The sequence below is a fragment of the Lithobates pipiens genome, unplaced genomic scaffold, assembly GCF_037356315.1.
Source record: "Lithobates pipiens isolate NorthernLeopardFrog02 unplaced genomic scaffold, aLitPip1_a1.2 Scaffold_18, whole genome shotgun sequence".
Lineage (NCBI taxonomy): Eukaryota > Metazoa > Chordata > Amphibia > Anura > Ranidae > Lithobates > Lithobates pipiens.
In genome coordinates, this window is record NW_027507758.1 from 617177886 (window position 1) to 617302561 (window position 124676).

Genomic DNA, 124676 nt, shown 5'->3' on the forward strand with positions numbered 1-124676 from the left:
AGATGATATTTTACTGCTTCTATCCTCCCCAGTCACCTCCTTGCCCAACCTACACGGGGTACTGCGACATTTCACGACACTTACAGGATTGAAAGTAAATCACTCAAAATCTCAAGCACTCAATGTGTCCCTACAACCACATATAGTCTGAGCATTACGGAGCTCTTTTCCCTTCAAATGGCAAGACGAGACCTTACCATATTTGGGTATTACACTGACCCCTACTCTCACCACGTTGTATAAACACAATTATCCTCCACTATTTAGAAAATTATCAGCAGATCTTAAATGATGGTCGAATAGTCCCTCGTCATGGTTTGGCAGGTTGTACTCAATCAAGATGACAGTTCTACCAAAAGTGCTATACTTATTCAGGACCCTCCCAATAACTATAGATAGAAGAGACCTCCAGAAGTTCCAGGCAAAGTTGTTGGACTACATATGGGAACATGGAAGACCCAGGGTGAACAGAAAAAACAATGTACACGCCAAAAGCAAGAGGTGGCCTGGGTATGCCAGACTTGCTTAAATACTACCAGGCGGCACAAATTTCACAACTGATTCGATTCCACACGCACCAATCCAGACCGCTCTGGATGTTGTTAGAGTCCTCCCAATTCCCAGGAAGAGAGATTAGCCACTTAATGTGGATGAAAGCCAAAGACAGACCAATAGTAATGTGCCAGACTTTGTGCTTCTCTTTAAACGTATGGGACCGGCTAGCCACTACCCACACCTTCGGATCCCGGCATGCCCCATTGCTCAATAACCCCATGTTCACCTCCTCAGGATTTCTCATGGTGGACCAACAAGGGTTTGCTGCGAATAGCTAACCTCTGTGACCACAGAGGGGCTCTGTCGCGAGCGACCCTACAAGATAGGCATCAGCTCCCGAGGTCAGAATTCTTTCGTTATACTCAGATAGCGCACTTTTTGGCAACACTGAGTCGCACATCTGACCTCACCACATGTACCTCAATGGAAAATACAGTAAGACATACGACAAACTCACTGGCCATATATCTCGGATCTACAGCATTTTATTCTCAGCCTCTCAGAAGTTGCCTTATATGGATAAACGGGAAAGAGATATGCACGACAACTTGGAAATAGAGGAGTGGCACAAAATAGTACAATGTGCATCTAAATCTTTTATTAATACTTCTTTGATTAAAGCAAATTATAAGGTGTTGATGAGGTGGTATATGGCTCCAGCTTGGGTAGCAACCTTCGTTCCGGAGGCGTCCCCGCGGTGCTTTAGAGGCTGTAATGCAGACGGGCACCATGTATCACATATGGTGGTCTTGCCCGAAAGCGAGACGGTTCTGGATACTCACGTACAATTTTATATATTCTCTGACCCGAGTGAACCTTCTTAAATCGCCTGTCATGGTTATGCAGTGATATTCCTGTTTGCTTACCTCCCCTCATGTGTTCAGACTAAGAGGCCTGCCACTTCCACCTGGTGGTTTTATAACCTCTCCTCTAAGCATGGCTCCACCCCAGGCCCTATCAGGGAACCTTATATTAACCTGTGCACTGCAAGCCAAGAGTGCTGATCAACCATTGTGTATTCCTTTGTGTGTTTAGCTTCCTGTTACCTGCCGTGTGCTCTTCTGTTGTTCCGTTACTTTGACGTGTCTTTGACTATCCCTGTTTGCCTGTGATCCAGACCTTTTGGCGTGTCCCTGACTATTCCAGTCTGCTTGTGGCCCCCGACCTTGGCTTTGTCCCTCACCATCCCTATCCTCCTGTTGCCTACTGTGGGTGTGAGCTGGGGGACCCTGGGGGTCGCGACCTGGAGCCAGTTGCAGCCAAGTCCATCCTCACCACTCAAGGCTCTGGTGAACACCTGCTGGCTCTTAGACTCCGCGCCCCAGGGAATCTTGCGCTCTAACCCCAGTGGGACCTGTCTCCCGTCCGCAGCAGTCAGCCGTAGGGTCCACAACCTTGCGGTGCACTCCTGATTCCTACGGTGTGCATCAGTCACCTCGCCTCAAGGTGACCTGACAGTGCCTCTGCATGCGCTGCTGGGGCGCCCCGTGGAGAAGGCGTCAAAGCCAACGAGAAAACTTATAGCTTTCATATTTGTGGAAGAGAGGATATCCATAGCCACATCGCGGAGGTCACCCACAATACCTTTTTTATCTACTTAAAACAAAATTGTCCTGGATAATGGTGAATGAAGCCCTATCGGCAATATTAAGTGATAGAATGGCTTGGTTCAACAGAGTGTGGGACCCATGGATTAGGGACCTAGTAACTGTGTGATAGGTTAATCTGGTGCTGGGGGGTGTTCCCCCGGAGCTGGAGTGCATCCCTTTCTCTCTCTTTACTTTCTATTTCCTATTTCTCCATCTCATTCTACTATAGTTACTTTTCTCCTTTCCCTTTTCTTTCTGGGTGCTCTTAAAAATACATGTGCCCGTGTTCATTTCATCATCATTACTTCTGTACTAACTAAAGCCCTGAAGCCAGAGTCGAGGGATAGTCATCAGGGGTCTAGTTGCTTGTAATTTTGACCCCCATATGGAGTAAGACAAACGACAGTCACTTGTATGTTGTGATCCAATTACTCTTCAAATGACCTTCAAAGTTACACACATGTACATCCAGTTTTTCTTCCCAATAATAATAATTATTATTGTCTTCTCTTCTCTGTGCATCAACGATGTCAGATACCGAAATTGTATTTCTCTTTGTGAAAAATTTGAATAAAAATATTGGAAACTAGATAAATTACCTCCAGAGATTTCTATGAAGGGAGAACCTACAGATCATCAAAAAGACTTCTATGGAGGAAGGACCTACTACTGATCATCAGATAATTCCCCCCAGAGACTTCTATAGAAGAACCTACAGAGCAGCACCTGAAATCCTCATTGAATTCCCAGTTAGCGGTGATGGGAGATGAAGGTCGGTGAGGTGACAGATAGACCAACACACACACAAAGCAATTAAATACAACAAACTTCAAGTTTATTTACAGGAGAAAAAAAAAATGAAAACGAAAAGTTATTAGTTACAAATAAAAATGACATCACGTAAGGAAATTCGGTTACTTCATAGTGTGCAAAGCTAAGAGCATCGTATAGGTTGGGTTCTCCCTCCTCACAGCATGGCGAAACTATGATCCAGCGTGCGCATCATATGACCCACGCCACAAGCCGTCAATGTTTTTAAGTGCAGACAAACCTCTAGCGAGAAATGGAGCCACGCCCACTGAGCCGCCACCATAAACACCCAATACCATCATTGCCTACTTCACATACGTGACAAAGTCTCCTATGGCGGGCCATCACGCCAAACACACACGCAACGTCTGTAACCGTCTTCTGCTTGTAACATTCAAAAAACAACCATCTAAAACGCAACATGGCTTCCCGACTCCGCCGGGACACTGGCAGAGAAGGGATGAGGCCGCTGGATCCAAAACGTTCGATCCCCACTCAGCTGTAAACATTACACAGATAAGCTAAGGCTTGAGCACAAGGAGGCGCTACTACAGTGGCAGAGCTATACCGTTACTAGATGAAATGTATGGTGCGATGCACGCCTCCACCGGGGGGCCGTAGAGAAACCAATGTCCCATCACCCAATGACACAACAGAGAAGATATGTGGGAGGGGCTGCAGCACGAAAACACGCCTCCATCTGGTTCATTCCCATGTGTCACCCCTCCCCTCCACCAGGTGGCGCTGCCGTTTGTGTCAGACATTATCCTAACGTTTTCTTTGTGTAAACAGAAGGCAGAGCGACTGCCACCATTCCCAGCAGAGTCTGGCGCTCCTAGCGGTGGATGTACAGGGTGAGGTATCTGCCAGCAGCCGGGAACACCTCCATAAAGTGCGGAGTGGAGGCTCGGCAGCAACACAGTGACAGCAGAACTCTGTGATTGCTAGGAGGACACCGTCACCGCCGCTATGTTTCCATTCCGAGCGAAGAAGAATTTACTGAACGCTTCTTCAAGTAAACAGGTGAGCCGGCTCTGGTCGGTCTGAAAGGGGCAAATAAGGCGGGCGTTACTCAGATAAAATGCCCACATGTCATAGGTACCACCCACATCCATATTTACTGACCCTGCCTTCTCCCCACATTCTCACTTCTCTAAGGTTACCAATTCTATTTTCATATTAAATTATCTACTCTTCCTTCCCACATTTACGAACCCCACCTACTCCATTCTCTATGGATACCAATTCTATACTAAATGACCTCACCTAATCTTTCCTTTCTTTATTCACTGACCCCTCCTACTCCCTTCCCACAGTCACTTACCCCTCCTACTCCCTTCCCACACTCACTGACTGCTCCTACTCCCTTCCCACAGTCACTGATCCCTCCTATTCCCTTCCCACAGTCGCTGACACCTCCTACTCCCTTTCCTACAATCACTGCCCCATCCTACAATCACTGACCCCTTCTACACCCTTCCCAGTGTCACTGACCCCTTCTACTCCCTTCCCAGTGTCACTGACTCCTACTACTCCTTTCCTACAATCACTGACCCCTCCTACTCCCTTCCCAGGGTCACTGACCCCTCCTACTCCCCCTCCTACTCCCTTTCCGCATTCGCCGACCCCCTCCTACTCCCTTCCCGCATTCGCCGACCCCCTCCTACTCCCTTCTTGCATTCGCCGACCCCCTCCTACTCCCTTCTTGCATTCGCCGACCCCCTCCTACTCCCTTCCCGCATTCGCCAACCCCCCTCCTACTCCCTTCCCGCATTAACTGACCCTTACCTGCTCCCTTCTAATATTCACTCACCGCTCCTATTCCCTTCCCACATTCACTCACCGCTCCTACTCCCTTCCCATATTCACTGACCCCTTCTAATCCCTTCTAATATTCACTCACCGCTCTTACACCCTTCCCACATTCACTCACCCCCTCCTACTCCCTTCCCACATTCATGAACACCGCCAACACCATTCTGTAAGGATACCAATTCTATTTCTATACTAAATTACCTCACCTAATCTTCCTTCCTTTATTCACTGACACCTCCTACTCCTTTCCTACATTCAATGATCCCGCCTACTCCTCCCTTCCCACATTAAATAATCCCGCCTACTCCTCCCTTCCCACATTCAATGATCCCGCCTACTCCTCCCTTCCCACATTCAATGATCCCGCCTACTCCTCCCTTCCCACATTCAATGATCCCGCCTACTCCTCCCTTCCCACATTCAATGATCCCGCCTACTCCTCCCTTCCCACATTCAATGATCCCGCCTACTCCTCCCTTCCCACATTCAATGATCCCGCCTACTCCTCCCTTCCCACATTCAATGATCCCGCCTACTCCTCCCTTCCCACATTCAATGATCCCGCCTACTCCTCCCTTCCCACATTCAATGATCCCGCCTACTCCTCCCTTCCCACATTCAATGATCCCGCCTACTCCTCCCTTCCCACATTCAATGATCCCGCCTACTCCTCCCTTCCCACATTCAATGATCCCGCCTACTCCTCCCTTCCCACATTCAATGATCCCGCCTACTCCTCCCTTCCCACATTCAATGATCCCGCCTACTCCTCCCTTCCCACATTCAATGATCCCGCCTACTCCTCCCTTCCCACATTCAATGATCCCGCCTACTCCTCCCTTCCCACATTCAATGATCCCGTCTACTCCTCACTTCCCACATTCAATGATCCCGTCTACTTCTCACTTCCCACATTCAATGATCCCGCCTACTATCTTCCCGAATGATTTGCTCTCCCGAAAATCCCCAGGAAGGTGCCCCCAATCGTAGGCTTCCCTCAACTTCCCACAAGAGTGGTATTCCCTAAACCCCAGTTCTTCCTAGAACAGAGTCTCACCTCACTGACAAACCCCAATTGCACCAACTCTGCTGCCAACTCCGGAATATTCTCATCTGTGGAAGGAAAGAAAGAAAGAAGAGAGTCATACCACAAACACCTGGTATTGAGAGTCATACAAAACCCTGCTTTAATCTCCCTCCCTTTCAAACCATCATACTACAATCGCCACTTGCCCTGCACTACAAAAACTTCTCTCGCCCAAACATCATAATACAATCACATTTCCCCTGCACTCCAGAAACTCAAACTCCAATCATCTTACAACAATTATCCCTTTCCCTGCACACTCCAGAACCCTGCCCCCCTCCCACACACACACTTTTATACTACAGTCACTGCACTGTTCCCAAACCATCACGCTACAACTTTCTCCCTATTATATGCTACAGAACCCTATATTGTAATCACATTAAAATCCCCCTCTGTACTCACTGAGTAACAAGTCACAGCTTAGATGTCGGTTCAGTTTGTCTTCCAGCTTCAGGAACAAAGTCAGCTGTGGAGAGACAGAAAACCAGCAAATTCAAAAACAGAGGAGGGGACAGACCAATAGAAGAGAGGGGGGGGAGAGAGAGCGAGAATGACACACACCAATAGAGAGAGAGGACACAGACCAATAGAAGAGGGGGAGCAGGACACAAACCAACAGAAGAGAGGGGGAGCAGGACACAAACCAACAGAAGAGAGGGGGAGCAGGACACAAACCAACAGAAGAGAGGGGGAGCAGGACACAAACCAACAGAAGAGAGGGGGAGCAGGACACAAACCAACAGAAGAGATGGGGAGCAGGACACAAACCAACAGAAGAGAGGGGGAGCAGGACACAAACCAACAGAAGAGAGGGGGAGCAGGACACAAACCAACAGAAGAGAGGGGGAGCAGGACACAAACCAACAGAAGAGATGGGGAGCAGGACACAAACCAACAGAAGAGAGGGGGAGCAGGACACAAACCAACAGAAGAGAGGGGGAGCAGGACACAAACCAACAGAAGAGATGGGGGAGCAGGACACAAACCAACAGAAGAGATGGGGGAGCAGGACACAAACCAACAGAAGAGATGGGGGAGCAGGACACAAACCAACAGAAGAGAAGGGGGAGCAGGACACAAACCAACAGAAGAGAAGGGGGAGCAGGACACAAACCAACAGAAGAGAAGGGGGAGCAGGACACAAACCAACAGAAGAGAAGGGCACAGAAGGATAGGCAATAACCCCTAAGTGTGGGGTGACCGAAGGGAAGAGCCCACAGGGGTAAATTGAGAGGTTTTAGCAATAGAAGGGGAGGGGGCACAGAGGAGAATACTAGACCCTAGGTACATACAGAACATCCCGGTTCCCTTACATGATGCTTGGCCCCCTCTTCCACTGTCTCGATGTTGCATTGCATCTGAACCACCTATAGGACAGAGAAATAGATTGTCAGCTCTGCAAACAGAGAAGATTATAGACACATGAATAAGGCTTCTCCAGAACGCACCTTCCGGGTTTCCAACTCGGCGGGCTCTGGTGTTGGAGTCTTCACTGATGGTGGAACCACCGGAGATTTCACCACCTCCTGCTGGGGCTGATGAGGACGTGGCACCCCAAAGGCAGTCAGGGGGTAAATACCGTTCCTGGAGGTCAGGGAGAATCAGTGACCACATGACAGAGGACCAAACACACCATATATACCACATACGCCTAGCGAGAACATACATTACACATATGCCGCAGACATGTAGGCACGTGTATAGCACCCACACAGCTGAATGTATTCCCTCCCCCACTCCACCTTGTGGTATGTACATGGAGCACATCCAGGGTCGGTGCTATCACTAGGCAAACTGGGCAGCAGCCTAGGGTGCCCGGCCACTGGTGTTCCTACTCTCTTCTCTCTGCAGCAAGCAACTAAGTCTCAGCATCAGCAGGCAGCCACTGGTGTCTGTGTCCCGACTCCCGAAATGAATGGAAGCAAGCAAACATTCACTGATGGGCACTGGTAAAGGCTGCAATTAATGGGCACTGGTAAAGGCTGCAATTGATGGGCACTGGTAAAGGCTGCAATTGATGGGCACTGGTAAAGGCTGCAATTGATGGGCACTGGTAAAGGCTGCATTTGATGGGTGCTTCATTAAAAAGGTGGGGTTTACATGGGTAGGGAAAATGGGGTGGAGTCAGGAGTCGAAGAGCAAAATGAGGTTTCGCCTAGGGTGTCATAAATCCTTGCACCAGCCCTGAGCGCATCCATCGCACATTCACACACACGGATGGCGTATCCCCTCCCCACTCCTTACCGGACATCTTCCAGAAACTTGTCTAATTCCAGCGCCGGGGACTGCGAGTATCTGAGGAAGAGATGACGTGGTCAGGATGGCGCACGCGCATTATACAGAAATGTACAGATTGTGACGTTTGTGTAATCATATCAGAGGATATTTATCAAGAAAATTAGCAAAACCTTGAACCACAAATAAGGCAAAAAATAAACCATAAAAAAGACACCCACTCCTGCCCTTCTACCAAGCACTTGACAGTTTATAATTTATCATATCCTTCCTAGGGGCGCTCTCCCCCATACCCATCACCATCCCTTTCCAGGGGAGCACTGAATCCTTCTCCATACATATTACCATACAAACTCCAACCACTCACATCAACCGGGAACCTTCAGGGTCGGTGGTCGGTATCTCGGCCATGACTGCGGTCATATCGCGGTTCTTGGTCATCTCTTCGAGAGCGTTTTCTGGGATCATATCTGCCGTTGGAAAGGGAAGACATAGGTAAGCAGCAATAAAGGAGTGCTCCACATACACTACCAGGGAGGGAGATCATTCCGTATTCTATAAGATGTCATAAAAAGTATTACTTACGCTGATGTCCCACAATGCAGTGCGCTGCCAGTAATTTTAGAGACGGAACCTCGAACAGAGCCTGGTGGAAGAGGAGCTCACGGGCAGTCGGGCGTTTGTTGGGGTCCATTTCCAAACATTTCTGGATGAATTCCTATTACGGAAATTAGGGAATTAATTAAACAGGGAATTAGTTGTGGCCCATCAGCTGTACAACTGGTCCCACCATCCCTGCACTGTACACCTGCTCCCAGCATCCCTGTGCTGAGTTCCTGGGTCTGTACACCTGCTGTGCCCATTATTAGAGGCTCCCATCCTCATATTGATTTTAGATTATGGAGAATGTAACAGGAAGAGCTGGAACACACCAAAGGTGAGCATGAACACCCACAAAATGGCAGGGACATAGTCAAAGGTATGGTGGGAGAGAACCTAAGAGATGCAGGAAACCAGACAGTTGATAAAACAGGACTTGGTGGGCAATCTTAGCATGGTTCCATCTGACAGGGGGTCCTCTAGATTGCCCAATTATCCATCCTGCAGCCTTGAAGGCTCCAATATATGACCTCCATGGACCTTGCTGAATGGCACCAACTCTCTCTCCCCTCCAAATGTAACTCACCCTCTGCAGCGGATCCTCCAGAAACTGGATGGCGTTATTTATGGCTTCCTGAGGAACATATGATGATTCTCCATTTCCTTGGATCTCCAGCACAGCCATCTGTAGAAACACACACACAGTCAAGATTAGAGCACCCAACTGATGTCAAGACCTCCCCCCCAAAGCACAAGATGGGGCACTCGCAATGTTGACAGGCATAGGTCATGCCATGGCGGAGTTCCCCTGCAGCCTACTTCTTACTGCATTGCATCTACCTAAAGGGAAACAATGCAGATGTGTGAGCTGCCACTGGTCATTCACTACTGGTCGGGACACTGTGCTGGAATGATTGTTTAGTTAAGTCTGAAATCTCTCCCATGCCTGGTCACTAGGTATTGATAGATCAGGGAGGACATCCCGCACCTGTGTGGTCAATTTAGGTTCCTAATTTGGCAGCACCATCAATGCCAGGCAGAAGATGGCCAGGCAGAGAATCGCACACTGCTACAGACCCAGGGGAGGGAAGGCTGCTCCCAGGAAGATATTCTCACGATGATCTGCTGTTCCGTTTCATTTGGGCTATCATTGGCCAAGATACATTTTATAGAATGACGTCAGCGATTATTATTAGGATTTTAAGTGTTTACTTCACTGCCTGAATATGGACGCAACATGTTAGGGGTGGGAGGCCAGACACACCCTTCTATTGCTTTGACTTTATATTTGTACAAAGTGTAGGCCCGTGTGAGGACCAAGCTGTGTCTGTTCCGCGTTCTACGCCTCACCTCCAATGCACACATCCCAAAGGAGTAGATGTCCACCGCCGTGGTCACATTGGTCACCTCTAGAAAAGAGATATTAGACATAGTGAGCGCTGCACCCAGATCACACAGCAACAGGCAGTGTGCGCACGACTCAGGGACGTCACCCACTGCGTGCCTGAAAAGAAAACTGAAGGGGAGAAAGAAAGATTGGATGGTAAGAGACAGCACAGACAGTTCTCATTTCACACACTCTCCTAAAACTGGACACGGTGAGAATTAAACATTGAGGATTATGTGCAGTCATATAGGATTAGAAGCTGTGTCATCAGATATTACATTAAATGCGGCAGACCACGTGTGGCCACACAGTATTACACATGGCAAACCATGTCTGTTCACACAGCATTACACACGGTAGACCACGTATAGTCACAGCATTGCCCGGGTAGACCCTCGTACCTCCATACTCTGGGGCGAAGAAATGTAGATTCTTCTGTTCCTCACGGCAGGTCTTGACGTGGTTGTTGATGGTGTCCGGAGCCACTGGAAAGAGAAGCTGGGTCATTAAACGTCCATGCCCCAATCTCACATCACTGGCCTTAATAAAAAATGTATAATAATGTATACAAAATTCAACATACAGCCAGGGCCTGATAGAGCCCCCACCCCACCAGGAACATGTCTGGATAAAAAGAAGTTCTGCTGTCCGCATACAGGAAACCTCATGAGACGGGTGATAATGGCGCCCTCCCTACACAGAAGACCCTAAAGGTAGTGCAATAATTGTCAATGTTTTATAGAACAGGCTGCTGCGATGCCAGGACTGGCCAAAGGGGGGCGCAGTGCAGAATCTCTTCCCTAGAGGAAAACCAGCCAGGATGCACACCACATGTGTACACAAACGGGTAACAGTATTAGACCGCACAAGGCTCTATGCTGATCAGTGTCCTATCCATAGCACAGATCTAATGCTCAAGGGCCTATGCTCCATTCTGGCCAGCATCTTCTACATCACATGGATCCAATTCTGAGGGGCCAAGGACATGGTCTTCTCCAATAACAAATTTATTTTGTTCTATGCACCATTCTGACCCAGCATCCTCATATTACCCAGATTTAATAATGAGGGTACCAGAGGAAGGAATCCAAGAGCATGGTCTTCTCCAATACCAAATTATCCTGTTCTATGCACCATCCTGCCCAGCATCCTCGTATTACACCGATTTAATAATGAGGGAAGTAGAAGAAGGAATCCAAGAACATGGCCTTCTCCAATACCAAATGATCCTGTTCTATGCACCATCCTTCCCAGCATCCTCATATTACACCAATTTAATAATGAGGGAAGCAGAGGAAGGAATCCAAGAACATGGCCTTCTCCAATTGAAGAAAAAGTAAAATTGGTCGCGCACCATGGAAAGAAGAACTTCTTGTAGAATTGTTACTTTATGGTCAATGTGTCAAAGGACGTAAACAGGGCGTTACAGGAACATTGCTTAAGCACGAGTTACCCGTGTGAAACCGGTCTACCAATGTTCCTGTAATGTCCTTTGGCACTTTGACAATAAAGTAACTATTCTACAGAAGTCCTTCCTTCCATGGCGTGCAACCAATTTTCCCTTTTCTTCAATTACTATTGACGGTGGTGAGCCAGTCTGATGGGAGTCTATGCCCAGTGCAAATACATGTATTATAAAAAGGTATCCGCACTCCCCTCCCCCCTGAAACGTGCCAAATGTGCCCTGTTATTACTGTATACTGGAAAAGGGTAAATATACTAAAATACTTTTGGTACCTGTACCATATGAGCCACGCATCTGTCTATTGGGTATACTTGATGAGGAACACTGGCCAAAGTTTGCTAGAATAAGGCCGAGAGAAACACTATTCTTGGCTTGAAAAGGCTGTTGCGCTTAAATGGAATCAGTCTGCTCCGTTATCTACCCGTCAATGGATTCAGATACTACCGTATGAAAAAATTGAGCATAGAGATTGTCCCAGCAAATATAATAAAATATGGATCATCTGGTGCTCCTCCACTCTTACCATTTCTAGCCCGTGAGCAACTTCTTCTCTATACTTAGCATGCGTGAGAATGGGAAAATAAACTCTTCTACTAGAAACAATGTAATAACAAAACAAAATCACTTCGTACTTGTAGGTAATTGCTTTTTATTAGAACTGGGCATTCAAGAGAACACAACTGTAAACATGTACTTCTTGTGTATTTTTGTACCAAACACTGTACTTCTTTACACTTACGTTGAGCGTTTTTGATGATGTACCAATATTTTGTTTTTGCATCTTAGTCAATAAAAAGACTTTAAATAAGAAAAAGGCAAAGCCAAGCTAAAGGACCATCGGTAAGGAGTTCCAAAACCTCAGCTATGTCCCTAATCACACAATACTGGGCTTAGGAAGCCAAGAGCGAGACATTGGGGAGTCCCAGGGTTTAACAGTCTCTAGGACAGCCTTTCTCAACCTTTTCAACACAGAGGAACCCTTGAAATAGTTCTCTGGTCTCAGGGAACCCCCCTGCTAAAAATGAGAAATCTACAACTCATGATACGTTAGTGTGATGGTCAGTGGAAAGAATGGTCCTCACACTTGTGGTCATTGGGAAGAATTACCTCCTTACCTATAGCTAGAAAGATCAATGGTGTCAGTGGGAACTTATCTGAGAGGCAGAAATTGCCCAATGCTGAAGGAACCCCGAGCAACCTCTGGAGGAACCCTGGTTGAGAATCACTGCTCTAGAGTGTGGATAACAGCAACGCAAAACAGAATCCTGTACACAACTACAGGGCTTCACGTTTATACCAGTTATTGTTACTTATGAGCTGAAGGACAACTTGTGTTATGAATTCAGGTAGTAAGCGAGGTAGACCTCAGGCGGGCCTCTCACCTCTTGTCCTCAGACACCAAGCTAAAGCCTAATTACGGTTTTCTTTTCCCTTTATATATGACTGGAGCTCCAGTAAAGGTTTGACAAAAAAGGAATAATCTTAACTAGGAATCCAAAAGATTTGTGTGTATATGTATTTATCTTGGCATGCATCAAGCCTTCCTTCCATTTTCTCAGCCAGTGTTCAGATCACCTTCGCTGAATCTGAGCGGGGTCTCTCGTAGTTCACAATATGCACTGACTCATGTTGTCCCTTCTTTGGCCCATTCAAGCCAAAATCAAATATAGATTGTTAGCTCTTATGCCAAACTATGCAAGAGTAAGCAGAATTTCTTAACTATCTATCACGCTTTGCCCAGAACTTTACCTCTCCAGAAAAAAGAATGGGAAGGTTAGTTGATGCCATCTCTCTGGCCTGTACTTGGACACCTCAGCCAAACACAAGACAGATATTCCAGTCCTGTGAGGGTGGCGAGTTGCAGTGAGCTGAGAAGGGGTTTTCCATTTTGCTATGACCTTCCATCCTTATCACTAATCTCTATTTTGTGAGCTGTGTTAAACTTTTTGTCAACCCAGCTTCTTTTTTTTTTTCCAAAAACAGTCAACCTGGATGTTCTTTTCTCCATAATTGTCAGTTTGGCTTTTCTCTTCTCAATAATGGTCAGTTTGGCTTTTCTTTTTCCCTATAATGGCCAGTTTTGCCAATAATGTTCAACTTGGGTTCTCTTTTGCCAATAATGTTCAACTTGGGTTCTCTTTTGCCAATAATAGCCAGTTGGTTTCCCTTTTACCCCATAAAATAAAGGTCAGCTTGGGTTCGCCTTTCCCAGTAATGGTCAGCTTGGGTTCGCCTTTCCCAGTAATGGTCAGCTTGGGTTCGCCTTTCCCAGTAATGGTCAGCTTGGGTTCGCCTTTCCCAGTAATGGTCAGCTCGGGTTCCCCTTTCCCAACAATGGTCAGCTCGGGTTCCCCTTTCCCAACAATGGTCAGCTCGGGTTCCCCTTTCCCATTAATGATCAGCCCGGGTTCGCCTTTCCCAACAATGGTCAGCTCGGGTTCGCCTTTCCAACAATGGTCAGCTCGGGTTCGCCTTTCCAACAATGGTCAGCTCGGGTTCGCCTTTCCCAACAATGGTCAGCTCGGGTTCGCCTTTCCCAATAATGATCAGCTCAGGTTCGCCTTTCCCAATAATGATCAGCTCAGGTTCGCCTTTCCCAATAATGGTCAGCTCGGGTTCACCTTTCCCAATAATGGTCAGCTCGGGTTCGCCTTTCCCAAAAATGGTCAGCTCAGGTTCGCCTTTCCCAGAAATGGTCAGCCCAGGTTCGCCTTTCCCAGAAATGGTCAGCTCAGGTTCGCCTTTCCCAGTAATGGTCAGCTCAGGTTCGCCTTTCCCAGTAATGGTCAGCTCGGGTTCGCCTTTCCCAGAAATGGTCAGCTCAGGTTCGCCTTTCCCAGTAATGGTCAGCCCAGGTTCGCCTTTCCCAGTAATGGTCAGCCCAGGTTCGCCTTTCCCAGTAATGGTCAGCTCGGGTTTTCATTTCCCAATAATGGTCTACTTCTGTTCTTTTGCCAGTAATGACCAACCTGGGCACTATTTTGCCAACTACTCTTTTGCCAATAATGTCCAACTTGAGTTCTCTTTTTTTAAATAATGGTCAACCTGGATTTCCCCCCCCCCCCCCCCCCATACACACACACACACACACACACACACACACACACACACACACACACACACACACACACACACACACACACACACACACACACACACACACAATGGTCCAGTTGGGTACTCTTTTCCTAATAATGGTCATTGTCCAGAGTGACAATTGTCAAAAAGCTTTTCATTTTACTTTTCATAACGCTAACAAGTTAGAGAAGTCTGGATGAACAGGAAACCATTGGCTTATGAACCTGGCATTAGATATACACAATGTGATCCAAGATGGAAACCCTCTTACCAAAGTACATGTAAAAGCACTATCCCCATACCAAGGCTATGCTACTTTACCTTTATTGGAACTTACCATATCACTACAATTATATTGTTACCTTTATTATATCACTTTGTTACAACAATTATGCTTAATAGAGCTGAAACAGGAGGGGAATTTCCTGGATCCTAATGGACAAACAATCTTCTACAAGGCAGATTCTATCCATCACTCGATGTTCAGACCAGCCGCAGACATGAGACGGTACATGGAATGTCTTCTGTTGTGTGCTACAAGAATGTTAATGTCCACTTTGTCCATATGTGCAACTACAGGGCCTATAAAATTGGACAGTGAATGGAGAAGCAGCAGACTGATGAGTTCATATATGTCACTCTGCTCTCTCCTTCAATCGTGTCCTTTGTTGGCACTAGATTTTAAGCTTTATTTTTTTTTTTATCCTGAATAGAAAATCTCTGCAAGTGAGGTGTATACTTTTTACAGGCTATATACAGTATGTATAGAAAAGAATCCCCCCTCCCCCTTTAAAATAATCACATGTTGTTGCTCTGCAGTCAGATATGAAGACAGACACAGTTTTTATCGAACTGTATTTACTCCAAGCTAAAGATATAAAGCATGTCAGAAAAGAATTTAAAACAGAATCACGAGTTGGAAAAAGGATTACCCCCTTATGTCAGTATTTTGTTGAAGCACCTTTTGCTTTAATTCTAGCCTTTAGTCTGTTGGGATATATCGCGACTAGGCTTGCACATCTAGACTTTGCAATATTTGCCCACTCTTCTTTGCAGAACTGCTCAGGATGGTAATCGTTTGTGGACTGCAGTCTTCAAGTCATTCCACAGATTTTCAAATGGGGTTTAAGTTTGGGCTCTGACTAAGCCATGGGTCTTCAAACTACGGCCCTCCAGTTGTTCAGGAACTACAATTCCCATCATGCCTAGTCACGTCTGTAAATGTCAGAGTTTTACAATGCCTAATGGGATGTATAGCTGGAGGGCCGTAGTTTGAGGATTCCTGGACTAGGCCATGAAAGGACAATCACCTTTTTTTTCCTCCAACCACTGTGTGGTCATTTTTTGCTGTGTGCTTTGGGTCGTTCTCATGTTGGAAGGTAAACCTTCCCATTGGCAACTTTCTGGCAGCAGATTTTCCTAAAACAATTTGACTGTATTTTGCCCCATGCGTTTTTCTTCTATCCGGACATGGGCTCCAGTCCCTGCTGCAGAGAAACGCCCCATAACAGGAGAATACCACCTCCATGCTTTACTGTAGGAATGGCGTTATTTGGATGGCGAGCTGTATTGGATTTCCAGCAAGCACATGGTTTGGCGTTGAGGCCAAACCATTCAATTTTAGTCTCCTCTGACCATAAAAACTTTTTCCATTTGGCCTCAGAATCTTCAAGGTGCGTTTTGGCAAACCTCAGTGGTGACTACATGTGGCCTTTCTTGACTTTTTTTCCTGCAACCCTTCCATACAAGCCACATTTGTGGAGAATTTGTGATATTGTGACCACTCTTTGTCATAAATTCCTGCAACTGCTTCAGAGTTGCTGTATGCCTCTTGATAGCAGCATTGGCCAATTTCCTCCAGGCTCCTTCATCCTCCTTGATTGTTTGCTTCAGTTGCACTACCAGGGACTTAAATGCTCCAGGAAAGCTCTTTTCATGTTGAGCTAATCAAAATGACCATAGCTGACCACAATAGAAAGTCCAATGGCTTTGTGCGCCATTGAGAAGGTGATTAGCTACAGCTGATTGAGTTTACAAGTCATTTTTAGGAGGGGGGGTGATCCTTTTTCCAACTCAGTGATTCCGTTTTTGAATTTTTGAATTTTTTTTTCCTGACATGGTGTTAGGTCTTTCACTTGGATATTATAAGTTGCACTGAGTAAATACAGCAGGATAAAATAAATACTGCGTCTGTCTTTAGTTCAGGCCACAAAGCAACAAAACGTAATTTTAAAGGGGGGGGGGGGGTTTATTATTTTCTATACCCACTCTATATGCACTAAAACAGTTATTCCCAGTGCTGGTGAAACTTTGGGAAGTGTCTGGGAATGTCCCTTCCGATTTATTACCACCACATGGGTCATCCCGGAAGTCTGCAGAGGTCACAGAGCAGCTGCAGGCAATATGGTGGTCTCTCGATCGTCTCATGTCTATGGACAGTCTTGTACTATGGCAGACGGCAGAGGAGAGGCAGAAGAAGGGTGCACGCATATTCCTGCATCATCATGGAGCCACAAGCCGAGCAGAAATATCCGTACCCCAGGCATGCTGGATGTGCCCTGTGCACAGAGCCCAGACCCATCTCTACTTGCCATAATCTCCCATCGAGCAACCAGTAAGCCTGGGTTTAACACAGTCACATGATCATCACATATCTATCTACCCCCGCCTCAAGCACAGAGCAGTCAAAAAAGCAAGCCGGTCACCCGCCCGCCCGCAGGAGGAAGGGCAGGAATGCAATGAAGATGAGAGGAAAGGAAGCCATCTATAGGGAACATGCACACAGCGGAGGGGGGGCTCCTACATGCTATGGAGCTAAGTACACCCAACATCTAGCGCACACCCCCCCCCCCCCCGGGGACGGGAGCCCCGATCTGCTAAGCCGGGGGAGAACGTGAGGCAAGCACACCCGTCGACCTTTGAGCTGCAGTCACCCATGTAACAAAGGTCGTCCATATCCCATAATCCCCTGGGGAGGAGACGGCGCACCTTACATGGGTGAGTGCCACAGGCCGAACACAGAAACATGGCAACAACAGGAACACAGAGGCTGAAAATTCATCTCACCATTAGCAAAAATCCTATGAAAGACTGGTGTGGTACAGAGCAGCCGAAGCAGGAAATAAAACGAGACAAATCATGAGTGGATGGAAGGGCTGGGGGTGGGGGTACGTCATCGTTAAACAGAGCTGCCACACAGCGCCACGCTGCACACACTCACACATAGATGTCATCACCAACTCTGACACCTTCAATCAATGCTATCATTCCACCAATCATCTCAGGACATGTCTCTGCAAACCATCGGCCCAGAGCGTATTTCTGGACCAACATTATGACATCTCAGCCCCCCGATGTGTTCTCACACAAGCTTCACTGGGGTGTCTCCAACTTACCCCCTCACCCCCTGCACCCTCCAGCAATACATCCAGAATGCATCTGCGCATAACCCCTTCTCCCTCTGTACTACCAACAACCCCTTCACCACAATCCAATTTATGACACCTATACCAAAATCTTCTGGTTCTACCAAAACAGGGGAGACACCCTACCATTCTGCCTTTCCAACCTGCGATACCCCATTATATTTTCCCCACAGTCACATTATCCTCCCATCCCAAGACGTCCTGTCACACTACCATCCCATCCCATGATGTCCCACCATACTACCATCCTATGACATCTCCCCACTACCCTCCTATCCCATGACATCACACCATACTACCCTCCCATGACATCACACCATACTACCCTCTCATCCCTTGAGATCCCACCATACTATCCTCCCATCCCATGACATCCCACCACTACCCTCCCATGTCATCCCACCATACTACACTCTCATCCCATATCTACCCACAATACGACCCTCCCATGACATCCCACCATCCTAGCCTCCAATCTCACCATACTACCTTCCCATCCCACATCATCCCACCACTACCGCCCATACCATGACATCATACTACCCTCCTATCCCATGACATCCCACCACCATACTAACCTCCCATGACATCCCACCATTACCCTCTCATCCCTCGTCATCCCACCATACCTTGAGATCCCACCAGACTACCCTCCCATCCCACCAGACTACCCTCCCATCCCATAACATCCCACCTCACCATACTATCCTCTCGTGACATCCCACCACTACCCTCCCATGTCATCCCACCATACTACACCCCCATGTCATCCCACCATACTACCCTCCCATGATATCCCACCATATTACCCTCCCATGACATCCCACCATACTACCCTCCCATCCCATATCTACCCACCATACTACCCTCCCATGACATCCCACCATACTACCCTCCCATGACATCCCACCATACTACCCTCCATACAACCCTCCTGTGACATCCCACCATACTACCCTCCCATGACATCCCAACATACTACCCACCATACTACCCTCCTGTGACATCCCACCATACTACCCGCTCATCCCACATCTACCCACCATACTACCATTCCATGATATCCCTTCTCTACCCTCCCATCCCATGACATCCCACCACAACCATCCCATCATCCTACCCTCCAATCCCACCATACTACCTTCCCATCCCACATCATCCCACCACTACCGCCCATACCATGACATCATACTACCCTCCTATCCCATGACATCCCACCACCATACTAACCTCCCATGACATCCCACCATTACCCTCTCATCCCTCGTCATCCCACCATACCTTGAGATCCCACCAGACTACCCTCCCATCCCACCAGACTACCCTCCCATCCCATAACATCCCACCTCACCATACTATCCTCTCGTGACATCCCACCATACTACACCCCCATGTCATCCCACCATACTACCCTCCCATGATATCCCACCATATTACCCTCCCATGACATCCCACCATACTACCCTCCCATCCCATATCTACCCACCATACTACCCTCCCATGACATCCCACCATACTACCCTCCCATGACATCCCACCATACTACCCTCCATACAACCCTCCTGTGACATCCCACCATACTACCCTCCCATGACATCCCAACATACTACCCACCATACTACCCTCCTGTGACATCCCACCATACTACCCGCTCATCCCACATCTACCCACCATACTACCATTCCATGATATCCCTTCTCTACCCTCCCATCCCATGACATCCCACCACAACCATCCCATCATCCTACCCTCCAATCCCACCATACTACCTTCCCATCCCACATCATCCCACCACTACCCTGCCATGACATCCCACCACTACCGCCCATACCATGACATCTCCCCACTGCCTTCCTATACCATGTCATCCCACAATACTACCCTCTCGTCCCACCATTAACCACCTATCCCATGATGTGCCAACATACTATTCTCCCACCCCATGTCATCCCACCATACTAACCTCCCATGAAATCACACCACTACCATCTCATCCCTTGTCATCCCTCACATCGCACCATACTACCCACCATACTACCCTCCCATGACATCTCACCATACAACCCTCTCATCCTACATCTACCCACCATACTACTATCCCATGATATCCCTTCTCTACCCTCCCATCCCATGACATCCCACCATCCTACCCTCCAATCTCACCATACTACCTTCCCATCCCACATCATCCCACCACTACTGCCCATACCATGACATCTCCCCACTGCCTTCCTATCCCATGTCATCCCACTGTCCTACCCTCTCGTCCCACCACTACTATCCCATGATGTGCCGACATACTATTCTCCCACCCCATGTCATCCCTCTATACTAACAGCCCATGAAATCACACCACTACCATCTCATCCCTTGTGATCCCTCCATACTACTCGCCCATCCCATGACATCCCACCATACTACCCTCCCATTACATCCCACCACTGCCCTGCCATCCCATGAAATCCCACCATACTACCCTCCCATCCCATGTCATCCCCACCACACTACCCTCTCCTCCCACCACTACCCTCCTATCCCATGACATCCCACCACTACCCTCCTATCCCATAATGTCCCGACATACTACCTTCCCATGACATCCCACCACTATCCTCCCATCCCATGACATCTCACCATACTACCCTCCCATTCCATGACATCCCACCATAGTACCCTCCCATGACTTCCCACCACTACCCTCTCATCCCTCGTCATCCCACCATACTACCCTCTCATCCCATGACATCCCACCATACTACCCTCCTCATCCCAAATCTATCCACCATACTACCATCCCATGACATCCCTTCTCTACCCTCCCATCCCATGACATCCCACCATCCTACCCTCCAATTTCACCATACTACCTTCCCATCCCACATCATGCCACCACTACCCTTCCATGTCATCCAACCATACTACCATCCCTTGAGATCCCACCATACTACTCTCCCATCCCATGACATCCCACCAGACTACCCTCCCACCCCTCCACACTATCCTCCCATCCCAGGACATCCCACCATACTACCCTCCCATGACATAACACCAAACTATCCTCCCATCCCATAACATTCCAAAATACTACCTTCCTATCCCATGTCATCCCCATCATACTACCCTCTCCTCCCACCACTACCCTCCTATCCCATGACATCCCACCACTACCCTCCTATCCCATAATGTCCCAACATAATACCTTACCATGACACCCCACCACTATCCTCCCATCCCATGACATCCCACCATACTACCCTCCCATTCCATGACATCCCACCATACTACCCTCCCATGATATCCCAACACTACCCTCTCATCCCTTGTCATCCTACCATACCTTGAGATCCCACCATACTACCCTCCCATCCCATGATATCCCACCAGACTACCCTCCCATCCTAACAGACTACCCTCCAATCCCATGACATCTCACCCACCATACTACCCTCCCATGACATTCAAACACCACCCTCCCATGTCATCCAACCATACTACACTACCATCCTACCATCCCATGACATCCCACCATACTGCCCTCCCATGACATCCCACCATACTACCCTCCCATCCCTTGTCATCACCCCATACCTTAAGATCCCAACATACTACCCTCCCATCCCATGACATCCCGCCATGTTACCCATCCCATGGCATCCCACCATGCTACCCATCCCATGGCATCCCACCATGCTACCCATCCCACGGCATCCCACCATGCTACCCATCCCACGGCATCCCACCATGCTACCCATCCCACGGCATCCCACCATGCTACCCATCCCACGGCATCCCACCATGCTACCCATCCCACGGCATCCCACCATGCTACCCATCCCACGGCATCCCACCATGCTACCCATCCCACGGCATCCCACCATGCTACCCATCCCACGGCATCCCACCATGCTACCCATCCCACGGCATCCCACCATGCTACCCATCCCACGGCATCCCACCATGCTACCCATCCCACGGCATCCCACCATGCTACCCATCCCACGGCATCCCACCATGCTACCCATCCCAGCCAATGGCATCCCACCATACCACCCTCCCGTGAAATCCCACCACTACCCTCTCACCCCATGTCTTCCCACCATACTACCCTCCCATCCCATTTCATCCCACTATACTACACTACCATCTCATGTCTACCCACCATACTACCTTCCCATGACATCCTGCCACTACCCTCCAATACAATGTCATCCCACCATACAACCCTCCCATCCCATGACATCCTGCCACTACTCTCCCCACCTATGTCTTCCCACCATACTACCCTCCCATCACATGACATTCTACCACTAACCTCCAATTCCACCATACTACCCTCCCATCCCATGACATCCCACTACTACACCTCCCATCCCATGGCATCCCAACATAATCACTCCTATCCCACCAATCTACCCTCTCACCCCATATCATCCTGCCACTACCCTCCCATCCCCTGTCATCCCACCATTCTACCCTCTCACCCCATAATGGCCCAGCACTACCCTCCCATCCCATGTCATGTCATCCCACTGTACTACCCTCCCATCCCATATCATGTCGTCCCGCCACTACCCTCCCATCCCATGTCATGTCATCCCACTGTACTACCCTCCCATCCCATATCATATCATGTCGTCCCGCCACTACCCTCCCATCCCATGTCATCCCGCCACTATCCTCCCCCTTCCCATGTCATCCTGCCTTACTACCCTCCCATCCCATGTTATCCCACCTTACTATGCCCACATCATCCCGCTATAAATACTCCTCCCCATCCTGTGACACCCCACCATACTACTCCTCCCACACTACCCTCTCATTTTGAAAAACCCCATCATGCTATCCTTCCATCCCATGGCAACCCACTGCACTACCTTGCCATCTTCCAACACTGTGCCACACTTCCCTCCCACATGGTGACAACCAGTTACACTACCTTACCATATGGCAACATCCTGTCAGACTACATTCCCATCCTATGTCACCCAACCCTACTACCCCACCCATCTTACACACAACATACTCTCTCCCATAGTATGTTTGAGTCACAAAACAATATTCTTAACAGGCTCTATTCCCCAATAATAACCCCAACCAAAAACTAAACTGTATCCTTAACTCTCACATATCAATGTTGTACCAATTACTATGAGAACATTTACCCCCTGACTAAAGCCTCTCCCCCAGAATCCAACCACAGCCCCTCCTTAAAGGCAACAAGACATAATGGGGAAAATAAATTGTTTGATCCCCTGCAGATGAAAATTAAGGGTCTATCATTTTTATCATAGGTGTATTTTAAATGATAGAGACAGAATATCAACCAAAAATCCAGAAAAAAAACAAAAAAACACATGATACAAAATGTTATAAATTAAGTTGCAGTTCGGTGAGTAAAATAAGTATTTGATCCCCAAGCAAAACATGACTTAGGCCGCGTACACACGGGCGGATTGTCTGCCCAACTAAGTTCGTCAGACAATCCGACAGACAGTCCGTTCAACTTTTGAATGAACGGACTTGACCACACACGATGAACAGACAGTCCGCTGAAAACTTGCGCGATGACGTGTACAGCACGTACGACGGGACTAGAAATACGACGTCCAATACACTGCAATGCAACCTTCGGCCGTGTAAATCCTTTCTGAGCATGCGCCATACTTAGTCCGTCCAACTTGCCTACACACGAGCGGACTGTCCGCTGAAACCAAGTTTGGACGGACAAAACCAAGTTTGGACGGACAAAATTACGGAAAATCCGAAAGACAAAGTCCGTCAGACTGTCCGCTGAAAAAGTCCGCTGAAGCCCACACACGAGCGGATTGTCCGCTGAAACACGGTTCAGCGGACTAAGTTGGGCAGACAATCCGCCCGTGTGTACGCGGCCTTAGTAGTTGGAGAATCCCTTGTCGGTAAGACGTTTCTTGTAGTTGGCTTGCACACATCTCAGGAAGGATTTTGTCCCACTACTCTATACAGATCTTCTCTAAATCCCTAAGGTTTCTTTCTGTCACTCGGCAACCCAAAGTTTCAGCTCCCTCCAGAAATTTTCTATAGGATTAAGCTCTGGAAGGTGGCTAGGCCATTCCATGACCTTAATGTGCTTCTTCTTAAGCCCCTCCTTTGTAGCCTTGGTGGTATGTTTTTAGGTCATTGTCAGACCTATCTTCAGCTTCCTGGCTGAGGGAAGGTGGTTTTCATCTAAGATTTTTCCATACATGACCCCATCCATTGGTCCCTCAATGCGTCAAAGTCGGCCTGTACCTTTAGCAGAGAAACAGCCCCAAAGCATATTTCCACCTCCGTGTTGGACTGTAGGAATGGTGTTCCTAGGGTCATAGTCAACATTTTTCTTCCTCCAAACACGGCAAGTCGAGTTATTGCCAAAGATCGCAATTTTGGCCTCATTTGACCATAGCACTTTCAACCAATCTTTCTCTGAATCATTTAGATGTTCATTGGCAAACTTCAGACTGGCCTGCACATGTGCCTTCTTGAGGAGGGGGACCTTGCGGGCTCTGCAGGATTTCAATCCATGGTAGGATATTGTGTTATCAATGGTTTATTTGGTGACCGTGACTACCTTGAGATCATTCACAAGCTCCTCCCATGTAGTTCTGGTCCTATCCCTCACTTTTCTCATGATTATCCTTACCCCTTGAGGTAAAATCTTGCAAGGCGCTCCAGACGGGATTGATGGTTATTTTGTATTTTTTTTTTCCATTGGCGAATAATCACTCAAACAGTCGTCTCCTCCTCACCAAGCTTCTTGCTGATGGTCTTGTAGCCCATTTCAGCCTTGTGCAGGTCTATAATCTTGTCCTCGACATCCTTTGACAGCTCTTTGGTCTTGCCCATGATGGTGAGCTTTGAATGGAAGAGAGAGATTCTGTGGACAGGCGTCTTTTATACACATATCGAGTTGTCGTTAGGAGCTTCTCCTTACATTGACAGGACTAATCTGTGTACCACATGAGCACCTACTGTAGCCAGAATTATTGTTGGTTGGTAGGGGATCAAATACTTATTTTACTCACTGAATGGTAACTCAATTTATAATAATTGTATCGTGTGTTTTTTCTCTATTTTTGGTTGATATTCTGTCTCGTCATTTAAAATACACCTATGATAACAAATTATAGACCCTTCATTTCTTTGTAAGTGGGCAAACTTACAATATCTGCAGGGGTTCAAATAATACATTTTCCCCACTGTAACAACCTTAGACATTACATACTCATTACCTAAACTCACATTACCCCTTTTTAACCTTACCACCCACATTACACATGCTGTGCTCACAGCTTCCTCGCCCAGCAGCCACACTACATCCCACTGATCACACAGCCTCACCCCACTGCACCTAAATAAAAAAAAAAAAAAAAAACGCACCAGCTGCCCAATCCAGAAGACCAACAAACAGCCATACTATCCTAAACTGGAAGCCTACATGATGACAGCAAATAAACTTAAACCCAATAAATGCTTGGGGGGGGGGGGGGGGGGCATTATACAGTGGCACATCCTGCCAGTGATCACTGGATCTTACTGCCCGGTCCCGGCAATGCTTCCCCCCTACACACTACAGCCCACCTTCTGCATATTACTTAGGAATAGTCAAGACGTTGTCTGTATGAAAAACATCGGGAGGGGTCGCAGGACAAACACAATAAAATGAGGGATGCGGGCACAGTGCGTGAGAAAAGACCAAAAGAGGACGCTGGGAGCCCGGGTCCTTACCAGATCCAATTTTGATGAGTCCGTTGTGCTGGATGAAGATGGTGTCACAGGTGAGGTTCCCATGGATAATGGGGGGGTCACACGAATGTAGATAACTGTGGGGAAACAGATGGGTCACCTAGGATAAGGATCCATCAGCAGCTCAATGACAATCAAAAGGGGGTTCAGTTCTGTTATAATTCAACCATAAAGTAATCCACATCTAGAGCCAGCAACTCCAGAGTCTGAAAGTGGCATAAGCTGCCTTCAAAGGGGCCGAAAAAATGTAAAGCATTGGTTTAGTATGGTGCTGCCTTATCCAGTTTGCTGTCCCCTTTTTTGGTTGACAGGTTCACTGACCAGTGATATTTGGAAGGGGGCAGGTCTGAGCACCAACATATTAGAGCAAGTCGAGATTTGCATAAAAGCTCCTTGGGCTTTAAGGGCGCTTATGAAGAAAACTGATGCCACCAGGCTTCTGTATGTGGATTAGCCTCTGAAAATTAACAAACATATACGTAACACAGGATACCTAGAGCATGGGGTATCTATAGAGAACAAGCTGAAACCTCCTGCTTAAAAAAAACTCAATCTGAGCCACACAAGGGAGGGAGGGGGAGGAATCACTGCTCTGACCCATTCTCAAGGTGTGTCTAAAATCATCTTCAGCTATTGAGCTCTGTAAGCAACAAGCTTTATATAGTAAGAAACAAGTAGAAAATGTGAACAGGAGCAGAGAATGCTACTTGTTGGCAGCAGACTGCATTAGGCTAAAGTACATATCTACTTGATGTAAAAAATAAAAATGATATTTTAGACCCAAAAATATCCTGCTCTGACCCATTCTCATCTGTGTCTAAAATCAACTTCAGCTATTGAGATCTGTAAGCAACAAGCTTTGTACAGCAATAAACAAGTAGAAAATGTGAACAGGAGCAGAGAATGCTACTTGTTGGCAGCAGACTGCATTAGGCTATATTACATATCTACTTGATTTCAAAAAACATATTTTATATTTTAGACCCTAAAATATGTTAAAAAAAATATGTACATTGCCTTTATCTGCCAAAAAGGTCAATGATTGGAAGCCTTCTTCCAGGATATGTTAACTGCAGATTTACACACGATATCAGCTGCCTCCTCTATGATGTTTTTCTAGCATAACAATCCTAGTGATCTGTACAGTATACATGAGCAGTAGGGTAGATGGTGGTAGATTTAGGGATCAGTGTTAAAGAGCAGTGGGGTAAACTGTAGCATATCAAGAAATCAGTGCAGGTACAGTAGGGTAGACTGTGGCAGATGCAGGGATCAGTGTACAGGAGCAGTAAAATAGACCATGGAAGATCTAGGGATCAGTGCAAAGGAGCAGTAAAGTAGACCATGGTAGATCCAGGGATCAGGGTATAGGAGCAGTAGGGTAGACTGTGGCAGATCCAGGAATCAGTATACAGGAGCAGTAAGGTAGGCCATGGTAGATCCAGGGATCAGTGTACAGGAGCAGTAGGGTAGACCATGGTGGATCCAGGGGTCAGTGTATAAGAGCAGTAAAGTAGACCATGGAAGATCTAGGGATCAGTGTACAGGAGCAGTAGGGTAGGCCATGGAAGATCTAGGGATTAGTGCACAGGAGAAGTAAAGTAGACTATGGTAGATCCAGGGATCAGTGTATAGGAGCAGTAAGGTAGGCCATGGTAGATCCAGGGATCAGGGTACAGGAGCAGTAGGGTAGGACATGGTAGATCCAGGGATCAGTGTATAGGAGCAGTAAGGTAGGCCATGGTAGATCCAGGGATCAGTGTACAGGAGCAGTAGGGTAGACCATGGTAGATCCATGGGTCAGTGTACAGGAGTAGTAGGGTAGACCGTGGCAGATGCAGGGATCAGTGTACATGAGCAGTATGGTAGACCATGGTAGATCCAGGGGGTCAGTGTACAGGAGCAGCAGTGTAGACCATGGAAGATCAGGGGATAAGTGTATAGGAGCAGTAGGGTAGACCATGGAAGATCTAGGGATCAGTTTACAGGAGCAGTAGGGTAGACTGTGGCAGATCCAAAACCATGGTAGAGCCAGGGGTTAGTGTACAGGAGCAGTAAAGTAGACCATGAAAGATCAAGGGATCAGTGTACAGGAGCAGTAGGGTAGACCATGGAAGATCTAGGGATCAGTGCACAGGAGCAGTAAAGTAGACCATGGTAGATCCAAGGATCAGTGTATAGGAGCAGTAGGGTAGACTGTGGCAGATCCAGGGGATCAGTGTACAGGAGCAGTAAGGTAGGACATGGTAGATCCAGGGATCAGGGTACAGGAGCAGTAGGGTAGGACATGGTAGATCCAGGAATCAGTGTATAGGAGCAGTAAAGTAGACCATGGTAGATCTAGGGATCAGTGTACAGGAGCAGTAAGGTAGACCATGGTAGATCCAGGGATCAGTGTACAGGACAGGAGCAGTAGGGTAGACTGTGGCAGATCACGGAAGAGAAACAGTCATTTAGATGGCGGTAGATTATGGTTTCAGTGTACAAGGGCAATAGGGTAGACTGTAGAACATCTATCAGGGTACAGGAACAATGGTAGATTTGGAGGTTCAGTGTAGAGGAGAGGTAGGGTAAATGGAAGTAGACATGGAAATCAATGTACAAGAGCAGTAGGGTAGATGATAGTAGACATGGAAGTCAGTATACAGGGACAGTAGCGTAGACAGTGGTAATTCAGGGATCATTGTATAGGATCAGCAAAATAGACCACGTTAGATTCAGTTTACAGGAGCAATATGGTAGATGGTGGTAGATCTGTGGACCAGTGTTGGAGCAGCAGGGTAGACTGTGGAAGATCCAGGGATCAGTGTATAGGAGCAGTAGGGTAGACCGTGCTCGATCATGGTACAGCAGCAGTAATTTAGATGGCGGTACATCCCAAGATCAGTGTACAGGAACAATAGAGAAAACTACAGTACATCTGAAGGTTCAGTGTACAGGAGCAGTAGAGTAGATAAGGGTATGAGTGTACAGTGGCAGCAGGGTAGACAGCGGTAATGCAGGGATCATTGTATAGGAGCAGTAGACCGTTGTAGACTTAGGAATCAGTGTATAGGAGCAGTAGGGTAAATGGTGGTAGATCCGGGGGGATCAGTGCAGAGGAACAGTAGAGTAGACTGTGGTAGATCAGGGCAAAAAAGAGTAATAATGAAGATTATGGTAGATCCTGCGATCAGTGTACAGGAGCAATAGGGTAGACAGTGGTAGATCTGGGATCAGGGTACAGGAGCAGTAGGGTACACACTGGTAGATCTGGCATCATGATACAGGAGCAGTAGGGTAGATGGTGGTAGAGATGGGGATCAGTGTTATTGGAGCAATAGGGTACACATTGGTAGATCAGGGATCAGCGAACAAAAACAGTAGGGTAGACATTAGTAGATCTGGTGATCAGTCTATAGAAGCAGTAGGGTTGATGGCGATAGATTTGGAGACCAGTGGTGAGGAACAGCAGGGTAGACAGTGGCAGATCCAGAGTTCAGTGTACATGAGCAGTAGGGTACACAGTTGCAAGTTAGTGATCATTGTACAGGAGCAGTAAAGTAGATAAGGAAATCAGCGTAGAGCAGGGATATGCAATTAGCGCACCTCTAGATGTTGCAGAACTACAAATCCCATGAGGCATAGCAAGACTGACAGCCACAAGCAGGACAGCCAGAGGCAGAGGCGTGATGAGATTTGTAAGTTTTGCAACAGCTGGAGGTAAGCTAATTGCATATCCCTGGTGTAGAGGAACAGTAGGGTAGGCTGTGATAGATCAGGGCACAGAAGCAGTAATGTAGAAGATGGAAGATCCAGGGATCAATGTACAGGAGCAGCGGGGTACACACTGGAAGATCAGGATCAATGTACAGGAGCAGTAGGGTACATATTGGAAGATCAGGGATCAGTGTACAGGAGCAGTAGGGTACATATTGGAAGATCAGGGATCAGTGTACAGGAGCAGTAGGGTACATATTGGAAGATCAGGGATCAATGTACAGGAGCAGTAGGGTACATATTGGAAGATCAGGGATCAGTGTACAGGAGCAGTAGGGTACATATTGGAAGATCAGGGATCAGTGTACAGGAGCAGTAGGGTAGATGATGGTACGACTGTAAATAGTACATTACACACCTTGTACATCCATACCATTGCCACCAATGGAGCCACTGCAGCCTTCCACTTGTCATTACTAGACATTGGTGAGGTACTTACCTAAGCGCAGATAAGATCTGGGTGCACCATCTCTTCCACGCCTGCAACAACAAACACACCAAATCATGCACAGAAGCAGCAAAATGTATTAGCTCTAGGGATGCAATGTACAGTAGGCTTTGGGTGTATGATATATTAAAATAGGAAAAGACCAGGGTGCCACAAAGAGAGGAAACCAGGGAGGTGGAGTGAGGACAGAGTACTGAGATTAAAGGAGAAAGGCCGTGACAGAGTTTAGAGGTTATAGGAGAGAGAGAGAGCGAGCAGAGGTTAGAGGGGAAATTTGGGAGAGAGTGAGCAGAGGTTACAAGATGAGTGGCAAGGAGAGAGCCCAGAAGTTAAAAAAGAGAGGCAGGGAGTCAACGCAGAGGTTAGAGAAAGGAATGGGGGGGGGGGGGGGCAGAGTGCAGAGGTTAGAGAAAGGAATGGGGGGGCAGAGTGCAGAGGTTAGAGAAAGGAATGGGGGGGACAGAGTGCAGAGGTTAGAGAAAGGAATGGGGGGGGGGGCAGAGTGCAGAGGTTAGAGAAAGGAATGGGGGGGGCAGAGTGCAGAGGTTAGAGAAAGGAATGGGGGGGGCAGAGTGCAGAGGTTAGAGAAAGGAATGGGTGGGGGCAGAGTGCAGAGGTTAGAGAAAGGAATGGGGGGGCAGAGTGCAGAGGTTAGAGAAAGGAATGGGGGGGGGGCAGAGTGCAGAGGTTAGAGAAAGGAATGGGGGGGGGGGCAGAGTGCAGAGGTTAGAGAAAGGAATGGGGGGGGGCAGAGTGCAGAGGTTAGAGAAAGGAATGGGGGGGGGCAGAGTGCAGAGGTTAGAGAAAGGAATGGGGGGGGGCAGAGTGCAGAGGTTAGAGAAAGGAATGGGGGGGGGCAGAGTGCAGAGGTTAGAGAAAGGAATGGGGGGGGGCAGAGTGCAGAGGTTAGAGAAAGGAATGGGTGGGACAGAGTGCAGAGGTTAGAGAAAGGAATGGGGGGGGGCAGAGTGCAGAGGTTAGAGAAAGGAATGGGGGGGGCAGAGTGCAGAGGTTAGAGAAAGGAATGGGTGGGGGCAGAGTGCAGAGGTTAGAGAAAGGAATGGGGGGGGGCAGAGTGCAGAGGTTAGAGAAAGGAATGGGGGGGGGGGCAGAGTGCAGAGGTTAGAGAAAGGAATGGGGGGGGGCAGAGTGCAGAGGTTAGAGAAAGGAATGGGGGGGGGGGCAGAGTGCAGAGGTTAGAGAAAGGAATGGGGGGGGGCAGAGTGCAGAGGTTAGAGAAAGGAATGGGGGGGCAGAGTGCAGAGGTTAGAGAAAGGAATGGGGGGGGGGCAGAGTGCAGAGGTTAGAGAAAGGAATGGGGGGGGGCAGAGTGCAGAGGTTAGAGAAAGGAATGGGGGGGCAGAGTGCAGAGGTTAGAGAAAGGAATGGGGGGGGGGCAGAGTGCAGAGGTTAGAGAAAGGAATGGGGGGGGGCAGAGTGCAGAGGTTAGAGAAAGGAATGGGGGGGGACAGAGTGCAGAGGTTAGAGAAAGGAATGGGGGGGACAGAGTGCAGAGGTTAGAGAAAGGAATGGGGGGGACAGAGTGCAGAGGTTAGAGAAAGGAATGGGGGGGACAGAGAAAGGAATGGGGGGGACAGAGTGCAGAGGTTAGAGAAAGGAATGGGGGGGACAGAGTGCAGAGGTTAGAGAAAGGAATGGGGGGGACAGAGTGCAGAGGTTAGAGAAAGGAAGGGGGGGACAGAGTGCAGTGGTTAGAGAAAGGAAGGGGGGGACAGAGTGCAGTGGTTAGAGAAAGGAAGGGGGGGACAGAGTGCAGAGGTTAGAGAAAGGAATGGGGGGGACAGAGTGCAGAGGTTAGAGAAAGGAAGGGGGGGGGGACAGAGTGCAGAGGTTAGAGAAAGGAAGGAGGGGGGGGCAGAGTGCAGAGGTTAGAGAAAGGAAGGGGGGGACAGAGTGCAGTGGTTAGAGAAAGGAAGGGGGGGACAGAGTGCAGTGGTTAGAGAAAGGAAGGGGGGGGACAGAGTGCAGAGGTTAGAGAAAGGAAGGGGGGACAGAGTGCAGTGGTTAGAGAAAGGAAGGGGGGGACAGAGTGCAGAGGTTAGAGAAGGACAAAAATGGTGTGTACCTTGGAGAGGAGAAACAAGGACAGCAATATGTAAAGTAGACAGGAGGGAACGGAATGTCATCTAGAGCAGTTGTAGTCTGTAGTAGAAGTATTGGACAGGATGGAGCACATAGAGACAACAGACCACGGTACAGGATGGAGAGGAGAAGATTGAGGAGCTACACAAATATTGGACAGAATGAAGTGTGTGGAGACAACAGGCAGGGTATGGAACATGAAAGAAATCAGGGCGTAGTCTGTAGGACAAGTATTGCATGGTATGGAGTATGGGGGGGGGGGGGGGGGGTGAGCAGAGCTGGGACATGACGTAGAGGAGATGGTTGGTAGGACAAGTATTGGATAAAACAGTGTGTGTAGAGGAGACCGGCAGAGATGGGACATAACACAGAAGATTGGGGTGGATTCTGTTAAAGTATTGGACAAGATGGAGTGTGTAGCAGAGACAGGCAGAAACATAAATGTACTGGGGAGGTGGTGACCAGATAGGATGCAGAAGAAATAGTTGAGTGTACTGGAATGACCCTTGCGGGGACAGTGCATCGAGGAGAAGTCTCCCAGTTACCTTTTCATTCATTGTCTTGTGGTTCTTCTTGGTCTTCTTGAGGAACTGCTTGAGGCTTCCAGAAGACATATACTCAGTAATAAATATAACCTGCAGGGACACATCTCATCAGCACCATGGAAGACACGAGATATACACCAAAAAAATTAAGAATCCTCAGTATAATAATAATAATCTTATTGTTTATTCACATAAAGCTATATGCATCAGAAGAGAACATCTCAGGAACTCGCAGAACCCCTTTCTTGCTCTACTTTAATCCCCATTTCCCTATGATTGCATGCTGGCACCAATCGTCAAGTCACTAAAGCACCCTACAAGAACTGTGGGTAGGCCTGTAAGGTGTGTGGCAAATGATGTGTAGATGGAACACAACCCTGGAAATATTCGAATACCCAAATATAGTCCACTTACCCGTGCCCGATTCTCTTTGACGTCTGCCCAATACTTGTGGAACTTGACAATGTTCAGATGTTCCAACTGAATGAGGTTATCAAACACTGCTTTCACCTTGTCCTGCAGCAAAAGAGAGAGGAGAAATTACCCAGAATTCCAAAAGGCAGAATTGTTATAGATCAGGTCCTCTCGATTTTTCCAGCATTCATGGATCTGGCGCTGCTAATGTTGCCAGAATTCCTAGTTACACTAAATAGGAGTCACTTACCTCCTGCAGCTTGAAGTTCTTCCTCTCGGAGAACTGGACCTCGTTCCAGACCACCTCCACCCCTTCTTCCGTGTCCATGGCCAGATAGGCACTGTCGATGCCAGGTACATTGCGCTGGTTCACCTGAATAAAGAGACGGGACACCATTAGATGACACAGATATGTCTACAAGAGGTTTATCAAAGCATTTACAGTAAACGTAGGGTGTGATACGGGAAGACAACTGTCAGAGCCCCCGCAGTTTCTCACACCTTCCGGTTTAACACGTCAAACACTTAATTGCGAGATAACATGAGAGCGCCCCCAGATGTCCATCTCTCCAGTAACATCCCCTTTGTTCTGCAAACAGACACTTTTATAAGACAGCTCTGAACAGTGCTGGACACCTCCCAGAGAACCAGATCCATACACTCCCTTTCCCAGACACAACATCATTTATATAAGCAATCAATATTGTGGATAACAAGATGTAAGAAGTGTAAAAAGCAGCATTCAGAGGTGCCATACACACATCAACCAAAACGTATCACCTACGCTGGAGAACCTCCCATACAGCGAGAACCATGGAAAGAAGAGGGTGCGGCAGGGCAGGCATATGCAGTGGAGGAGTCCCTGCATCGGGAGCAGAATGATGGCACATATAAGAATGCCGCTATGACTCAGGAGGGAGGACGGCACTGTGCCAACCACTTGGTACTTAACTCTGTACAAACCACACTACACCTCCCTCTTCACTGAATGATGGGACATATCAAATCTTTCCTAACAGCAGAAAAAGGGGAGATAGAGAAGACGAGAGAGAGAGAGAGGGGGGGGGGGGGGGAAGAGAAGCGCGGGGGGGAAAGAGAAGCGCGGGGGGGGGAAAGAGAAGCGCGGGGGGGGGGGAAAGAGAAGCGCGCGGGGGGGGGAAAGAGAAGCGCGCGGGGGGGGAAAAGAGAAGCGCGCGGGGGGGGAAAAGAGAAGCGCGCGGGGGGGAAAAGAGAAGCGCGCGGGGGGGAAAAGAGAAGCGCGCGGGGGGGAAAAGAGAAGCGCGCGGGGGGGAAAAGAGAAGCGCGCGGGGGGGAAAGAGAAGCGCGGAGGGGGGAAAGAGAAGCGCGGAGGGGGGAAAGAGAAGCGCGGAGGGGGGAAAGAGAAGCGCGGAGGGGGGAAAGAGAAGCGCGCGGGGGGGAAAGAGAAGCGCGCGGGGGGGAAAGAGAAGCGCGCGGGGGGGGAAAGAGAAGCGCGCGGGGGGGGGAAAGAGAAGCGCGCGGGGGGGGAAAGAGAAGCGCGGAGGGGGGAAAGAGAAGCGCGGAGGGGGGTAAGAGAAGCGCGGGGGGGGAAAGAGAAGCGCGGAGGGGGGAAAGAGAAGCGCGGAGGGGGGAAAGAGAAGCGCGGAGGGGGGAAAGAGAAGCGCGGGGGGGAAAGAGAAGCGCGGGGGGGAAGGGAAGCGCGGGGGGGGAAAGAGAAGCGCGGGGGGGGAAAGAGAAGCGCGGGGGGGGGAAGGGAAGCGCGGAGGGGGGAAAGAGAAGCGCGGGGGGGAAAGAGAAGCGCGGGGGGGAAAGAGAAGCGCGGGGGGGAAAGAGAAGCGCGGGGGGGAAAGAGAAGCGCGGGGGGGGGGGAAGAGAAGCGCGGGGGGGGGAAGAGAAGCGCGGGGGGGGGGAAGAGAAGCGCGGGGGGGGGGAAGAGAAGCGCGGGGGGGGGGGAAGAGAAGCGCGGGGGGGGGGAAGAGAAGCGCGGGGGGGAAAGAGAAGCGCGGGGGGGGGGAAGGGAAGCGCGGGGGGGAAAGAGAAGCGCGGGGAAGCGCGGGGGGGGGGGGAAGAGAAGCGCGGGGGGGGGGAAAGAGAAGCGCGGGGGGGGGAAAGAGAAGCGCGGGGGGGGAAAGAGAAGCGCGGGGGGGGGAAAGAGAAGCGCGGGGGGGGGGAAAGAGAAGCGCGGGGGGGGGAAGGGAAGCGCGGAGGGGGGAAAGAGAAGCGCGGGGGGGAAAGAGAAGCGCGGGGGGGAAAGAGAAGCGCGGGGGGGGAAAGAGAAGCGCGGGGGGGGGAAGAGAAGCGCGGGGGGGGGAAGAGAAGCGCGGGGGGGGGAAGGGAAGCGCGGGGGGGAAAGAGAAGCGCGGGGAAGCGCGGGGGGGGGGGATGGGGAAGAGAAGCGCGGGGGGGAAAGAGAAGCGCGGGGGGGGAAAGAGAAGCGCGGGGGGGGAAAGAGAAGCGCGGGGGGGGGGAAAGAGAAGCGCGGGGGGGGAGAGAAGCAGGGGGGGGGGGAGAGAAGCGGGGGGAGAGAAGCGCGGGGGGGGGAGAGAAGCGCGGGGGGGGGGGAGAGAAGCGCGGGGGGGGGAGAGAAGCGCGGGGGGGGGAAAGAGAAGCGGGGGGGGGGAAGAGAAGCGCGGGGGGGGAAAGAGAAGCGCGGGGGGGGGAAAGAGAAGCGCGGGGGGGGGAAAGAGAAGCGCGGGGGGGGGGGGAAAGAGAAGCGCGGGGGGGGGGGAGAGAAGCAGGGGGGGGGAGAGAAGCGCGGGGGGGGGAGAGAAGCGCGGGGGGGGGGAGAGAAGCGCGGGGGGGGGGGAGAGAAGCGGGGGGGGGAAAGAGAAGCGGGGGGGGAAAGAGAAGCGGGGGGGGGGAAAGAGAAGCGCGGGGGGGGAAAGAGAAGCGCGGGGGGGGGAAAGAGAAGCGCGGGGGGGGGAAAGAGAAGCGCGGGGGGGAAAGAGAAGCGCGGGGGGGGAAAGAGAAGCGCGGGGGGGGGAAAGAGAAGCGCGGGGGGGGGAAAGAGAAGCGCGGGGGGGGGGGAAGAGAAGCGCGGGGGGGGGAAAGAGAAGCGCGGGGGGGGAAAGAGAAGCGCGGGGGGGAAAGAGAAGCGCGGGGGGGAAAGAGAAGCGCGGGGGGGAAAGAGAAGCGCGGGGGGGGAAGAGAAGCGCGGGGGGGGGAAAGAGAAGCGCGGGGGGGGGAAGGGAAGCGCGGGGGGGAAAGAGAAGCGCGGGGAAGCGCGGGGGGGGGGATGGGGAAGAGAAGCGCGGGGGGGGAAAGAGAAGCGCGGGGGGGGAAAGAGAAGCGCGGGGGGGGGAAAGAGAAGCGCGGGGGGGGGGGAAAGAGAAGCGCGGGGGGGGAGAGAAGCAGGGGGGGGGGGGGAGAGAAGCGGGGGGGAGAGAAGCGCGGGGGGGGGAGAGAAGCGCGGGGGGGGGGGGAGAAGCGCGGGGGGGGGGAGAGAAGCGCGGGGGGGGAAAGAGAAGCGGGGGGGGGGAAGAGAAGCGCGGGGGGGGAAAGAGAAGCGCGGGGGGGGGAAAGAGAAGCGCGGGGGGGGGAAAGAGAAGCGCGGGGGGGGGGGAAAGAGAAGCGCGGGGGGGGGGAGAGAAGCAGGGGGGGGGAGAGAAGCGCGGGGGGGGGAGAGAAGCGCGGGGGGGGGGAGAGAAGCGCGGGGGGGGGGAGAGAAGCGGGGGGGGGAAAGAGAAGCGGGGGGGGAAAGAGAAGCGGGGGGGGGAAAGAGAAGCGCGGGGGGGGAAAGAGAAGCGCGGGGGGGGGAAAGAGAAGCGCGGGGGGGGGAAAGAGAAGCGCGGGGGGGAAAGAGAAGCGCGGGGGGGAAAGAGAAGCGCGGGGGGGGGGAAAGAGAAGCGCGGGGGGGGGAAAGAGAAGCGCGGGGGGGGGAAAGAGAAGCGCGGGGGGGGGGAAGAGAAGCGCGGGGGGGGAAAGAGAAGCGCGGGGGGGGAAAGAGAAGCGCGGGGGGGGAAAGAGAAGCGCGGGGGGGGGGAAAGAGAAGCGCGGGGGGGGAAAGAGAAGCGCGGGGGGGGGAAAGAGAAGCGCGGGGGGGGGAAAGAGAAGTGCGGGGGGGGGGGAAAGAGAAGCGCGGGGGGGGAGAGAAGCGCGGGGGGGGAGAGAAGCGCGGGGGGGGGAGAGAAGCGCGGGGGGGGGAGAGAAGCGCGGGGGGGGGGAAGAGAAGCGCGGGGGGGGGAAAGAGAAGCGCGGGGGGGGGGAAAGAGAAGCGCGGGGGGGGGAAAGAGAAGCGCGGGGGGGGGAAAGAGAAGCGCGGGGGGGGGGAAAGAGAAGCGCGGGGGGGAAAGAGAAGCGCGGGGGGGAAAGAGAAGCGCGGGGGGGGGGGAAGAGAAGCGCGGGGGGGGGGAAGAGAAGCGCGGGGGGGAAAGAGAAGCGCGGGGGGGGAAAGAGAAGCGCGGGGGGGGAAAGAGAAGCGCGGGGGGGGGAAAGAGAAGCGCGGGGGGGGGAAAGAGAAGCGCGGGGGGAAAGAGAAGCGCGCGGGGGGGGAAGAGAAGTGCGGGGGGGGGAGAGAGCGCGGGGGGGGAGAGCGCGGGGGGGAGAGCGCGGGGGGGAGAGCGCGGGGGGGGGGGAGAGCGCGGGGGGGGGGAGAGATGATGGGACATATCAACTCTTTACTAACAGCAGAAAAAGGGGAGACAGAGAAGACCAGAGAGAGGCAGGTGTGTGTGTGTGTGTGTGTGTGTGTGTGTGTGTGTGTGTGTGTGTGTGTGTGTGTGTGTGGGGAATCGGGGAGAGAGACAGCAAGGGAGGGGGAGAGTGAGCGCGGGAGCAGGGGGAGAGAGTGACAGAAACAGCACGCGAGCCAGGGAGACAGGGAGCACAGGGGGTGAGAAACAGAGATCAGGGGGAGAGAAAGAGAATGGGAGGCCGGCAGAGAGAGAGTAAGAGTCCGGAAAGATGGGAAGAGGCTGACAAAAAGAAAGCAAGGGAAAAAAAATGTTAGCACCCCCCTGCAGCTCCATCGGAGAACCTCCAATTGCACTTGCCATACAGATTGGGCAGATTCCCTTCCCTGCTGCTTACAGTACAAAAGAGAACGCTATAGCACTGGACACATTTTCAAATAGCACCCCACCTCCCAAATTCTTACCACCATAAGTCATTACTAATCAATTGTGCACCCTGCAACTATGTCAACACCCCCCTTTCCATCCATATAATGTTTGGTGGCTCAAAGTAATTTTTTTAGCAAAAAAAAATATGATTTTTTACAGATAAACAAAGTGTCAGAATAAGTGGTTAAACATTTGATGTGTTTTCTACTGGTAATAAAATAGGGTTTATGAGATTTTCAAATCATTGCATTCAGTTTTTTTAATTGGGGTTGTATAAAACATTGGGCTGCATCGAGTAAACAGACACCAAACATGTCAAATCTTAAATCTGCTCCTGGGATCGCAGAAAAAGACGGTATCCAAAATTCTCCATAGATGACGCTTTAAAAGCCTTTACAGGTTTATAAATTTAGAGTTAACTGAGGACTATGGCTACAACATTCATGAGGATAGCATATGTGTACATGCCCCATGCTTTTTATATGGGGTGTGCACGAGGGTGACTAGGGTGCTTAAACCATTTTATTTTTTACATTTTTAACATTATTACCATCGCAAGGGAGCCAACAACCCCCAATGTCCTCCCATGAGTAAGCATGTTTCGAAGGACAACCCTTCTTTCTCCAATCTCTATGAGGTTGGAGAAAGAAGGGTTGTCCTTCAAAACATGCTTACTGATGGGAGGACATTGGGAGTCTATTCGATTTTGCGCTTTTCAACACAGATTATGCTTAAAAAGCTGCATCAGTTTTGGCTGGAGTTACACTTTATGAACAACTCTTGATAGTCAGCTGACCATAGTTAAAGGGGCCACCCATACAGAGACACCAACACTTATGCATCGTGTGCCAGTCATTCACATTCTTAGATAGGCACTAAATGAACCCACCTCTTCTCGCCTCTTCTGCCAGCGTCCACAGGGAGACTCCTCCAGAATCTCAGATTCGTCTTCACTCTCCTCCTCTTCCTCTTCTGTGGCTGTCACTGCCGGGGCGCTCACTGGAGGGGACATGGACGCCACACTTTCCGATTTGGGGTCAGAGCCTGTGCCAGCCCCTTTATTCTCCCCTTCTGACATTGCTTTAGATTGATTCAGATTCTGCCAGAAAGCTAAGGACCAGCGCCTGGAAAACACAAAAACACAAGATCTGATAGATGACCCAAGGCTGTAGACTAAGGAAGGCACAAGGCCGGAGGCACCTATAAAAAAAAAAAAAAAAAAGCCTGGGGACAACCCTAGAAAACAATACAGTAGAAGACCGGAAAGAATCTGACAAGCAGAGTCTAATGAGGCAGAAGAACCAAGAGAACCCAAGGATCACACCCTAATGAGGCAGAGGAACCAAGAGAACCAGAGGTTCACACCTTAATGAGGACAGAGGAACCAAGAGAACCCAAGGATCACACCCTAATGAGGTAGAGGAACCAAGACAATCCAAGGATCCCACACCACTGAGGCAGAGAAACCAAGACAATTCAAGGATCCCACACTACTGAGGCAGAGGAACCAACAGAACCCAAGGATCCCACACTAATGAGGCAGAGGAACCAACAGAACCCATGGATCATACCCTGATGAGGCTGAGGAACCAAGACAATCCAAGGTTCACAACCCAGAGGCAGAGGAACCAAGACAATCCAAGGATCACACCCTAATGAGGCAGAAGGACCAAAATAACCTGAGGATCCCACCCCAATGAGGCAGAGGAACCAAGAAAACCCAAAGGCCCCACACCCTAATGAGTCAGAGGAAATAAGACAATCCAAAGATCACACCCTAAAGAGGCCCAGAAACCAAGAGAGCTCAAGCTTAGAACCCTATGAGGGAGAGGAACCAAGACATTCCAAAGAATGAACCAAATGAACCAGAGGATTGCACCCTAATGAAGGAGAGGAAGCAAAAGAAAAAAAGGATTACACCTAATGAGGGAAAGTAACCATAGAGAGCCAAAAGGATCCCACCATCATGAAGGAGAAAACCTGAGAAGCCAAGAAAAAAAAAAAAAGAGGATCGCACCCTAACAAGGGATAGGAACCAAAAGAACCCAAGGATCACACCCTGATGAGGGAGAGGATCCAAAAGAACCCAGGGAGCACACCCTAAGGAGGCAAAGGAACCAAGACAATCCAAGGATCGCACCCTAACGAGGGAGAGGAACAAAGGCAATCCAAGGATCACATCTAAATGAGGCAAAGGAACCAAGACAACCCAAGGAGCACACCCTAATGAGGCAAAGGGAACCAAGATAACCCAAGGATCACACCCCAATGAAGCACAGGAACCAAGACAACCCAAGGATCTCACCCTAATGATGCAGATGAACCAAGACAATCCAAAGATCACACCCTAAAGAGACACCGGATGCCAAGAGAAGTCAAGCTTTGAACCCTATGAGGGGGATGAACCAAGACATTCCGAAGAATGAACCCGAAGATTGCACCCTAATGAAGGAGAGGAACCAAAAGAAAAAAGGATTACACCCCAGCGAGGGAAAGGAATCATAGAGAGCCAAAGCATCCTACTCTAATGAAGGAGAGAAACAAAGAGAACCTGAGGAGCCAACCCCAATGAGGGAGAGGAACCAAGAAAACCAAAGGATCACACCCTAACAAGGGAGAGGAACCAAAAGAACCCGAGGATCACATTCTGATGAGGGAGAGGAATCAAAAGAATCCCAGGATCGCACCCCAATGAGGCAGAGGAACCAAGACAACCCAAGGATCACACCCTAATGAGGCAGAGGAACCAAGACAACCCAAGGATCACTCCGTAGTCTACTGAGGAAGAGGAACCAAGAGAACCCGAGGATCACATCCTACTGAGGGAAAGGAACCAAGAGAATCCGAGGATCCCACCCTGATGAGGGAGAGGATCCAAAAGAACCCAGGGAGCACACCCTAAGGAGGCAAAGGAACCAAGACAATCCAAGGATCGCACCCTAACGAGGGAGAGGAACAAAGGCAATCCAAGGATCACATCTAAATGAGGCAAAGGAACCAAGACAACCCAAGGAGCACACCCTAATGAGGCAAAGGGAACCAAGATAACCCAAGGATCACACCCCAATGAAGCACAGGAACCAAGACAACCCAAGGATCTCACCCTAATGATGCAGATGAACCAAGACAATCCAAAGATCACACCCTAAAGAGACACCGGATGCCAAGAGAAGTCAAGCTTTGAACCCTATGAGGGGGATGAACCAAGACATTCCGAAGAATGAACCCGAAGATTGCACCCTAATGAAGGAGAGGAACCAAAAGAAAAAAGGATTACACCCCAGCGAGGGAAAGGAATCATAGAGAGCCAAAGCATCCTACTCTAATGAAGGAGAGAAACAAAGAGAACCTGAGGAGCCAACCCCAATGAGGGAGAGGAACCAAGAAAACCAAAGGATCACACCCTAACAAGGGAGAGGAACCAAAAGAACCCGAGGATCACATTCTGATGAGGGAGAGGAATCAAAAGAATCCCAGGATCGCACCCCAATGAGGCAGAGGAACCAAGACAACCCAAGGATCACACCCTAATGAGGCAGAGGAACCAAGACAACCCAAGGATCACTCCGTAGTCTACTGAGGAAGAGGAACCAAGAGAACCCGAGGATCACATCCTACTGAGGGAAAGGAACCAAGAGAATCCGAGGATCCCACCCTGATGAGGGAGAGGAACCAAGAGAACCCGAGGATCAAACCCTGATGAGGGCGAGGATCCAAAGGTACTCGAGGAATACACCCCAAGGAGGGAAAGGAACAAGACAACCCAAGGATCACACACTAATGAAGGAAAGGAACCAATAGTATCCAAGGATCACACCCTACTGAGGGAGAGGAACCAATAGAACCCTGGGATCAAATGCTGATGAGGGAGAGGATCCAAAAGAACCAGAGGAACATACCCTAATGTGTGTGTGTGTGTATATAGTTATACATTTATTTTTTTTATTTATATACACAGTTGTGCTCATAAGTTTACATACCCTGGCAGAATTTATGATTTCTTGGCCATTTTTAAGAGAATATGAATAACACAAAAACATTTCTTTCACTCATGGTTAGTGTTTGGCTGAAGCCATTTATTATCAATCAACTGTGTTTACTATTTTTATATCACAAGGGCAAAAGAAACTACTCAAATGACCCTGATCAAAGGTTTACATACCCTGGTGATTTTGGCCTGATAACATGCATATACGTTAACACAAAGGGGTTTAAATGGCTATTAACAAGGTAACCATCCTCACCTGTGATCTGTTTGCTTGCAATTAGTGTGTGTGTATAAAAGGTAAATACGTTTCTGGACTCCTGACAGACCCTTGCATCTTTCATCCAGTGCTGCACTGACGTTTCTGAATTCTGAGTCATGGGGAGAGCAAAAGAATTGTCCAAAGATCTGAGGGAAAAGGTAGTTGAACTGTATAAAACAGGAAAGGGATATGAAAAGATAGCAAAGTGGGAAATGAGGGGTTCCGTTGAAATCAAACCACGGTCAGGTAGACCAACTAAAATTTCAGCCACAACTGCCAGGAAAATTGTTTGGGATTCAAAGAAAAACCCACAAATAACTTCAGGTGAAATATAGGACTGAGAACATGTGTTTCAAGATGCACAATAAGGAGGCACTTGAAGAAAGATGGGCTGCATGGTTGAGTCACAAGAAGAAAGCCATTACTACACAAATGTCACAAAGTATCCCGCTTACAATACGCCAAACAGCACAGAGACAAGCCTCAAACCTTCCGGCACAAAGTCATTTGGAGTGATGAGACTAAAATTGAGCTTTTGGGCTACAACCATAAACACTACATCTGGAGAGGAGTCAACAAGGCCTATGATGAAAGGTCCACCATTCCTACTATGAAACACGGATCTGGATCGCTGATGTTTTGGGGATGTGTGACCTACAAAAGGCACAGGAAATTTGGTCAAAATTAATGGCAAGATGAATGCAGTATGTTATCAAAAAATACTGAAGGAACATTTGCATTCATCAGCCAGGAAGCTGCGCATGGGACGTACTTGGACATTCCAACATGGCAATTATCCAAAAAACACAAGGCCAAGTGGACCTGTCATTGGCTACAGCAGAATAAAGTGAAGGTTCTGGAGTTGCCATCTCAGTCTCCTGACCTCAATATCATTGAGCCACCCTGGGGAGATCTCAAAACGTGCCGTTCATGCAAGACAGCCCGAGAATTTACAGGGACTGGAGGCTTTTTTGCCAAGAGATATGGGCAGCTTCACCATCTGAGAAGATAAAAGGCCTCATCCACAAATACCACAAAAGACTTCAAGCTGTCATTGATGTTAAAGGGGGGCATTACACAGTATTAAGAACTGGGGTATGTAAACTTTTGATCAGGGACATTTGGGTAGTTTCTGTTGTCATTATAATTTAGAGAGAGAGTAAACACAGCTGATTGATAATAAATGGCTTCAACCAAACACTAACCTATCACTAATATAGAGGGGGGAAGGGTGTGTGTGTGTAATTATATATATTATACACACACACACACACATATATATATATATATATATATATATATAATATATAGAGAGAGATATACGTATGTATCTATATATAGAGAGATCGATATCTCTATCTCGATATCTATCTATATCTCGGAAGGGGTTGTTATATATACATACATACATACATACATATATAGGGAGGGGTGCATAAAGTGTGCAGGGATCGCCCAATATCATTTTTTAATGGGCGATACAGATTTTTTTTTTATCTGCCTTTCAGGCAGATAGCAGGTGTCGATATTCTGTACATTTTAAATTTTTATATGGTCCTTTTCATTTTTTTATTTTTTTTTTAAATCACTTTATTGCTGTCACAAGGAATGTAAACATCCCTTTTTACAGTAATTAGGCAGTGACAGGTACTCTTTATGGAGAGATATGGGGCCTATAAGACCCCAAACCCCTCCTCTGCCCAATTTTTTTTAAACTGGCGCTTTTAGACCCCTTTCACACTGGAGCCTTTTGCAGGTACTATAGCGTTAAAAATAGCGCCTGCAAAACGCCTTAAGACCCCTTTCACACCAGGACGTTTTACAGGCGCTATAGCATTAGAAATAGCGTCTACAATCTGCCCTAAAAAAGCTGCACCACTGTCTGTAGTGTGAAAGCCCCGAGGGCTTTCACACTACAGCGGTGCGCTGGCAGGACGTCAGAAAAAAGTCCTGCCAGCAGCTTCTTTGGAGCGGTGAAGGAGCGGTGTGTTTACCGCTCCTCCACCGCTGCTCCCCATTGAAATCAATGGGGCAGTGCTATAATACCGCCAGCAAAACGCCGCTATTGCAGCATATTGCCGCCGGTTTTAACCCTTTCTCGGCCGCTAGCGGTGGGTAAAAGAGCCCTGCTAGCGGCCTAAAATTAGCAGCGTTTTACCGCCCACACTATGGGTGGTGTGGTGTGAAAGGGGTTTTAAACAGCTGCTCCATTCACTCCAGTGTGAAAGCCCACTGGAGCGGTGCGCTGGCAGAGCATCAGAAAAAATCCTGCCAGCAGCTTCTTTGGAGTGGTGAAGGAGCGGTGAACTCACCGCTCCTCCACCGCTGCTCCAAATTGAAATCAATGGGGCATTTGCGGGCGGATTTAACCCCTTTTCAACCACTAGCGGGGGGGGGGGTGTTAAAACCGCCTCGCTAGCGGCCGAATAGCACGGCTTAAATGCAGACGCCGGCAGCGACTCAGTGTGAAAGGGCTCTTAAGATGTCAGTAATCCGGAAATGATGTCATGACATCGCTTCCAGGTTACTAGATCATGTGCTTTGTTCGGATCTTCGGCCAGCCGGCGGGTGTGGTGGCTCTGGGCAAGTGGTGGGACGGGAAAGTCCGGGGCGAGCGGGGGGACGGGAACATCCCCTCCCACTGCTTGTAACAACAGTCAAGCGGCTGCTTAGCCACATGGGTTGTTATTACAAGAAAGCCAACCGGCTGCTATAAAAGAACGGTACTGGCGTGATGCCTGCAGCTACAACTCCTTGAAGCAATATCGGTAAGTTTTCGGCAAGTTTTGTGATGGATAACGATGCTTCAAAAAGAAAAAAAAAAAAAGTGAATATCGGCACCAATAATTGGTTGGCCCCTAATACAGAGGATATAAAAAGTCTACACACCCTTTAAAATGTCAGGTTTCTGTAGTGTACAAAAAAAAATGAGACAAAGAAATAGTTTGCCAACTTTTCCCGCCTTCAATGTGACCTATGAGCTGTACAACTCAGCCGGTGGCGGCTCAGTTAGGTGGAGGGAAGTAAAAATAAAATAATATGGCTGCATAAAACCTTCTGATTTTATTACAGAACTCTGTCTTTTTTGGCTATGAGTCTATCAGCATGGCGCATCTCGACTTGGCAAGATTTGCCCGCTCTTCTTTGCAAAAACATGCCAAATCTGTCAGATTGCGAGGGCATCTTCTGTGCACGGCCCTCTTCATGGTCTGGGCCATTCCAAAAACGTTCATTTTCTTCTGGTGAAGCCGTTCCTTTGTTGATTTGGATGTATACAGTGGAACCTTGGATTACGGGCATAATCTGTTCCAGGAGAATGATTGTAATCCAAAGCAATTGCATATCAAAGCCAGTTTCCCCATAGAAGCCAATGGAAACGAAGATAGTTCGTTCCGTACTGACTTCTATTGCATGCAATACCGCATGTGGCCAGAGGTGTGGGGGGGGGGGCAGAGAGCCTCGGAAATATTCAACTGAACTCGGAAAGCCTCAGAAAGGCTCAGAAACACTCAGGAACTGAGTATTTGCGAGGGTTTCCCAGTATTTCTGAGTGATTCCAAAAGTGTCCCCGGCGCCCCCTGCACCTCTGGCCAAATGCGGTACTGCACACCCCATTAGCTTGAATCCTGCACGTTTTGTGAGACAACACTGGCAAACCAAGTCAGAATAAAAAAAAAAGAAAAAAAGTTGCTCGTCTTTCAAAACGCTCGTTAGCCGCGTTACTCGTTAACCACTTGGTTCCCACACTACATCTATTGACGTCATGGGCTTTCAGTGGTTATATCTAAATGATGCCTGAGGCCACAGACCTCATTCAGATATTGCCATTTTCAGCCGGCGATTCCCTGCACCATAAGAACGATCATAGCGGCTGTTCCGCCGCTTGATCGTTCTTACGGGCGGCGGGAGGGGACGCCCCCCCCCTCCCGCCGGTGCTTCTATCGACTCACCGTTTTCATCGGTGAGTCGGTCACAGGATCCGCCGGCCCCAGCAAGCAACCATAGAGATTTCCGGCGGACTAGATTGTCCCCGGAGTCTCTATGATCGTTTGGAGGCCGGGCGCGATGTTATGACGTCACGCCCGGCCTCGGTATTCAAATTAACGGCGCCGATCTGGCTAGGAAGCCAGGATCGTTTTTTTTTTTTTTTTTTTTTTTTAATTCTTCCCAGCCTAGAGGTGAGATATGGGGTCTTATTGACCCCATATCTCACTGTAAATAGGTCCGATCGTGCCATATTCCTATTACTAGGGATGTTTACATTCCTTGTAATAGGAATAAAAGTCATCAATTTTTATTTTTTATTTTTTTAAGTATAAAACTAAAAAAAAAAAAATAAAACAAAAAAAAAAAAAAAAAAAATTTAAAGCGCCCCTGTCCCCGTGAGCTCGCACACAGAAGCGAACGCATGCGTAAGTCCCGCCCACATATGAAAACGGTGTTCAAACCACACATGTGAGGTATTGCCGCGCACGTTAGAGTGAGAGCAATAATTCTAGCCCTAGACCTCCTCTGTAACCCAAAATATGTAACCAGTAAAAAAAATTAAAGCGTCGCCTATGGGGATTTTTAAATACCAAAGTTTGGCGCCATTCCACAAGCGCGTGCAATTTTGAAGCGTGACATGTTGGGTATCTATTTACTCGGCGTATCCTCCTCTTTCACATTATGCAAAAAAATTGGGCTAACTTCACTGTTTGTTTTTTTTTTTTTTTAAGCATGAAACAGTTTTTTTTCTGAAAAAAACGTGTTCGAAAAATTGCTGCGCAAATACCGTGCGAGATAAAAAAAAGTTGCAACGAGCGCCATTGTATTCTCTAGGGTCTTTGCTAAAAAAAAAACATATATAATGTTTGGGGGTTCTATGTAATTTTCTAGCAAAAAAATTAGGAATTTTACATGTAGGAGAGAAATGTCAGAATTGGCCTGGATGCGAAGTGGTTATCCAAGGTCCTACTGCGCTTTGGGTCGTTGTCATACTGAAAGATGAAGTTCCTCTTCACGTTCAGCTTTCTAGCCTGAAGGTTTTGTGCCAATATTGACTGATATTTGGAACTGTTCATAATTCCTTCTAACTTGACTAGGGTCCCTGTTCCAGCTGAAGAAAAACAGCCCCAAAGCACGATGCTGCCACCACCATGCTCCACGGTTGGTATCTTCATCGATAAAGTCGAAACCATCAGGAAAACAATTTGTCAGAAGAAAACAGCCAACCTCAGCCATCAAAAACAAAAAAAAGAGGATATCTACACCAACATTCCACAACCGCCGAAATTTTCACTGACCCCAATTACCGCGGACACCACAAAAAACATCATCAATAAACTTCGTGACAGTACCTCACCAATTGACATCATTCCCACAAAACTACTGAAAGAATTTTCCGACATCGTAGCTCCCACTATAACGCACCTCATAAACCATGGGTCTCCAAACTATGGCCCTCCAGTTGTTCAGAAACTACAATTCCCATCATGCCTAGTCATGTCTGTGAATGTCAGAGTTTTACAATGCCTCATGGGATGTGTAGTTTCTCAACAGCTGGAGGGCCGTAGTTTGAGGATCCCTGTCATAAACCAATCATTCCAAGAAGGGATCGTTCCTAGCACCTTCAAACAAGGCATCGTCAAACCTCTGCTAAAGAAACCTAACCTGGACCCTCAGGACCCAAACAACCGTAGGCCAATTACAAGCCTTAACACCATTTCCAAGATCACGGAGAAAGCTGTAGTACAACAGTTACAACTCCACCTGGATACACACAAACTCCTGGACACGCTGCAATCAGGCTTCCGCCCAGGTCGGTCATGGAACAGAAACAGCACTCCTTAAGATTTGGGATGACGCCCTCAAAGCAGTGGATGACGGAGAGTCATGTCTCTTGGTACTGTTAGACCTAAGTGCAGCGTTTGATACAGTAGATCACAATACTCTACTCGTCCACCTCACAGAAGTAGTCGGAGTCCAAGACGTAGATCTCCAATGGTTTGCGTCCTTCCTAGGAAATCGGTCACAGACAGTGAAACTAGGAAAATTCTTCTCTGAATCCCGGGCAGTCACCTTGCGGAGTCCCTCAAGGATCATTCTTGTCACCAGTTCTCTTCAACATTTACATCCGCCCACTCCTCCAAAATTATCAGATGTTCAGACCTCCGCTTCCACTCGTACGCTGATGACACGCAACTTTATTTCCGTATCACTGGACAAAAAGATCACCACCAACAACTAGAAAATTGCCTCAATTTAATAGAAGACTGGATGACCACCAACTCCCTCAAACTCAACGAATCAAAGACAGAGCTTCTTATCTTACACCCAAATCATAATGCCGTAACCAAAACCTCCTGGACTCCACCCGCCGTCTTTGGGCAGACCATCTCCCCAAGGACCAAGGCTAAGAGTCTCTCCCCAAGGACCAAGGCTAAGAGTCTCTCCCCAAGGACCAAGGCTAAGAGTCTCTCCCCAAGGACCAAGGCTAAGAGTCTCTCCCCAAGGACCAAGGCTAAGAGTCTCTCCCCAAGGACCAAGGCTAAGAGTCTCTCCCCAAGGACCAAGGCTAAGAGTCTCTCCCCAAGGACCAAGGCTAAGAGTCTCTCCCCAAGGACCAAGGCTAAGAGTCTCTCCCCAAGGACCAAGGCTAAGAGTCTCTCCCCAAGGACCAAGGCTAAGAGTCTCTCCCCAAGGACCAAGGCTAAGAGTCTCTCCCCAAGGACCAAGGCTAAGAGTCTCTCCCCAAGGACCAAGGCTAAGAGTCTCTCCCCAAGGACCAAGGCTAAGAGTCTCTCCCCAAGGACCAAGGCTAAGAGTCTCTCCCCAAGGACCAAGACTAAGAGTCTCTCCCCAAGGACCAAGACTAAGAGTCTCGGGGTTAGTTTAGACTCACAAATGTCAATGGATGCGCAATTAGGATCTGTAGTCAGTGGATCTCACCATCTGCTACGCATGCTTACGCAGACTCATCCCTTTTATCCCAAAGAATGACAAAGCAGTGGTAGTTGGAACAATCGTTAATTCACGACTGGACTAAGCAAACTCGCTTTACATAGGATTACCACAACATCAACTTGCGCGATTACAACTGATCCAAAACACGGCGGCAAGGCTGATAACAGGAAAAAAACCCTGGGAATCCATCTCTCCTTCGCTGAGGAGCTTACATTGGCTAACCGTAAAAAATCGGATCACGTTCAAGACCCTTTGCCTCACCCACAAATGCGTGCATAGAGAAGCTCTGCAATACCTAATGGAGAAAATAAATCATTACACACCAAACCGCAGTCTTCCATCAGCCAACAAAAACCTCCTCCTCGTGCCCAAAGCCCGGTATAAATCCAAGGGTGATCGGAGATTCGCTGTCCAAGGGCCTCGGCTATGGAATGCTCTACCAATCAACATCCGCCTGGAAGAAAATCACCTGGCCTTTAGGAAAAAAACTCAAGACCTTCCTCTTCTAGCTGATGATCAAAGCTCGCCACAGCGCCTAGAGGCGATTCAGTTTGCGTTGTGCGCTATACAAGTATTTCATTGATTCATGGTGGTCTCTTGGTGTTGTTCATATCTTTTGGAATTATGGCCAGAAAGCTCAGACCAGAACACCTTTTCCCACAGGCTTTTGGGAGACTTCAGATGCGTTTTTGCAAAATGTAACCGGGCTTGGATGTTTTTCTTCACAAGAAAAGGCTTCCGTCTTTCCACTCTACCTCATAGCCCAGACATATGAAGAATACGGGCGATTGTTGTCACATGTACCACACAGCCAGTACTTGCCAGATATTCCTGCAGCTCCTGCAATGTTGCTGTAGCTCTCTTGGCCGCCTCCCTGACCGGTTTTCTTTTCATCAATTTTGGAGGGACGTCCAGTTCTTGGCGATGTCACTGCTGTGCCATATTTTCTCCACTTGATGATGACTGTCTTCACCGTGTTCCGTGGTATATCTGATGCCTTGGAAATCATTTTGTACTCTTCTCCTGACTGATACCTTTTTAACAATGAGATCCCTCTGATGCTTTGGAAGCTCTCTGTGGACCATGGCTTTTGCTGTAGGACGCGACTAAGAAAATGTCAGGAAAGACCTACGAGAACAGCTGAACTTTATTTGGGGTTAATCAGAGGCACTCTAAATGATGGCAGATGTGTACTGACTCCTATATAACATCAGTTTGAATGTGATTGCTTTATTCTGAACAAAGCTACGCCCCAGCTATTAGAGGGTGTGCACACTTATGCAACCACATTATTTCATTTTTTTTATTTTTACCTTTTTAAACCGAGTTGTACAGTTTATAGGTCATATTAAGGCTGGGTTCACACTGCTGCGGTGACAAGATCAGATGTGATTCGCACTGCAGTGCAAATTACATCTGATCTCTGTGTGATGCGAGTTCAGTCATACAGATAGTATGGCTGAATTCGCATCGCACCCGCCGCAAACTCGCACAGGACCCTTTTTTTGGTCTGCAGCAGAATGGGATGGCATGGGTGTTCACACCATGCGCTCCGATTCCTGTCCGAGTTTGCAGATCGCACTGCGATATGTGAACTGATCTGGGGGTGTCATTAACTTTTCAATGACAGTCCCAACAGTTTGCATAGGGCAGTGTGAACTGCCGGCAGGAGGCATGCGATGCGGGAACCCGCAGTAGATGCGCAGCGTTCCCGCATCGCAGCAGTGTGAACCCAGCCTAAAGGTGGGAAAAGTTCTGAAATGATTTATCTTTCTCTCATTTTTTTACATCACAGAAACCTGACATTTTAAAACAGGGGTGTGTAGACTTTTTATATCTACTGTATACATATATAATTTATAGAGGGGGAGTATATGAATCATAGAGGAAGGGGAGCAAGTAAATCATACAAAGGGGGAGGGGAGTATATAAATCATATATAAGGGAAGGGGAGTAAATACATCATATATAGGGGAAGGGGAGTATATAGATCAGAGGTCTCAAACTGTTGGCCCTCCAGCTGTTGCAAAACTACAAGTCCCATGAGGCATTGCAAGGCTTACAGTTACAAGCTTGACTCCCACAGGCAAGGGCATGATGGGACTTGTAGTTTCGCAACAGCTGGAGGGCCGCCAGTTTGAGAACCCTGATATAGATCATCATATATAGGGGGTGTATAGATCATATATAGGGAAGGGAATATGTAGATCATATATAGGGGGGGGGGGGAGTATGTAGATAATAAATAGGGGGAGTATATAGATCATCGTATATAGGGGCGTATAGATCATATATAGGAGAGGGGAGTATAGAGATCATATCTAAGGGGGTATATAGATCATATATAGAGGGGGAGTGTGTAGATTATATATAGGGGGAGGGGAGTATATAGATCATATATAGGGGGAGTATATAGCTCATATACAGGGTAAGGGGAGTGTATAGGTCACATATAGGGGAAGGGAAGTATATATATCCCATATATAGGGGAAGGGGAGTATATAGCTCATATATATATATTAGGGAGTGAAGTATATAGATCATATATAGAGGGTGGGTGAGAGTATATACATCATATATGGGGGAGTGTATAGATCATACATAGGGGGAGTATATAGATCATATATATAGGGGGAGGAGGTATATAGAGAGTACATAGATCATATATAGGGGAGAGAAGTATATAGATGATATATAGGGGAGTATATAGCTCATATGTAGGGGGGAATGGGGGTATATAGATCATATATTGGGGAAGGGGAGTATATAAATCACATATAAGGGAAGGGGAATAAATACATCATATATAGGGGAAGGGGAGTATATAGATCATCATATATAGGGGGTGTATCGATCATATATAGGGAAGGGAATATGTAGATCATATATAGGGGAGGGGAGTATGTAGATCATAAATAGGGGGAGTATATAGATCATCGTATATAGGGGCGTATAGATCATATATAGGAGAGGGGAGTATAGAGATCATATATAGGGGAAGGGGAGTATATAGTTCATGTATAGAGGGGGAGTGTGTATATTATATATAGGGGGAGGGAAGTATATAGCTCATATATAGGGGAGTATATAGATCATATATAGGGTAAGGGAGTGTGTAGATCATATATAGGGGAGGGGAGTATATATCACATATAGGGAAAGGGGAGTATATAGATCATATATAGGGGGAGTATATAGATCATATATGGGGGTGTGTGTATATATATATATATATATATATATGGGAAGTATATAGATCATATATAGAGGGTGGGTGAGAGTATATACATCATGTATTGGGGAGTATATAGATCATACATAGGGGGAGTATATAGATCATATATATAGGGGAGGGGTATATAGAGAGTATACAGATCATATATAGGGGAGAGAAGTATATTGATTATATATAGGGAAGTATATAGCTCATATATAGGGGAGTGAATAGATCCTATATAGAGGGGAGTGGGAGTATATATATTATATATATGGGAGTACATAGATCATATATAGGGGGAGTATATAGATCATATATAGGGGGGAGTATATATATCATATATAGGGGAGGGGTAGTATATAGCTCATATATAGGGGGAGGGGAGTATATATATATATCATAAATAGGGGAGTATATAGATCACATATATATGGGGAGGGGGAGTATACAGATCATATATAGGGTGAGGAGGGTATATAGATCATATATGGGGGAGTATATAGATCATATATAAGAAGAGAAGTATATAGATAATATATAGAGGGAGTATATAGATTATATATGGAGAGGGGGGTATTTAGCTTATATATAGGGGAGGGGTGTATATAGCTAATATATAGGGGATTATATATAGGGGAGGGGAGTATATAGGTCATAGAGGGAGGGGAGTAAATAGATCATATACAGGGGGGGTGTAAATAGATCATATATAGGGGGAGTATATAGATCATAGATAGGGGAGGGCGTATATAGATCATATATAGGGGAGGGGGTGTATGGAGATCATAAATAGGGGGAGGGGAGTATGGAGATCATCAAATATAGGGGGCATATAGATCATATATAGGGGAGGTGAGTATAGAGATCATGTATAGGGGAAGGGGAGTATATAGATCATATATAGGGGATGTGGAGTATATATATATATATATCATATATAGAGGGGGTGTATAGGTTATATATAGGGGAGTATATAGATTATATATAGGGGAAGGGGGAGTACATAGATTATATATAAGGGAAGGGGTATATAGATCATATATAGGGAGAGTATATAGATCATATATAGGGGGAGCATATAGATCAATATAGGGGAGGGGAGTATATAGATCATATATAGGGGATAGGGGTATATAGATCATTATAGGGGGAGTATATAGATCATATATAGGGGGAGGGGAATATATAGATCACATGGAGGGGAAGGGGAGTATATAGATTATTATAGGGGGAGCATATAGATCATATATAGGGGAGGGGAGTATATAGATCATATATAGGGGATAGGGGTATATAGATCATTATAGGGGGAGTATATAGATCATATATAGGGGGAGGGGAATATATAGATCACATAGAGGGGAAGGGGAGTATATAGATCATATATAGGGGGAGCATATAGATCATATATAGGGGAGGGGAGTATATAGATCATATATAGGGGATAGGGGTATATATATCATTATAGGGGGAGTATATAGATCATATATAGGGGGAGGGGAATATATAGATCACATAGAGGGGAAGGGGAGTATATAGATCATTATAGGGGGAGTATATAGATCATATAGCGGGGGAGTATTATACAGAAGCACTGGGGGTCCCCGGTCACACAGACACCCTCCGGAAGTCTCCTCACCTCCCCGCTTTCTCTCGGTCACTGTAGGCCGCACCTCACCCCGTTCTCCGGTTCTCTCCTCACAGCTGAGGGGTGTAGCGCCGTCTGGTGACGTCACACGCACATGACGGAATACGTTTAGGGGGGCGGGACCACAGGGACTCCATCGAGAGAGTGACGGGGAAAGTGGGAGGAGCAGAGAACGGAGTATCAGAGGAAGACCAATCATGTCAGAGTGATACACAGCCCCGCCTCTTCTTCTCTCGTCTTCCCCTTACTCCGCTATGCCGACAAGCACCGCCCCCGGCCCGCCTCCAACACATTCCTTTCCGATAGTATGATAACTCACAAGGCTTGTCCTGTACTCCCGACCTATAGAAGAAGATTCGTCCTGTAGGAGTGGTCCTGTCCTATGGAAGAGGATTGGACTTGTAGAGATGGATCTGTGTTATAGAAGAGACCTTGTCCCATAAAGGAGGTCCTTTCCTGAAGAAGAGGTCCTCTCCACAAGTGGTGAACTTTTATGGTGGAAGCTGCAGTTTAATCACAACAGAGAATGGATAAAATAAGCACCTTCTATTCTGGACACTGATCAAAATTTTAATGAACTCACCTTATATAAAAAATCTTTTAAGAGTGTGCATGCGCTGCTATATATGAAAAAGTGGACTTCTTTTTAAAAGTTACAATTTTTTGTATATTTCTTATAGGTCCTATCTACTGTCAAAAAAATACATCAAAATAGGTCCTGTCCTGAAGAGGAGGATCTGCCTGTAGAAGAGGTCCTGACCCGTAGAAAAGAATCTGCCCGGTAGAACACGATTTGTCCCATAGAAGAGGCCCTGTCCCATAAAAGAGGGTCTGTCCCATAGAAGAGGTCCTGTCCCATAAAAGAGGGTCTGTCCCGTACAAGAGACCTTCTCCAGTAGAGGAGGATCTGTCCCATAAAATAGGTTTTGCCCTGAAAAAGAGGACATGTCCCATAGAAGAGGTCATGTGCCATAGAAGAGGGTCTGTCTCATAGAGGAGGCCCTCTCCAATAGAAGAGGATTTATCCCATTAAACAGATTCTGCCCTGAAGAAGAGGACCTGTCCTGTCGAAGAGGTCCTGTCCCATAGCAGAGGATCTGTCCCTTTGAACAGGAACATTCACATAGAAGAATTCCTGCCTCATAGAAGAGGTCCTGTCCCATAGAAGTGGATCTGTCCCATAGAAGAGGATATGTCCCATAGAAGAGGATCTGTCAGAAGAGGTCCTGCTGCCAAAGAAGAAGTCCTGTCCCATAGAAAAGGATATGCCCCATAGAACAGGTCCTGTAGAAGAGGACCTGTCCCTTAGAAGAGGTCTTGCCCTGAAGAAGTCCTGTCCCATAGAAGAGGATCTGTCCCATAGAATAGGTCCTGTCTTGTAGAAGAGGATCTGTCCCTTAGAAGAGGTCCTTTCCTGAAGAAGAGGTCCTACCTACTGTCAAAAAATACATCAAAATAGGTCCTGCCCTGAAGAGGAGGACCTGCCTGTAGAAGAGGTCCTGACCCGTAGAAGAGAATCTGTCCCGTAGGACACGATTTGTCCCATAGAAGAGGTCCTGTCCCATAAAAGAGGGCCTGTCCTGTAGAAGAGGTCCCGTCCCATAAAAGAGGGTCTGTCCCGTACAAGAGGCCTTCTCCAGTAGAGGAGGATCTGTCCCATAATATAGGTTTTGCCCTGAAGAAGAAGACATGTCCCATAGAAGAAGTAATGCGCCATAGAAGAGGGTCTGTCCTATAGAGGAGACCCTCTCTGATAGAAGAGGATTTGTCCCATTAAATAGATTCTGCCCTGAAGAAGAGGACCTGTCCTGTAGAAGAGGTCATGTCCTGTAGAAGAGGTCCAGTCCCTTAGCAGAGGATCTGTCCCTTAGAATAGGTCCTGTTCCATATGAAGAGGAACATTCGAATAGAAGAATTCCTGCCTCATAGAAGAGGTTCTGTCCCATAGAAGTGGATCTGTCCCGTATAGGAGGATCTGTCCCACAGAAGAGGATCTGTCACTTAGAAGAGGCCCTGCTCTGAAGAAGAAGTCCTGTCCCATAGAAGAGGATCTGTCCCGTAGAATAGGTCCTGTCCTGTAGAAGAGGATCTGTCACTTAGAAGAGGCCCTGCTCTGAAGAAGAGGATCTTTCGCATAGAAGAAATCTTGTCCCATAGAAGAGATCATGTCCCACAGACGAGGATCTGTCCCATAGAAAAGGATCTGTCCCTTAGAAGAGGTCCTGCCCTGAAGAAGAAGTCCTGTCCCATAGAAGAGGATCTGTCCCGTAGAATAGGTCCTGTCCTGTAGAAGATGATCTGTCCCATAAAAGAGTAGAAGAGGATCAGTCTCTTAGAAGAGGTCCTGTTCCATAGAAGAGGATCTTTAGTATAGAAGAAATCCTGTCCCGTAGAAGAGGTCCTGTCCTGTAGAAGAGCATCTGTCCCATAGAAGAAGTCCTGATCTGTAGAAGAGATCCTGTCCCTTACAAGAGATCCTGTCCTGCATAGGGTTTTTCCTAATGAAGAGGTCCTATCTACAGAAGAGGATCTGAGCTGAAAAAAAGGTTCTGTTCTGTAAAAAAGTACCTGTTCTACATAGGAGGATCGGTCCCATAGAAGAGGTCCTTTCCTATAGCAGAGAAGATATTGTCCCATAAAAGAGGATCTATCCTGTAGAAGAGAATTTGTCCCATAGAAGAGGTCATGTGCCATAGAAGAGGGTCTGTCCCATAGAGGAGGCCCTCTCTGATAGAAGTGGATTTGTCCCATTAAATAGATTCTTCCTGAAGAAGAGGACCTGTCCTGTAGAAGAGGTCATGTCCTGTAGAAGAGGTCCAGTCACGTAGCAGAGGATCTGTCCCTTAGAATAGGTCCTTTTCCATATGAAGAGGAATATTCGCATAGAAGAATTCATGCTTCATAGAAGAGGTTCTGTCCCATAGAAGTGGATCTGTCCCCTATGAGAGGATCTGTCCCATAGAAGAGGATCTCTCACTTAGAAGAGGTCCTGCTCTGAAGAAGTCCTGTCCCTTAGAAGAGGTCCTGTTCCGTATAAGAGCATCTTTTGCATAGAAGAAATCTTGTCCCATAGAAGAGGTCATGTCCCATAGAAGAAGATCTGTCCCGTAGAAGAGGATCTGTCCCATAGAAAAGGATCTGTCCCTTAGAAAAGGTCCTGCCCTGAAAAAAATAGTCCTGTCCCATAGAAGAGGATCTGTCCCGTAGAATAGGTCCTGTCCTGTAGAAGAGGATCTGTCCCATAGAAGAGTAGAAGAGGATTTGTCCCTTAGAAGAGATTCTGTTCCATAGAAGAGGATCTTTTGCATAGAAGAAATCCTGTCCTGTAGAAGAGGTCCTGTCCTGTAGAAGAGGACCTGTCCCATAAAATAGGTCCTGTAGAAGAGGATCTGTCCCATAGAAGAGGTCCTGATCTGTTGAAGAGATCCTGACCCATAGAAGAGATCCTGACCCATAGAAGAGATCCTGTCCTGCATAGGGTCTTTCCTGACGAAGAGGTCCTATCTACAGAAGAGGATCTGAGTTGAAAAAAAAGGTTCTATTCTGTAAAAAAAAGTACCTGTTCTACATAGGAGGCTTAGTCCCATAGAAAAGGACCTTTCCTATAGGAGAGAAGATGTTGTCCCATAGAAGTCCTGTCCCGTAGAAGAAGATCTGTCCCATAGAAGAGGTTCTGTCCCGCAGAAGAGGTCCTGTCCGTAGAAAAGGATCTGTTCCGTAGAAGTGATCCTGGCCTGTAGAAGAGGGTCTGTCCCGCAGAAGAGGTCCTGTCCGTAGAAAAGGATCTGTTCCGTAGAAGTGATCCTGGCCTGTAGAAGAGGGTCTGTCCCGAAGAAGAGGCTCTCTCTGCTAGAGGAGGATCTTTCCATTAGAAGAGGTCCTGTCCCCTAGAAGAGGTTTTTTCGCATAGAAGAAATCCTGTCCCGTAGAAGAGTTCCTGTCTCATAGAAAATGGTCTGTCCCATAGAAGAGGCCCTCTCGAGTAGACAAGGCTCTGTCCCATAATCTAATAATCTTTTCATTTCTATTGTATTCTGTTTTTTCTATTCCAATCTATTCTATTCAAAAGTCACATTTCGGAAGACAGTTATATTTTTTCTATTTTATTCTATTGTTTTCTATTCTGTTATTTTATATTCTATTCAAATTGATTATATACGTAAATTGAATTCCAGAAGGTGGTTATATTCTTTCTATTCTATTCTATGCTCTTATTTTTTATTCTAGTCTATTCAAATTTCATAAGATGGTTAGATTTTTTTTCTATTGTATTCTATTCTAGTCTACTGAATTCTTTTATATTGTTTTTTTCTATTCTATTCTTATCTATTCTATTTGAATTTGAATTTATTCAATTCAAAATTCAAATTTCAGAAGACAGTTATATTCTTTTATTTTATTTTATTCTATTGTTTTTTTCCATTAATTTCTTTTATTTTCTATTGTATTCTAATTTTTCTATTCTTAGCTATTCTATTCATATTCAAATTTATTCTTATTGAAATTCGAATGTTGGAAGACGATTATATTTTTTCTGTTTTACTCTATTCTATTGTTTTCTCTAGTCTAGTCTATTGTTTTCTATTCTATTCTTTCCTTTTCTATTCTACTCTAATTCAAATCAAATTTCGGAAGACGGTTATATTCCAGAGGCGGAACTACCAGGATCAAAAAAGGTCGCATTTTCGACCGGGCCCTGGTGTTCCGCCACTGTCGGGAGCCCCAGGAGGGTTGCTTCCAGCAGGACTCTGAGCTGAGAGCATCTTTCTGTCAGGGCTGGGCTCAGCCTTTCCTTCTCAAAGCTGGCCGCTCAGCTGCCGACTAATTGCCAGCTCCTTCCTCTCCACAGTGACACACCTGTTGATGATATCCTGCTCGTCAGACCTGCCTACTAAGGCTTGATTCACACCTATGGCCTTTTTATTGCTACCCTGTTTCCCCAAAAATAAGACCTAGCGTGATTGTCGGTGATGGCTGCAGTATAAGCCCTACCCCCCCCCCCCAAATAAGCCCTACCCTGTTTCCCCAAAAATAAGCCCTTCCCCTGAAAATAAGACCTACAAGGACTTTAACTAGCGCTTATTTGGGGGGTAGGGCTTATATTGCAGCCATGACCGACAATCACGCTAGGTCTTCGGGGTAAACAGGGTATTTGCATTTTGCAGATTTGCACTACAGTCCATTTAACATGGTTTCCTATGGAACACGTTCTGTAGTGCAAATCTACAAAATGCAAAAAAAAATTAAAAACGCCATAGGTGTGAATCCAGCCTTAAGCCGTCCAGCCCAGATGATCTCTGCCTTCGCCTTGGTCACATCTCTAGAGACGCTCTCCTGTGTTCCTGTTTAAAGGCTTGCTTGGCTGACACCCCTTCCGGCTCCAGTTCCTGCTTGCTGTTCTACTACGCTCATCTCCGGCTCCCTGACGTTTTGGCTTGTCTGACTATCCGTTCCGGTTCCTGAAGTTTTGACTATGTTTACTCTGCCTTTTTATTATTATTATTAACCACTTGCTTACTGGGGACTTAAACCCCCCTCAGTCCCAGACCAATTTTCAGCTTTCAGCGCTGATGCACTTTGAATGACAATTGCGCGGGCATACAACACTGTACCCAAATGACATTTTTATCATTTTTTTCCCACAAATAGAGCTTTCTTTTGGTGGTATTTAATCACAGCTCGGAGTTTTATTTTTTGCTAAACAAACAAAAAAAGATGCAAAAAATAAAAAATAAAAAACATGTTTAATAGTTTGTTATAAAATTTTGCAAACAGGTAATTTTTCTCCTTCATTGAAGTGCGCTGATGAGGCGGCACTGATAGGCTGCACTGGTGGGCACTGATAGGCTGCACTGGTGGGCACTGATAGGCTGCATTGGTGGGCACTGATAGGCTGCACTGGTGGGCACTGATAGGCATAGTTAAGGCGGCACTAATAGGCACAGATAAGGCGGCACCGATGGGCACAGATAAGGCGGCACTGATGGGCATAGACGGGCACAGATAAGATGGCACGGATGGGTGGCACAGATGGGTGGCACGGATGGGTGGCACTAAGGGGCACTGATAGGTACCACTGATAGATGGGACTGCTGGGCACTGATAGGTGGCACTGATAGGTGGCTCTGATAGGTGGCACTGATGAGCGGCACTGCTGGGCACTGATGGGCGGCACTGCTGGGCACGGATATGTGGCACTGGGGTGCAGCACCTTTGTTTAGGCAGACTGTGGGCACTGCTGGGTGGCACTGTGGGCACTGCTGGGTGGCACTGCTGGGTGGCACTGTGGGCACTGCTGGGTGGCACTATGGGCACTGCTGGGTGGCACTGACAGGGGGGACACATTTTTTATTTAGGCAGGCAAAGCAGGGGGCAGGTGGGCACTGGCAGGGGGCAGGTGGGCACTGGCAGGGCTGGCCGTGATCGGGACTGATGTCCCGATCACGGCCGCCGGTGATCGGCTTTTTTTTTTTCTCCTCGCGCTGTCAGCGCGAGGAGGAATAATAGCCGATTACCGGCTCCGTTATATCACATGATCAGCTGTCATTGGCTGACAGATTTTAGAGATAAGGAGAAGTTTTGGAGATGGGAAGGGGTTATTGAAAAATGCAGAGGGGCCATTGAGATGAAAAGGGGAGAGGAGATAAGGAAGGCTTATAGGGATGAGGCAGTGGAGGGGATAAGGACAACAAGAAGGGAAAGGGTTATGAGACTGAGAAGGAGCTATGGAGATAAGGAGGAGGGGAGTTGGAGATGAGGAGGGGGGGTTGGGAGGGGTTATGGAAATAAGATGGAGCTATGGAGATAGGTAGAATGGGATTATGAAGATGAGGGGGGTAATATGGGAGGGGGGTTATGGAGATGAGAAGGAGGGGTTAATAGATATGAGGAGATATGGTCTGTGTTCTTTGTAATCAATCAGAAATGAAGTAGGCAGGGCTGACACCACATGCTTTGGAATTCAGAGATGTGTTGTCATCACAAGTAGGAAGTTAGGACCTCGCTTTATTTCTGGCACATTAACGCATTTTTAAAAGGATAAACACTGGGAAATGTGCATATATTCCAGAGATGTACTAAATGTGTTTTCTTTTTGTTTTTTATTGCATAGACATACACTTTAAAAGGAAAACATTAGAGGGGGACAACCCTGCCAAAAAAAAAATCAGTGTCCAGCTTCCCTCTTCATCCATCTGGTGTAGACTGACAACGCACACCGCCAATTATCTTAGCCTTCCTTTTGGTTTTGCAATCTTCAGTCATTGCCGTCATCTGATGAAGGGGTGAGTGTTGATCCCCTGAAACGCGTTGGTCTTCTCTTCTGACTTCTTGTCAAAATAAAGCGTCACTGAACTTTAGATTTGACCCCACCCCTGCAGAGTTGGAGTCCAGGCATCTCCTTTTGGGTCCCTCACCCCAAATAATGATAATGCAGGGACAGAGCAGGGGTCTACTTATATAAAAAAAAAAGCATAGTCTTTGGTCCCGACACTCTGTATTGTTCTGGGTGATTGTGGCAAAAATGAATGTCCTTTAGGCTATTTTTTTTTTTTTTCATGAACGAACCTTTTTTTTATTTTTTATGAGCGGTTATTGTAGAGTGCATCGTGGCCACTAGGTGGAACTGAGGAGCATAGGATATACCTAGGTCTTTATAACAATAGATACAATGTAACAATTACAGAGGGAATTACCAAAATACTGTAAATGTAACCAATGGTGTCCTTATTCCCTCTAGCGTTAAGCAGAGCCCCTGGACCAATGGCTGTGTGGCTTTTGTTAGAAATAGACCACAAAGTGTACATGCACTTTAAAAACGAATAAACAATGTAAAATACCAATATGTGAACTTTTTAAATAAAATAGTAAGAAAAAAAAATGTTTTTTTCTTTTGCAATGTTTACTTACTAGCAGTCACATGACGGTTATTCAAAGCTTTACCCCGGGCTCCGATGGGTGGCGGTGGAGACTTCTTGTGACAATCTGAAGTTTCTGCTGATGTCATGTAACCCAGCTGCTGTCACTCAAAATGTGTGGGGGAGGGGTGTGTCAGCACTACCCTGACCATAGTGGTACTGGCAGGGCTGAGCGGGGGAGTGGCATGTCAGCAGCAGTCTAATTGTAGAAGTACAGTGAGTACTGGGCCTAGGAAGAGTAGGTCAGCAGTAGTCTGACTACAGGGGAACAGGTAGGACTGGGTCAGAGGAGGGGCGTGCCAGCAGTAGTCTGACTACACGAGTATAGGCAGGACTGGGTGGAGGAGGGGCATGTCAGAAGTAGTCTAATTGCAGAAGTACAGCCAGGACTGGGCCTAGGAGTGGTATGCCAGCAGTAATCTGACTACACGAGTACAAGCAGGACTGGATGGAGGAAGGGCATGTCAGCAGAAGTCTGAATGCAGATGTACAGGCAGGACTGGGCCTAGGAGGAGTATGTCAGCAGTAGTATGACTACAGGGGTACAGGCAGGACTGGGTCAGAGGAGGGGCGTGTCAGCGGTAGTCTGACTACATGAGTACAGGCAGGACTGGGTAGAGGAGGGGCATGTCAGCAGAAGTCTGATCATGGAGGTACAGGCAGGACTGGGCAGAGGAGAGGCTTTCAGCAGTAGTCTCACAATGGGGTATTGGCAGAGGTACAGGTAGGACTGGGGGGAGGAGGGGTATGTCAGCAGTAGTCTGATCACAGGGGTACAGGCAGGACTGGGCAGAAGAGGAGCGAGTCAGTAGTAGTCTGACTACAGGGGTAAAGGCAGGAATGGGCAGGGTGTGTGTGTCAGCAGTAGTCTGACTACAGGGGTACAGGCAGGACTGGGTAGAGGAGGGGCGTGAAAGCAGTAGTCTGATCCCAGGGGTAAAGGCAGTACTTGGCAGAGGGAGTGTGTGTGTCAGCAGTAGTATAATCACAGGGGTACAGGCAGGATTGGGCAAAGGGTGTGTGTGTCAGCAGTAGTCTAATTACAGAGGTTAATGCAGGACTAGGAAGAGGGGTTGTGTGTCAGCAGTAGTCTTATCACAGGGGTATAGACAGGACTGGGCAGAAGAGGAGCATGTCAGTAGTAGTCTGACTACAGGGGTAAAGGCAGGAATGGGCAGGGGGTGTGTGTCAGCAGTAGTCTGACTACAGGTGTACAGGCAGGACTGGGTGGAGGAGGGGCTGTCAGCAGTAGTCTGACTACAGGGGTACAGGTAGGACTGGATGGAAGAGGGGCTGGCAGCAGTAGTCTGACTACAGGGGTACAGGCAGGGCTGGGTCAGATGAGGGGCATGCCAGCAATAGTCTGACTACATGAGTACAGGAGGGACAGGGTAGAGGATGGGCATGTCAGCAGAAGTCTGATCATGGAGGTAAAGGCAGGACTGGGCAGAGGAGGGGCTTTCAGCAGTAGTCTCACAATGGGATATTGGCAGAGGTACAGGCAGGACTGGGGGGAGGAGGGGTATGTCAGCAGTAGTCTGATCACAGGGGTACAGGCAGGACTGGGCAGAAGAGCAGTGTGTCAGTAGTAGTCTGACTACTGGGGTACAGACAGGACTGGGCAGGGTGGTGTGTGTCAGTAGTAGTCTGAATACAGGGGTACAGTCAGGACTGGGTCGAGGAGGGGCGTGTCAGCAGTAGTCTGATCCCAGAGGTACAGGCGGGACTGGGTAGAGGGGGTGTGTGTGTCAGTAGTAGTCTGATCACAGGTGTACAGGCAGGACTGGGCAGAAGGGATGTGTGTTAGCAGTAGTCTAATTACAGGGGTACAGGCAGGATTGGGAAGAGGGGGGGTGTGTCAGCAGTAGTCTGATCACAGAGGTACAGGCAGTATTGGGCAGAGGGGTTAAGCAATAGTCTAATTACAGAGGTAAAGGCAGGTCTGGACAGAGGGGGTATGTGTCAGCAGTAGTCTGGTCACAGGGGTACAGGCCAGACTGGGCAAAAGAGGAGCGTGTCAGCAGTAGTCTATTTACAGGGGTAAAAGCAGGACTGGGCAGAGGGTGCATGTGTCAGCAGTAGTCTGATCACAGGGGTAAAGGCAGGGCTGGGCAGAGTGTCAGCAGTAGTCTGACTACAGCGGTACAAGCAGGACTGGGTGGAGGAGGGGCTGTCAGCAGTAGTCTGACTACAGGGGTACAGGCAGGACTGGGTGGAGGAGGGGCTGTCAGCAGTAGTCTGACTACAGGGGTACAGGCAGGACTGGGGCGGAGGGGGTGTGTGTCAGCAGTAATCTAATTAGAATAAATATAAGTAACTTCTGCATTACTATGTGTAGTGATAAAAGACACGTGTACATTTCGTGTAAAATTAAAAGAGGAGCTGCCCAACACAGAATGTGTTCTTACACAAATGTACAAAATAAATAAATATATTGTGAAGCGCTACCTCACCCTACTGAACCCCGCTGGGCTCCAACAATTATCTAGTGTAAATCAAAAATCAATCTGAAAATATCCCTTTAAAATAAAAATGGGAAACAAAATAGATAACCCATGAATTGATAATAATATGTACAGAAGGATGGGCTTGATGTATTAGTTCAATAATTCCAATTTACAATATGTTCTCTCTTCTTAGTGCAAATGTGAAAATATCCAATAGTGACAATCCAAGTGATATTTGATGTGTGCCCACTGCAGTGCCCTCCACCGGTCACCCTATGCGCCCACCTCCCACAAAGACCCACAATAGAGTCCAATGGCGCCTTCCCCTTGGGGGGTAAAAATCCAGCATCTGTTGTTCCTCTGTCTGTACGAGGCCCCCAATCTCCTAAATAACATTCCTCGTGAGTAGATAGCATAGGGTAAGAAAGAACTTGACATAGTGCTTACTGTTTAAAACACTCACTTTTAATAAAACAAAAGAGGTAAACTCACATTAACAGATGAACTAATCCTGGTGCATGCAGGTAAATGGTTACAGTAGGAAATCCATGGATCATTAAAACATCCGCAGATCCTCTGCCCTGTGTCCCCAGTGGCTGCTTCCTGGTTTGTACGCAATGATGTCACAGGCTCCACCTCAATGATGAGCAATCTGATTACAGGGGTACAGGCAGGACTGGGCAGAGGGGGTGTGTGTCAGCAGTAGTCTGATCACGGGGGTACAGGCAGGACTGGACAGAGAAGGGGCATGTCAGCAGTATTCTAATTACAGGGGTATAGGAAGACTGGGCAGAGGGTGTGTGTGTCAGCAGTAGTCTGATCACAGGGGTACAGGCCGAACAGGGCAGAGGAGGAGCGTGTCAGCAGTAGTCTAATTACAGGGGTATAGGCAGACTGGGCAGAGGGGGGAGTGTCAGCAGTAGTCTACTTACAGGGTAAAAGTAGACTGGGCAGAGGGGGTGTGTGTCAGCAGTAGTCTGATCACAGGGGTACAGGCAGGACTGGACAGAGAAGGGGCATGTCAGCAGTATTCTAATTACAGGGGTATAGGAAGACTGGGCAGAGGGGGTGTGTGTCAGCAGTAGTCTGATCACAGGGGTACAGGCCGAACAGGGCAGAGGAGGAGCGTGTCAGCAGTAGTCTAATTACAGGGGTATAGGCAGACTGGGCAGAGGGGGGAGTGTCAGCAGTAGTCTACTTACAGGGTAAAAGTAGACTGGGCAGAAGGGGTGTGTGTCAGCAGTAGTCTGATCACAGGGGTACAGGCAGGACTGGGCAGAGGAGCATGTCAGCAGTAGTCTAATTACAGGGGTATAGGCAGACTGGGCAGAGGAGGAGCATGTCAGCAGTAGTCTTCTTACAGGGTAAAAGCAGACTGGGCAGAGGGGGTGTGTGTCAGCAGTAGTCTGACTACAGGGGTACAGGTAGGACTGAGTAGAGAAGGGGCCTGTCAGCAGTAGTCTGATCACAGAGCTACAGGCATGACTGGGCAGAGGAGGGGCTTGTCAGCAGTGGTTTAACTACATGGGTACAGATAAGACTGGGTAGAGAAGGGGCATGCCAGCAGTAGTCTGATCACAGGGCTACAGGCAGGACTGGGCAGAGGAGGGGCTGTCAGCAGTAGTCTCACAACAGGGGTATTGCCAGGGTTGGGCAGAAAAGGGGAGTGTCAGCAGTAGTCTAATTACAGGGGTAAAGGCAGACTGGGCAGAGGGTGTGCGTCCGCAGTAGTCTAATTACAGGGTAAAGGCAGGACTGGGTGGAGGCGGGGCTTGTCAGCAGTGGTGTGACTACATGGGTACAGGTAGGACTAGGTAGAGCAGGGCCATGTCAGCAGTAGTCTGATCACAGAGCTACAGGCAGGACTGGGCAGAGGAGGGGCTGTCAGCAGTAGATTTACAACAGGGGTATTGGCAGGGTTGGGCAGGAAAGGGGAGTGTCAGCAGTAGTCTGATCACAGGGGTACATTCTGGACTTGGCACAGGAGGGGCTGTCAGCAGTAGTCTCACATCAGGGGTATTGGCAGGGTTGGGCAGGAAAGGGGAGTGTCAGCAGTAGTCTGATCACAGGGGTACAGGCAGGACTGGGCAGAGGGGGTATGTGTCAGCGGTAGTCTGACTGCAAGGATACAGGCAGGGCTGGGAGGAAGAGGGGCGCGTCAGCAGTAGTCTGACTACATGGGTACAGGCAGGACTGGGCAGAGGAAGGGCAGTAGACTGACCATAGGGGGAATGGGCAGTCCTGGAAAGAAGAGGGGCTGACCATGGGTTTACACTGGCAGGACAGGGGTGGGGGGGGGCATGTCAGCAATTCTCTGACAACTGGGGTACAGGCAGGACTGGGTGGGGGTGTGACAGTAGCAGTCTGTCCACAGGACTACAGCCAGGGGTGGGAAGGGTGTATAGGCACGCCATGTGCCTCTGAAGTAGAAGGCTGAAATGCAAATAGACCAGCGGACTAGCAGGTTTACCAGGCTTTTCTCAGCATACGAATAAATGAAAAGAGAACAGGCTATATTCAGATATGCCTACATGGAACATCAGACACATACTGTATATGAAATATTCAATTTAGGGGTAACATACACTATTAGGGTATACAGACATCTACAGGCAAATATCCTCTAGCATAAAATACCCCCCAATTTCCAACCTTCGGGAAGCAACAAGAGGACACTGGAAGGGTACTTATGCCTACAAACACCCTTGTGTGTACCCTAAATTAGCTTTGTCTTTTTTATAAATAGTAGAAAGCGGTGAAATAAAAAAAAGGGACTAAAAAGTAACATTTCATTTTCTCCCCTTTATAAATAGATCCCTGGGGGCCCCCCACAAGAACCCTCCTAGACTGCCCCAAAGTCGCCATGTTGAGGGGTCGCCGTTCTCTGCCTGGCAGCAGAATCTGGAAGAGAAAGAAAATGCAAGAATTATCCATGTGTGTGAGAGACAACCCAGGAGCACAAATTTGCAGTATCTAAATATCGATAGATAGGTTTATATACTGTAGTCAGATAGATAGATAAATAGATGGATAGATAGACAGATGGATAGATAGATAGATAAATGGATAAATGGATAAATGGATAGATAGATAAATGGATAGATAGATAGATAGATAGATAGATAGATAGATAGATAGATAGATAGATAGATAGATAGATAGATAGATAGATAGATAGATAGATAGATAGATAGATAGATAGATAGATAGATAGACGGACAGACCGATAGACAGCCAGATATATTGTATCGGTATATACTGTATAGGATAGTTTTAGCTCTCACCATCTGTGGGTTCAACTCTCTCCTCTTCTGCTGCTGCCTCTGACTCTTCTGTTTCATCCTCATCCTCTCCCTGCGTACCTGATATCATGGTAAAGGGTCATGGTTTTAGTGCAAACTATTACATGTGCAACATCGGGGTTCATAATGACCCCCAGTGGCGTAACTAGAACCTTCAGGGCCCCGATGCAAGAAACCATGAAGGGCCCCCCTGAACCCCAGCCAGGGCCCTTCCCTCCGAGTCCAGCGATGGAACTCCAGGGCGTGGTCACAGGTATCACCTTTGTGAGCCCTGTAGTTCCACCACTGGTATCAGTAGTTTTTTTGTATTCGTTTTTTTTACATTTTTAGGTGCCCCATTGGGGGACAGTCTCTAGGCAGAATGGGGTCCCCGTCCCCAGAAGAGATGAGGTCCTTTTCTCCAGGGCAGATGAAGTTTCTGCCCCCAGGTGAGAAGGGGTCCCTGTTCCCAGGGGAGGTGGGGGCCCCTGTCCCCACGTGAGAAGGGGTCCCTGTCCCCAAGGGGAGATGGAGGGGGTATGTAATGGTATGTGGGGGATGGGGTCCTCTCACTCACCATGACCAAGCTGTAGGCCGCGCACTCATCCATGTTGGCCTGGGCTCCATCCAGTGTGCTGGACGGGTGATCAGCATATCTCCCAGAAAGACCTTTCATCATCGGTGTATGACGGGGGAGGAAGGGGGCTGGCAGACATGCCTGCAGTGTCCTCCGGGGGGCTCTCATAGGGCTGCACTGCATCTGCGTGCTTAAAGTTTGTTTACCCGGGAGAAGTATGCAGTGCAGTGTGGGCCGGACTCAGGGGGGGGGGGGCTGGACTCTGGCTGGGGAGAACAGACATTGGACTGAGCGCCAATGCATGGAGCGGGAGAGGGGTACTCTGAGGAGCCGGCCGAGGACACAGGTCATGCGGGGAATGCAAAACTAAAGAGCAGCCAGTGTGATAGTCGAGCATGGAGCTCTGCTAGTCACCCTCCACCTCCAGCCACTCGTGTGCATGGTGCACTGCTACCCCTAGCTGCCTATGCTGCTGCCGGCCATATGTAGAGGGGGCTGCATGGGCCCCCTGCATCACAGGGCCCAGTTGCGGTCGCGACTGCTGCACCCCCTATAGTTACGCCCCTGATGACCCCCCAAGATTTTTACAAATAGGCACAGATATTCCCCAGAGAAGTACCTTTGGGGTGACATATCCAACCAATAACACTTACGGGTGCAGACCAGATCCCTTTTAGATCCCAAGGATTAGCATGTCTAACCAATAACACCAATAAGTGCAGACCAGAACCCTCTCAGACCCACAGGGAAGAATGTATACCACCAATAAAACCCATGGGTACAGGCTGGAATCCTCTCAGACCCTGGGGAGGACCGTATACCACCAATAACACTCATAAGTACAGACCAGAACCCTCTTAGACCCTGGGGAGGACCGTATACCACCAATAACAGCCATAAGTGCAGACCAGAACCCTCTCCGACACTGGGGAGGACCGTATACCCCCAATAACACCCATAAGTGCAGACCAGAACCCTCTCAGACCCTGGGTAGGACCGTATACCACCAATAACAGCCATAAGTGCAGACCAGAACCCTCTCAGACACTGGGGAGGACCGTATACCACCAATAACAGCCATAAGTGCAGACCAGAACCCTCTCAGACACTGGGGAGGACCGTATACCACCAATAACACCCATAAGTGCAGACCAGAACCCTCTCAGACCCTGGGGAGGACCGTATACCACCAATAACAGCCATAAGTGCAGACCAGAACCCTCTCCGACACTGGGGAGGACCGTATACCCCCAATAACACCCATAAGTGCAGACCAGAACCCTCTCAGACACTGGGGAGGACCGTATACCACCAATAACACCCATAAGTGCAGACCAGAACCCTCTCAGACCCCGGGGAGGACCGTATACCACCAATAACACATATAAGTGCAGACCAGAACCCTCTCAGACACTGGGGAGGACCGTATACTACCAATAACAGCCATAAGTGCAGACCAGAACCCTCTCAGACACTGGGGAGGACCGTATACCACCAATAACAGCCATAAGTGCAGACCAGAACCCTCTCAGACCCTGGGGAGGACCGTATACCACCAATAACACCCATAAGTGCAGACCAGAACACTCTCAGACCCTGGGGAGGACCGTATACCACCAATAAAACCCATAAGTGCAGACCAGAACCCTCTCAGACCCTGGGTAGGACCGTATACCACCAATAACACCCATAAGTGCCGACCAGAACCCTCTCAAACCCTGGGGAGGACTGTATACCACCAATAACAGCCATAAGTGCAGACCAGAACCCTCTCAGACCCTGGAGAGGACCGTATAACACCAATAACACCCATAAGTGCAGACCAGAACACTCTCAGACCCTGGGGAGGACCGTATACCACCAATAACAGCCATAAGTGCAGACCAAAACCCTCTCAGACACTGGGGAGGACCGTATACCACCAATAACACCCATAAGTGCAGACCAGAACCCTGTCAGACCCCAGGAAGGACCGTAAACCAGCAATAAAATTCATGGGTACAGGCCAGTACCCTGTCGAACCCCAGGAAGGAGCACATCCCACCTATGAAATCTTATGCTGTGTACACACGCCCCAGACTTTTTGACAGCAAAGGCCCGACGGAACAAATCCATCAGACAATTCGACCATGTGTGGGCTTCATTGAACCTTTGTTGTAGAAAAATCAGACGGACTTTAGATTTAGAACATGTTTCACATCTTTCCGACGGACTCGAGTCCGGTCGAAAAATCCATTTGTCTGTGTGCTAGTCCGATGGATGAAAAATGACGCTAGGGCAGCTATTGGCTACTGGCTATGAACTTCCTTATTCTAGCCCGGTCGTACGTCATGACATTCAAATCCGTCGGACTTTGGTGTGATTGTGTGTGGCCATGTCCGTTCGTTCGGAAAGTCCGTCGGAACTCAGCTGAAAAGTCAGTTGGGAAGACCGTCTGACCTAGTCTGCCAGAAAGTCTGGTCATGTGTACACAGCATAAGGGTACAGGCCAGTACCCTCTCAAATCTCAAGGATTAGCACATCCCACCAAAAAAAAAAAACATGGGTACAAGCCAGAACCCTTGAAGGCCCTAGGGAGGAGTACATCCCATCAATAACACCCACTGGTGCAGACTACAACCCTCTTAAACCCCAACATGGGTACAAGCCAGAACCCTTGAAGGCCCTAGGGAGGAGTACATCCCATCAATAACACCCACTGGTGCAGACTACAACCCTCTTAAACCCCGGGGGGGGGGAGGGAATACATCCCACCAGCAAAGATTCATGGTTTTAATGTTGGGGTTCATAATGGCACCTGGAAATCTTCCCTGCTATATATCCCAAGATAGTTTCCATCCCACAGTCAAGGATGTACATGTGATCCTTTCCTGAGATATTCTCAATCACACCATCACAGATATACTGTACATATGACCCCTTTCCAACATCACAGATTATATTGATATGTTCTCCATCTCAACCTCACGCATATACATATGACCAAGATAGTTTCCATCCCTTCCTCATGGATGTAAATACGACCCCAACCAAAAATATTTTTCATCCCACCTCGTGGATATACTGTACATATGAACCCCATCCCTAAATATTCTTTATCCCAATCTCACAGATATACATATGACCCCTTCCCAACATCACGGATGCTCTCAATATGTTCTCTATTGCACCTTCATGAATGGATATTCTCCAACCCTCCCACCGCACGGATATACATATGGCCACATTCCTAAATGTGCCTCATCCCAATCTCAGGAATGTTCATATGACCCCATCCCAAGATATTCTCAGTCCCACCATCATGGATGTACATATGACCCATCCTAAAGCGTTCTCCTTCTCAACGTCACAGATGTACATATGACCCCATCTCTTGATGTTCTTTGTCCCATCCTAAGATGACCCCATCCTAAGATGTTTTACCCATCCCACCCTCACATATGTACATATGACCCTATTCCAAGATATTCTCCACCGCACCCTCACTGATACATAAAACCTCATCCCAAGATGTTCTCCATCCTTCTCTAATGCCATGGACATATCACCTCACCCCGAGATGAATTTACCTTACCACCCTCACAAATGTATATTTCACCACATTACAAGATATCCTCCATCTCACCCTCACAGATGTATATTTTACCTCATTCCAAAATATTCTCCATCTTACCTTAACAAATGTATATTTGACCACATCCCAAGATACAGTATTCTTCATCTCATCCTCACAGATGTATAATTGACCACATCCTAATATATTCTCCATCCCACTCTCATTCCATCCCAAGATATTCTAATTTTTACCCTCCCAGATGTACATATACAGTAACCCTATCACAAGATATTCTCCCTTCCACCATCTGTGATATACATATGACCCCATCCCAAGATATTGTCCATCCAAACCTCACAGATGTATATATGGCCTCAACCCAAGATATTCTCAATTCCACCATCACAAATGTACATATGACCTCATTCCAAGATATTCTATATTCAACCCCTACGAATTGACATATGTCCCCATCCCTTTATGTGCTCCACCCCACCTTCATGGATGTACATATGACCCTATCCCAAAATATTCTCCATCCAACTCTCAAGAATGTATTCCTATCCCAAGGTATGCTACATCTTACCCTCGCTGATGTACATATAACCTCTTTCCAAGATAGTCTCCATCCCAACCTCACAGATGTACATATGGACTCTTCCAAGATATTTTCGATTCCACTTTTACAGATGTACATATGACCTCATCCCAAGATATTCTCTATCTCACCCTCACAGATGTACATATGACCCCATCCTAAGACATTCTCCATTCTACCCCTACTGATGTACATATGACCCCATTCATTTATGTTCTCCCTTTCACCCTCATGGATGTACATATGACCCCATCTCTGGATATTTTCAATCCAACTCTCAAGGATGTACTGTATATATGACCCCCATCCTAAAATGTTCTCCATCCCATCCTCACAGATGTACATATGACCCCATCCTAAGGTATTCACCATTTTACCCATATGACCCCATCCCTTTATGTTCTCCATCCCACCTTCATGGATGTACATATGACCCCCATCCCTTAATGTTCTCTATCTTACCCTCATGAATGTAAATATGACTCCATCTCAAGATATGTTCAATCCAACTCTCAAGGATGTATATATGACTCCCATCCTAATATGTTCTTCATCCCATCCTCAAGTATGTACATATGACCCCATCCCAAGATATTCTCCATCCCCCAATCACAGATGTACATATAATCCCATCCCAAGATATTCTCCATTCACCATCACAGATGTACATATAACCCCACCCGAGATATTCTCTCTCCCACCATCATGGAAGTACAGTACATATGCCCTCACCCTGGTGTACAGCCCAATCTTTTATTTTTAGGAAGGGAGTCGCAGTGTACAAAGCAGCATGTTAGCCTTTCCCTCCCACCCAAAGAATCTTTTCTTTCTCTTTTTGATACCTTCCCTTATACATACTTGAACAGAATTCGATGGTCCTCAGCATCTCAGACACATAGTCCACATTGATGCAGAAGTGATCCATGTTCTCATAGCCGGGGTCCGGTCGGTCTATTGTGGACACTTTAGACATGTCTGTGATCCTTCAGATAGAATAAAGATATATATAGAGAGCAGAGAAAAACAGAGAACCCCCCAAAAGCACTCTGGCACACACCATGTGAATCAGGTTTAGACTATGTGGACTTCAGAAGGGGTTGCTCAACATTCCATGCAAGTTCCTAAACCCAAACTGCCCCTTAAGCTTGGGCAGGAATCATTCAAGTGCTTAACCAATGCACAGAAAATAAAATTGAATGTGGCCTGAAGCGGTCAGGACACATCGGATGCCACTGGCCCATTGGCTAACTCAAGAAACACAACCAGAGCGACGTCTAGACAGTAGGAACCCATGTGCCTGAAGATTTACCATTCCAGCACAAAAAATAAATGCATGGCTCTCAACTCTCCATCATTTGGAGGGATTGTCCATTTTTTGGAACCAAATCCCTCTGTCCCTCTTTCTTCTTATGTTGTCCCTCTTTTTTATTCTGATGTAAATACCCCTATAAACATGCTTTTGAATTTTCAGTTTAATGAAGCTAAATACAAATGCAAAATCTTACAGTTAATTTAGAAAGCTGTCATGGGCTGAGTAGAAAAGTCTGTCCCCTGCCAGCATGGTGTAGAGAAAAACCCTTGTTCTTTGTGGAAGCAGCGGTCTCTCTGTTTAGGTCTCCTACACCCCCTGAGGAGCCAGACATATAACTTCGATATCAGTAAAGTTATTGCTTCCTAAAACGCTATCTCAGCTGGGGGCGCGTTGACCAGTCATTTTATGTGTATTCATTTTTCCTCCTCTGTGTTACTGGGGGGCCTTTGACTACAAATGTTATGCCAATAGTTTTCCTTCTTTAATATTTCAGAAAGTTGGGGTATACAAATGCAGCTTCTTCCAAATGCATCATTAGTTATTATCTATAGTTGTAGAGCTATTTCTCATCTGAAATAGGTGCACAGCTGGGGAGAGGTCGGGGTCATGTTTTAAACTTGTAGTACCACTTCTGACCACTAGGGTAGGGGGTTCTACAGGCATCCTACCAATGAGTAGCTGAGTGTTTTTTGGGTGAGTTTTGCTCATACTTACTTTTTGAGCAGCTCCTTGGATTGCTGTGGGAAGGAAAAAACAAAACAAAACAAAAGTGAGATACTCAGCTCAACTATATGATGTCTCTTAAAGTTTACTTGTTACATAAAATGTATAGCCTTGAGGGTCTCCAGCAGTGACATAGCTCTGCTATAGGTATTTCACAAATATTGCCCTTCTCCTGCCTACCACCTAGGAGTTGTAGGTGTTTTCATCCACCTTAGAACGTCTCACTCCTCCTAATGCATTCTCCAGTGTATAAAATAAATGAAAACACAATAGAAAGAGTGGGGATCCCTCATGACGAGCATAGCAAGTGTGCAGACCTGGGAACTCAGGGATGGTGGAAACCCCTCATAATGGGCACAGCAGGACATGCTGTGCCCATTATGAGGGGTTCCCACCATCCTTATGCTGGGGTCTTCAGTCTGTACATCTGTCGTGTGCATAAGGGGGTCCTCACCAACCCTGTGCTGAGTTCCTATTTCTAGTAATGGGGTCCCAATCCGTGCAGCTTTGAGGCGTAATGTGGATTTTAGACACAGATGTTCCCCAGAGAGTAGTACCCATGGGTGCAGACCAGAACCCTCTCAGACCCCGGGGAAGTACATCCACCCAACAGCACCCATTGGTGCAGACCAGAACCCTCTCAGACCCCGGGGAGGAGCACATCCCCACCAATAACACCCATGGGTGCAGACCAGAACCCTCTCAGACCCTGTGGAGCAGTACATCCCACCAGCACATCCCACCAATAACACCAATGGGTGCAGACTAGAACCCTCTCAGACCCTGTGGAGCAGTACATCCCATCAGCACATCCCACCAATAACACCAATGGGTGCAGACTAGAACCCTCTCAGACCCCAGGGAGGAGCACATCCACCTAACAGCACCCATTGGTGCAGACCAGAACTCTCTCAGTCCCTGTGGAGGAGCACGCCCCCCCAGCACATCCCACAAATAACACCCATGGGTGCAGACCAGAACCCTCTCAGACCCCAGGGAAGAGCACATCGCACCAGCACATCCCACCAATAACACTCATGGGTGCAGATCAGAACCCTCTAAGACCCCAGGGAGGAGCACATCCACCTAACAACACCCATTGGTGCAGACCAGAACCCTCTCAGGCCCTGTGGAGGAGTACATCCCACCAGCACATCCCACCAATAACACCAACGGGTGCAGACCAGAACCCTCTCAGACCCCAGGGAAGAGCACATCTACCCAAAAGCACCAATCGGTGCAGACCAAAACCCTCTAAGACCCTGGGGAAGAGCACATCCCACCAATAACACCCATGGTTGCAGATCAGAACCCTCTCAGACCCCGGGGAAGAGCACATCCACCTAACAGCACCCATTGATGCAGACCAGAACTCTCTCAGACCCTGGGGAGAAGCACATCCCACCAGCACATCCCACCAATAACATCAATGGGTGCAGACCAGAACTTTCTCAGACACCCGGGAGGAGCACGTCCCACCAATAACACCAATAGGTGCAGACCAGAACCTTCTCAAACCCCGGGGAGGAGCACATCCCACCAGCACATCCCACCAATAACACCAATAGGTGAAGATCAGAACCCTCTCAGACCCCGGGGAAGAGCACATCCACCTAACAACACCCACTGGTGCAGACCAGAACCATCTCGGACCCTGTGGAGGAGATCATCCCACCAGCACATCCCACCAATAACACCAATGGGTGCAGACCAGAACCCTCTCAGACCCCAGGGAAGAGCACATCCACCCAACAGCACCAATTGGTGCAGACCAGAACCCTCTCAGACCCCGGGAAGAGCACATCCCACCAGCACATCCCACCAATAACACCAATGGGTGCAGACCAGAACCCTCTCAGACCCCAGGGAAGAGCACATCCACCCAACAGCACCGATTGGTGCAGACCAGAACCCTCTCAGACCCCGGGAAGAGCACATCCCACCAATAACACCAATGGGTGCAGACCAGAACCCTCTCAGACCCCAGGGAAGAGCACATTCACCCAACAGCACCGATTGGTGAAGACCAGAACCCTCTCAGACCCCGGGAAGAGTACATCCCACCAGCACATGCCACCAATAACACTCATGGGTGCAGATCAGAACCCTCTCAGACCCCGGGGAGGAGCACATCCACCTAACAACACCCATTGGTGCAGACCAGAACCCTCTCAGACCCTGTGGAGGAGTACATCCCACCAGCACATGCCACCAATAACACCAATGGATGCAGACCAGAACCCTCTCAAACCCCAGGGAAGAGCACATCCACCCAACAGCACCGATTGGTGCAGACCAGAACCCTCTCAGACCCCAGGGAAGAGCACATCCACCCAACAGCACCGATGGGTGCAGACCAGAACTTATTTAGACCCCCGGGAGGAGCATGTCCCACCAATAACACCCATGGGTGCAGACCTGAACCCTCTCAGACCCTGGGGAAGAGCACATCCCACCAATAACACCCATGGTTGCAGATCTGAACCCTCTCAGATCCTGGGGAAGAGCACATCCCACCAGCACTTCCTACAAATAACACCAATGGGTGCAGACCAGAACCTTCTCAGACCCCGGGAGGAGCATGTCCCACCAATAACACCATTAGGTGTAGACCAGAACCTTCCGAGATCCCGGGAAGGAGCACACATCCCACCAATACATCCCCACAAATAACACCCATATGTGCAGACCAGAACCTCTTCAGACCCTGGGGAAGAGCACATCCACCCAACACCCATGGGTGCAGACCAGAACCCTCTCCGAGCCCTGTAAGCACCCCATACCCCCTATATAATCTCCCTCAGACAGGGTATAACCACGCTTCCACACCCCCAAATGTTCTCATATTCATAGTGGAATTAGAGGTCTAGGCTTGAACCTGCAGAAAAGCAGCCATTTGGGGCTCATCCATGGACTGTATGGAGGTCTCCACAAGTTTGGAAGTGACTTCGAGGTGGTCGCCATGTTTGCGGATCAGCCCCCGCACATACTGCAGCTTCTCCTCCTGCTCTCGTGCAATCACTTGTAATAATTCCTTCTTCCTCTCCTCCAGGATATTATAGAGAGAGTCAAATCTCTGGCTCATGTGCTGCTTCTGTCTGCGGCTGTTGTCCTGGACAAGAGAGAGGGGGGGGAGGGGTGGCATGTTACATTATAATGTCCCATCACATTTCAGGTATTTGTTTTTAAAATACATTATATTATAATGGATTATACACTACAACATGGCTGTGATATGTTATATACCAGCCACCAGGGGGCTCCAAACTATTCACTACAAGGGCCCCATTGTATGCTTTACAAATGTTCCCAGGCCGAAAAAGATCGGTTTTATAAATGAATGAGCCCCCTACTTTACATCAGAGTCCCCCCTTACAACAGAGTCTCCCTTACCGGTCCACATTAAAGTCCATCTTACATCAGAGTCTTCCTTACATTGTTACATCAGATCCTTCACTTACAACGTAGTCCCCTTCAGAGTCCATCCTACATCAGAGTCCCCCTTACATCAGGGTCTTTATCAGAGTCCCCCTTACATCAAAGTCTTCCCTGACATCAGGGTCCCCATCAGAGTCCCCCTTACATCAGTGTCTTCATCAGCGTACCCCTTACATCAGAGTCTTCCCTTACATCAGGGTCCCAATCAGAGTCCCCCTTATGGGTCCCCATCAGAGTGCATCCTACATCAGAGTCCCCCTTAAACCAGAGTCTTCCCTTACATCAGGGCCCCCCTCAGAGTCCCCCTTATGGGTCCCCAACAGAGTCCCCTTACATCAGGGTCTTCCCTTACATCAGGGTCCCCATTAGAGTCCCCCTACATCAGGTTTCCCCATCAGAGTCCATCCTACATCAGAGTCCCCTTACATCAGGGTATCTATCAGAGTCCCTCTTGCCTCAGAGTCTTCCTTTACATAAGGGTCCCCATTAGAGTCCATCCTACATCAGGGTCCCTCCTTTCATCAGGATCCCCATCAGCGTTCCACCTATACCAGAGCCCCCCTCCTTAAATCACAGTTCTTATCAGAGTCCCCCATTTATGAGGGTCCCAGTTAGAGTTCCCATTACATTAGGGTCCTTGTCAGGGTCCAACCTTATATAAAAGTCCCCATCAGAGTCCCCTTTACATCAGTGTCCCCATCAGAGTCCCCCTTACATCAGAGTCCCCATCAGAGTCCCCCTTATGGGTCCCCATCAGAGTCCATCCTACATTAGGGTCCCCCTTACATCAGGATCTTTATCAGAGTCCCCCTTACATTAGAGTCTTCCCTTACATCAGGGTCCCCATCAGAGTCCATCCTACATCAGAATCCCCCTACATCAGGGTTCCCATCAGAGTCCCTCTTTCATCAGGGTTCCCCATCAGAGTCCATCCTACATCAGAGTCCCCGTTACATCAGGGTCTCTATCAGAGTACCTCTTTAATCAGAGTCTTCCCTTACATCAGGGTCCCCATCAGAGCCCCCCTTACATCAGGGTTCCCCATCAGAGTCCCCCTTATGGGTCCCCATCAGAGTCCATTCTACATCAGAGCCCCCTTATGGGTCCCCATCAGAGTCCATCCTACATCAGAGTCCCCCTTACATCACAGTCTTCCCTTACATCAGGCCCCCCCTCAAAGTCCCCCTTATGGGTCCCCATCAGAGTCCCCCTTACATCAGGGTCTTCATCAGAGTCCAACTTTATATCAAAGTACCTATCAGAGTTACCCTTACATCAGGGTCTGCATTAAAGTCCCCCTTACATCAGAGTCTTCCCTTACATCAGGGTCCCCATCAGAGTCCCCCTTATGGGTCCCCATCAGAGTCCCCTTCACAAAGTCATATTGTCTGTCTGTCTGATCTCAGGGACACTCACTTCAACACTTTTGCAGATCTCCTCCATCTGTGTGATAATCGCCTGAATCCGATCGTTGCCAGCGACCAGCATTGCGATCCCATCACTGAGGTCACTCTGCGGAGACAAGAACATTGTTCATTCCATTTATAGTTCAGAAGAAGACAGAACTAGAAGATATGTTGGTAGGGTGCTGGACCCAAATGGGAATAAATTCCAAGCTTCTCTTTCAGCCGGGGGGGGGGGGGGGGGGTTCCTGGGGTTCCCCGGAGCAATCTGAAGACCATAAAAAATAACGAGGGTGCCTCAAGTGTTGGAGAAGGCCATTAAAAGTTAATTTTTTACAACTTCACAAAAACATTACCAATGCGTTTCGTCAGGGCCTGTATGCTGGCAATGATTGATGATTACAGATACTATGGACAGGTAACTGAAGAAAATGAAGAATAGGTAATGGCCTAGGTTAGGGGTCCCCAAACTTTCCAAACAAAGGGCCAGTTTACTGCCCTTCAAACTTTAGGGGGGCCGGACTGTGACCAGTGGGAGTAGAAAATGCTGGCATCAGTGGGAGTAAACCATGCCATAGGCTTGGTGGTCAGTGGGATTAAAAAAAAATGCATCATTGGTGTCAGTGGGAGGAATAGTGCCCCATCATTGGTGTCAGTGGGAGGAATAGTGCCCCATCATTGGTATCAGTGGGAGGAATAGTACCCCATCACTGGTATCAGTGGGAGGAATAGTGTCCCATCACCGGTGTCAGTGGGAGGAATAGTGCCCCATCATTGGTATCCGTGGGAGAAATAGTGCCCCATCATTGGTGTCAGTGGGAGGAATGGTGCCCCATCACTGGTATCCGTGGGAGGAATAGTGCCCCATCATTGGTGTCAGTGGGAGGGATAGTGCCCCATCGCTGGTATCCGTGGGAGGAATAGTGCCCCATCATTGGTGTCAGTGGGAGGAATAGTGCCCCATCGCTGGTATCCGTGGGAGGAATAGTGCCCCATCATTGGTGTCAGTGGGAGGAATAGTTCTCCATCATTGGTGTCAGTGGGAGGAATAGTGCCCCATCATTTGTGTCAGTGGGAGGAATAGTGCCCCATCATTGGTGTCAGTGGGAGGAATAGTGCCCCATCACTGGTATCAGTGGGAGGAATAGTGCCCCATCACTGGTATCAGTGGGAGGAATAGTGTCCCATCATTGGTGTCAGTGGGAGGAATAGTGTCCCATCGTTGGTGTCAGTGGGAGGAATAATGCCCCATCATTGGTGTCAGTGGGAGGAATATTGCCCCATCATTGGTGTCAGTGGGAGGAATAGTGCCCCATCATTGGTATCAGTGGGAACAATAGTGTCCCCATCATTGGTATCAGTGGAAAGAATAGTGCCCCATCATTGGTATCAGTGGAAAGAATAGTGCCCCATCATTAGTATCAGTGGGAGAAATCGTGTCCCATCATTGGTGCCTGGGGAAGGAATAGTGCCCCATACTTAGTGTCTGTGGGAGAATTAGTTCCCCATCTCTGGTATCATTGAGAGGAATAGTAACCCCATCATTGGTGTCAGAGGGAGGAATGATGTCCCATCATTGGTATCAGTGGGAACAATAGTGCCCCAACATTGGTATCAGTGGAAATAATAGTGCCCCATCATTGGTATAAGTGGAAGGAATAGTGTCCCATCATTGGTATAAGTGGGAGGAATAGTGTCCCATCATTGGTAGCTGTGGGAGGAATAGTGCCCCATCATTGGTGCCTGTGGAAAGAATAGTGCCCCATAATTAGTGTCTGTGGGAGAATTAGTTCCCCATCTCTGGTATCATTGAGAGGAATAGTGCCCCCATTGTTGGTGTCAGTGGGAGGAAGAGTGCCCCGAGGGCCAGATAGAGGCGGGCAAAGGGCCACATCCAGCCCACGGGGCGCAGTTTGGAGACCCCTGGCTTAGGTTATAAACTTTTCAGGACTTATCCTAGACTTGTGACATGGGCATCCTTCTATACTCTTCAGATTCCTCGGGGGACCTCAGGAACACCCGACAGAGTACAAAAACCCAACTCAATGTGAGCAGCCAAACATTTGCAGAAACCTAGTGTGCTCCATGTACTGAAGTATAACGGGTGCTGGGTGGATGGGCCTCAACCTATGCTAGGCGACTTAATATCTATTGAAAGTCAAATTTAGATGTCATTGACAAGTGATATGTGCCAATCACAGACCAAACATTTCTTTAGACCAAGGATATGCAATTAGCGGACCTCCAGCTGTTGCAGAACTACAACTCCCATGAGGCATAGCAAGACACTCGCAGTCACAAGCATGACACCCAGAGGCAGAGGCATGATGGGACTTGTAGTTTTGCTACAGCTGGAGGTCCGCTAATTGCATATCCCTGCTTTAGACTGTTGCCAACAGTCAAGGCAACCTTCAGCCTATGTCTTCTAGGACAGTGTTTCTCAATTAGTGTGCCATGGTACCACGTGGTGCTGTTTGGATTACCCCCTGGGTGTCGCAAGCACAGCACTTAGTTTGCCCTAGAAATTTGCCATGGATCAGCGTCATGAAGTGCCATGGCATGGGTGGGCTGGCCACCAGCCTCATAACAACCATGGACGCTCTAGGATCAGGATGTACGGTGTCATTCATTGGTGTGGTGTTGGCGCCCGATCCGCCCACACAGTGGCAACACACGACTCTGATCCAGGGCAGGGGGCATGCAGGGCCACCCCCAGCGTTCAGGAGAAGATGGAAGTCTGCTTTATCTAGATCTGATCCATCTCCCACCCTCTGAGTTAAAAGGCAGGGCTCTGCTGTTAAAAGGGGACTGTGTGATTGGGTGGCTCTGTGATTGGGGGACTGGGTGATGGGGGTTCTGTGATGAGGATACTCTGTGATTGGTGGGTCTGTGATAAGGAGACTGTGTGATTGGGGGTTCTGTGATGGAGGGACTGTGTGATTGGTGGGTCTGTGATAAGGAGACTGTGTAATTGGTGGGTCTGTGATAAGGAGACTGTGTGATTGGGGGGTCTGTGATAAGGAGACTGTGTGATTGGTGGGTCTGTGATAAGGAGACTGTGTGATTGGGGGTTCTGTGATGGGGGATGTGTGATTGGTGGTTCTGTGACGGAGGGACTGTGTGATTGGGTGGCTCTGTGATTGGGGGACTGGGTGATGGGGGTTCTGTGATGAGGATACTCTGTGATTGGTGGGTCTGTGATAAGGAGACTGTGTGATTGGGGGTTCTGTGATGGAGGGACTGTGTGATTGGTGGGTCTGTGATAAGGAGACTGTGTGATTGGGGGTTCTGTGATGGGGGATGTGTGATTGGTGGTTCTGTGACGGAGGGACTGTGTGATTGGTGGGTCTGTGATAAGGAGACTGTGTAATTGGTGGGTCTGTGATAAGGAGACTGTGTGATTGGGGGGTCTGTGATAAGGAGACTGTGTGATTGGGGGGTCTGTGACGGAGGGGACTGTGTGATTGGCGGGGTCTCTGATGGGGGGACTATGTGATTAGGGGGCTATTTGATGGGAGGACTGTTTGGGGGGCTCTGTAATGGGGAGGCTGTGTGATTGGGGCTCTCTGTGGTGATGAAGGGGTCTTTGATGTTATGGGTGGGTGGACTCTTTTATGGGGTTACTCTGATGTGATGGGAGGATCTCCTTCCTCCAGTCTTTCTCCACCTTCCACCTTCTTCCACTCTGCTAGATGTTAAGAGGGGACTCTGTGATTGGGTGGCTCTGTGATGAAGAGACTGTGTGATTGGGGGTTCTGTGATAGGGGATGTGTGATTGGGTGGCTCTGTGATTGGGGGTTCTGTGATGGAGGGACTATATGACCGGGTGGCTCTGTGATGGAGGGACTATATGACCGGGTGGCTCTGTGATGGAGGGGATGTGTGATTGGGGGTTCTGTGATGGGGGATGTGTGATTAGGGGTTTTGTGATGTTAGGGCCGTGTGATTGGGGGGTCTGTGAGTGGGGAACTGTGTAATTGGGGGTTCTGTGATGAGGCGGGGGGCTGTATGATTGGGGATTCTATGGTGGGGGACTGTGTAATTGGGGGTTCTGTGGTGAGGCGGGGGGCTGTATGATTGGGGATTCTATGGTGGGGGACTGTGTAATTGGGGGTTCTGTGATGAGGCGGGGGGCTGTATGATTGGGGATTCTGTGGTGGGAGACTGTGTAATTGGGGGTTCCGTGATGGGGGATGTGTGATTGGGGGTTCTGTGATGCAAGGATTGTGTGATTGGAGGGTCCATGATGGAGGGACTGTGTGATATGGGTTCTGTAATGGGGAGACTGTGTAATTGGGTGGCTGTGTGATGGGGGACTGTTTTATGGGGGGACTCTGTGATTGGGGGGTCTGTGATGGGGGTTCTGTGATGTGAAGACTGTGTGAATGGGGGGGGGTCTGTGATGGGGGGGATTGTGTGATTGGGGGGTCTGTAATGGGATGGTCTGCATGTATAAGGGGAACTCTAAGCCCCTGTACACACGGTCGGAGATTTCCACAACCAAATCCGTCGGATTTTGCCCGTCGGATCTTTTCCGAAACTGTTGCATACACACGGTCGGACAAAGTTGGCGAAAAATCCGATCTTTCAGAACGTTATGACGTAATTTCGTTACGATGGGACTACATTCAGGCTAGTAACCAATAGCTTTGATGTAGGAATTTGATCTGAGCATGTGTGGCACTTGGTCCGATCAAAATGCTCTACACATGATCGGAGTATGTCCGATCGGCCCAGTTGGTCGGGAAATATTTCCAACATGTTGGAAAATTGGGTCCGACGGATATTCTGACGGAATCAGTCCGATGCATACCACACACAGTCAGATTATCCGACGACACGGTCTGATAGAACACCTTCCGACGGATTCTCCGACCGTGTGTACAAGGGCTAAGTGATGAGAGGACCCTGTAAAAGGGGGGTACTGTGGCGATGGGTAGACCCTGTCGTGAGGTTACTCTGATGTGATGGGGGATTCTCATGTATAGGAGGGACTTTAACTTGTGATGGGGGCTTCTGGTGTGAAGTTAATTTCATCAAGGTGGTTGTGTGCATGTGAGCATTGTCAAGGGCTCAGGTTTCCCATTGACAAGTAAAATTAGTTTTTTTAGACTGGTGTGCTTCGGAATTTTGTATATTTTTAAAGGGTTCCGTGACTGAAAAAGGGTTGAGAAACACTGTTTGCTAGGATATTGATGAAATAATTATTTGTATGTCAACCTTTACAATCTGGTGAAGAATGTGTGGGCAGGTTCTCTCATCACCATACTGGAGCACCTTGTAAACCTGGAGCCACAGAGTCTCAGTGGTTTAATGACCCTATGGCAATGACTCCACATCTCAGGATTTCCAGCCTTGTCCAACCCTTGTAGATGTATGTACTTATGTGACCTCTTCCACCAACCATAGCTATGATATGGGTCTCCAGATAAAATCCCCATATATTGCAAGGAAGTACCTTCTGTCTTTTGTAGATGCTGGACAAAGGGGCTACTTCACAGTCCTTGTGTGCCCCAAACACCTTACACATGGAACAGGTAGGAACCTCACAGGTTAAGCAATAAATATTAATTTTCTCATCCTCGTGTTCCTCACACAATAAGTGTTGCTCTGTCGTTTTTGTGTTCAGAGGCCTGGAAAAAACGAAGACAAATTATGGACAGGAAAGACAAGGATGCCAAAGTGTTCTCTTACTCTTTGAAGGTTCTTATTTCTCCAGGTCATGGTATAGCTGGTAGAGCTTGGTCATGTTCAACTGGACTTGTTCTGTAATGTTGAAGATGTTTTGTAGCTTCTCCAAGCCATTTATTGAGTTCCGACCATTAGAAGTTTAAGAAGAGACTTGGAGAAGCTACCAAATGCCTTCTGGTGCAATCATCTTTATTGTTGAAATCAAAAGTAACAGCACAGCGAGTCACCCACGCCGGAGTTTACTCTATGAGAAGCCATAGCCATACATATATGAGTGAAGTCTTGTGCAACATCCATTTAAGCAATATAGGATTTCCACTAGATGACCACACGGTGTGGGGCCATGGGCCCACATAGGTTACCTAAGCCAAGGCACAGGGTTATACCCTAGGGCAGTGATGGCGAACCTTGGCACCCCGAGATGTTTTGGAACTACATTTCCCATGATGCTCATGCACTCTGCAGTGTAGTTGAGAATCATGGGAAATGTAGTTCCCAAACATCTGGGGTGCCAAGGTTCGCCATCACTGCCCTAAGGAAACCTGAGAGGTGGATAGATGAGTCGATCATGAGAAAAAGAAAGGGAGAGAGAGAGAACAGGACAAGGACAACAAAAGGGGGGTTAAGGGAGGTCCTACAGGCTTGGGCCATAGCTACAAAACGTCTTTAACATTACAGAACATGTCTAGTTTTAGTATTGAAATTCAATCATTAGAACCTATGACGAACAAGTCCAGCTAAATGTGACCATCTGCTAGTAACTATCCCTACTCCAATATTCTGCATTACAACTCCAAACTGTATTTTTGTATATAGGACACTGATCAGCTTTAGGTGTTGGTCAAGATAAAGATTTACCTGAATGGATCCCACAGTCTGGGCTACCACGGGGATTAAGTATCTCAAGCGACATCTATGAAAATGTAACCCTAAAAACGTTTGATACTTTGAAGTAGGAATGGGCCCGATGTTTGAGTCGAACGTCGGGGGGTTTGTTCGTAGAACAAACAAATATATGGGTCTCAGCGGAGCACCCCATAATGCACTGCGAAATCGCAGTGCATTGAAGGCAGCTGATTGGCTAAAGCATGCACCTGTATGCTTTGGCCAATCACAGGGCAATGTACAGTGAGAGCCATGAATGGCCAAAGGCAGGGTGCCTTTGGCCAATCATGGCTCAGGGGCTATGTCCACGCGCCACACTATATAAGGTCGTGTATAGTGTGCAATAATGGAAATTCACCAAAAAAGTGTCAAAAAGTAAAAATCACAAGAGACACTTTTTGACATCCTTTATTATAAAATAATTAATTAAAAAAGTGTCCCTCGATGTAAATCCATCGTCAATCACGCCACCTGACGGACCCGAAAAGTAGCAAAAATGGAAAACGCTCCACCTCCATGGGAGGCCTCCTGCTGACTGCTCTCTCATCGCTTTGACAGCTCATATATAGCCAAGGGCATGGAGGTGGAGCATTTTCCATTTTTGCTATTTTTTGGATACATCAAGGGGCTTCCATATTTCGATAAGCTCCCCCCACCCGCAGACCCCGACAACCACAGAGGCCCTTGTCCCCATCAACATGAAGACAAGGTGCTTTGGGGGCACCCACCCCCCCATGTTGAGGGCATGTGGCCTTGTATTGTTCAGGAGGGGGGCGATCGCTCGTTCCCCCCCTTTCCTTAACTGCCAGGCTGTATGCTCGGATAAAGGTCTGGTATGGATTTTGGGGGGATCCCACAATGTTTTTTTTTTTTTTGTTTATTTTGGCTTGGTATGGACTGGGGGGGGGGGGGGGAACGCCACACCATTTAAAAAAAAATATTTTATCTGTATTGACGGGAGCCCAGCAATACTAGAGTTTGCACGTTCGAGATGTTCTGGTGCTAACCGAACTGGGGGGTATTCGGCCCATCCACACTTTGAAGCAACAGTTCTCTCTTCCTAATCCCCATCTTTTCAGATGTACAGTATACAGTTACGCCATGCGTTTCAGACTCAGTTTGGTTCATCCAGGTTGGCTCTCGCCTCATCCGGGCTAAAAACTCTTCTCAGAATTGATTCTCTTCGTAAAGTGTTATATACCATTTACAAAGCCTTATTGCCTTCTATACATGATGGTCTATTCACCAAGGGGCAAGTGAAGGCTCCGGCGCTAGACAGTGAGGATTGGAAAGATATGTGGGAGTATCTCATGTAACAGTTAAGCCTTCGTACACACTGCTAGATTGTTGTTCAACCCATCGTAAAGTCCGATGTTAGTACAGCGTTCTCCCCTGCTAATCTATTGTGTTCTGACAAGGGGATGGCCCCCCCAGCCAGAACATTCCAGTCAACAGACCATTTTCAGTCATACCCCATCGACAGAAGCCAGTCGAACATCCGGCTTTTCTCGGACTGGTTGCAGTACACACGGGCCGAATGTCGGTTGGTTTCTATTGAAATGGCCGATGGCTTTAGTCTCCACTAGAGTCAGATTGATACAATTTCAATTTTTGTGCAGGATTTATTTTACCCCTCATCATTCTCATTGGATCTGCCCCTCCGTTCCCAAGAGGTGCTTGAGATTTTTTTTTGTACCTTGTATCAAGCCAGGGTATGCCTGATTGGCTCTGTTTTGTACCAAAGTATCACATTTAATTAAGAAAAAGTTAAAAAAAAAAAAAGATTTACCTGGATGACTCCTGCTTATAGATGTCGATGATATTTTCCACCAGCAGGTTCCGTTGCAGTCCATAGACTCCGTGTCTGTCCAGGACCACTTCATGACGACAGGATGGACAGCGGAAACGTCCCCCTGATGACACTGTGCTAGAGCCCCGGGACTGCCACAGTGGGTTGGAGGCCTGGAGATAGGGAATATTGTAAAATAATGATCAGCGTGGGGCCAAGTGCAACTCCATGAATTGATATCCAATAATGTAAAATGTATGATGAATGTTCTTATTGGTTTTTAAGAACTGAATACATGTCAACGACAATGACTTTTACAGTTCCATGGTGCTTATGTTAGGGCCAGGGGCGGACTGACAACTCGTGGGGCCCCCGGGCAATAGGAGATTATGGGGCCCCCAGGCAATAGGAGATTATGGGGCCCCCAGGCAATATGAGATTATGGAGCCCCCAGGCAATAGATTATGGGGCCACACAGTATACACACACACACATAAAGTATACACACACAGACACACAATATACACACACAGTATACACACACACACACAACGAAAAGGTACTGGAGAGGCGGGGCAGCTATAATCTTGGGATTTTTAAAAAAAACACAGATTTTTACATACTGTCCCTGGTTTTATTGAGGCTGGCAACCCTGATGGGGCCCCTTAGTGGCATGGGGCCCTCGGGCAGTGCCCTAGTGCCCGAATGGTCAGTCCGCCCCTGGTTAGCGCTCAACCGAACTGTCAAGCCATCAAATGGCTGGTGACATAGGTAGCACCATCCCAACCATGACACTACCTGCCTGGAGTTTGCATGTTCTCCCTGTGCCTGTGTGGGTTTTCTCTGGGTACTCCGGTTTCCTCCCACACTCCAAAGACATGCAGGTAGGTTAATTAGCTCCTGTCCAAAATTGGCCCTAGTATATGAATGGGGACCTTGGATTGTGGGCTCCTTGAGGGTAGGGACTGATGTGAGTGTGCAATGTACAGGGATAGGGACAATTGTAGACACACACTCAGGTTGAACTAGATGGACTGGTGTCTTTATTCAACCTTACTAACTATGTAACTATATAACTGCAGATCAAACAGAGGACAAGATGTCACCTTCCTTGACTGTAAAGGATAGGATGGTTCAGATCCTGAGTGCGGCTGGTCCGGTTACATACTTACCTTCACCTGTCCCTGCTGTGTCCGCACTGCTAAACACCGGGAGGAGCAGACAGCAGAAGGGGAAATATAGAGATGTCTCGAAAAAAACCTACAATATTTCCGGTCATTGAATCCAAGTTCCCACACCTTCCACTGACTCTTCATCTTCAGTTGTGTCTTCCAATTCTTCCCTGCTTATTTTCATCACCTTCTCCATTCCACATAAATATAGCATTGTGCACAGGCTGTGCCAGACATCCTGGAGCGGGAGAAGCCATGTTAACTCAGATGTCAACCAAGAGGTTCAACGGTGAAAAGAGCTATGGCATCTGCAGTAGGGGGACTGCCAATGTTCGCTTGTAAGAACCATGTCGGCTTTAATGAGAGGAGCAATGACAGCCTGAAGGTGCCATGTCATTCCAGATGTCAATCAGAAACAGTCACATTCCCTAGGTTTGGAGGAGCCATTTCAGCCTGCAGCGGGAGGAGCCATGACAGCCTGGAGTTGAAGGAGCCATGTTATCATAGATGTTATCCGGAAGGAGCAACATGCCCAGCAGTGGGAAGAGCCATGGCATCCAAAGTGGGAGAAATGACATTGTGGAGTTGGAAGGACCATGCCAATTGCAACAAGAGGAGCAATGACAGTCTGTAGCTGAAGGGGCCATGTCATTCCAGATGTTAACCTGGAAGCAGTCATATCCTCTAAGTTTGCACGAGCCATTGAAACCTGCAGTGGAAAGTGCCATGTCATTCCAGATGTAACCTTGGAGCAGTCACATCCCATGGGTTTGGAGGAGGCATATTAACCAGCAGTCAAATAGGCCATGACAGCCAAGAGTTGAAGGTGCCATATCATCTCACATGTCACTTAGGAACGGTCACATAGTTACATAATTGGTAAAAAAAGACACAAGTCCATCGAGTCCAACCTGTGTGTGTGCGCTTTTATGTCAATATTACATTCTATATCCCTGTAGGTTGTGGTAGTTTAAATGCCTATATAATCGTGTTTTTTTTAAGTTATCTATGCTCCCTGCTGAAACCACTGCTTGTGGAAGAGAATTCCACATTCTTACCACTCTTACCGTAAAGAACCCTCTACGCAGTTTACGGTTAAATCACTCCTCTAACTTTAGTGAATGGCCGGGAGTCTCTTTAAATGCCCCTTTGCGGAAAGGTTTTATCCCTATTGTGGGGTCACCAGTCAGGTATCTGTACATTGAAATCATATCCCCCCTCAAACGTCTCTTCTCCAGAGAGAATAAGTTCAGTGCTTGTAATCTTTCCTCATAACTAATATCCTCCAGACCCTTTATTAGCTTTGTTGCCCTTCTTTGTACTCGCTTCATTTCCAGTACATCCTTCCTGAGGACTGGTGCCCAGAACTGGACAGCATACTCCAGGTGCTGCCGGACCAGAGTCTTGTAGAGCGGGGGAATTATTGTTAATTCCCTTTTTAAAGCATGCCAATATTCTGTTGGCTTTGCTTGCCGCAGCTTGGATGCTTGCATGCGGTTGCTGAGCCTATCATCTACTAGGACCCCCAGGTCCTTTTCCATCCTAGATTCCCCCCAGAGGTTCTCCCCCAGTGTATAGATTGCATTCATATTTTTGCCATCTAAATGCATTATTTTACATTTTTCTACATTAAACCTCATTTGCCATGTAGTTGCCCACCCCATTAATTTGTTCAAATTTTCTTGCAAAGTTTCCACATCCTGCAGAGAAGTTATTGCCCTGCTTAGCTTAGTATCATCCGCAAATACAGAGATTTAGCTGTTTACTCCAACCTTCTGGTCGTTTATGAATAAATTAAATAGGATTGGTCCCAGCACAGAACCCTGGGGGACCCCACTTTCCACATTGGATTGTTCTGAGTACTCCCCATTCATCACCACCCTATGAACTTGCCCTTGTAGCCAGTTTTCAATCCAGGTACTCACCCTATGGTCCATGCCAACAGACCATAGCTTGTATAGTAAGTGTTTATGGGGAACTGTATTAAATGCCTTTGCAAAATCCACATACACTACGTCTACGGGCCTTCCTTCATCTAGATGGCAGCTCACCTCCTCATAGAAGGTTAATAAATTTGTTTGGCAAGAACGATTTTTCATGAATCCATGCTGATTACTGCTAATGATTAGTGATGGACGAACTTCCGACGGGACGTTTCGCGAACGCGAAACGCGAACGGACACAAACGTTCGCGAAAACGACCGTTCGCCGCGGGCTCCATTGACTTCAATGGGAGGCGAATTTCGCAAACCTTTAGGTCGAATTTGCGGCCACGGGGTAATTATTAGGGGGTAGCACGTAGTCCCACCACCTGGACAATAGCATAATACATGTATGAGGTGAATTTGGGATCGATAACTACAAGCATTTTTTTTTTATTTGGGAAATTGTTCTGACAATTCAGGACTATGGAGCTAATGAAGGCAATGGAGGAGAGGGAAGGTCAGGGACCAGGGTAGGCAAACAAGAGGGTGCAGGAGATACAGAGCACTGACAGCAGCACCGTAATACAGAGCACTGACATCAGCACCGTGACATACAGCGCTGACAGCAGCTCCGTGACATACAGCGCTGACAGCAGCTCCGTGACATACAGCGCTGACAGCAGCTCCGTGACATACAGCGCTGACAGCAGCTCCGTGACATACAGCGCTGACAGCAGCTCCGTGACATACAGCGCTGACAGCAGCACCGTGACATACAGCGCTGACAGCAGCTCCGTGACATACAGCGCTGACAGCAGCTCCGTGACATACAGCGCTGACAGCAGCTCCGTGACATACAGCACTGACAGCAGCTCCGTGACATACAGCGCTGACAGCAGCTCCGTGACATACAGCGCTGACAGCAGCTCCGTGACATACAGCGCTGACAGCAGCTCCGTGACATACAGCGCTGACAGCAGCTCCGTGACATACAGCGCTGACAGCAGCACCGTAAGCAGCCCCAGGAGGAAGTCAGCACAGCACAGGGATGGTGTGATCCCCTCATAATAAGAACCCCCAGGAGGAAGTCAGCACAGCACAGGGATGGTGGGAGCCCCTCATAATAAGAACACCCAGGAGGAAGTCAGCACAGCACAGGGATGGTGGGAACCCCTCATAATAAGCAGCCCCAGTAGAAATATGACACCGCTCAACCTCTTCAAAGAGGAGGGTAGGGGCATATAGTACGGTGTGCTTTTTTGGGTCAGGGAAGTGAGCCAAATGAATTAAGAAGGTCTGTGTGCTTGATTCCAAAAATTGTTTATAGACATATACATGGTCTACTGATCACATGTGTTGAATTCCTCCGAGATCCATGCCTCATTCATTTTTAGAAATGTGAGGTAGTTAACACTGTCGTGAGCTAGGCGAGTACGCTTATCGGTCACAATCCCCCCTGCTGCGCTGAACGTCCTTTCGGACAGGACACTGGATGAGGGGCAAGCCAACAGTTCGATTGCAAATTGGGCAAGCTCTGGCCAGAGGTCAAGCCTGCCCACCCAGTAGTCTAGGGGTTCATCACTCCTCAGAGCGTCCACATCGGCCGTTAACCCAATGTAGTCGGACACCTGACGGTCTAGGCGTTCCCTGATGCTGGATCCGGATGACACCTGTCGATGGGTCGGCTGAAAGAATGACCTCATATCCGAAGTCACCAACACATCTTCAAACCGGCCTCTTCTTGCAGGCGCTGTTGGATTGGTACCCGCAAATCCTTCTCTGGGAGTGGGAATTGCTCCTCTGCCAGCGCACGCAAAAGCAGAATGCAGCATTTCTCGAAGCAAGGCCTGGAAGTGCTGCATTCTGACAGCCCTCTGCGACGGCGGTAACATTTCCGCCATTTTGTGTTTGTACCGGGGATCTAAGTACGTTGCCACCCAGTACTGGTCCTTGACCCTCATGCTTTTTATACGGGGGTCCCTATTAAAACACTGGAGCATGAAGGCCCCCATTTGCACTCAAGCGGAAGGTATGTGGTGGTGGTGGTGTTGTTGGTGGTAGTGTCTTTGGGGGTGCACATAGCAGAGAGTGAAGAAGAGGGTGCAGATCGAGAGGATGAGGAGGGTGCAGAAGAATAAGGCTGAGTGAGCCACTCAACCAAGTCTGGTGCGTCCTTTAAAGTAATTGAACGCACCTTCTGCAACTTCCCACTTTGGCTCAAGGCTGTTGCTCCTGCCCTACCCCTACCACCCGTGCGGAAGGGCCTGCCTCTTCCTCTGCCTGTCATTTTTTAAATCACCCTGTGACAAAACTCTTAGTCCCTATACCGCTGAAGGACTGCTGCAGTATAGGGCAGCGGTCAGCAGTAGTGCACGTCAACCCTATGTATTGTGGACCGATAGCGGTCCTTACAGAACAGCAGACTGTACTGCACTCAGGCCTATGTACCGTAGCACCCTATACCAAGTTACCAGTCCTTATAAAAACTTTTGTGGACCAAGCAGGTTGTGTGTTAGTGTTTAGCAGACTGTGCGTCAGTCCCTATACCGCTGAAGGACTGCTGCAGTATAGGGCAGCGGTCAGCAGTAGTGCACGGCAACCCTATGTATTGTGGACCGATAGCGGTCCTTACAGAACAGCAGACTGTAACGCACTCAGGCCTATGTACCGTAGCACCCTATACCAAGTTACCAGTCCTTATAAGAACTTTTGTGGACCAAGCAGGTTGTGTGTTAGTGATTAGCAGACTGTACGTCAGTCCCTATACCAATGAAGGACTGCTGCAGTATAGGGCAGCGGTCAGCAGTAGTGCACGGCAACCCTATGTATTGTGGACCGATAGCGGTCCTTACAGAACAGCAGACTGTACTGCACTCAGGCCTATGTACCGTAGCACCCTATACCAAGTTACCAGTCCTTATAAAAACTTTTGTGGACCAAGCAGGTTGTGTGTTAGTGTTTAGCAGACTGTGCGTCAGTCCCTATACCGCTGAAGGACTGCTGCAGTATAGGGCAGCGGTCAGCAGTAGTGCACGGCAACCCTATGTATTGTGGACCGATAGCGGTCCTTACAGAACAGCAGACTGTAACGCACTCAGGCCTATGTACCGTAGCACCCTATACCAAGTTACCAGTCCTTATAAGAACTTTTGTGGACCAAGCAGGTTGTGTGTTAGTGATTAGCAGACTGTACGTCAGTCCCTATACCAATGAAGGACTGCTGCAGTATAGGGCAGCGGTCAGCAGTAGTGCACGGCAACCCTATGTATTGTGGACCGATAGCGGTCCTTACAGAACAGCAGACTGTACTGCACTCAGGCCTATGTACCGTAGCACCCTATACCAAGTTACCAGTCCTTATAAGAACTTTTGTGGACCAAGCAGGTTGTGTGTTAGTGATTAGCAGACTGTACGTCAGTCCCTATACCAATGAAGGACTGCTGCAGTATAGGGCAGCGGTCAGCAGTAGTGCACGTCAACCCTATGTATTGTGGACCGATAGCGGTCCTTACAGAACAGCAGACTGTACTGCACTCAGGCCTATGTACCGTAGCACCCTATACCAAGTTACCAGTCCTTATAAGAACTTTTGTGGACCAAGCAGGTTGTGTATTAGTGTTTAGCAGACTGTGCGTCAGTCCCTATACCGCTGAAGGACTGCTGCAGTATAGGGCAGCGGTCAGCAGTAGTGCACGGCAACCCTATGTATTGTGGACCGATAGCGGTCCTTACAGAACAGCAGACTGTACTGCACTCAGGCCTATGTACCGTAGCACCCTATACCAAGTTACCAGTCCTTATAAGAACTTTTGTGGACCAAGCAGGTTGTGTGTTAGTGATTAGCAGACTGTACGTCAGTCCCTATACCAATGAAGGACTGCTGCAGTATAGGGCAGCGGTCAGCAGTAGTGCACGGCAACCCTATGTATTGTGGACCGATAGCGGTCCTTACAGAACAGCAGACTGTAACGCACTCAGGCCTATGTACCGTAGCACCCTATACCAAGTTACCAGTCCTTATAAGAACTTTTGTGGACCAAGCAGGTTGTGTATTAGTGTTTAGCAGACTGTGCGTCAGTCCCTATACCGCTGAAGGACTGCTGCAGTATAGGGCAGCGGTCAGCAGTAGTGCACGGCAACCCTATGTATTGTGGACCGATAGCAGTCCTTACAGAACAGCAGACTGTACTGCACTCAGGCCTATGTACCGTAGCACCCTATACCAAGTTACCAGTCCTTATAAGAACTTTTGTGGACCAAGCAGGTTGTGTGTTAGTGTTTAGCAGACTGTGCGTCAGTCCCTATACCGCTGAAGGACTGCTGCAGTATAGGGCAGCGGTCAGCAGTAGTGCACGTCAACCCTATGTATTGTGGACCGATAGCGGTCCTTACAGAACAGCAGACTGTAACGCACTCAGGCCTATGTACCGTAGCACCCTATACCAAGTTACCAGTCCTTATAAGAACTTTTGTGGACCAAGCAGGTTGTGTATTAGTGTTTAGCAGACTGTGCGTCAGTCCCTATACCGCTGAAGGACTGCTGCAGTATAGGGCAGCGGTCAGCAGTAGTGCACGGCAACCCTATGTATTGTGGACCGATAGCGGTCCTTACAGAACAGCAGACTGTACCGCACCCAAGCCTATGTACCGTAGCACCCTAGACAGACCAAGTTACCAGTCCTGATAAAGAGCTTTGTGGAACAAGTGAGTTGTGAATGATTAGCAGACTGCAGCAGAAGGGCAGCAGTCAAGTATAATATTCTTTCTATATTTGGAAGAAAGAATATTATACGTGTACAAGCCTATTACCGTACCACTGATACCAGTCCTGAAAAGAACCTTTGTGGAACTAATAGTAACAGCAAGTCTTTAAAATTATCCTCACTGCCTGACACACTGCTTCCTGCCTGTCCCTATACAAATTGGCAAAAAAGAGTAGGCTGGAACGATTAGCTGGAACAGCTCTTTTGTGGACCTGATAGTAACAGCTAATGATGATGATGATGATGATGATGAAGAAAGACTAATCTGGCTGAGCTGTCCCTAAAATAGCAGCATACAGCGCTCTGTCCCTTTATCTAAACTGACAAAAGAAACTCAGGCTGCTGACCTAACACCTATACCAGTCCTGAAAAGAACTTTTGTGTACCAAATAGCTAGCGTTTTCTCTGTCCCTACTCCACACAGGATCCTTTCCCTACAGTGACAGAAGAAAGAATGTAAAATGGCCACCGGATCGGGTGTATTTATAGGTTAGGGGGAATGTCCAAGTGTCCATGAGCTGTCATGTCTCAATTGGTTGTCCTGTAACACATGATAAACGTGTCACGAAAGGTTAAAGTTCTTGTATACATTAAACACGTAAGTCCGCCGGGGCGAACGACGGAAAAAGGCGTTCGAACCCGCGGACGGCGAAAGTCGGAAATTCGCCGCGAAACGACCGCCGGGCGAAACGTTCGTCCATCACTACTAATGATACCGTTCTTATTACTAAAATCGTGTATATAGTCCCTTATCATCCCTTCCAAGAGCTTGCATACTATTGATGTTAGGCTAACTGGTCTGTAGTTCCAGGGATATATCTTGGTCCTTTTTAAAGATTGGTGCTACATTAGCTTTTCTCCAATCAGCAATCATTCCCTGGGTTTGGAGGCAGTGATGGTGCGTCCATAAGGGCGCACGGGTGCCATCCCATTTTTCCAGCCACCCCTCTATATGTAAAATAGATAAATTCATGCATTGCATGAATCTATCCATGGGCGCTGGAGCCATCCCCTATTCAGGCATCTGTTCCCTTTTCGGACACCGGATGCCTGAATTCCAGTGGCAGGGGCTATTTTTGAAGCAACTAATTAGGCTAAACTAAATTAAACTAAAAAGGTGGACTCGTGGCGCAGAGCATTGAGCTACGAGCCCACCCAGGTGTGTTAGCAAAGCAAATGAATTATAAAGATAGAAAAACCGCGCTATTCAACACCGGGAGTGGGTAAACAAAAACATAAAATGGCTCAATACAAATCCTATGTATGTCTTATATGCCTGTATATATATAATTGTAGGTTGCTGCCCCCCCACAAGAAGAAAATCCCCTTTTAGGGTTTCTTCCAAGAATGGAAACAATATGACGACCGGGGAAAATGGCGCTACCTATTTACCATGAACCAAAAAAGGTTCTCATTCCACCTAAATGAGAATTAAACCTTTACCAGGAAGCCCTAAAACTTATCGACTCCGATTTCTATTGAAACCAGGAATAAATACAGGAACAGCTCCACCCAGAGGCTATTAAGTCACACAAATTATATATGTCTCCAAACCAGCCCTAGTGAGTGTGATAAGTCTCATATAATCCCAAACAAACCATACATAAATCCTGTGAGAGAAGCTGAATATCGGAAAATAATAATGCTAGCTGTGATTATTCGCAAAATCGCATCAGTGCTAGAGTTTACCAACAGTCTCCCCACTAGAATATAATAGTGAAAAAACAACAACCTTGATTCCAGAATGTGATAAATACATCCAATGAAAAAAAGGAGAACTATCATGAAAATACCAAAAAGTGTAGAAAAACGTAAAAAACTTCTATATAGCTCGGTGCGATTTTACCTCAAAATCGCATCGGTGTTAGATTATAATTATGCCAGTAATTTAACATATGTTAGTGAATATATAGCCCAATAGCTGAATGTGAAAAAATGCAACTGCTATTATTTCTATGAGAGTGCATAAAAAATTTCAGGTGAAAAGACAAAAAATATATATATGTGAAAAATTATATATAAGAGACAACCGATCATATAACACAGCCCTTAATAATATAAATATAAAAATAACCTTCAATAATAAAGTTGATAACAATCGTGAATAAGAAAAAATATATATATGTAATAAAAATCAAAAAGACAATGAAAAATAATATTAATAAAAAATAAATAAAACTAAAAAGAAAAAAAAAAGAAAAAAAGTATATTATCCAATAGTCCAAAAAATATATTCAATAGTGCAAATCCAAAAAATGTTCATAAAGTGACTTTAGTGCTTCTTGTGCAATCTTCAACGTGACTTCCGTGCTCCCCCACAAGGAACCCCACTCACCAGAAGAATGTACCCCTACAGGGGTTGTTCGCCTTCAGACCAAATCTACCGATGTCCGGCTCTTTAACCCGTAATTTGGTGATTGATCGTATCCAGAAGAAAATTCCATATATCCTCATAAGAAAAAAATTGGAGTCTCCATAGTGTAATCCATATAAAAAATCAATTTATTTCCACAAGATCTAATGAGTTAATTCATCCAAATATTCCGGTGTTGCTCCAGAAAAAACAACATGTAATTAAACAAAGTTAAGGAAAAAACGCTAATTTGCTCTCTGTCCCAGGGAAACAAAAAAACTTCTACAAGTGAAACACACACTTCAGGGCAATATCCCGGGATTTACCCTGTTGAAGGTGGTAACTCTAGTGCTATATTTCCCCTTGGGATAGAGTCCTTATAGCGCAAGTTCCAATGCACCCGCGGATGCCGTACGGTGGATACGCAGCTTGCGCTCCACCTGCGTTCCAAACACCGTCGGCGACCCGGAAGTGACGTAATCAGCGTAACTCCGTCCATGTGGAAATGTGGAATGTGGAAATGTGGAAATGAATATTTGCTTTGCTAACACTGAACCACCTCTCTGCCAACCAGGGAGCGGAGGTCTAATAACCGTCACCGGTGTGAAGGCACAGACATCCCTATTGGACGCCTAGTAGAACGGAGGAGGAGACATTCAGAAACCACAGAGGATGCAGAAGCTGTCACCTGCCTGTCCCACAGCTAGCTGCCGTCACCTGGATGGGGTAAGTGTCGGTCTGACGGCTGTATATTATGGGCACAAGCTGCATATGGTGGGCACAGAAGCTGCATATGGTGGGCACAGAAGCTGCATATGATGGTCACAGAAGCTGCATATGATGGGTACAGAAGCTGCATATGGTGGGCACAGAAGCTGCATATGGTGGGCACAGAAGCTGCATATGATGAGCACAGGCTGCTTATGATGGACACAGAGGCTGCATATGGTGGGCACAGAGGCTGCATATGTTGGGCACAATGGCTACATATGATGGGCAAAGAGGCTGCATATGATGGGCACAGAAGCTGCATATGGTGGGCACAGAAGCTGCATATGATGGGCAAAGAGGCTGCATATGATGGGCACAGGCTCCATATGATGGGCACAGAAGCTGCATATGATGGGCACAGAGGCTGCATATGATAGGCACAATGGCTGCATATCAGGGCTCAAGTCCTGCGGGAAAGCATGGGAACGGAGTTCCTGTACTTTTTCCACAACAGGAACTCAGTTCCCATTAGCAGCCATGTCCTGCAAGACTTTGAAGTATGCGAGCTGTGTAGCAGGTGCTACACCAGCAGCCGCCGACACAGCTCGCAATAGTAAGTGCCGCACACCTGACCATTCAGGCATTGCCAGTAGGGGGCCACATGATAGCTTCCGTTTCACTCTACCTGTCAATCACAGCTAGCTGACGGGTAGATCAGGTCCCTGCTGCTAAGAGATTGTATTTAGTCAGACCTCTCGTGATGCGCTCCTCCCCGCCGGCCCCTCCTGTTTTTCTGTCTCCTCATCTCCCCCCCCTCCCAGTCTCCTGCATACTTGCTCTGTGTATCCCGCTGAATCCCCCCCTCCTCTATCTTCAGTGCCATACAATGAGAGAACCCAGAGGTGGAGCACAGCTATTCTGCTCACAGGACATGCAGGGAGAGAGGTGAGCTGAGGGAGGAACATTAGTTTGGGGTGGTAAGCTGAGCACAATACCTGGCAAAGTTTAATGCCAGGAGGGAAGTTTATGTGGAAATATGTGAAGGGTTGGAATAGCAGCGAGTGTGTGTTGGAGCCCTGCAGAGTTTGCAGCCCCCCCAAGCTAACATACATCTCCTAAGCAGGAACACATCACTATCTCTCCAAGCATTCTGTCCAGATAATGTGCAGTTCATTTATGACCTTTGCATTTAACCCTGTGTTATCCAAACTCTGTTCAATGAAAAGTGTAAACTCACCACATAAACACTCTATATACAAAATAACATTCCCCAATAAAGATCAGAACATGATGTTCACATTTGAATGGAAGCACAATTGAATGAATGCTGATTATTCAGAGAATTACCGTATTTATGTTTATTGAGGATTGTTTTTTCGTATGTACTAACAGTTAAGCTTTATACACATAATACGAAAATTGGATGAAAAATACCACTTTTGAAGTGTTCGTGCATATGAGCGTATCATTTTTTATTTTTTTGGGTGGGGGAGTGGATCTTGGGTGAGTTCCCACACTTTTTTCCCCAAGACTTGACCCCTGCTGCATATGATGGGCACAGAGGCTGCATGTGATGAGCACAATGGCTGCATATGATGGGCACAGAAGCTGCATATGGTGGGCACAGAGGCTGCATATGATGCGCACAGGCTGCATATGATGGGCACAGAAGCTGCATATGATGGGCACAGAGGCTGCATATGATGGGCACAGAGGCTGCATATTATGGGCACAGTGGCTGCATATGATGGGTACAGTGGCTGCATTTTATGGGCACAGTTGCTGCAATTGATGGCACAGTGAGGCTGCAATTGATGTTTCAGCACCAGCCACCTCTGTTTGGAGGACCATATGAACTGGTAGTTGAAGGAGCCACGACAGCCATGATTTGAAGGAGCCATGTTGTCCTAGATGTCAACTTGGAGCTGTCACCACCCCCTGGGTTTGCAGAAGCCATTTCAACCTGCAGTGGAAGGAGCCATAACAGCCTTGAGCTAAAGGTGCCATGTCATCCCAAATGTCACCTGGGAGCAAGCACATCTCATGTTTTTTTTAGTAGCCATTTCAATCTGGTGGAAGTGGAACCTGGTGGAACCTAGTGGAAGCAGCCAAGAATACTTTCATCACCAGCAGACAGAGAGAGCAGTTGTTCCACAATAGAAACAATAGCATAGAGTTGTATCCTTCAAAAGACACAACATAGATGAAGACTAGAGTACAGACCATGAATACCAACTTAGACATCTTGTACAAATACTGTGCAGTATATTCCATGGTTGTACTGTGATCTGTGCCTTGTTATAGTACTTGGATCCTTATTGGGATCCAAGGACTATGGCAAGGGACAAACCACAGTGGTGGTATTTTTCACTCTTAAGATTTTACTCAAAATTTGTAGGTCTTCTCTCTAAAATAAAATGAATGTGGGCTCCCCAGAGCAGCAAGGGGTTTCCTTACAGCCTTGTGTCTCATGGTCCAGCACTTGGCCTGGCCCTGTCCTGGAGCTCAAGGTATAGAAGCTCTTTATTAAAGCAATCTTGTGGATATCCCCAAAGTGACACTGTATACAGAGTTTCTCAGAATCTCTTTAGTCATACCCGACTGGGCTACCAAGGTTTAGGAACCAGCAGACATGGACCTAGATGGAGGATCAGGAAAATGTATATATAATATAATAATAGGGTATGATGTTTGCTCAGTGACACTACCACTCTGGAGGAGACATTGCCAGGCTCCAGACGGCCTGTCCATCCCTCTCCCCACTGGACTGCACTGACCCACCAACTGCCACCCCCATAGTGCCACTCTCAAAGTAAGCCATTTCAACACTGGCAGTCCCCCGCATTTTCTCTTTAAGGATAGCCCTGCCCAGTCACAAGGCACCCCTGATCACATGGATAGGTCTGTTCCAATTTTCATAGACATATTAGGAAGACAACACCGAGCCAAACAGAATTGATTTATCACATATGAAATCCGACCAATATCTAATCCACCGACACACGTCCACAACTCCACACCTTAGATGGGCGATACCGGCCAAGTCACGGCTGCTTGGAACAACACAGCACTTCCCAGAGTATCCCTTCCTTCCGAACATCTCCTATAGTATGATTGCAACCTCTGACTATCTCCTATAGTATGTTTGCAGCCGCTGAACATCTCTTGTATCATGTCTGCAGCCTCTGACCATCTCCCGTATTATGTCTGGAGCCTCTGACCATCTGCTATAGTATGTCTCTGCTCTCTGATCATCCCCTGTAGTATGTCTGTATCATTATATAAAAATTTTATTATGTTTTCTTTAAAAAAAAAAAAAAAAAGTAATTATTTCATCCCATATTTTATATATATATATATATATATATATATATATATATATATATATATATATAATCCAGTGGTTGCCACTGCACACATATCAGAGAGAAAATGGGCCCCGGTGCTCAGCAAAGCCTCTAGTACATATAGTCCAAAAGAGAGAGCGCCACTCACAGGTCTTGAGAGGGGAAAGCACAGTGAAGATTTTAGTTTGACATTTCGACGAGTCCTGAGAAAGACGAGCTTGTGCCTCATTGAAATGTCGAAATAATGTCATGGACTATAATTACTAATATATATATGTTTTTAATGTAATTATTATATTTATTTTAATATATGTTCTTAAAAAAAAAGGAATTATTATAGCTCATATAATTAATTGTTTTATTATATAAATAATCATATTATTTTTTTTGTATTTTCTCAAAAAAAAAAATACAAATTATTATATCTTATTACTTTACTTGTTACGATATGTTTTATTAATAGATAGCAACAGAAAAAATAAAAATTTAAAAAACTGCACATATTCAAAGAGTATCATAATAGTGCACAAATAAATGAGATACAATAGAATAAAATTGGCCATACCATGGACAGATAAAAGTCCACATATAAAGCAAGTAAAAACATAATGGTCGAACACATTGAAAAATTGTCCAAGAGTAAAAGGGAACAAAAAAGGGCAGCTAATAAGGAAATAATATTTATTTTTTGTAATATAATCATTATGTTTAATGTTAATATATTTTATTTTTGGGGGCATAGCCTGGACACGCGTCAGGGAAATAGGCGCATCCCTATGCGCAACCTCGCAAGGTACGTTCGTGTTAACGCGCGTCAGCGCACACGGAGGCGCAATGTGTTTCCAAAAGGAACGCCCGACGTTACGTCTGATCGAGCGTGCGTACGCGATGGTGGTACGAACGCATAACGTTACATGTCGTAGGCGTACGAACGCTATGGCGCGCACATGACGTGACCTAGGCACCTTGCCTATTTAAACGTTCACCTGACAGTGCTGCATCGCTGGATTATCGTCAGCTTCACCTGTGTACCTGTGTCCGTGATTCCTGCTGTCTGATATTCTGTGTACCGACCCGGCTTGTTTGACCTGCTCCTGTTTTTCTCCTGGCTCTTACCACTGGCTTGTACCCGACATCCCTTGTCTGCTCCCTGCACCCGATCTCGGCTTGGCTTGGACTCCTATTCTCCGGTCTTCAGCTCAAGACCCGTAGCTCCGACCTTAGGACTGATCTTCTGTGTTTGACCCCCGGCCTGGCCTTGACCCTGCTATTGGACTTTCGTTTATCCCTCTCTTGGACTTTCCAAGCACGGTTGCCCCCGGAGACCTGTTCTACTCAGCTCCTGTCATCTGCTGCTGCTACCAGGCAACCTGTGCTACTGTGGGCACTGCATCCCTGTGTCATCTTCAGGGTTGTGCTGCACTCGGCCGCAAGGGGAGCCCTCTCAGCATCTCGGCCTCCCTCCAGATCCTGACAGTATAATCCAGCCATGTCAGAGGCAGACAGAGGTGACTCCCCAATGGAGGCCATTCTACAAGAAGTCATGGCCCTTACCCCAGCTATTCAGGAACTCCAAGAAAGGTATCTCTGGCTGAAGGAACATCTGCAGCACTCACCGTTCATCTCCTCCGGCCAAGCTTCTGCTACCGTAATTATGACCTCTCCAGAACCACGAGTTCCAGCCCCAGAGCGCTTTCATGGGGATCGAAGAAAATTTAGATCCTTCAAGAACTCATGTTATTTATACTTCTCCCTGCAACCTCGGACTTTTGCTTCTGAAGAGACCAAAGTGGGTTTTACCATTTCACTATTAAGGGACGATCCTCAGACGTGGGCCCATGGCCTACTGGAGCAATGCAGCCCTCTCATTAACACTTTGGACCAGTTCTTCAAAGCTATGGCACGCCTATATGATGACCCCTTACGGACAGCAACAGCTGAAGCAACTTTGTACTCCCTTCGCCAGGGTGAGCAGCCTGCAGAGGACTATACAGTGGAATTCCGCACATGGTCTACAGATTTCGGTTGGAATGAAGCAGCACTAAAATATCAATATCGGGTGGGGTTGTCTGAAGTCCTCAAGGATGAGATAGCCAGATTAGAGGTCCCCCCAACACTTGAGGATCTTATCCAACTCACTATCCAGCTTGACAGGCGTCTACGGGAACGCCAGTCTGAACGTGCTCAGGTTCCCTGTCCTATCCAGGCTCCACCTTCGGTCTGCCCGGCGGCAACTTCTGTTCTGAATGGCATGTTCCGTCCCACCTTAACCTTTGAAGAGAGACTTCGTCGCTGACAGGCGCACCTTTGTTTCTATTGTGGGGAATCAGGACATTTCATAAACAACTGCCCTGCAAGACCAAGTAAACCAATCCTCTGTACTCCATTTCACCTTCAAGTAACGAAGCCGGCTTCAGCCCATATCACCCTTCCTGTCACGTTGATGGTGGCGGGCACAGGAGTTCATCTACAGGCAATACTTGACTCCGAGGCCTGTAGTTGTTTTCTGGATTTGGCCCTAGCTAAGAGTCTTGCTCTTCCACTCAATCTCAAGAAACAAAGATTGACTGTCCATCTAGCCGATGGCTCCTTACCTAGCTCTGGCCATGTCACCAGGGAAACAATACCCATCCTAACGACCACCGATTCAGGTCATCGGGAATTTCTTAAGTTTGATGTCCTGAGTTCTCCCATGTTTCCCGTAATCCTAGGGATTCCATGGCTGCAGGCACACAACCCTCGGATTGATTGGCTCAAGAAGAAGATATCCTTCACATCCGCCTATTGCCAGCAACATTGTCTGGACTCTGAATCAAGAGACTTGTCCAGTTGTTTGACTGTACAACCCACACCCAGTCCAGTTCCTAATATACCAGCAGTTTACCAGGAATTTAAAGATGTGTTCGACAAAAAGAAGGCAGATACCTTACCTCCACACCGCCCCTATGATTGCCCCATCGAGTTATTACCCGGGGCTCCCATTCCCTTTGGCCGGATATTTCCCCTTTCTGAAACTGAACTTCAGGCCTTGAGACAATATATAGATGAAAACCTGGCAAAAGGATTCATTCGTCCCTCTTCATCCCCTGCCGGTGCAGGCATCTTCTTCGTGGAAAAAAAGGACAAGACTTTAAGACCATGTGTGGACTACAGGGAATTAAATAATATCACCCTTAAGAACCGCTACCCACTTCCGCTCATCCCTGAACTCTTCCAAAGATTCCGCACATCACGTATCTTCACCAAACTTGACTTACGTGGAGCTTACAACCTTGTCCGCATCCGGGAGGGGGACGAGTGGAAGACGGCATTCAGAACGAGATTTGAGCATTTCGAGTATTTAGTCATGCCATTCGGATTGTGCAATGCCCCGGCAACTTTTCAGCATTTCATTAACGACATCTTCCGGGAGCATTCAGACCACTTTGGAACTTCACACAGTGCACATTAAGAAAGTACTATGTATTCTTAGAACACATGGATTATTCGTTAAGGCCGAGAAGTGCGATTTTGAAAAGGAATTCATTCAATTCTTGGGACTCATCATCACCACAGGTGGAATTACCATGGACCCCCAAAAGGTGAAGTCTATCCTAGACTGGCCCGCTCCTTCTGACAAGAAGGGTGTTCAGAGATTTATTGGTTTTGCAAACTTCTACCGAAGATTCATAAGGAACTTCTCCACCATTGTAGCACCCATTACTCAGACCACTCGTCAACATACCAAGTTCCATTGGTCCACAGCAGCGCAGTCCGCCTTTGACCAGCTCAAGACCCTCTTCACTACCGCACCAATCCTGCAGCATCCAGATCCCGCCTTACCCTACGTGCTGGAAGTTGATGCCTCAGAGGTGGCCACAGGAGCGATTCTATCCCAACGTCGAGGCTCCAAGGCATTACTGCATCCCGTAGCTTTTTTCTCACGAAAGATGAGTTCCCCAGAGAAAAACTACGATGTGGGGGATCGGGAACTTCTAGCGATTAAAACCACTCTCGAAGAATGGAGGTATCTCCTGGAAGGTGCCGCTCACCCCATCCTAATTTTTACCGATCATAAAAACCTGGAGTACCTCCGCACGGCCAAAGGTCTGAGACCCCAACAGGCCCGATGGGCTCTATTCTTCTCGAGGTTTAATTTCCACATAACCTATCGCCCAGGATCAAAGAATAGCAAAGCAGATGCCTTGTCCCGAATGTTCCCAGATACCCCGGGAGGAATCCCACCCAGTACAATTTTGTCCCCCCAAAATTTCCTACTAATCCAACCGGATCTAAGATCTTCAATTGAGCAGGCCTCTAGCCAGTGTACGGAAGCTGAAGTTTCTTACCTGAGAAGCCAAGAAGGGCTTCTATGGCACCAAGATAAGATTTTTGTTCCCCAGCAAGCCAGGTTACTGGTATTGAAAAATTTTCACGACCATCAACTAGCTGGCCACTTTGGAGTCCGGAAGACAATTGACCTTGTGCAGCGGTCCTTATGGTGGCCTACCCTAAGATCAGACTGTAAAAAATACGTTGACTCCTGTACAACCTGCCAGCGTAACAAGGGGTCTAACGCCAGATCCTGGGGCCTGTTAAGGCCGCTGCCGGTCCCGGAAAAACCTTGGAAGGAAATCTCCATGGATTTTATTGTAGAGTTACCTCTCTCAGAAGGGTTTACGACCATCTTGGTGGAGGTAGACCGTCTATCCAAAATGGCGCATTTTTTGCCAATGAAAGGAACTCCCTCTGCCTTGGATACAGCAAAAACTTTTATAAAGGAAATTGTCCGATTACACGGAGTACCTGACAACATTGTATCAGATAGAGGGGTACAATTTACCTCCAGGTTTTGGAAAGATCTCTGCAAGTTACTTTCAACTGGAACATGTTTATCCTCGGCCTATCACCCACAGAGTAACGGTCAAACTGAAAGAACCAACCAGACGCTTGAACAATATCTACGATGCTTCTGTTCTTATTCCCAGGACGATTGGGTTTCCTTGCTACCTTGTGCAGAATTTGCATATAACAACTCAGTGCACGCCTCTACCAACCAATCACCTTTCTGGGCAAATTACGGATTCCATCCTTCATTTTTGCCTAATACCATTCCTGAATCCTCCGTCCCGGCAGTTCAAGACAGAGTGAACCTCATTCAAGCAAACTACCAAATGCTTCAGGATACCATGAAGAAGGCTCAGGAAGAGTACAAGAGACATTACGATAAAAGGAAGAGAGTTAACCCTACCTTTAAGATAGGGGACAAGGTGTGGCTCTCAGCAGTAAATCTTAAACTGCCATATCCACCCCGGAAATTGGGACCTAAATTCCTGGGCCCTTTTCGAGATTAAACGTGAAATTAACTCCGTAGCATTTGAACTTGTTTTGCCTGAATCTTTCAGAATCCATCCAGTGTTTCATGTTTCTCTTCTTAAACGTGTCATCTTCAGTCCTTTTTCAGGGAGAGAAGAAGCGCCCCCGCCTCCGGTTCAGGTTGGAGATGAAACTGAATTCGAAGTTGAGTCTATCCTTGACTGTCGTCGGAGAGGTAGGACAATCCAGTTTCTAATTAAGTGGAAGGGGTATTCTGCTGAAGAGAATTCTTGGGAACCTGCAAGTTATGTACATGCTACTAGGCTTATACGCAGGTTTCGCAGCCGTCACCCCGAAAAATGGGCTCGTTTAGGCATCCGGAGGCTGCCCCTTGAGGGGAGGCACTGTCAGGGAAATAGGCGCATCCCTATGCGCAACCTCGAAAGGTACGTTCGTGTTAACGCGCGTCAGCGCACACGGAGGCGCAATGTGTTTCCAAAACGAACGCCCAACGTTACGTCTGATCGAGCGCGCGTACGCGATGGTGGTACGAACGCATAACATTACACGTCGTAGGCATACGAATGCTATGGCACGCACACGACTGGCCTAGGCACCTTGCCTATTTAAACGTTCACCTGACAGTGCTGCATCGCTGGATTATCGTCAGCTTCTCCTGTGTACCTGTGTCCGTGATTCCTGCTGTCTGATATTCTGTGTACCGACCCGGCTTGTTTGACCTGCTCCTGTTGTTCTCCTGGCTCTTACCACTGGCTTGTACCCGACGTCCCTTGTCTGCTCCCTGCACCCGATCTCGGCTTGGCTTGGACTCCTATTCTCCGGTCTTCAGCTCAGGACCCGTAGCTCCGACCTTAGGACTGATCTTCTGTGTTTGACCCCCGGCCTGGCCTTGACCCTGCTATTGGACTTTCGTTTATCCCTCTCTTGGACTTTCCAAGCACGGTTGCCCCCGGAGACCTGTTCTACTCAGCTCCTGTCATCTGCTGCTGCTACCAGGCAACCTGTGCTACTGTGGGCACTGCATTCCTTTGTCATCTTCAGGGTTGTGCTGCACTCGGCCGCAAGGGGAGCCCTCTCAGCATCTCGGCCTCCCTCCAGATCCTGACAACATGGCTGCATCAGGACGTGTGTTCTGCAAGCTCCTGGTTACCCCCTGCCCATCCCGGCTTCTCACCCCGTTTTTTACAGGCAAGCTATCGGCCAAATAACACAGAACCAGATTGTCCACCCGGGGAACCCATTCCAACACTCCACGGGGTAAATTACACCGTTTCTTTGCGGTTACAGAGACTTTCCCCAGGCGCCACAATTGCGGCTCCACAAGGACACATGCTGGAGGTTCAAACCTTACAGGCTCAACCTTCATCTCCTAGCCCTTCTACCACCTCGGATTCCATACCAGAGACCCCTGAAGCTTTCTGTCCTGATATGCCGGACCCCTCACAATATACAGACGAGATTTGCCTGGATCAAGACATCTGGGCCCTGCTGCAGGCTCTCCCGACCAAAAACAACATTGAGGAGCTCATCCTCCGGCTAGAGGAAACTCACCAAAGGGACATCCAGGCAATCAGAGATGATGTACAGTCCCTCTCAACCAAGGTATCATCGGGAGTAACCTAACTGTCCGCTTTGGAACAAAGAGTGACTGCCTTGGAATGTTCCCAGGACTCCCTCACGGACTCGGCAGTAACCCTGCAACTTCACCTGGAGGACCTGGAGGACAGGAGTCGCCGTAACAACCTGCGGCTACAGGGTCTCCCGGAGGCCACGGGCACTGAAGACCCGTGCCCTGCCTCGACCCAGGGCCCTTCACAGGTGTGCCCTCAGAGATCCAGGAGATGGCTTGGAGTTCCATCTATGGAACGGACATGTGAGTCCCAAATGTGCTGCCTCTGCTCATCCCTCTCCTGCCTCCTGTCACCGACTGCCATTTGCCAGCACCCCGCTGATCCACTGCTGCCCAAATGGCGTACCGCTCCCCCACTGTATAATCTGCCCCCAATGGTTTTCTTATTACCGCACTCAAGAGGGCCCTGTACACATTTCGATTCTCTTGCCCAACTGTTCCTGAGTTCTCCTGGCTGACCTACTCAACTACAGAGCTCATGCACAAAGGCGATAAGGAACACTTACATCCTGGGGCTCCCAGACCTGTGAGTACTGCGGTGTTCATGTTAGACTCCCGTGATGGTCGTCCTGCTCTACGGTCACTGTGCCTTCTTGCTGCATGAACCCCTTCGGCCTACCCAACCCCTGCCTACAGGCTAACTAGCACTTTGCCAGGTAAGAATTCATGAAACCCACTGGGAATCTTTGGACAATTACACCTATAGACAGAAAGACATCAATGGAACCCTGTCAGGGAGTACATTACCCCCACCTCCATCGCTGTACTATGTCCTGACCTGGAGTGGACTTTTCACTGGCCCCCTCCGAATCACACCCCTCAATTCATGTGACCCTAGGAATTATGCTATCACCATGCATTTTTTGAAGGACTTTGTGCCTCAATGGTTTCTATTCCATTTAGAGCTGCATGATAAGTTTATTATTGTTATATGACAGCACTCGCACTGCATGCTTTACAACATATCCGCTGTTGTAGGATCAACAGGACTATGCGCCTGAATGTTTCTGCTCCATCTGGAGTCATCTGATATGTTTACATTATACTGGCTTTTGTAGGGCCACATGCCTCTTTGGGCTTTTATTTGGGCGGAGAAAAACAATATATGCTCATCCGTGGCTTATTGGGGATGGCGGTGCCCGATACATTACCCAGCACTCAAAGAGGTTGTCGGCACACTGCCGTCCTCTGGTCCTAAAGGATAACTTTACCTACCATGGGAGGGATGGACTAGTCTCTGATAGCTATGGGTGGGACCAGGGAGGCTGTAGTCTGCATGGGAGATTGACGCGGGTGGGGAGGCTTACCCTCCCTGCTCCCCTCTTGGGGGGATGGGCAGGCTTTGCCTAGCCCGGGATCCACCTGAGGCAGAGTATACACAGGACACTCCTTCACACAGCGCCAATTGTGGGTGCAGGGGTCCAGCTGGATCTGGTCATGAGGGCACTATTGCTCTGGGTACAGCGCTTGGTGGGTGCCTCTCCTACCTGAAGCTGAACCGGTCTCCCATGCAATTGTTGGCCAGCACCTACACGGTTACAGGGATGCGGTCACCCCATGCCTAAAGTATAATCCTGAGAGGTAGTGAATGGGGACACGGGGAGGGGTTCCTTCTCCCCTAGGGGCTTTCTTCCGTACACACTATAACAGTTTTTATCCAATGGGTCTGTTAATTACTTGTTTTATCCCACCTGAGAACTTTGACCAATCTCTCACTATTTTTGAAGAGTACTGTTCTGACACCGAAACTCTGCCACACACCCTCTCGATCAATTCTAATATGCAGACAATCATCAGCTCCCCAGTTTAACTGCCTGGGAAAAGGGTTTTCACTCCGAACCAAAAACACCATATTCTACGGTTCACACACAAATCCTCCATATGTACCAAAATGCAAGAGACTAACTTTAAAATACTGTCCAGGTGGTACCGCACACCATCACTGTTGCATAAGTTTTCTCCCTCAACATCGGACCGGATAAAAAGCGTTAAGCGCTGGTGAGCCGCATCTTTGAGCATTTATCGGCATTTATCAGTGTTTTTTGACGTTAGAGCGTTTTTACAGCTGAAAAACTCCTCTCAGAACCCACTCGTTTTTTTTTTTTTTTTTTTTACAGCCATATCAGTTTTCTGTAGTGTCTGCTTCAGAGATCAAGAGAAACATGTCATTTGCTGTATATATGTAAAGCAAAATATGTTTTGTACGCATTCAATTTAAAAAAAAAAAAAATTATATATATATATATATATATATATATATATGCACCAGGCCGGTATATATAATTTTCTATTTCAACGTTTTGACGAGTCCTGAAAAAGACGAGCTTGTGCCTCATTGAAACGACAAAATAATGTCTATATAATATATATATTTTTGTAATGTAATTATTATACTTAATTTTATATTTCAATATTTTATTGAAAGATTCTAGAAATAACAAGAGTAGCAGATAAACATTAATCAATGTTCAGATTATCGCCATGACAAATTTACAAGTACATAATTATATGTAATTATAATATACGTTCTTAAAAAAAAGTAACTATTATATCTCAAATAAGTATTGTTTTATAATAAAAATAATTATGATTTAGGTTTTTTCATATTTTCTTTAAAAAAAAGTAATTATTATATCCCATTTAATATATATATATATATACATACATATATATATATATATATATATATATATATATATATATATTTATTTTATATAATTACTATATTTTCCATTAATATATTATATACTGTATATATATATATATATATATATATATATATATATATATATATATTTATTTATTTATTTATTTTAATTTTTTTAAGTTATTATATCTAATATAATTAATAATTCATTTGTATAATATAATTGTATTTATTTGTAACATATGATATTTTCTTTTAATATAAGTCTTTTTTTTTCTTTTTATTATAATGAATATTTGATTAATCTCTGTAATAACATTAGGTATTATATACAATTTTAATACATTTTTTCTTTTGTTATCCGAAGGAATGATACAGTTTGAATATATTACATATAACGTTATAAGTACACTGTGTTCACAGTTCTCTCCATAAATTCTGGGTATTCGATGTTGACGAGGAGTCAGAGTTATTTTAGGAATTAATTACGGAATCATCCAGGAACGGATGAGGATAAGTCACGGCTCTCCAGTTGTCAGTCCGGCTCCTCCGTCCCAGGACTTTAGGTTGTGTTTTTTTTTTTTGGCCCACTTAGGATCACCATACGCATTACCATCTGACCGCACAATCTATATACAGCCAACCATAGATTTACCAAAGCTATGAGGACCTACCTAGACTATCCAATCAGCCAGGCCCCTGATGATAACCCTAGAAGAGATAGTGTAGTGTTTGGTCCAAAGAAGGAGATTTAGGGTTATCATCAGGGACCTGGCTGATTGGATGGTCTAGTTAGACCCTCATAGTTTTGGTAAATCTATGGTTGGCTGTATAAAGGTTGCGTGGTCAGATTGTAATGCGTACGGTGACCCTAATGCCCCCTACACACGATTGGATTTTCCGACAACAAATGTTGGATGTGAGCTTGTTGGGGGAAAGTCCGACCGTGCCTATGCTCCTTCGAACATTTGTTGTCGGACTTTCCGACAAAAAATGTTGGCTAGCACGTTCTCAAATTTTCTGCCAACAATTTTTTTTTGACGGACTTTTCGATCGTGTGTGCACAAGTCCATCGCACAAAAGTCCACGCATGTTCGGAATCAATGCTCACCAAACACAACATTAGCAGAAGGAGCCCAAATGGTGGCGCATGACCACTGAACTTCCTTTTTATCGGCTTTCCGTACATCTTGTACGTCACTACGTTCGTAATTGTTGGCCAACATTTGCGTGACCGTGTGTATGCAAGACAAGTTGGAGCCAACAATCTTCGAACAAAATTCCACGGTTTTGTTGTGATTGTGTGTACGGGGCATAAAAGCGTCCGCTGTGTGATTTAGCTATAGACAAACAGCTTGGTCACCCTGCTACAGGAAGTGGAACAATGACGGATCAACAGGTAACAAAACTATGAACAATGTTACGGGGGGAAGTTGCCCGGTTGGTGGCACCTCTCCTATACGCCATTTTTTATTTTGCCCCCCCCCCCCCCGACCGGGTTGGCATGCACCGGGCCGATACCTGGAAGATGTCGTTGGCACACTTGCGGCACAGATTGTGCTGGCACGGTAGGATGACCAGGGGTTTGGTGAACATCTCCAAGCAGATGGGACATATCAGCTGCTTCTCCAGGTTATCCATGGTCTGGGTGTCCCCCCCTAAAGCCTTGAAGCCCACGGCGAAATTCATCCCTTTCCGCAGGACGCGAACAACCAAGGCGAGAGCGACAGGCTGGTCTTGTGTTGGATGTGAGCTTGTTGGCGGAAAGTCTGACCGTGTGTACGCTCCATCGAACATTTGTTGTCGGACTTTCCACCAACAAATGTTGGTTAGCAGGTTCTTAGATTTTCCGCCAACAATTTTTGTTGTCGGACCTTTCCGATCGTGTGTACACAAGTCTATCGCACAAAAGTCCACGCATGCTTGGAATCAACAGGTAATAAAACTATTATGTTATGGGGGAAGTTGCCCGGTTGGTGGCACCCCACGTTCTATACGCCATTTGTTATCCCCCCCCCCAACCCTTCTAGACACAATTCTAGAAGAGCCTTTGCATGCACCGGGCCGGTACCTGGAAGATGTCGTTGGCACACTTGCGGCACAGATTGTGCTGGCACGGTAGGATGACCACGGGTTTGGTGAACATCTCCAAGCAGATGGGACATATCAGCTGCTTCTCCAGGTTGTCCATGGTCTGGGTGTCCCCCCCTAAAGCCTTGAAGCCCACGGCGAAATTCATCTCTTTCCACAGGACGCGAGCAACCAAGGCAAGAGCAACGGGCCGGTCTTGTGTGACTTCAGTGGGCTCTGAGCCTCTGCTGGGCACACACCATCCCTTGCCTAACTATAGAGGGTCTTATCACCAGGGGGGGGGGGGGAGAGATGGCCTTAACCCCTTTCTTGCCAAGGGGGGGGGGGGGTAGCGTGGCCACCCAGTCGCTGTCCCTGGTGAGTCAGCCTGCTGCAGGGACAGTGTTAAAGGCGGACGTTGGAGGGGGGGGGGAGGCTGGAAAGGGGGGAATTCCTAGGGGGGTATTTTTAGCATTTGGATAAGATGGACCCCGATGGGAGGAGGAGGTCGCAGCTGTCACACACGGCAGCAGGTGACACTGACTCACACAATGACTCGCAGAAAATAACAAAGACACAAATACACTTCCAGAGGAACGCAAAACATCCACGCGTCACATGCACCGAGTGCGGGGATGCTTAAAGGGTAAAGGGGGACTCCGCAGCATGACAAATACATACCCCCCCCCCTTACATTAGGGCTCTGGAGTAGAGCACTGACGCAGGGTACCGGGATCTTTTCAGAAGGCTGTGTTAAGGTCCCACCAGTCATGATCTGCCTGCATTGCATAGAGAAGCACAGAGGCCCAGTCACAACGTCACTGGGCGTAAAATAGGCTGGAAATCCTTATAGTAGTGGTGCACCACGACAGTGATGGCTGTGATTTCCTGCACACTGGCCACAGGGGGTTGCTTGTTTGGCTTTACGTATTATTTACAGGGTGATTGGACGTGCTGGAGAGGTGGGGCGGTGACCTCACAATCTTCACCACCATGGTGAGAGGGGGGGTTGTGTGACTGACCATTAGTCAAATAGGGAGGGGGCTACCAAGTGGCTTCTCTATGGTGTCCAAAAAGAAGAGCAATGCAATTGGCCATCAGTTAGGGGAGAATGGGGCTATCCAGTGGCTTCCTCAGTGGTTTCTAATGGAGAGTTATGCCACGTACACACGATCGGAATTTTGGTCGGAAAAGGCTCTAAAGGCTTTCCCCGAAGGGATTTCGCTCACGCTGTCTTGCATACACGCGGTCACACCAAATTCCGACCGTCAAGAACGCGGTGACATACAACGGGACTAGAAAAAGGAAGTTCTATACCCAGTAGCCAATAGCTTCCATCTCCTAGTTGAATCTGAGCATGCGTGAGTTTTTGCGCGTTGGAATTGCATACACACGATCGGAATTTCCGATAGAAAGTTTTTCCGTCGGAAAAATGGAGAACATGCTATTAATTTTTTGCTGGAGGGAATTCGGACAGCTAAATTCCGATGGAGCCTACACACGGTCGCGTTTTCCGATGAAAAGCTCTCATCGGTCATTTGCTGGCCGAAATTCCAATCATGTGTACGCGGCATGAGTTCAGATGACCACCAGTCATGTGGGGTGGGGGCTACCAGGTGGCTTCTCCATGGTGTCTTATGGAGGAGGTAATGTGACTGAGCATCAGTCAAATAGGGAAGGAAAGAGTGGAAACGCATTTAGCCATCATTCAGGTGGTGTTGTCGCTACTACTAGGTTGCTTCTCCATGGTGTCTGATAGAAGGGTTGGGTAACTGGCCATCACTTAGCTAGATAGGGGGCTACCAGATGGCTTCCCCATGGTGTCTGATGGGAGGGGTAGTGTGATTGTCCATTATTAAAGTGCGGAGGGGGCTATTACATGATTTCCCCATGGTGTCTGATGGAGGGGCAGCGTGGCTGGCGATCAATCAAATAGGAAAGGGAATAGGATACCCCGTGGTGTCTGGTGGGGTGGTGTAACTGGCTATCGGTCAAATAGCAAAGGGGCTACCAGGTGGTTTCCCTATGGTGTCAAATGAAAAGGGCAGTGTGATTGGCCATCAGTTAGGTGAGGTTGGGGCTAACAAGTGGCTTCACTATGGTGTCCAATGAAAGGGGCAGTGCGACTGACCATCAGTTGGGGGAGGTTAGGGCTACCCAGTGGCTTCCCCATTGGGTCTAATAGAGGGGTACTGCAAAATGACCACCAGTCATATAAGAACAGGGCTACCAGGTGGCTTCCCTATGGTGTCAAATGAAAGGGGCAGTGCAACTGGCCTAAAGTTAGATGCGGTTGGAGCTACCAAGTGGCTTCCCTACTGTGTCCAATGAAAGGGGCAGTGCGATTGGCGATCAGTTAGGTGAGGTTAGGGCTACCCAGTGGCTTCCCCATTGGGTCTAATAGAGGGGTACTGCAAAATGACCACCAGTCATATAAGAACAGGGCTACCAGGTGGCTTCCCTATGGTGTCAAATGAAAGGGGCAGTGCAACTGGCCATAAGTTAGATGCGGTTGGAGCTACCAAGTGACTTCCCTACTGTGTCCAATAAAAGGGGCAGTGCGATTGGCCATCAGTTAGGTGAGGTTAGGGCTACCCAGTGGCTTCCCCATAGAATCTAACAGAGGGGTACTGCAAAATGACCACCAGTCATATAAGAACAGGGCTACCAGGTGGCTTCTCTATGGTGTCAAATGAAAGGGGCAGTGCAACTGGCCTAAAGTTAGATGCGGTTGGAGCTACCAAGTGGCTTCCCTACTGTGTCCAATGAAAGGGGCAGTGCGATTGGCGATCAGTTAGGTGAGGTTAGGGCTACCCAGTGGCTTCCCCATTGGGTCTAATAGAGGGGTACTGCAAAATGACCACCAGTCATATAAGAACAGGGCTACCAGGTGGCTTCCCTATGGTGTCAAATGAAAGGGGCAGTGCAACTGGCCATAAGTTAGATGCGGTTGGAGCTACCAAGTGACTTCCTACTGTGTCCAATAAAAGGGGCAGTGCGATTGGCCATCAGTTAGGTGAGGTTAGGGCTACCCAGTGGCTTCCCCATAGAATCTAACAGAGGGGTACTGCAAAATGACCACCAGTCATATAAGAACAGGGCTACCAGGTGGCTTCCCTATGGTGTCAAATGAAAGGGGCAGTGCAACTGGCCTAAAGTTAGATGCGGTTGGAGCTACCAAGTGGCTTCCCTACTGTGTCCAATGAAAGGGGCAGTGCGATTGGCGATCAGTTAGGTGAGGTTAGGGCTACCCAGTGGCTTCCCCATTGGGTCTAATAGAGGGGTACTGCAAAATGACCACCAGTCATATAAGAACAGGGCTACCAGGTGGCTTCCCTATGGTGTCAAATGAAAGGGGCAGTGCAACTGGCCATAAGTTAGATGCGGTTGGAGCTACCAAGTGACTTCCCTACTGTGTCCAATAAAAGGGGCAGTGCGATTGGCCATCAGTTAGGTGAGGTTAGGGCTACCCAGTGGCTTCCCCATAGAATCTAACAGAGGGGTACTGCAAAATGACCACCAGTCATATAAGAACAGGGCTACCAGGTGGCTTCCCTATGGTGTCAAATGAAAGGGGCAGTGCAACTGGCCATTATAGTTAGGTGAGGGTAAGGCTACCCAGTGGCTTCCCCAGAGAGTATAATAGAGGGGTATTACAAAATGACCATCCGTCATAAAAGAACCGGGCTACCAGGTGGCTTTCAATGAAAGGGGCAGTGCGACTGGCCATCAGTTAGGTGAGGTTGGGGCTACCCGGTGGGTTCCCAATGGTGTCTAATAGACTGACAATCAGTTGGGTGGGGTTGGAGCTACCAGGTGGCATCCCCATGACGTCTTATAGAGATGGAGAGGAGGGACTGTTCTGTAGTCCTGTCCTAGGGGGTCACAACGCCACTCCCCCACAGATACAGTACAGGGAGCGAGCATTGTCATGCTAGCACTGGACTACAGAACATCTCCTTCCTAAATTTTGAAGGAGGAGGACCCTAGTCCTGTCACTAGTGCTGGACTAGAGAGACCCCCCTCCCCCTATGTTATGGAGAAAAAGAGGTACCTAGTCCTGTCCTAGAGTGACAACACTGCTCCTCTATAGATACAGTACGGTAAGTAAGCTCCGTTTAGCCTAGCACTTAACTACAGAACCCCTCCCCTTATGTTATGCTTTTTCTATTATCTTTTGATCCTGACAGAAATCATGAGAGCTGTAAACTACCTATGTTATGGAGAAGATTGGGGGGGGGTGTTATGTAGTCCTTAACTAGGTTGACAATGCTGCTCCTCCATAGATACAGTACAGTGAGTGTTGTCAACCTAACACTAAGCTACAGAACGCCTCCCTCCTATATTATGGAGAATAGGAGGAGCCTAGCCTTGTCCTAGAGAGACAACACTGCTCCTCCATAGAGAATGGTAAGCACTGCACTAGAGAACATGTAATACAGAGGGAGATGGTTCCTAGTGCTATCCTCGGGTGACAATGCTGTTTTTTTGTAGGACTGGACTACATAATGCCTCCCTCCTATGTTATGGAGAATTGGAGGAGCCTAGCCTTGTCCTAGAGAGACAACTCCTCCATAGTGTATGGTAAGCGCTGGACTACAGAACATGTAACACAGAGGGGGAGGTTCCTAGTCCTATCCTAGGGTCACAATGCTGCTTCTCCCTAGCACCAGACTACAGAGCGCCTCCCTCCAATGTTATGGAGAATAGGAGGAGCCTAGCTTTGTCCTAGAGAGACAACACTGCTCCTCCATAGAGACTGGTAAGCACTGGACTACAGAACATGTTATACAGAAGGGAAGGTTCCTAGTCTTATACTAGGGAGACAATGCTGCTTTTCTGTAGTACTGGACTACAGAACGCCTCTTCTTATGTTATGGAGAATTGGAGGAGCCTAGCCTTGTCCTAGAGCAGTGATGGTGAACCTTGGCACTCCAGATGTTTTGGAACTACATTTCCCATGATGCTCAACCACACTGCAGAGTCCTTGAGCATCATGGGAAATGTAGTTCCAAAACATCTGGAGTGCCAAGGTTCACCATCACTGCCCTAGAGTGACAACCCTGCTCCTTCATAGAGAATGGTAAGCACTGGACTACAGAACATGTTATACAGGAGGGGAGGTTCCTAGTCCTATCCTAGGAAGACGATGCTGATTCTCCCTAGCACTGGACTACAGAACGCCTCCCTCCAATGTTATGGAGAATAGGAGGATCCCAGCCTTGTCCTAGAGAGACAACACTGCTCCTCCCTAGAGAATGGTAAGCACTGGACTAGAGAACATGTAATACAGAGGGGGAGGTTCCTAGTGCTATCCTAGGGTGACAATGCTGTTTTGTTGTAGGACTGGACTACAGAATGCCTCCCTCCTATGTTATGGAGAATTGGAGGAGCCCAGCCTTGTCCTAGAGAGACAACTCCTCCATAAAGTATGGTAAGCGCTGGACTACATAACATCTTCTACAGAAGGGAAGGTTCCCTAGTCTTGTCCTGCTGCTCCTTCCTAGCACTGGACTACAGAATATCTCCCTCCTACGTTATAGAAAAGATGAGCACCCTAATCTTGTCCTAGGGTGACAATATTGCTTCTCCGTAGCACTGCACTACAGTAACCCTCCCTCTCCTGTGTTTTCATCTGAAAAGATGAGCAGATGATACAGTATGAGTAGTGAGGGTTGTCACCTTAGCACTGGACTACAGAACACTTCCTCCCTATGTTCAGGAGAAGAGGAGGAGCCGAAGTCCTGTCCTAGGGTGACAACACTGCTCCTACATAGAGTAGGGTAAGCAATGTCATCCTAGCCTTGGACTACAGAACCCCTCCCTGTACGTTATCTGTTTTGCGACCTCTGTGCAAAGAAAATACCGGCTTAAAAATCATAGGAGCTGGAAACTACCTGTGTGATGAAGAAGACTGTGGGGAAGGGGGCGTTATGTAGTCCTTTAGTAGACTGACAATGATGCTCCGCTATTTATAAAGCGCCATCAATTGACAGATATATATTGTAAATTCACATCAGTCCCTGCCCTCAAGGAGCTTACAATCTAAGGTCCCCAACTCACAATCATACATACACACACTAGGGCCAATTTAGACAAGAGCCAATTAACCTGTTCCCGGAGGAAACCCACGCAGGGAGAACATGCAAACTCCAGGCAGGTAGCACAGCGGTTGAGATTTGAACCGGCAACCGCTAGCGCTGCCGGGTGGAAGTGCTAACCACTTAGCCACCGTGCTGCCCATAGTTACAGTACAGTGAGTGCCAACACCCTACCATTGGACTACAACCCCCCCCCCCCACCATGTTATGGAAAAGGGGCCTGTACTAGGGTGACAACACTGCCTCTCCATAGATACAATATGATGAATGAGGGTTGTCACCCTAGTACTGGACTTTAGAACCCCTCCATCATATTTTATGGAGGAGGGGGGAGACCCTAGTCCTAGAGGGTTGGGGGACCTTAGCTCTGTCCTAGGGTGACAACACCGCCTCTTCATAGATACAATATGATTAATGAGGGTTGTCACCGTAGTACAGGACTTCAGAACCCCTCCATCATATTTTATGGGGGGTACCCTAGTCCTAGGGGGTTGGGGAACCTTAGTTCTGTCCTAGGGTGACAACACCGCCTCTTCATAGATACAATATGATGAATGAGGGTTGTCACCGTAGTACAGGACTTCAGAACCCCTACATCATATTTTATGGGGGTAACCTAGTCCTAGGGGGTTGGGGAACCTTAGTTCTGTCCTAGGGTGACAACACCGCCTCTTCATAGATACAATTTGATTAATGAGGGTTGTCATCGTAGTACAGGACTTCAGAACCCCTACATCATATTTTATGGAGAAAGTGTGGGGGGGCGACCCTAGTCCTGTCCTAGGGTGACATCATTGCTCCTTCACAGACACAAAACGGGGAGTGAGCGGGGGGTCACCCAACAGTAGACTATAGAACCCCTCCTCTCTGTTTTATGAAGACCAGGAGAACCCTAGCCCTGCCCTACGGTGACATCACTGCTCCTTCACAGACACAAAAACGGGGAGTGAGCGGTGTCACCCAACAGTAGACTATAGAACCCCCCCTACCTATGTTATGGAGAAGAGAACATTGCTCCTTCACAGACACAGTGCAGTGGGTGTTGTCACCCTGGGATAGGAGGTGTTTTGTGAATGCTGACCTTATAACAGCCCCACCTAGTGGTCAGACCACCAACACCAACCTTACCCTATGTTATGGAGAAGAGGACAACTTGAGTCCTGTTCTAGGACAACACTGCTGCTTCTCCCTTCTAGCATTGGACTACAGAACCCATCCCCCTTATGTTAAGAAGAGCTGGTCCTTATGCCTGTACTAAGGTGACAACACAGCTGCTCCATAGATACAGTATGGGTGAGGGTTGTCACCCTAGTACTGGAATACAGAACCCCTCCATCATATGTTATGGAGAGGGAGGGGAAGGAGGACCCTAGATCTGTCCATCACTGCTCCTTCAAAGACATGCAACAGGGAGTGAGCATTGGCACCTTAGCACTGGACTATAGAACCCCTTTTCCCTGTGTTATAAAGACCAGGAGAACCCTAGTTCAGTTCCGTGCTAGAGAGACATCATTGCTCCTTCACATACACAAAACAGGGAGTGAGCGGGGACTATAGAACAGTAGACTATAGAACCCCTCCTCTATGTTATATGAAGACCAGGAGAACCCTAGTTCTGTCCTAGGGTGACATCACTGCTCCTTCAGAGACACAAAATGGGGGGGGGGGTGAGCGTTGTCACCCTAGCACTGGACTATAGAACCCCTCTTTACTGTGTTATGAAGATCAGGAGAACCCTAGTTCTGCGTTAGGGAGACATCATTGCTCCTTCACAGACACAAAACAGGGAGTGAGCGGGGTCACCCAATAGTAGACTATAGAACCCCTCCTCTCTGTTTTATGAAGACCAGGAGAATCCTAGTTCTGTGCTAGGGAGACATCACTGCTCCTTCAGAGACACAAAACGGGGGGTGATTTTGTCACCCTAGCACTGGACTACAGAACCCCTCCATCATGTAATGGAGGGAGGGGGTGGCCCCCTAGTCCTGTCCTATGGTGACATCACTGCTCCTTCACAGACCACAAAAACGAGTATTGCCACCTTAGCACTAGACTATAGAACCCCTCATCCCTATGTTATGGAGAAGAGGAGGACTCGATTCCTGTTCTAGGGTGACACTCCTGCTTCTCTTTTCTAGCACTGGACTACAGAACCCCTCAATCCTATTTTATGGAGAGCGGGTGGGGGGGAGGACCCTAGTCCTGCCAGTCGCTGCTCCTTCACAGACATAAAACAAGAAGTGAGCATTGGCACCCTAGCACTGGACTACAGAACCCCTCTCTCTCCTATGTAATGAAAAGTCATGTTCTAGTGTGACAACATTACTCCTCCATAGTGACAATAATTTAGGGGCGCTCTAAATAAATATTCTAAACGTGAAAAATTAATCAAACCATATCAATAACCAAAATGACATTGATACGAAATATTGGAACCGTGATCTAATCACCATACAAATAAAGCATAATAAAAACACATAAAATACAATAAGGACTAGTGAACAACCAATCGCGTTAAAAAGTCCCAATAAACGTGTCTCTAAATGGAAAAATCTTGAATGATCCAAGTGCAGAAACAAATGTTATAAAATTGTGGTAAAGCAGCAGATCCAAACTGCTTACCAGATTTGTTTGACCACTTTAATTAAAAAGTAAGTCAAACAGCGCCTGTACAGGTAATGCCTGCTCATATGGATGCTGGTGGAAATAACAATGGATGATACGTCCCCCTTCACAGACTCGGGCGGTATATATGAAAAAATACAAAAGGATCCATAGCGCAATACCGATTTTAATAAAAATTGTAAAAACACACAACCAAATGGCTCCTTACGTGGTCGTGTGCCTGATCCGGCACTGGGGCTGCTCGCCTTGAAAGAAAAACTTGCGTTCCAAACGATCAGCGCGTTCCTTCCGCAATCGCTGGTACAGCGTGCGTTCCAAGCCGTCAGACCGACAACCAGGGGGCCGGAAGTGGCGTCAGAAAACGTGACCAGGTACCGCTCCGACGTACGTTTCGTTGTTAACGTCCTCAGGAAGCGTACCAGGTCACTCATAATTGGCGCTTATATCGAATCATTGTAAGGCTAGAGCCAATAGAGGGAGCAGGTGATGCGCAGGCTGGTGAGGCTGGTGAGGCTGCGCATCACCTGCTCCCTCTATTATCTCTAGCCTTACAATGATTCAATATAAGCGCCAATTATGAGTGACCTGGTACGCTTCCTGAGGACGTTAACAACGAAACGTACGTCGGAGCGGTACCTGGTCACGTTTTCTGACGCCACTTCCGGCCCCCCTGGTTGTCGGTCTGACGGCTTGGAACGCACGCTGTACCAGCGATTGCGGAAGGAACGCGCTGATCGTTTGGAACGCAAGTTTTTCTTTCAAGGCGAGCAGCCCCAGTGCCGGGTCAGGCACACGACCACGTAAGGAGCCATTTGGCTGTCTGTTTTTACAATTTTTATTAAAATCAGTATTACGCTATGGATCCTTTTCTATTTTTTCATATATACCGCCTGAGTCTGTGAAGGGGGACGTATCATCCATTGTTATTTCCACCAGCATCCATATGAGCAGGCATTACCTGTACAGGCGCTGTTTGACTTACTTTTTAATTAAAGTGGTCAAACAAATCTGGTAAGCAGTTTGGACTTGTATCTTCACGAGTGGTGTGGTGCTGTTTTCTTGGTGGAGGGAGTCGCAAGCCCTTTGGATCTGCTGCTTTACCACAATTTATAACATTTGTTTCTGCACTTGGATTATTCAAGATTTTTCCATTTAGAGACACGTCTATTGGGACTTTTTACGCGATTGGTTGTTCACTAGTCCTTATTGTATTTTATGTGTTTTTATTATGCTTTATTTGTATGGTGATTAGATCACAGTTCCAATATTTCGTATCAATGTCATTTTGGTTATTGATATGGTTTGATAAATTTTTCACGTTCAGAATATTTATTTAGAGCGCCCCTAAATTATTGTCACTATCTATTAAGGTGTTTTTTTATTTAACTTTTATAGGGAGCAGCTTTTTTTGTTTTTTCCCTTTTTTACATGGCGTGGAATTTGCGCAGTTGAGCTTCAATTGCCCCTTTCACATTACTTCTCCATAGACAGAGTGCAGTGGGAGTTGTCTTCCTAGGACAGGACGTGTGTTTTGAATGTCGACCTACAAAGTGGTCAGACCACCAGCACCACCCTTATGGGGTAGAGGAGGGTCGTATTCTAGGGTGACACTGCTGATTTCCAGTACAGTAGTGAGTCCTGTCACCATAGTACTGGACTACAGAATTCCTCCTATGTTATGAAGGAGTGGGGGACCCTAGTCTTGTTCTAGAGTGACAACACTGTTCCTTCATAGATACAGAATGGAGTGTTGTCGCCCTAGCTCTACAGAAGCCCTCCCTCCTATAATTTGGAGAAGAGGAGGACCTTAGTCATGTCCTAGAGTAACAGCGCTGCTCCTTCGTTGATGCAATACAGCGAGTGAATGTTAACCTAGCGCTGGACTACAGAACCCCTCCCTCCTATTTCAGGGAGAAGTGGCGGACCTTAGTCCTGTCCTAAGGTGACAACACTGCTCCTCCATAGACACAGTGCGGTGAGTATCGTCACCCAGGAACTGGGCTACAGAATCACTTCCACCCCTATGCTATTGAGAATAGGACCTCAGTCATGTCCTAGGGTAGTGATGGCAAACCTTGGCACCCCAGATGTTTTGTATGAGCATCATGGGAAATGAAACTCCAAATGATCTGGGGTGCCAAGGTTCGCCATCACTGTCCTAGGGTAACAACACTGCTCTTCCATAGACACAGTATGGTACGCGAGTGTTGTTACCCTAGTACTTG

General features: G+C 47.8%; 2 protein-coding genes across 6 annotated transcripts; both read right to left on the reverse strand.

The window, feature by feature from the left end:
- Positions 1-2957: 2957 nt before the first annotated feature.
- NRBP1 (nuclear receptor binding protein 1) lies at positions 2958-54282 on the reverse strand. Of its 4 annotated transcripts, none has more exons than XM_077489378.1 (19): positions 54167-54282; positions 39008-39242; positions 33330-33452; positions 33080-33181; positions 32666-32755; positions 30009-30049; positions 25793-25887; positions 17691-17714; positions 10483-10566; positions 10045-10103; positions 9281-9379; positions 8680-8812; positions 8462-8564; positions 8104-8154; positions 7308-7443; positions 7173-7226; positions 6262-6325; positions 5827-5882; positions 2958-3997 (listed from the first exon to the last, which is right to left on the reverse strand). In XM_077489378.1, the coding sequence occupies exons 2-19, from the start codon at positions 39194-39196 to the stop codon at positions 3899-3901; spliced, it is 1602 nt and encodes a 533-aa protein (XP_077345504.1). In that variant the 5' UTR covers positions 39197-39242; positions 54167-54282; the 3' UTR covers positions 2958-3898. The 4 variants fall into 4 exon arrangements, with proteins under 4 accessions (XP_077345504.1, XP_077345503.1, XP_077345506.1 ...); XM_077489377.1 differs by having other exon boundaries at positions 7152-7226; XM_077489380.1 differs by lacking the exon at positions 17691-17714.
- Positions 54283-64981: 10699 nt separating this feature from the next.
- On the reverse strand, positions 64982-114038 carry TRIM54 (tripartite motif containing 54). 2 transcript variants are annotated; one of them, XM_077489382.1, is made up of 9 exons: positions 113727-114038; positions 87792-87964; positions 84885-85059; positions 79440-79535; positions 77464-77697; positions 74577-74599; positions 73409-73533; positions 67823-67900; positions 64982-67439 (listed from the first exon to the last, which is right to left on the reverse strand). In XM_077489382.1, the coding sequence occupies exons 1-9, from the start codon at positions 113892-113894 to the stop codon at positions 67381-67383; spliced, it is 1131 nt and encodes a 376-aa protein (XP_077345508.1). In that variant the 5' UTR covers positions 113895-114038; the 3' UTR covers positions 64982-67380. The 2 variants fall into 2 exon arrangements, with proteins under 2 accessions (XP_077345508.1, XP_077345507.1); XM_077489381.1 differs by lacking the exon at positions 113727-114038 and adding an exon at positions 113177-113641.
- Positions 114039-124676: the final 10638 nt, after the last annotated feature.

Bases quoted from the DNA above. Each gene is read 5' to 3' on its own strand.
- NRBP1 (XM_077489377.1), bottom strand. From the start codon at position 39,196: ATGTCAGAAGGGGAGAATAAAGGGGCTGGCACAGGCTCTGACCCCAAA. The intron at 9,380-10,044 runs GTGAGGCGTAGA...GTGTTTCTACAG, and splicing joins TTGGGATGTGTGCATTGGAG to ATGGCTGTGCTGGAGATCCA. The intron at 8,813-9,280 runs GTGAGTTACATT...TTTCCGTAATAG, and splicing joins TGGAGGATCCGCTGCAGAGG to GAATTCATCCAGAAATGTTT.
- TRIM54 (XM_077489381.1), bottom strand. From the start codon at position 113,452: ATGTTCGATGGAGCGTACACACGGTCAGACTTTCCGCCAACAAGCTCA. The intron at 85,060-87,791 runs GTAAATCTTTTT...CGTTTTTTCCAG, and splicing joins TATAAGCAGGAGTCATCCAG to GCCTCTGAACACAAAAACGA. The intron at 74,600-77,463 runs GTTCAAGCCTAG...TCCTTCCCACAG, and splicing joins AAATGGCTGCTTTTCTGCAG to CAATCCAAGGAGCTGCTCAA.